This window comes from Nicotiana tabacum, chromosome 10 (assembly GCF_000715075.1).
Source record: "Nicotiana tabacum cultivar K326 chromosome 10, ASM71507v2, whole genome shotgun sequence".
Classification (NCBI taxonomy): domain Eukaryota; kingdom Viridiplantae; phylum Streptophyta; class Magnoliopsida; order Solanales; family Solanaceae; genus Nicotiana; species Nicotiana tabacum.
This window is the reverse complement of record NC_134089.1, coordinates 36,319,541-36,463,719: the sequence shown is the minus strand read 5'-3', so window position 1 is coordinate 36,463,719 and position 144,179 is coordinate 36,319,541. Positions and strand designations below refer to the sequence as shown.

The following is a 144,179-nucleotide window of genomic DNA, read 5'->3' as shown; positions in this document are numbered from 1 at the left end:
TTGTTGACATGTCATCTTGTAGTGAGAATTGGTTGAATATTAATTATTCTTATTTTGGTGATCCTTATCTATATTGTGGATGACCACACTTGTGGCAATATTGTGAACCTCAATCTTATGAGTGAAATTTTTGTAATGTGTGTGGTGATCAAGGTGGCCATCGGGATAGTTGTCCTAACTCTTATTATTCTTCTCCGAGCTCTTATTATGATGTTTCTAATAATGTTTATGAGTTTGATAGGAGCAATGAAGTGGAGGATGTGGAACGTGTTGCCCGTATTATTGACATGATGAGGCAAGTAGCCGAACAACAAGATGAAATTCACAAAAAGACTACCTTAGCAATAAAAGGATTGCAGGCTAGAATGGAAGAATTAATGGCCAATTTTCAAGAAGAACCTCAACTCGACAAAGACAGCAAGTTCCCACAAGAAAATAACTTTGAAGAAGCAGATATCGTGAGCCAATCTTGGCTAGAGGAATAAGCTCAACTGATAAAATTTTATGGCTTTCTTTGTAATGGTCTTTCAAATATAGCAGAACAGCTAATAGAAGGAAGAACTGAGCTCGGGCAGGAGATAGACCAATTTGGCTCAGATATCCATGACTTGCAGGCTCAATTTAATAAACAAAATTGAAGCGTCTGATGCCACAGAACCAATTTTTGTGGATACTGGCCAGCTTGTGGAGCGGAAAGAGAAATTTCAACTATTTGATTAAAATATTATTAATGATGCCAAGGTTGACGATGTGTGCAAAAGTGAGGATGTCAAAAGAGAAGCGATTCTAGAGTTGGAGCGCATCGGGCCTCATTATAAACACTTTTCAATATTGTGTTTGGTTGGTGACACGATAATTAATCCATTCGAGCGTATGGAGGAGTCAATGGATGAGGAATAAGGTGCATATATTCTAAAATTTGTGATGCCAAGGAGACAAAGTGACATCCCTCACTTAAAGTCCAAGAAGTGCAAGGTGCGGTATTGTTTACTTGGTTCCTTTATTTTCACACCACCGCCCAGGAACGTGACAGAAAATTGATACGAAACTGGGGGCGTAATTCATATCCTCAAAGTGGAAGGAACAGTGGTGAAAGTGATGGCGTCGTGCTGCGACTCTAGATAAGGCACTTGTTGAGAGGCAAACCAATTCTACTATTTTGTTTATTTTTTATTTATTTTTGTAGTGTTTTTTTGTGTTTTGTAGGAGTAGGAGCATGGAATAAAGCCAAAAGGCATATGCAAAATCGAGCAGGTGGTTGAAACTAAGTGAGAGGTACCCGCATAAAGGATCATACCTGGGAGAAATCTAAGCATCCTGTGAGCTACTAATATTTCGGCCTTTCGCCTACCGGGGAGCCTTTTTTACCCTCTTGTTATTTATTGTGTGCATTGAGGGCATTGCACAATTTTAAGTGTGAGGTGAGGAGATTGTCTGGGGTGATTTTCTATGCTATCCTAGCTTAGTTGTAGTACTTTTTCTTAGTGTATTAGTTTTTGTGTAAAGAAAAAAAATGAAAAAAATTAGAAAATTTGGACTTTTTCCGACAATGGATTTTGTGAACAACTTTCTTGAAGGACTAAAGTCCATTAAAAAATCCAAAATTTTTTTTTGTTCTAGTTAGTTTTAGTTAGGTAATAGCTCCCCTTGATTTTTTTTTTGCGTCAATTCTTTTTCAGGGGATATAACTTGAACCGGATAACTTTTTTTTAAGGATTAGATTTTATTTTTTAGGATTAGTAAAAGAGGGCGAAGAAAATCCCTTTATGAGATGTTTGATACTAGAATATTTAGGCCTGAGCTTGAGTACTACTTTCCTCTGAGTGTTTGAGTAATGAATGAAATAGCAGACTTTCTGACACCTACGCTCACGGTTGTGACTCTGTATATAGCTTATTGTTGTTTTGTCGTTCGCTATGACCCTGTCTGTCTTAGAGTAGAATTTATCCATCTTGATTGATACTTGTGTCATGTGTGGTGAGGATTTCTTACATATATTTCATGTTTTGCATCTTAGTCTAGAACTTGCTCTGCATGTTGTTGAAGCGAAATAAAAGTGTTGCTCTGTTTAGAAGATGATAATAGACTTTCTTTGATATGTCTTGTGAATTTTAGTATTATCAAATATTGTACCATTAGTTAGCCCTTTGAGCTTGTAGCCTTTTGTTTGGAAGCCGTATTTTTGTCTTGATTCGTTTGTTGAATCCCTAATTTTTGCACCATACTTCCTTGAGCATTGTTGCTTATAATGTGATATTAATTGACAAATCTAAAGAAAGAGATGGTTAAGAGAAAAATAGTGACCAATGATAGCTGCAAAGGGATGCAAAGGTCCTCTTGAAGAGAATGTGATATGAAAAAAAAAAAAAGAATGAAAAAAATTGCTTTGAAAAAAAAAATTAGACGTTCTTGATATGAGGGAAATACTTGTGAAACATTAGATGAAGAGATGATTGAAAAATAAAGTGAAGTGTAGAAAATAATGGGTGATGAAGTCTAAAAGTACAAAGTGCTTAGGGAAGTGTAAGTCACTTTTATATAGTTATCCTACCCGTCTCCTAGCCAACATTACAACCCGTTAAAGTCCTATTTGATTCTAGTCAATCGCACTTAATTAGTAGAGATGTACATAATGGGCAAGCCTATGGTTCTTTGTGCCTACATGTGAATTCGTTTGTGAGTGCGAGAGTTATTCTTTGATGCTAAGTCCTTAATTTATATTCATTCTTTGATTTGAGTGTATGGACTATTTATTCTTGTAAGGGCACTGGTTTCATGATAGATAGGTGATGTTATTAGCTTTATTTGACAGAGTAGGTGAGCGAGTTTAAATTTGACAAGTTAGAGTCCCTTTCTTAGGTTAGAAGTTTAGAAGTTTGTTATTTGTTTGTGACTTGTATATCTTGTACGATGATCAGGAAGTGTATATTTTGATGGTTTGAGTTGCTATAGGGCCTAATTGTTAGTATTAACCGAAAAATGGTAGTGTTTCTAGGCTTCATTTATTGAGAGTGATTTTAATGCTTGCTCGATGACGAGCAAGAGTTTAACTATGGGGGTGTTGATGTTCGACCAAAAATGCATATATTTAACCATTGTTGTCTCAAATTCTAGTACTTTTAATCATCTCTTGAGTATTAATTATATTATTTTGTACTTAATATTATATTTTAACTGTGTAGGAATAAATCGGTGTCAAGATAAAAAAATTTGGAGCAAAATTAAATAAAATGCGGAGGAAAAACAAGAAGAAAAATAAACTAATAAAAAAAGGAGGGGGGGGGGGGGGGGGCTTTGGTGTTTTTTTCTCAATTTGAAGACAATAAAAGAAAGAGAAATACAACTTAAAGGAAAAGAGGCAAAAACGACCTGGGAGGAAGAATTGAAATCGTGGAATCGCTCACTGCTTTCAGCCCTGCATGACAGGATTTTTTCTACTTCTGTGCGGGATAAGGTTATTTCGGCCCAAGATCCTTCTTCCCAAACCGTATAAAAGTAAATTTAAACCTAATTTGGAGGGGATCTAACATACATTGAAAGAGAATTCATGTGGAGGAATACACGGACCACGCTTTGGAGGAGGCTTCTAACTAGTTTTTCTTCTTTTCTCTTCCTTTAATTCATAGTTTATTTGTTCTAGAGTTGTGAGGTGCTACATAAACGTTGTGGTTTGGAACTTGAATATCTCTTATTATTTTATTATATTGGTTTATTTATTCAATCTTGCGCTTAATTATTTGATTGTTTGATCACTAATTGAATACTATCTACGAATCTAGGATTGAACTCGGGAGAGAGAATTCTAGATTGCATATACGATTGATTAGAGCAAGATTTTGAACTCGAGCATCGGGAACGGATTTGCGGTTAGGATAGGAATATACCTAATCGCCTTGCTTGGTAATTATAGGTGAACTATTAATGCGTTCTTGTTAATCCTAATTCCATAGGAATATAGGTGTTAGGTTAGCTTGAATAGACGAGTAGTACTTCGGGAGAAGGCTACGAGTAATATTAACTCTGTCAATCAATAAACTAGATAAATTAATTAGACAATTTAGGTATAAAACTCAACGGGATTGTTAGCCAACCCATAACTCTATAATATTGTCCCTAATTGAATTCTTGTCTAAGATTGCCGACTTGTTTCCTTTACTTTCTTAGTTTGCTACTCTAGATTAGTTGTACTTAATAATCTTTAGAAAATTGTTGGATAGATTAATAGTCTTAGTTTAATTAGTTGATAGTTAATCACAAGTTCCTATGGGTACGATATCTGAACTTACAATCATATTATTACTTGTCGACCACGTATACTTGCGTGTACGTTTGGGAGCAACATAAAGCTATACAATAATCTTATTAATAATTAATTCTTTCAAAAAAAATTAATGAGAAATAGAAATAGTTGATTCAGAAAAGACAACTTAAAATTAGAAAATAAAATCATCATAATAAGAAGAAAAAAAAATTAGAGCGAATGTACGCCAAAAAAGAAAAATGAAAATCAATAAAATAGGTATATTCACAAATTAATGAGAGATGGAAACTTAATTTAATTTACTCAGTCATCTAAACAACCTCAACCAAACCTAAAAAGAAATTGAAACCTTTTTGTTTATGTTATTTATTAAATTATATATTATCTATACTATTGTATAAAGTACGAAACTCTAGCACAAAATATTGATTGAGTTTCTATCATTCATAAATGTATACTATTCAATAAATTTATCGTTGTGATTCCTCATTACAAAAATTCATTATTTCTTGAATTCATTATTTGATCTATTTATTAAATACAAAATTATTTACCATGAGAAAATTACTATATTTGTAAAAAGTAACAATTAATTTTTAAAAAAGCTCTTTATTTTCTTGTGTTCATTATTTGATCTTTGTAATTAATAAGAAAAACCTTGTTATTTCATCATATTGTCAAGATATTAAGAAATGTAATAAATCTCATTCCAAGGTTTTACGATATTATTTCAAATTTTTAGTTTTTCAATTGTAGAACTTTGTCTAACGTCTTAGAACTTTGAATTAAACTATTCAAATCTTCATATTTCTTCAATAAAGTTTTTGACAGTAAGAATCAAGTTTCTCCCTGAGAGTACCACCAGAATAGTACTGCATAACTATGTAACATCTGGAACGTCCATTGTCTCTATATCCTATCAGTTTAGGGAATAACTTGTACTATAACTCTTGCAGGAAAGACTTCTCTCCCTACCAAACGAATAAAGAATATGTTAGACCCGCTACATTATAAGTTTTCAGAAAATAGCAAAGACGCTGAGACAGCAGTTTCTAATAAACAAAAAGAAGAAACAATGCATTGAGATGCTACCTCGTATGAATGAGAGGCGTGCGATTTGAATACTGTAATTCTTGCAGAAAATACTTCTCTCCCTACCAAACGAATAGAGAATATGTTAGACCCACTACATAATAAGTTTTCAGAAAATAGCAAAGACGTTGAGATAATAGTTATCTAATAAACAAAAAGAAGAAATAATGCATTGAGACACTACCTCGTATGAATGAGAGACGTGCGGCTTGAATGCTTTCACTGTATAAGTTCCAATAGGCAAACCTAATGGATTCCCGTCTAGGAATTCACAACAGTAGACGCTGCAGTAGCCACCCGTTCCACAGTGACCAAACCTCCTTATTAGGTCATCCACATAATCAAGACCTTTTACTGGTCCACCTTCTCTCAGTGTGAAATCCACGGCATCTAGAAGCAGTTACAAACATACAACAATGAACCCATAAAACTAACATCTTCACAAAAATTTATGAACACTATAACTTGATCAGTTAGTGTAGTGATATAACAGTTTCTTAACCTACATCATGAACATAGAAACTGTGATCTAGGATCTGTTACATTACTAATCTCTCTACAAAAGGTCCTAGTCATTTCTTACCTTTCTTGTGTGTCAATAATTTGTGCAACATAGTCTACAAAAAGTATATATTTCTGTTGTTCTAGTCTATTGATATAAATGACTAACTTGAATATCCAAATACTAACTAAAAGTTACATCAATGAAAATTTGAGTTTTCTCTTCTTGATAAAACTTAATAGAAATATTATCTTGCCAGAGAACCATATCATTGTAGTTAATCTTGGCAATAAAGTTGTTTACCCTTAAAATCTGATAACAATTGAACTTGTAAGTAGTTTTAAGGATACATGAATTAACTTTACACAAAAGCGATGAATTGAATTGCAATTAAAATAAACAATGATAAAATAAATTCGAACCATACGAATTGAGTGGTTACAGCCTTGGGAGGTTGACCACCCTTAAATTGGATGAAATAATATATTGCTTTGGAATGCGTGTTACAATATATTTTACAAGTGATCAGACTACCTTTATATAGTAGGGGAGTCCTAATTTAGGTACAATTTTATAAAAGGTAAAAATCTCCTGAATTTCTAATTTTCTGGTTCCATATTGATATGTGTCGAGATTCCTGCCGTAATATTTGACCGGTCATGAATATTTTGTCCTTCCGTTATTTCGTTCTTATATCGGTTATACTGACAATTTTTCCTTGAGCTCTTTCGAGGTCAGAGTCGATTCCAGGATCGCGGACTCAATGTTCTCGAGGACAGACATTCGGATCTCATGTTCTGGCGCGGTGGGATCGGGGTCGATCTTTGGTCCCTCGTGCTCCGAGCCCGATTTTGACCTTATACAGATAGTCCCCTCATTTTTTCGAAGAGTAAATGATGAGAAACGATATGAGCTTCCGACTCTTACCTCGATACTCCGTGTCAGAAAAGACAAAATCAATAAAACGTCTCATCAGTCATGTCTTAATGGCATTAAATGCTTATTAGTTGCTGGTCGGCCACTCCTGGATTTGAACCGTTGTTTGGAGATTGTAAATACTCCATTTTTCATTCATTCAAACTTTACATCTAAACGTTTTCTACTTTTGTTCCTTAGAAATCTTTACATTTTCTAGCATTTGTATCCTGGTTTCTTGAGATCTTTGTAAGGATTTTCACTTGTCTTCATTCCTAACCATCAAGTGTATCCATTTAACTTTCTCTTTTTCATCTTTTATCCTTCATTTAAAGGAAATGGTGAAGATGTCAAAAATAGTTACCCAAAAAGAAACTACTTCTACATGATGATTAGCCGGCGAGAAACAAGTGGTGGAACCTTCTCTTAGCACTTTCATTCCTAGCGGGTGCTCGGTGACCACCAATTTTAAGATTGAAAAACCTTCACCCATTCCGGGCTGGTGTGAGAAGGTCTCGATATATATCTGCTCGATCACCAAAGAAATTCTCCCTTCGGTCAAAAAGGATTGCAACTGGGTCGGAAGGACGTGATGGTTCTCGGGCCCGATGAAGATATCACTACCCATGTCGAGGGATACTCAAGTTTTTACACTTATCCCTTTAAGCTGGGCCCATTGGACCTGGTAATCATCCACTTCAGCAAAAGGTACGATGTGTGTCTTGGTCAGATCTACCCTTCATTCTAGAGGATCGTCATCCTTCTTCGGTTCTTCGTGAGCAAGATCGATGGATGCTCATTCACTATCGACCACCTTATGCACCTATACAGTCTCCGACTCTTTGGGGGGGATTGATCAAACTTGCACGCGGGGCTAGTAAAGCCCCATTCTCGAGCATCAATAAAGATTGGGATCGAGGTTGGCTAGGCTGTTTTGTCCGAGTGAGGACCTCGGACCTGATCCCAGTAGAGTACATGCCATTCCCCGAGAACTGGAACACAAAACATAAGTAAAGTTTCATTTTTTCAAGATTTTATTTCACTCTTTTCTTTCTTTCTTATTGGTGTTTGGTGGTGTAGCTGTTACTCGTGTCCCGAATGTTGCCCCTCGACTCAAGGAGTGGGTTGAGGGCATTGTGTCTCAAAATCCATATTCCAAGCACGCATGGTGCGAACTTTAGAAGGGCCGGTGGGAGGCCCGTTCTCACGGTGAGATTCCTTTCTTGAGTGGACAACATTTGGGTTTCTTTCGTGCTGCTGAGTTCTTACTTGTTTCTTTTTTCTTTGTAGGTTTTTCCAAGGATGTCACAATGAGGCCTCCATCCAGTGACGACGGTTGCCCCGCCAAGTCCCCTGCTCCGAGACAAGGTGAGGAGAAAAAGAGAAAAAGGGCTCTGAGTTCTCTAAACTCGGAGAAGAAAAAATTGAGGAGGAGGCTGGTGCGCAAATCCAAAGAAAGCACCAGTTCTCGAGCACCATCATCGGACTCTCTCCACTAAATGAGGGATGAATCCGAAGAAGAAGAAGAAGAAGAAGAAGAAGCTTCTAAACTTGTGGCCCGCGTTCGGTCACAGTTTGAGGGACTAGGGGCCTCTAAACCAGAGAGAGTCAACACTGAATTGCCTCAAAGCACGGGGGCGATGAAGAGGTAGTGGTCGAGGCCTCCAAACCAGAGAGGGGTAAGGCCGTTTTACCCCAAGTTAGGGAGGCCGATTAGGATACCACATCCGGTGTTTCTCGGGCAGAGGAAAATCTCGTAAAGGACGTACTCACAGTGATAGATCTCTCCAAGTTGCCTTTATCGATTCCATGATCAATGAGGCTCGGATGCTGAAAGAACGCCCCAACGATGGGCCTCAAGGGGCGGTAGACACTTTTCATAACTTTTTTGATGTCTTAGACTCTACCACCATGAAGGATTTCACCGGGTTGGGTGACTTACTACCTGTTCCAAGGAAGGGTCCATCTTCGGGAACCAGCGGGCCTTCTTCAAGTCTAAAACTAGTCAACAGGTTCCCAGCTCTGACTGCAAATCCTGACCAAAAGCGGCAGTCATTATGTATATTGTGGAGGATTCCTAGGTCCTCTCTACCCCCATCGGGGTTGCCAGTTATCTTCGGTGCCTGGTGGCTGAAAGATCAAGCCAAGATGAATGAGGTGGATGCGCCCTGCTTGTTCAACGAAGCACACCAGGCATTAAATAGGGTAACTTTGGATGCCTCTTGGCGACTTATATTGTGTACTTAGATTAGTTCATAAATAATCGTAACTTTTTTCTTTGTGTTTGTAGGCCTCAATGATTCACCACGAGACTTTTCTTGGATATCGGGGAGAGTTAAACCAATATGAGGCCGAGATTCGAGGGCTCACTAAGAAGAGGGACGCTTATAAACTTCTCAGCGAGCAACGTGGGGGAGGTTAAGAATCTCCAAGCAGAGCTAGAGGCGGCTCAGAAGGAACCTGCCAACCTAGTTGAGTAGGTAAGAAGAGTTTTTGAGATTAGTGACGATGAGTCAAACACGGTGACTAACGGTCCGAACCCGCAGGTCCAAAAGAAGCTTGATCAGATCGAGCAGCTCTGGGTAGAGGTGGATGCAATAAAGGTCGAGGTCGAAGAATGGAAAAGAAACATGGACTGCTTGGCCTTGGAAAATGAGACTGTCGGGGCACAATTGGCTTCGGCAATAAAAAGGCCTTGGTGCAGGCCAAAAAGATCTATGAGCTCTAGTCTCATCTAAATTCAGTCGTCTCTGATCGAGAAAATCTGGCCAAGGAGCTTGAGATGGCCAAGTCGGAGACCAAGGTAGTTAAAGTCAATTCCAACGAGATAGTAGCAGTTTATAAGGCCGATGCCGAGGCGGACTAGGTTCGAGCAAAGGATATCGTCGAGCACTCAAAGCGGTAATCCTAAACGGAGGCTCTCGAGGAGATTCACGCTCGGGGTTTCGACTTATCAGCCGAAGTTAAGAGTGTCAAAGAGCTCGAAGTCGAGGCCAAAAAGCTGGCTTATCCCAAGGATGATGATGACTCTGAGGGTTTAAGCGGATCCTAGGGTGGAGGAGACCCCGAAGGTGATAATGTGGCCACCGGCAAAGATTGGGCCACTTAGGCTCTTTCTAGATGTTTTTGTTTTTTGCTTTTTGTATTACCCTTTTGTTGAGGCCGTTTGGCCTTTGTAAAAAAAAAATTCGGGGTTGTTTGGCCCTTGTAAAAAGAATTTTTGATATGGATATAAGGCTTTTTCCCTTCAACAACTTTTGAATTTTCCTTTTGCTTTATTACTTATATTTGCAAAGATCGAAATGCCTTAGCATGAAATAATTATGTTATGTTTGGAGGTTGGAACAAACCTTGCCTTCAACATTATTTTGTTTTAAGGTATCGTGGGGGTTCGGTGTGACCAGAAATTATTTCCCCAAAGTACTTAAACTTTTTCAGATTATAGTTTGTCGGAGGTAGCCTTTAGAACCGGTTAAGAAATCTTAAGGCCTTGTTATTTTGGTTACGGGTCTCAGACATCTCCGAGCAACTTTAATATGGTCGTAGCCTTTTTAATTTGGGTGTTACCCAATGGGCTTGTTATCCGGAGTTATCCGGGCTTGCCTAAGATAACAGTCCCCGAGTGGGGATAGTTATAGCCTTTAAAATTTGGGCGTTACCATATAGGTCTTATGCCCCCGAGCTTTGATAACTTGAACTGTCCGAGTTTGTTTTCGGACGACAGTCCCCGAGTGAGAGTGGTTGTTTGAACTCAGATTAAGGTGACCCTTGGAACCGATACCTTTAGGGGATCAGATGTAGGAAATTCCTTGAGAAATGCAAGAAAAATTTAAAGGACAAGATATTTATCCGCAAGGAAGAGACTTCTTTTTATTCTTGTGCATAATAGTTATACATGTGTATATGCTTTGTGACAGGGCTCAAGAGGTCTATGTTGGCATGGTTCATTTAATTGTTTGGACCTTACAATAAATCCTATCGATTGAGACCCTTCAATCACGAAGTTTGTTTCCTTGCTGGAGTCGATATCTGAGGGCAATGTCCCCCAGTATTCGAGGTTGATCATAGAGAGAAGACTCAGATACTGTTGATGCGATCTTTGATACTGGTTCTTGACCAGCCTTCTATTATAAGTTAGCACGATCCACTATTTCCTCGTTAAAAACCTTCCCGAAAAACCCATTTGGCACAAAACCGATTCAAGGGAAAAAGAGTGAAATGCGTGCTTTCAGACCTAAAATTGTGTACAATTCCTTATTGGTTACCTACAAGCATTAGTTCAAAATGTAAATAAAATAAATAATGGGGTCGTACCTTAGCAGTAATATCATTTCAAGTAAGTTATATTCCAGTTGTTCGGTAGTTGCTCGTCGTTCATTGTTTCAAGTTTGTAGGATCCCTTTCCAGTGATCTCGATAATTTGGTACGGTCCTTCCCAGTTCGGCCCCAACTTCCCTTCGTTCGAGTTTCGGGTGCTCAGTGTGACCTTTTTAGTACCAAGTCCCCGGTATTGAAGTGTCTAAGGTTGGCCCTTCGATTGTAATATCTCTCGATCCGCTGTTTCTGGGCGGCCAACCGGATAAGGGCGGCTTCGCACCTTTCATCTAATAGTTCCAGGCTCGCACTCATGGCCTCATCATTCGATTCCTTTGTTGCATATCAGAATCTAATACTTGGTTCTCCGACTTCAACTGGTATTAGAGCTTCAGCACCCAAAACTAATGAGAATGTGGTGGCCCCGGTACTAGACTTTGAGGTTGTAGGGTATGCCCATAGGACTTCCGGTAGAATTTCTTTCCATTTTTCTTTGGCATTGGTTAACCTCTTTTTAAGGTTTTAGAATATGGTTTTGTAGGTCGATTCTGCTTGTCCATTCCCACTAGGGTGATAGGGTGTTTATAGGATCCTTTTGATCTTGTGGTCTTTAAGAAATTTGGTTACTTTGCTACCGACGAATTGTTTCCCATTATCGCATATGATCTCGGCCGACATTCCGAACCAGCATATGATGTGGTCCCAAATGAAATCAATGACTTCTTCTCCCTGGCATTCTCGTACACTTGGGTTTCCACACATTTAGAAAAATAATCAGTCATAAACAATTTAAATTGAGCCTTACCGGGTGCCCATGTAAGGGGACCGACGATGTCCATTCCCAACTTCATGAATGGCCATGGTGACAAGACCGAATGCAACAGCTCCCCAGGTTGATTAATCATCGGAGCGTGTCTTTGGCACCCATCACATTTCCATACGAACTCCTTTGCGTCCTTTTCCATGTCGATCTAGTAGTAACCGGCTCTTATTACCTTTCGAACTAATGATTCGGCGCCAGAATGATTTCCGCAGGTTCCCTCGTGAACTTTCCTCAGGATGTATTTGGTGTCTTCCGGTCCTAGACATATCGCTAGTGGGCCATCGAACGTTCTTCTGAATAAGGTCCCGTCTTCGGACAAGCTCACCGGGCTGCCTTTGTATGCATGGACCTCGATTTTTTTGGATCCGAGGGCAGTTTTCCACTCTTTAGATATTCTTTATATTTCATTCTCCAATCCCAAGTCAGGCTTGTAGAGTTTATCTCGGCTTGACCTTTTTCCACTACTGATCTAATAAGTTGCACGACTTCCCCCGAGTTGAGCTCGTCGTCCTCGACCGACGACCCTAAGTTAGCAAAGGCATCAGCCCCACTATTTTGATCCCGGGGGACATGTTGTAAAGTTCACTCCTTGAATCGATGTAATGTTGCCTGCAACTTATACAGGTACCTTTGCATACGAGGGAGTTGCACTTAGCTTCGATCACCTCCGCCCCCAAGGTTTTGGCTAGTTCGAGACCTGCAATCATGGCCTCATATTCGTCCTCATTGTTACTCAATTTCATAGTCCTAACAGATTGTCTAACTATATTGCCTGTTGGTGGCTTCAAACGATGCCGAGTCCGAACCCTTTTGAGTTCGAGGCTTCATCCATAAAGAGGGTCCATATTCCCGAGGACGTCCCTGAGTTTACCAATAACTCTCGTTAAATCTTGGGTATTAGGGCTGGCATAAAGTTAGCCATGAAATCTGCCAAAATTTATGATTTAATGGTTGTCTGGGGTCGATACTCAATATCGTACCCGCTGATTTCCATGGCCCATTTGGACAATCATCTCGAGAGTTCGGGTTTATGCATTATAGTTCACAATGGGTAAGTAGTTACGACACATATAGGATGTCACTAAAAATATGGTTTCAGTTTCCTAGAGGCGCTCAGCAAAGCGAGCGCCAATTTTTTTCAGGTGAGGATATCTAGTTTCGGCCTCACTTAGAGTCCTACTAATATAGTAAATTGGAAATTGTGTACCTTGTTCTTCCCGGACCAGGACTCCATTTATCACTATCTTCGATACTACCAAGTACAGGTATAGTTGTTCGTCTGCCTTCGGTGAGTGAAGCAGTAGAGGGCTCGATAGATATCGCTTGAGTTACTCTAAGGGCCGATTGCGTTCCAGAGTTCATGAAAAGTTGCTCTTCTTCTTTAGTAGCGAGAAGAATCGGTGGCTCTTATAGGAGGACCGCGAGATGAATCACCCTAGGGCGGTTATGCGTCCGGTTAATCTTTGCACAACCTTCACGTTGTCCACAACCGTGATATCTTCGATGGCCTTGATCTTGTCAGGGTTGATCTCGATTCTCCGGTTGGATACCATAAACTCGAGGAATTTACATGATCCGACTCCGAACACACATTTCTCTTGGTTCAACTTCATATTGTACTTATTCAATATGCTGAAGGTCTCCTGCACATGTTTTAAATGGTCCTCTGCTCGCAGGGACCTAACCAACATATCGTCAATGTAAACTTCCATCGACTTTCCTATTTGTTCCTCGAACATCTGCTTTACTAGGTGTTGATAAGTGGAACTGGCATTTTTTAAACCGAATGGCATCATGTTATAGAGTACGTACCGTACTTGGTGATGAAAGAGGTTTTTCCCTAATCATCCAGGTCCATCTGTATTTGGTTGTACCCGGAATAGGCGTCGAGAAAACTGAGGATCTCGTGGCCGGTCGTGGCATCGACCATGCGATTGATTTTGGGCAAAGGGGTAAGAGTCCTTGAGACATGCCTTTTTCAAATCCTTATAGTCTACACACATTCTTATTTCTGCCCTTTTTAGGGACTACTACTACATTTTCTAACCAATCTGGGTATTTAACCTCCCCAATGGACCCTATTTTAATGAGTTTATATATCTCGTCCTTGATGAAAGCATGTTTGACCTTGAACTGGGGCCTCCTCTTCTGTTTGACCGGATGGAATTTTGGTCCAGTCTTAGCTTGTGAGTGGTTATCTTTGGCGGGATCCCTGTCATATAAAGATGGGACCAAGCAAAACAATTTATGATAGATATAAGAAATTGAATGAGTTTTTTTCTTATGCCCGGGAGTTAACCTCATGCATAGATATACTTTTCGATCAGGTAAATGCTTGATCAATATGAACTGTTCCAGCTCCTCGACTGTTGATTTAGTAGAGTCGGAATCATTAGGGACTATAAAAGATCTAGGAACCCAGTAATCATCGTCTTCATATCTCCCCTGTTTATCTGGTTGGGTCGTGGCCGGTGTCATGATTACTATTTAGCCTCTTGCTTTTTACCCGAACTTGGTTCCTTTGAAGTTGTGAGTGTTGATATCGGAATCACTTTTTTGACTGCAAACATCTCTTTCACGACTGGTTGTTCTCCATAGATTGTTTTAATCCCTCTAGACGTTGGGAATTTTAACACTTGGTGAAGAGTCAAGGGCACTGCACTCATGTTGTGGATCCATGGCCTCCCGAACAGGGCATTGTACCTTATGTCTCCTTTGATCACATAAAACTTGGCCTCCTGGATGGTCCCGACAACATTCATTAGTAATGCTATCTCCCCTTTAGTGGTTTCACATGCCATGTTGAATCTGTTCAAAACCTGGACTGCATGCACAATTTGATCTTGTAGGCCGAGCTGTTCTACGACCCTCGAGACTAACACACGTTTAACTCGAGATTTATTTATGAGTACAGATATTACTAGTGCATCATTGTGGGGCTGCATTCCACGTCCTTGTTGATGAAAGACAAAGTTCCCTCTGCTATGTAATCTCGAGTCCGTTTTCCCTTATGATGGATACTTTGGTGCGCTTTAACATCAGCCCTTGAGGGACATCAACCCCACCAATGATCATGTTAATGACGTGTTGAGGCTCTTCTTGTTCGGTCTACTTTTTAGAATCCCTATTTTTGAGAAAATATTCTTGGCTCGGTCACTCAGGAATTCTCGAAAGTTTCTGTTATTGTGTAACCGGGCTACCTCATCCCTCAACTGCCGGCAATCCTCTGTTATGTAGCCGTGAGTTCCGTGATATTTATACATCTAGTTAGGATCCCTTTTAGTTGGATCATTTTTTAGAGGTCGAGGCCATTTGGTGTCCTTGATGCATCTGATAGTTGATACGATGGTAGCAACATCAACATTAAAGTTATATTTTGATAACCTCGATGCTTATTTAGGTCCGATAGGCCTTCCAAAACCGTTCTTGCTCATAAGACCCCGAGTATACTGACCTTGATCATTTCTCCTTTCATTTCGCACAGAATTTGTTACACCACATATCTTCGTACGAAAGAGTATTCATAAGTCAATTGATGTAAGCTCAGAAATGGGATCATCTTTGAGAGTATATAAAGTAAGTTTATCATGTTACCTTGGAGATTACAAATCTTTAAGATCATAAATAACAAGTACCAAGAGGGTTGAAAGGCTAAGAAGCTAAACAAATTGAAGAAAATAAGTTTCGTCGAATGTCGACAAGTTGGGAATGTTATAACGTGTACTTTTGTGATGAGACTAGGGTGCTTAACGAGATAAGGAGGGTATTTTATGTGTTATTTTAGTCGTATGATAGTCTTGTGTTATGTGTTTAAGTCAAGCAAGTTGTGGAACAAAAGTTGGCAAATGTCATCACAAGTTACATTCATAAATGTGCTGAAAACTAGGTCAAATATAGATACGATTTTCTCTCAATTTACTTAGACATTTGGGATGATATACCTTACCAAATTCAATAACAATGAGTGTAGTTTCTAACACATTAAACTGTTTGTTGATACGACATCATAGTAGAGAGATATTTGCATTTTTGCAAGACTGCGCCAAGAAGCTCTCTATGGGACCCATAATGGTGGTTGAGATATATTGATATATAAAAGACACCTCAACCCCATTTTAACTCATTCTTTTTCAGTACCTTCAGACCCTAGACACCTAAAAACACTCTCTCAAGGTTCTCATGATCCAAGACCCAAACAAAGGGCAAACAACACAAATCAAGTGTCAGGAATCCCGTCGCGCTATTAAGTTTCTTGTTCTTCTTGTTGTTGCTGATTTTTGGGTAGTTCCAGCTCGTGTGGGAGGTTGTTTTAAGTGGTTTAAGTTCTGTAAAATAATCTCCCAAGGTTTTCATATCAACCCTAGGTTATTTTAAGTATTGCAAATGGATTAAACCATGTTTCAACATCAAAAGTTAGTTCTAGTGAAGAACAACACCTCTTTGAGGTTGTGTTGTCATTGAGGATAGTTGTGAAGAACAACACCTCTTTGAGGTTGTGTTGTCATTGAGGATAGTTGTGGGTTGTTTTTGGCTGAAATTTCAAGTTGTTGCTATTGGCTAAGGTGAGTATAACAGAATACTAATTATGCTTAAGCTCGCTTGTATGTTGGTTAAGTTGTTAGGATGATAAACTACAAGATAATACTTGGATTAGCTTAAGTTACTTCTATGGCGTTGCATTGTCATTGAGGGATGTTGTAAGCGAAATATAACTTAGATTTTGACTTAAAGCTACTGTAGGAGGTATTTGTATTGTGTTATTGCATGTACTTGAGGTTTTTTTGATGTTGATTAAGTTAAATGGATGGACTAGACATGAACTAGTAAATAAAGTTGCTAATTGAAGATAGCTGGAGTTGTGGATTGTTTCCTTTGTTATAAATATATGGTATAAGGATGGAATCATTGATGAATGACTTCATTATCATGTTAATGATACTGTTAAGTAAATATAAGAAGTCTATAAGGGGTGATAATGGGGTTGAAGGGTGTTGAAGGGATTCAAGCCGAGCTTGCCCCTCGTCGTGATATGTTGATGACTTCTTAATGAAATATTTTGTACCCTATTATTGATGTTGTTCTTATTGTATTTCTCTAGTTGTTGGTGGTGGTATATGATATTGGAGGAGGCTCTTGTTACAAGGGAGCTTCTGCTCAAATTTACATAAAACGAGCTACTAGCTTAAGTTGCAGACTTAGCATTTACTCAACACTGATTTTGAATCTCCTTATGCTATGGTAGACTAAGTTGAGTTGTTTAAAGAGTATCTTGGAAGATATTAAGGGCTCAACAAGGTTAAGGAATGTTAAGGCTAAACCTTTTCTTCATTTTGGCATGATCTAATAACTACTTGAGTTTGATAACGAGGCATAAAGAGAAGTTCGTATTCTTGAACTTATGTACATTATCCTAGTTTCATAAGTTACAGTATTCCCCCTTATCGGGACTTTATATTTAGTTAAGTATTGTCTTTTTTCAGTCAAGAGTGCAGCGGATGTATATATACATATATATATACACACAGTATTACAGTATTTTCACCACCATCGAGCTATAATTGATGGGCAGGCCCCTATTAGGCAACCTCTTATCAGATGATAAGTTATACCTAGCCTACTATGGTTGAGCGGCTATGAGCAAGCTCAGAATGGCCGAGAATAGAGCCTAGTATGGTCGAGCGCCCATGAGCGAGCCTACTAAGGCAGAGCAGTTACACATACCGAGCCTTGTAAGGCCGAACAACTATTTTACTTACTATATTGAGAGAGTTGAGTTAGTATCAGCAGGTAAGCATATCTTAATATTATCTTTGACTCCTAGTTACTTTCAGTTATTATATTATCAATTCAGTTTCAGCTTTCAGTTATTTTGTTGCCTTATATACTCGGTATATTAATTTGTACTGACGTTCCTTTTTTCCGAGGACGCTGAATTCATGCCTACAGGTCTTGATTGACAGTTGGACAGACCTTCCCAGCAGACAGAGTGAAACATCATCTTGGTTGGTAAGCTCCACTTCCTCGGAGTTACCAGGTCTAGACCTTTGAGTCAATTTTATATGTACAGATTTGATGGGTAGATCGAGGCCTCGTCCCCACCATGGTACAGTTTAGTTATATCTAGAGTCTTGTAGATGAGTCCTGTATATTTTGTATATCAGTAGATGTTCATGGTGGCTTCGTCGGCCTGCAAAGTTATAAATATCAGCTTTTGGGTATGTTTACCCTACAGATAAGAGAGGCGTTATTTTCATATGATTTAGAATATGGCTTTATCGACCTAAGTTAAGGGTTACCCCTCCAGATTTCATAGTTACAGAGTGGTACGTGTGGGCCGAGTATGGCATCGGGTACCAGCCATGCCTCTTCAGGTTTGGGGCATGACAAACTTGGTATTAGAGCAATTCTGTCCAAGGAAGTCTATAAGCCCTGTCTAGTAGAGCCTTGTTTTATAGATGTGTTGTGCACCACATTATATAAACAGGAAGTTACAAGGCATTTATGAGTATGTTACCCTTCTTTCAAATCCACATCGTGCTATAGAGCTGAGTCATAAGAGTTCGAGCCAAAACGTACGTTTGCTAATTATAAAGATGCTTGCAATTTGAAAAATTACAGCTAGCCAGAGGGCTAATACAGAAGTAGGTAAGGGCATTAGTAGATAGAGAATTTTTTACGGCGTGCCCTGTTTGAGGCCCTATTAGACCGTGCATACCAGATGGTGCACTCTAGAATAGTACAGTCAGATATAAATACTAGAACATTCAAAAATATCAGAAGACATGTAGTGGCATCCTAGAAGGGATAAATATTTGCTTTAGTATGACTCTCTCCGCTAGTAAAAAGAGAATAATCGGCGACCCGAAGAGTCAATGAGATGAAGCAAGGGGAGATAAAAGTGAAAGAATGTTTTGTTGAAGTTTTTAGAATAATGTAATAAACAGAGATATTAGCAGGAGAATAAGAAGAGAGTAAATGAAGCATTATGAGTAAAATGTGATATGGTAACGATAAATCATAATATGATAGGATGACATAGTCTATAGTCAAGTAAAGGAAAAGATAAAAGGTGACATGCCTTGAGACTATAAAAGAATATAAGCCATAAAGTCTTCCTCATTTTGAGAAAATGAGTTGGCGACTCCAACGTAATTACCAGAAGGCTAAGTTAAACACCCTGGAGTAATAGAAATCAACATAGGCTAGTAAACAAGAAAAAAAATCGAACATGATTTAGGGACCAAAGGATTCTATAATAGTCGCCATCATAAAAATTTCAAAAATTGTGTTCCGAAAATGATAGAATGGACAATGTAAGAATAACCTTTAAAGGTCATTCAGGAAGACGTTTCCTTAAAGCAAGCAATGTGAGCATAGTTATGCTTAAGGGACTAAGCATGCCAGTTACACTAGGTGTCACCCTCACGCATAAGAAATTTAGTTATCCCTAGTATAGAAGGGTTACCGCAAGGCGAGTAAGAGTCAGTGAAGATGTGAAAAGATGCCAAAGATGAAGAGGTAACTATGGACTAGTAAGGAAGAATGCGGTAAAAAGGTGAAAAGGGTGAGATTGCATTTATTCAGATCCTACATATATGTTATGACTCTAGAACATTATACAAGCACGATTGGGGGGAGATGTCGTACGAGTTCCCTTCCAGGATGTTATTGATAAATAAGTGCGAATGAACACTTGATACATAAGGAGCCAGAGCCAGAGGTAAGTTAAGACAAAGGAAACAACACAAGAGAGATTACGCAGAATATAGATATGAGAATGGACCAACGAGTAGTTAATAGTTGATTCAGGAAGAGCCTAGTTATGACTAGACAAGAGGATACAGATAAATCAGCAGATCGTGCAACATAAACCTAGTGAACCCCAGCATAGGAAATTCAGTCTTGCGGATACGACACCGTAATCCTTGAGAAATATTTAGATAGGATCTAAGGTAGTTATAGTTGTCGTAAAAGTGTTATGGATATAAAAGAGAGTGCCACGGGGGAGACAAAAAAAATTGAGTTCAGAAGTAACCCTACAAGAACAAGGGCATGGAGGTATGTAACCAAGGATATTTATAGGTGAGTAAGAACATCAAAAATTCCTTCAGGTATATGATGGGATAAGCTCACAACTTTACAAGAGTCAGAGAGCCTTCTCTAAATGCTACAATGAAAGACTAGCTGAGGAAATAAGGAAGAAGGCTTCAAACTAAGCATAGTGACCTAAATAAATAATGATCTTGTAACAACAGTCTCATTACAATATCGTATGCACTCTTTAAGAAAGTTATACCTATTGTGACTATAGAAGGGGAAGTAAAATCCAAAGTAATATTAGAGATCATATGAGTTGCACAAAATTCCAATATATGTGGGCACTAAGATAAGCCAAGTAGCATGCAACAAGTGGCAGAACAGCCAAGAATAATTTCTTACTTTAACGAAAGCTGAGAAAGCACGAAAGGAATTATTCGATCTATGACCCAGAGTTAGTTACGTTATGAACACACTTAAGATTTTGGAGTGTTATCCATGCAGCATTTATGTTGACAATGATACAGCTATATGAGACTCCAGTATAAGTTAAAAGAAAGAATTAAGTCCACGTCACAAACAAAATCTTGAATTTCTAGAAGGTTATATCATGGATGTTACATAGCATCCACAAGAAAATAAAGTAATAACTAATACCCTGAGTCACAGATCAGAAGATAAAATAAGCCTACTTAAAGGCTGAGATAAAATAGGAAACTAAAAAGTCACATCAGCTAAGCGAATTAGGAGTCTGATTATTAGACCCTGATAAGTATAGAGATTGTGATTTAGAACATTGTAGAATCACTCTAAATATCAGAGGTACAAAAGAGATAGTACAACTGACATATTCTATATTGACTCTATGATAAATCTAGTTAGAACAGTACCAACCTCATAAGAAGTCAGTATGAAACCTTTGCAGGATAGTGTATGCACATGATGTGCAAGTATTATAGTAGAGCTTTAACATGTGGATGTGAATTCCACCTATGTGGAAGGGAGGTTATGAAAGAGATAGAAGATACGATGCAAGATTTAAAGGTAAGTACGGTACAAGTGAAGAAGGTACGAGATGCCCAAGTACAGAAGGTTACGAATAATCCAGATATTAGATAGAGGGCTGGAAGCATCGTAATTCTTTATCAAGAAATGATAGTGTTGTCGTCAGTGGCATATCTTCCAGCCTATGGCTTCTAGATACAGAGAGGTCTAGTTAAGAGAGTAAAAAGAGTTAGAGACGATATGATGTCTCGTTTGAGGTTCTAGAATGACATAAGAAAATCTACGGTGTTAGCAAGTTAATGGAAGGTTGTGAGTAGTATAAACAGATATATGTAGGTCGCAATATAATGTATGGTAGAGCGACAAGGTTTTAGGTAGACAAGAGTAAGGATAAGAAAAGGTGAGGGAGAAGGTGACAAGAATAGGTAAGTCCTCGGGATTAAACCTATCACAACAAGAGAGCTGATGGTTTCCATAAGTTATAAAAAGCTCAGTATAGCATCAGTGAATTCAGAGGAGTTTAAGACTAGGAGAATTTAAAAGAGATGGAATATTGCCTGGTGGTAGAATAAGGGTGTAATTGTTATAGATAAGAGGATGAAGTTTAGGCCTTTGATTGGGTAATGATTCAAAGAAAAGGGATTTCATGAATTGTACATGATTTAAATACCCTCATAAGGTGAATTACGTTGGGATGCTATGAAATACAGTTATTGAAGTATAGTATTGACCCTAAGTGGATCAGGAAAATAACTTCAGATGTTCCCCGATGACGTAAGCCCTAGGGACAATATATTACATAAGAGGTTTCAAGTTATTAGTGATAGATTATAGATCAATATTAAGTTGAATCAAATATAGAAGGATGAATGTTCCAAAGTGTGAGATGGGATTAGGCGGTCATTCTTAAGATGAATAGTAATGAGGAAGAATTAAGGGACTTAAATTTATATATATAGGATAAGCAGTGTGAGAGGAACATGGAGTTGGGTAGCTGGCCTTGGCCATAATAAATCAAGTAAGTGTTGCGGTATAGTATAAGCTACCTAGATATAGTAAATCCATAAGCATAGCTAACCGAGGCTACAAAATAAGATATAGCAATAGTTGTAAGTTCAACAAAGTACCAAGCAAAAAACTTTAGTACATCTATAGATTCCCAGAGGGACAGCTTGTCATAGTTCTGTATATGTTCACTAAGTGAGGCCTAGAGATTGGCTAAAATCTGAAGGAAAAAGGATAGAAGAGTCACATAGGCGCACATATAAGGATAGAGTCATACAGGCTGCATGACATAAGATAGCAACAGTTACGAGATTGGAAAAATTCTGACCACAAGTCGTGGTGTGAGAAAGAGGCCTATAGGGGGAAATGCCCTAGCCTTTGGATTTATTCACAGAACAGTTGCCTAGATGGAAAGGATAGCAGTAAAGTATTTGTAAGAGTTATAGGTTATGAGACTAATAAGTGCATCAGTCAACATTCGAGGATGAATATTCCAAAGGGGGGAATGATGTTACACCCCATATCTTCGTATGAAAGAGTATTCGTAAGTTAATTGATGTAAGCTTAGAAATGAGATCATCTTTGAAAGTACATAAAGTAAGTTAATCATGTTACCTTGGAGATTACAAATCTTTAAGATCATGGATAACAAGTACCAAGAGGGTTGAAAGGCTAAGAAGCTAAACAAATTGAAGAAAATAAGTTTCGTCGAATGTCGACAAGTTGGGAATGTTATAACGTGTACTTTTGTGATGAGACTAGGGTGCTTAACAAGATAAGGAGGGTATGTTATGATTTATTTTAGTTGTATGATAGTCGTGTGTTATGTTTTTAAGTCAAGAAAGTTGTGGAACAAAAATTGGCAAAGGTCGTCACAAGTTACATTCATAAATATGCTGAAGATTAGGTCAAATGTAGATGCGGCTTTCTCCCAGTTTACTTCGAACTATGGGGTGATATACTACAGAATTGAAGATCTATGAGTATAGTTTATAATGCATAAAATCTTTTGTCGATACAACATCGTAGTAGAGAGATATTCGCATTTTTGTGAGACAGCGCCAAGAAGCTCTCTATTGGACCACAATGGCAGTTGAGATATATTGATATATATAAGATGCCTCAACCCCATTTTAACTAATTCTTTTTCAGTATCTTCAGACCCTAAACACCTAAAAACACTCTCTCAAGGTACTTTCATGATCCAAGACCCAAACAAAGACAAACAATACAAATCAAGTGTCGGGAATCCCGTCGCGCCAATAAGTTTCTTGTTCTTCTTGTTGTTGCTGATTTTTGGGTGGTTCCAGCTCGTGTGGGAGGTTTTTTTAAGTGGTTTAAGTTTTTTAAAATACTCTCCCAATGTTCTCATATCAACTCTATGTTATTTCAAGTCTTGCAAATGGATTACACCATATTTCAACATCAAAAGTTAGTTCTAGTAAAGAACAACACCTCTTTGAGGTTGTTTTGTCATTGATGATAGTTGTGGGTTGTGTTTGGCTGAAATTTCAAGTTGTTGCTACTGTATAAGGTTATTATAATAGACTAATAATTGTTCTTAAGCTTGTTGGTTAAGTTGTTAGGATGATAAACTACAAGATAATACTTGGATTAGCTTAAGTCACTTCTATAGTGTTGTATTGCCATTGAGGGCTTTTGTAAGCTAAATATAACTTGGATTTCGACTTGAATCTACTATAGGAGGTATTTTTATTGTGTTATTGCATTTGCTTAAGGTAATCTTGATGTTGATTAAGTTAAATAGATGGACTAGACATGAACTAGTGAATAAAGTTGCTAACTGAAGATAGTTAGAGTTGTGGATTGTTTCCTTTATTATAAACATATGGTATAAGGATGGAATTATGGATGAGTGACTTAATTATCATGTTAATGATGTTTTTAATGTAAGAAGTTTATAAGGGGTGATAATGTGGTTGAAGTGTGTTGAAGGGATTCAATCTGAGCTTGTCGCTCGTCGTGATATGTTGATGAATTGTTAATGAAATATTTTGTACCCTATTGTTGATGTTGTTCTTATTGTTTTGCTTTGGTTGTTGTTATTGGTATATGGTATTGGAGTAGGCCCTTGCTACAAGGGAGATGCTGCCCAAATTTACATAAAACGAGCTACTAGCTTAAGTTACAGACTTAGCCTTTACTCAGCACTGATTTTGAATCTCCTTATGCTATGGTAGACTGAGTTGAGTTGTTTGAAGAGTTTCTTGGAATCTATTAAGGACTCAACAAGGTTAAGGTATGTTAAGGATAAACCTTTTCTTCATTTTGGCATGATCCCGTAACTACATGAGTTTGATAACGAGGCATAAAGAGAAGTTCATATTCCTGAACTTAAGTACATTATCCTAGTTTCATAAGTTACAATATTCCCCTTTAGCGGGACTTTATATTTAGTTAAGTATTTTCTTTTTCCAGTCAAGAGAGTAGAGGGTCTATATATATATATATATATACACACACACATTATTATAGAATTTCATTGATTAAAGAGAGCAGAGAGTCTATATATACAGTATTACAGTATTTTCATTACCATCGAGTTATAATCGATGGGCAGGCCCCTATTGGGCAACCTCTGATAAGATGGTAAGTTATATACCGAGCCTACTGTGGCCGAGCGCCTATGAGCGAGCCCAGAATGGTCGAGATACAGAGCCTAGTATGGCCGAGCACCTATGAGTGAGCCTACTAAGGCAGAGCAGTTACACATACCGAGCCTTATAAGGCCGAACAACTATTTTACTTACTATATTGAGAGTGTTGAGTTAGTATTAGTAGGTAAGCATATCTTCAGATTATCTTTGACTCTCAATTACTTTCAGTTATTATATTATCAGTTCAGTTTCAACTTTCAGTTATTTTGTTGCCTTACATACTCGGTACATTAATTTGTACTGACGTTCCTTTTTACCTAGGATGCTGCATTTCATGCCTATAGGTCCTGATTGACAGTTGGATAGACCCTCCCAGCAGACAGAGTCAAACATCACCTTGGTTGGTAAGCTCCAGTTCCTCAGAGTTACCAGTTCTAGACCTTGGATTCAATTTTATATATACAGGTTTGATGGGTAGGTCGAGGCCCTATCCCAACCATGGTACAGTTCAGTTATCTTTAGAGGCTTGTAGACGAGTCTCGTATATTTTGTATATCAGTAGATGTTTATGGCGGCTTTGTCGGCCTACACAGTTATATATATCAGCTTTTGGGTATATTTACCCTATAGATGAGAGAGGCGTTATTTTCAGATGATTCAGAATATGGCCTCATTGGCCTAAGTTGAGGATTACCCTTCCAGAGTTCACAGTTACAGAGTGGTACGCTCGGGCAGAGTATGGCACCAGGTGCAGCACCGCCTCTTCAGGTTTGGGGCATCACAAAATTCCATCTGGACCCACTGCTCCTTTTATCTCCATTGTACGACTGGTATCGATCCCTACTTGACCTCATTTCACGATCGATATCTATCTTAACTATATCAATGGATCTGACAGGATAAACGGACCCGGAAGGAGCCCCAAGTTGATCATCTTCAACTTTGATTTTTGATTGATATCGATTATGCACATCAGCCCAAGTAACAGCCAGATACTCTATCAGATTCTGCTTCAACTGTTGTGAAGCCACCTAGCTTCGAACATTGAGTCCTTGGGTGAAAGCTTGAACTGCCCAATCATCAGCGACTGGTGGCAGATCCATCCGTTCCATTTGAAACCAGGACACGAACTCTCTGAGCATTTCATTATCCTTCTATTTTACTTTGAAAAGGTCTGACTTCTTGGTCTTGACCTTAATAACCCCGGCGTGTGCCTTCATGAAAGCATCTGCAAGCATGGCAAATGAGTCAATAGAATTATGAGGTAAGTTATGATACCATATCATATCTCCCTTTGACAGGGTCTCTCCGAATTTCTGCAGCAAGACAGATTCGATCTCATCATCCTCGAAGTGATTCCCTTTGATGGCGCATGTGTAGGAGGCAACATGCTTGTTCGGGTCGGTCGTTCCGTTGTACTTAGGAACCTCGGGCATGCGAAACTTCTTAGGGATCGACTTGGGAGCCGCGCTTGGAAGAAAAGGCTTTTATACGAACTTCTTGGAGTCCAGGCCCTTCAATATCAGCGGTGCTCCTGGGATTTGATCAACCTTGGAATTGTAGGTTTCCACCTTCTTATCGTTTGCCTCGATTTTTTTTCTCCACCAACTATATCCGTTTTGTTAGTTCCTCGAGCATCTCTATGATTACCGGGTTGGTCCCCAACTCCTTCTCATTTGATCTCTCTGAGACCGGTTTATCTCGGTGAACAACTTCCGGGGATGGTTCAGGGATCAATCCTACTTGGTGGGTGGCTCTAGTTCTGGAGCTAGGCTATCGCCGTCTGTTGAGCCTATAACATTTTGAAGATTACCCGCAAGTTGATTTCACTATCTTCGCTGTTGCTTGTGCTTTGTGCAATCGATCGAACATTCCTACGGACGCTATCCTCAGGATCGATGGGTAAATTTGCATTGACGGCCACATGCGATGTAAAGTCGATTGAATCTGTGGCTAGGGCTCCGCCGAGGTCGACTGGGAGCCCAACATATTCGGGTGCTACGTTGTCATTTTCGTTGTGGTGGCCGGACTCATTGTCACCATGTAGGGGTGCCTATAGAGAGTTCGACATTTTTAGTTTTATCCTGAAATCAGAGACACTTCAAAGAGCAAGTGTAAAATAGTGTGTGTTATGGAAATTTGTATCAAATAACCACTATTATCCTTAGCCCCACAGTAGATGCCAAACTGTTTACCAATAAAATCGGATAACAATTGAATTAGTAAGTAGTTTTAAGGATACGTAGATTAGCTTAACACAAAAGCGATGAATTAAATTGCAATTGAAATGAACAATGATAAAATAAATTCGAACCACACGAATTGAGCAGTTATTTTAGGTTGACCACCCTTGAACGGGATGAACTTCGATCAGTTAACAAGATATTTAAATAAGGGATTAAAGAGAAAAATAATATATTGCTTTGGAATGCGTGTTACAATATGTTTTACACGTGATCAGACCCCCTTTATATAGTAGGGGAGTCCTACTTTAGGTACAATTCTATAAAAGGTAAAAATCTCCTGATTTGCTGATTTTGTGGTTCCATATTGATATGTGTCGAGATTCCCGCCGTAATATTCGATCGGTCATGGATATTTCGGCCTTCCGTTATTCCGGTCTTATATCGGTTATACCGACAATGTTTCCTCGAGCTCGTTTAGGTTCAGGGTCGATTCCGGAATCAAGGACTCAATGTTCTCGAGGACGGACATTCGGATCTCGAGTTCTGGCTCGGTGGGACCGGGGTCGATCTTGAGTCCCTCGTGCTCCGAGCCCGATCTGTCATGTAGTAGACAAGCCCAATTTCCACTGTATATAAAAGTCATCATAAAAAAATATAACCATGGGTAGGATTCTTGACAAAAAAGTGGGTTTCAACTATCAGGATTGTGTATGATTGAAGTTGGCATAAAACCCGTTGACACAAAAAAGGATGAAGGAGAGGTTGACAAAAGACAAAACTTAGGATCTTGGTCTTTAGTAACTCTAGCTGGAAGAGAAAGAATAAGCTCGAACGGCCAATATTACGGTTAGTCCAATCAATATACCTAAAGGTCAAATGGTGCTTAGAATTATTTGTTGAATCAAATGTTTTATTGTTGGCGAGTAATTTTTCTATTGCTAATTAACTCACACTAGAATGTTTTAAGAAAGTAGAGAACAAAGATATAATTTAGAGTTGTAGAGAGCAAGTATGTGCCAAAAATTTATGTTCTTATTGTGATTGATATATAGAGGTTTACATAGTTTACAATGATATTACAAATCTACTTCTAATGGAAGCTTTTTAAATGGAAAACCGAACCCAAATTGGAGTGGGAAAAGGAGGAATAATTAACAACTATAGCAGTTTCATTTTTTACTTGTATCTTTGCATGTGTGCGTGTGTATTTTAAAAACAATTCTAAGATGACACAATTATATATACATACATAGACATAGCGCTTGTTGAATTAAAAAATTAAAGTCTAATAATAATTCGACCTTTTTGCTTCTCACTTTGAACCAAAAATGGAAAAACAAAGATACCGATAAGAAATGAATAACTTACTCAAATAGTTTGGAATTAGCTTTTAGTTTATTTTCTTATTATAGAATCCTATAGCTAATGGAGGTACTAATACTGCGATTGTACTGCAATAATTTAATTTAAGAGTTAGCTTCACTTTGTTGAAAAAAGAAAAGGAAAACTATGGGTTAGAAATGTAACAATAGGATATTAAACTAATTTGTGCCGAGAATTAAGTAACTTTTACATTATTGGTGTGATTGATTAATTCGTTGCTGTAACGACCCGACCGGTCGTTTTGATCTCTAGCGCATCGTTCAGCAGTTTGAGGTTTTGAGTAGCTTCACTTCATGTTTATGACTTGTACGCGTAGTCGAAATTGAATTTAGGAAAGTTCGGAGTTGATTCGGAAGGAAAATTCTCAATTCGGAAGCTTTAAGTTGGAGAGTTGACCGAGGTTGGATCTTTGAGTAAACGACCTTGGAATCAGGATTTGAAGATTTTAATAGGTTCGTATAATGATTTCGGATTTTGGTGTATCTTCGGGTTAAGTATCAGATGGTCCGGGAGAGTTTCGACGCTTATTGTGAAAAATTGGCATTTTGAAAGTTTTAGTTGAAGTGGACTTTGGTGTTATCGATGTCCATTTGGGATTCCGAGCTTTGAAATAGGTTCGTATTGTGATTTACGACTTGTACGTAAAATTTAGCGTTATTCCGGAATGCTCAGATATTATTCGGACATGTTCGTCGATTTTTGAATATTTGAAAGTTCACAGAAGGATTTTGATCATTGATTCATGACTTTGATGTTATTCGTGGCGTTTTGAGCCCTTGGATAAGTTTGGATAAGGTATTGGGACGTGTTGGTATGATTGGACAGGATCCCGGGAGCCTCGGGTGTGTTGCGGACCATTTCTCCTTGTTTTGCTGAGGTTGGTGCTGGTATCTAGTGTTGTTCTTCCCGAAAGCGAAGGTATGAACGCGTTCGTGAAGAAGGATTTTTTAGCTACTGGAAAATGTACATCGCGAAAGTGACAAAGGGGTCGCGAACGTGGAGCTAAGGATGAGGTGCCCTTTGTGAACGCGACAGGGTGTCGCGAATGCGAAGAAGGATGGGGGAGCTGGGCCTGGAGGCGTTAAGCCTACACGAACGCGGTTCAATGATCGCGAACGCGAGGCAATGGGGACCGAGAGGCATCGTGAATGCGGCCATGCGGCTGCAAACGCGAAGAAGGAATATTTTTGGACATCACGATTGTGAAGGAGCTTTTGCGATCGCGAAGAGGAAGGACTTGGGCAGATTCGAGTTTTATGCGGGGTTTGGCTCATTTTTCTCTCATTTTCACTTGGTTAGGCGATTTTTTTGGAGCTCTTGAAGAGGAGATTTTGATCATCTATCATGCGGTAAGTTATTTCCCACTTGTTGTAAGTTAAATACATGAATTATATATGGATTTAAATATAAAAATTTGTAGAAATATGGAATTTTTGAAGAAAACATAGAATTTGATATTTTTAGATTTTGACAACGAAATTGGACATGGAATTGGGAAGAATATATTTGAGTTCGTGGTGTTATGGGTAATGTTTATCTTCGAAATTTTTGGAATCCGGGTACGTGGGTCCGAGGGTTGACCTTGTTGACTTTTCGAGCGGAGTTGGGAATTGTTATAAATTGATTAATTATGAGTGTTGGGTACATTTTTATTAGTTTGCATGATTGTTTGACTAGTTTCGGATTGATGGGAATTGGGTTGAGGTGTTAGAGAGGCATTGGAGCCGGTTATGGAACTTTGGAGCGAAGTAAGTCTCTTGTCTAACTTTGTGAGAGAAAAATTACCCCGTAGGATTAAAATTGTTATGTGCTACTAGTTGTGGGTGCTACATATGTATGAGGTGCCGAGATTACATACGTAACAAAAGCATGTTTATGTCCGGGTGTTGACATCCAATTTTGACCTTCCCTTTTAAAATTAATTTATTTATACTTGATAATTTACAAAGAATATTTTGAATATTATTTCAATCAATAACATCTATTTTTACAAAATTAATTTTGTGCTAGTAATTTTGAAATTGATAATTTAATTTTTATAATTGTAACTATAAATATATCATACCTACTATTTTAAGATTAGTAAAATAACTTTATATATTGCATATGTCTTACAATTAATTTAATTAGTTATGTCATGACCCATTTTCTCCTATAGGTCGTGATGGCGCCCAATGATGCTGCTAGGCAAGCCAATGGTGAACTAGCCTTGTGTTTATTCTTTTTAACAATTTCGAAATAGTTGACTTTTATTTATTAAGTAAATAAGAGGTGAAAAATTGAATATATAGTGAAATAGCAGTTCCAATTGTAATTGAGGAATGACTCTATAATCCAGGCGAGTTATCTTGTACATATTGAGCTACTTGGTTAAATAAAAAAATTTGCAGTTTAACCAAAAAAAAGAGGTGAAAAATTTAATAAAATAATGCGTAAACAAATATAAGAGCAAGGGTGGTGTAATAAATACTCAAAAGCCATCAAATGTCTATTAACATTTTTTCAAGACTTAGTGTCACAAGTATATGAGCGACTAGTAGAATATATAAAACACTAAACTACTATCTAAAATAGAGTAGACAGAAAGTAAATACAAAAGAGAGACTCCGAGTGCTGCAGAACGAACTCGGAGAGCAGCTCATCACTAAGCCTTGGGGTATCGGGGGTGCGCGCCAGAATGACTACCAGATGCACCTGCCTTAGATCCGGCACGATTAGTGCAGAAGTATAGCGTAAGTACATAAACAACATGTACCCAGTAAGTATCCAGTCCAACCTCGAAGAAGTAGTGATGAGGGGGACATCAACACTTACTATGAGCCAATAATAAAATGTAGAAATTCTAAACAGGTATGGAACATGGAAACAAAAATAATAATACAGTAACAAGTAGTGAATAAATGACTCCTTAACTAATAATAAATTCTAAAAGCCCCATCAAACACATACTAGTTCCAAATCACTTTGGTCATTATGCTTCTCAAGCCATAACATAATATCAAGTGTAATCGGATTTCGAGTATTATCACGCACGATTTATGTCAAGGTCGTACGACCCAATCAAAAATATTGTGTGCACTACATAGGGTTGAACGGCACGAATCATAGATGCATCTATTATACTGCTGAGGCGAATGGCCCGCTCCCATGAGAGTAGAGAAGTTTACCTCGCTCGTGGAAGTCCTTGCTACGCGAGAGGACATGGATTTCATAGATTATTATATATTCCTCAATTATTCCCAAGATAAGAAATTTTAATTGGAAATTTGCTAACTTTAAAATCCCTAGTCTCAGCTCAATTTCAGACAATTAATATACATAATGAACATAACAGTACAATTAAGGCATGATGTGGATTTAAGACTACCCAGACATTTCATGGAATATAGCTACGCATGGACTCTCGTCACCTAGTACGTACGTAGCTTCCCACACAAGTAATTCACAACAAAAATACACCTAAGGGAATGAGTTCCCTCTTACAAGGTTAGGCAAGAGGCTTACCTTGTTCTCAAGCTCACTTCCGGTCCACAAATACTCTCAAAATCCTCAACTTGGTGCCAAACAACCCGAAACTAGATAAATATTCTATAATTTAGTCAATATATACTCAAAACTTCATAATTAAGCTATTAGAATAATTATCCAACCCAAATTGGAAGATTCTTAAAATTCTCCCCCGGGCCCACGTGCCTGTGAAGATTCTTATAATTTTCACCCAACTCTATAATCATTTTCGTGGTTAAATTCCATTTTTATCAAAACATAGGTTTTTCAACTAAACCCATAATTTTACATGTTAAAATCTACCCATAATCTATGTATTTAACTTACATTGGATAGAGATTACTTATCTTTAATAGCTAGGTAAAAACCCCTCTCCAAGAAGCTCCAAAATGACCCAAGAGATGAAGAAATTAGCCAAAAATGGCCTAAGTCACGACTTAAATAAACCTCACTGCCTTCAGTGGTTTTGCACCTGCGATCCCACAGTCGCACATATGGCTTCACTTATGTGGACAAACCATCACAGGTGCGGACCATCCCCGGGTCTTCCTCCTTCACTACCGAGGGCATAGCCTCACTTCTACGGCACACGCGCCGAACCTGCAAGCCCTCCCACTTCGGCGATCAACACCCTTGCACCTACGGGTTCGCATGTGTTGCTCCTGCTCCGCTTCTACGATCACTGGCCAGCCCACGCCAGGCCAGTTTTGTGAGAATTGGCTCACTTCTGCGAGCTTGCACATGTGGAAGGTTCTTCGCACGTGCGGTTGCACCAGAACCCCTGCTGCTTCAGCCTTTTTTTTCAAGGCCAAATTTGATCCGCGCATCGCATGAATAGAACCTGAGGCTCCCGGGGCCTTGCCCAAATATACCAACAAGTTCGTAAACATTAAATGGACTCGCTCGAATCCTCAGAACGTGTAAAACAACATTAAAATTAAGAATCACACTCCAAACCAAATCGAATCAACTTATGAACTTCAAGTTCTTCCAACTTGCTCCGAACGCGCCGAATCATACTTAAACTACTCTGAATGATATCAAATTTTGCGTGCAAGTCCTAAATCACCATACGGAACTATTCTCGGGATCAAAATCCCAAACGGACCTCGATAACACCAAAACTTACTCCAAACCAAATTTAAAGAACTTTAAAAGCTTCAATGCGCCAGCTTTCAACTTTATGCGCTGAAATATTCCCGGATCATCCAAAACTCGATCCGAACATAAGCCCAAGTCCAAAATCATCATACAAACCTATTGGGACCGTTAAATCCCAGTTTTGAGGTCATTTACTTCAAATGTTGACCTAAGTTAAACTTACCCCTTTTTAGCCAATATTAAGGAACTAGGTGTTCCGGTTTCAACCCGAACCCTTCCTAGTCCAAACTAACCATCTCTGCAAGTCATAAAATAGTAAAAACACATATGGGGAGTCTTATTTAAGGGAATGGGGATCTAGAAAGTAAAATGACCGGTCAGGTTGTTACATTCTCTACCTCTTAAACAAACATTCGTCCTTAAACGGGTCTATGATCGTACCTAGAGTGTCGAATAAGTGTTAATATCTACTTTGCATGTCCTCCTCAGTCTCCCAAGTCGCCTCTTAGACTGGTTGAGCCTTCTACTGAACCTTTTCCGCAGCAATATTCTTGGACCTCAACTGGCGAATCTGTTTGTCAACAATGACAACTGGCTCCTCCTCATAACCCAGGCTATCATTTAGTTGAAAAGTGCGATAGTCTAACACATGTGACCTATCGACATGATACTTCCGGAGCATAGACACATCGAAAACCGGATGAACTCCCAATAGACTGGAAGGTAAAGCAAGCTCATAAGCAGCCTCCCCAACTCGTCTCAACACCTCGAATGGACCTATAAACCTTGGCCTCAACTTGCCCTTCTTCCTGAACCTCATGATTCTCTTCATCGACGAGACTTTCAAGAGAACTTTCTCGCCCACCATTAATGATAAATCATGCACCTTCTGATCTGTGTAACTCTTCTGTCTGGATTGTGCTGTGCGAAGTCGCTCCTGAATCAACTTTACCTTTTCCAAGGCATCTTTCACCAAATTAGTACCATATAACTTAGCCTTGCTGGGCTCAAACCATCTGATGAGCGAACGACATCGCCGACCATATAAAGACTCAAATGGAGCCATCTTGATGCTGTACTGATAACTGTTGTTGTAAGCAAACTCGTCCAAAGGCAAGAACTCGATCCCGCTACCCTCTAAAGTCAATCACACATGCTCTGAGCCTATCCTCCAAGATCTAAACCTTCTATTCCGACTGCCCTTCAGTCTACAGATGAAAGGCTGTGTTGAGCTCTACCCGGGTCCCCAACTCACTTTGTGCTGCCCTCCAGAAATGCGAAGTAAACTAAGGGCCTCTATATGATATAATGGAAAGAGGAACACCATGCAACCAAACAATCTCCTGAATGTAAATTTGGGCATAACTCTCTGAGTAATACGTGGTCACAATCGGAATGAAGTGTGCCGACTTGGTCAACCTGTCAACAATGACCCAAACTGCATCAAACATCCTCAAGGTTCGCAGCGAACCAACTACCAAGTCCATAGTAATGCGCTCCCATTTCCACTAAGGTATAACCATCTGCTGGAGTAGGCCAACTGGCTTCCGATGCTCATACTTAACCTGTTGGCAATTTAGGCACCTCGATACATATGCAATTATGTCCTTCTTCATCCGCCGCCACCAATAATGCTGCCTCAAGTCACGATACATCTTCGTAGCACCTGGATGAACATAATATGAGAACTATATGCCTTCTCTAGAATCTTTTCCCTCAATCCATCCACATTAGGAACACATAGACGACCCTGGAGTCGCAGAACACCATCCTCACCGATAGTAACCTCCTTAGCACCACCTTGTAGTACCATCTCTTTGAGAACCAATAATTGCGGATCATCGTACTATGAAGCCTTGATATGCTCGAATAGTGAAAACTGAGCGACGACGCATGCAAGAACTCGGCTGGGCTCTGAAATATCCAACCTTACAAGTCTATTAGCCAATGACTAAATATCCAAAGCAAATGGCCTCTCCTCTGCTGAAATGAATGCCAAACTACTTATATTCTCTGCCTTTCTGCCAAGGTATCCGCAACCACATTCGCCTTGCTCGGATGATAAAGGATGGTAATATCATAATCTTTTAGTAACTCAAGACACATGAACTGCCTCAAATTGAGATCCCTCTGCTTGAACAAATGCTGCAAGCTGCGATGATCGATGTAAACTTTACAGGCACCCCATAAAGATAATGCCTCTAGATCTTAAGAGCATGAACTATCACAGCCAACTCCAAATGATATACGGGGTAATTCTTCTCGTGGGGCTTTAGCTGACGTGAAGCATACGTAATAACTCGCCCTCCTGCATCAATACATAACCTAGGCCAACACGGGAAGCATTACAATACACAGTATGCGTCCCTGAACTGGAAGGCAACACTAACAACGGTGCTGAAGTCAGTGTGGTTTTGAGCTTCTGAAATCTCACCTTGCAATCATCGGACCATCTGAACGGAGCACCCGTCTGGGTCAATCTAGTCAAAAGTGATGCAATATAGGAGAATCCCTCCACAAACTAACAATAATAACCTATTAACCCCAAGAAGCTCTTGATCTCACTCGTTGTGGTAGGATGGGGCCAACTCTGAACTGCCTCGATCTTCATGGGATCTACTTTAATAACCTCACCTGATAAAACATTCCCCAAGAATACCACAAAATCTAACCAAAACTCACACTTGGCGAACTTAGCATATAGCTTATGTTCTCGCAAGGTCTGAAGCACCACTCTCAAATGTTGCTCATGCTCCTTCATGCTATGCGAGTAAATAAAAATGCCGTCAATGAAGATAGTGACAAACGAATCAATATATGGCCTAAACACCCGATTCATCTAATCCATAAATGTCGTCGAGGCGGTAGTCAAACGGAAAGACATCACTAAAAACTCATAGTGGCCATATCTAGTCTGGAAAGTCGTCTTTGGAATATCAGAATACCGAAACTTCAACTATTGGTACCCCGATCTCAAGTCTATCTTAGAGAACACCTTAGCACCTTGCAACTGGTCAATCAAATCATCAATACGCGACAGCGGGTACTTGTTCTTAATGGTAACTTTTTCAACTAGCGGTAATCAATGCATATCCACATAGTCCCATCTTTCTTCTTCACGAATAACAATGGTGCACCCCAAGGAAACACACTCGGTCTAACGAACCCCTTTGCTGGCAACTCTTCAAGATGTTCTTTCAACTCCTTCAGCTCTTTCGGAGTCATGCGGTATGGTGGAATAGAGATAGGCTGGTTACCTGGAGCCAAATCAATACTGAAATTGATATTACAATGTGGTGGCATGCTTGGAAAATCAGAAGGAAACATATCAGAGAGCTCCCAAACCACGAGCACTGAATCAATCACTGAAGTCTCTGCAACCGTATCCCTATAATAAGCTAGATAAGCAAAACAACCCCTCTCGACCATGTCTCGAGCCTTCAGAAAGAGATAACCTGACTAGATGCACTGACAGACGAACTCTTCCACTCCAATCTAAGCAACTCTGGCATCGCCAAGGTAACAGTCTTAGCACGGAAATAAAGGATGGTGTGATATGGAGATAACCAATCCATGCACAGAATGATCTCAAAGTTGGTCATATCGATCAACAGAAGATCTACTCTAGTCTCATAACCATAGAAAGTCATGATACAGGACCGCTAGATCCGATCCACAACAATAGAATCGCCCACTAGTGTGGAAACATAAATAAGAGTACCCAAGGACTTGCGAGCAACGCCCAGAAAATGAGCAAACAGAGATGAAATATATGAATACGTAGACCCTGGATCAAAGAGTACCGAAGCGTCTCTACCGCAGACAGAAATAATACATGTGATCACGGCATCTGAGGCCACTGCATCTAGCCTGGCTGGAAAAGCATAAAACCTAGCTGGAGGGCCACCTGACTAGTCGCCACCTGAATGGCCTCCACCTATAGGAAGGCCCCTACCCACCTTCCCCTGCCTCTGGGTGGCCGGACGGCTGGTGTGGCAGCTAGTGATATAATCATAGGCTGATGGCCCTGCTATACTGCCTTGCCCCGAAGCCTGGAATAAAACCTCTTCATGTGGCGAAGATCCCTACACTCGTAACAAACCCTCGAAATAGTGGACGACTGACCTGAAGTCTGACCTTGACGGACTGAATACCCACTAGAGGAACCCTAATAGTAGTGGGCGGTAGGAGCTCTCTGGCATGGCACTAAAATAAGGCCGTACTAGAGCACCCTGAGAAGCTAGTGGTGCTGGATATGTGGGCCTGCTAGGCTGACCCCTCCCAAACTGACCTATGCCCCTAGATGAAGCACCACTGAACCCTCTAAAATAACATAACCACTTTTCTCTCGGCACCTCCTTTCGGCTCCGTTGACGAACACCCTCGATCCTCCGAGCTATCTCCATAACTAGCTCGTAAAAAGTCCCCATCTCAACCTCTCGGGCCATTGTGACTTGGATACCAGAGTGCAAACCTTCAAGAAACCTACGCACCCTCTCTGCATCAGTGGAGAGTATCATAAGTGCGTGGCAAGACAACTCAGAAAATCTCACCTCATAGTCGGTCACCGACATCTGACCTGGCTAGAGCTGCTCGAACTGAAATCGCAACTCTTCCATCTGAGATGGTGGAATATACCTATACAAAAAGATATGTGTGAACTAGTATCAAGTCAAGGGAGGAGTACCTACTGGTCTACCGAGAAGATATGATTGCCGCCACCTATGGGCCCTGCCCTCCAGTTGAAAGGTGGCAAAGTCCACCCCGGGGGATTCCAATATCCTCATGTTGTGTAATCTATCCCTGCAATGATCAATAAAGTCCTAGTGGTCCTCATATTTCTCACCTCCAAAGATGGGAGGGTGTAGCCAAGTCCATCTGTCCAATAGCTTCTACGGCTCGCCGGCCGTAGCTGGTGTGGGCTCAGGTATAGCTGCTGCAACTGGCTGAGCTCCGCCCCACAGGAAGTGCGCTTGGGATCTGATATACGGCAGCTTCATGCCTTGGAGTCTGGGCGGTAGGGGTTTGTGCTCCCCCTCCCGCCTGAGATATGGTTGGGTCTGCTGGAAATAAACCAGCATGGGTCATAGAATCCATGAACAGCATCGCACGGCCCATAACCTCCTAGATCCTAGTGCAGACATGAAATCCGCTAGGGCTAGCTCCGCGGCAGGCACCTCGCCTTGCTCCTCAATAGCAGGATCCTCCACAGGATCCAGTGGTGGCACAACTAGAGCAACTTTGGGACGTACTCGTCCTCTACTAGGAGCTGGAGCCCTCCCTCAGCCTATGTGTCAGCCTCTATCAATAGGGGAGAAGTTCCTCCATTGTTGGGTACACCCACCGTGCCCGTTCTTACCATCTGTGAGAGAATAAGAGAAAGATACTTAGCACAACATCAACTGCCGATATGAGATAAAGAAAGAGTAGTTTCCTAACACACTATAGCCTCTCGAAGATAAGTACGGACGTCTCCGCATCGATCTGCAAGACTCTATAATTTCATAATCTTTTCGTGTTTAAATCTCATTTTTATCAAAACCTATGTTGTTCAACTAAACCCATAATTTCCATAATTTTACATGTTAAAATCTACCCATAATCTATGTATTTAACTCACATTAGATAGAAATTACTTACCTTCAATAGCTAGGTGAAAACCCCTCTCTAAGAAGCCCCAATATCGCCCAAGAGATGAAGAAACAAGACAAAAATAGCCTAAGTCCCGACTTAAATGAACCTCACTACCTTCACTGGTTTCGCACCTGCGATCCCATAGTCGCACCTGTGGCTCCGCTTCGGTGGAAAAACCATCGCAGGTGCGGACCAAACCCAGGTATGCCTCATTCACTTCTGCAGGTAAAGCCTCACTTCTATGACACACACGTCGTACCTTCGAGCCCTCCTGCTTTGGCGATCAACACCCTCGCACTTGCGCATTCGCAGTTGCAGCTCCTACTCCACTTCGGCTATTACTGGCCAGCCCACGCCAGCCCGCTTCTACGTAAATTGGCTCGCTTCTGCGAGCTCGCACCTACAAATGTTGACCCAAGTCAAACTTACCTCTTTTAGCCAATATTAAGGAACTAGGTGTTCCGGTTTCAACCCGAACCTTTCCAAGCCCGAACTAACCATCCCTGTAAGTCATAAAATAGTAAAAGCACATATGGGAAGTCTTATTTAAGGGAAGAGGGATCTAAAAAGCAAAATGACCGGTCTGGTCGTTACAAGTTATTTTTTCGATTTTTGGTTAATTGGTCTATCATTTCAATAATTCGAAACAAATATTATAGTTTGAAAAAGTAGAGTATTTTATAATTAATTTATTTACAATAATTAACAATGTATATGATAATTATAATTTTATTACATTTTATTAAAAATAATTATGTTTATGTAATTTAATTTCAAAAAGGATTAAAAGTGGCTAAAGGCTATAATTGCAGTTCTCTATTGTCACGACCCAAATCTCTCTCTATAAGACGTCATGAAGGCACCTAGTCTCTACGACTAAGTAAGCTTAACAAATTCCTGAATAACAGAAATGAAGACGGAATTTAACAACTAGACTACAACAAAAAAATATAAAATGATAAAATATCGCTCGGCATGTACAAGTAACCCAACGCTCGAGTATACACAGTATTCCCAAAACCCGGTAAATCATAAGTCACAAGCTATAGAAGAAAAACTATGTATCTTTATCCACCAGAGTCTAAGAAAGTATGGAAAGGTAAACAAAATAGGAGAGAATAAAGGGGGACTCCGATGTCTGTGGACGCGGGCAGATATACCTTGAAGTCTTCACAATCTCACTACTCACTGATATCAAGGCTAATAACAAGTACCTGGATCTGCACACAAAACATGTGCAGAAGAGTAGCATGAGTACACCACAACAGTACCAGTAAGTGCCAAGCCTAACCTCGGTTGAGTAGTGGCGAGGTCAGGTCAGGGCCGCACTGGTATATAATAAATAAGGCAAAAGAATATAGCAATGTAATAAGAGACTAGAAATTTAACAAGAGAAAACCACACAAAAATGGCAGCACAACACATAGAGATAAACAGCAGGGGATCTCCCGAGGTGCCGTATCGTAGTCCCAAAGGTAAATATACAAGAAGATATTCCGAGGTACCATATCATAGTCTCAAAAGTAAATCTGCAGGGGGATATCCCGAGGTACCGCCTCGTAGTCCCAAAGTAAATGTGCAGAGGGATCTCCCGAGGTACCGCCTCGTAGTCCCAAAAGTAAACACACAGCTCGAAATCGATGAATACAACAATTAATAGTAAGAATTACAGTTAAGACTGATACATATCAAGGAAAAATAGGAAATCAATTAAGCATGCTGCATTGATTTAAAATAAGTATTTAAGACACATAGACATTTGATATTAGGCTAAAGCTGGATAACTACACATGCTGGTATAACTCATTTAAGATGTAACAGGTTACTGCTCAGCAAAAATGGGATTTTACAATAATTAGCCCGTGCACTCGTCACCTCGCGTACACCGTGCTCATATATCATAAAAGTATCACAACAGTACCAAATCATAAGTAAATTTTCCCCACACAAGGTTAGGCAAGCCATATACCTCGAACCAAACTCAATCAATCAGTCAGAATGCCTTTTCCACAATTTTCGACTCCGAATGGCCTAGATTTTGCCAAAAGCAATTACATACCATAAATATAACTATAAGAAACTAGTTAAATTAAGGAGAACAAGACTTTAGAAAGAAATTAGAAAATCGCCCCAAAAAGTCGACCCGGGCCCACGTCTCGGAATTAGGTAACTGTCACAAAATACGAACACCCATTCGTCCACGAGTTCACTAGTACTAAAATTACTCAACCCTATGTCAAAATCTCAATCAAACCCAAAAATTTGGTTGAAGAACTATTCCCATTTTTTCCCAAATTTCTCAACTCAAATCCGAGATTAAAGGATGGAATTAACGATAGATTAGTGAAATATAACCAAAAACAAGTGAAGAATCATTACCCAATTGATGTCTCTGAAAATCCCTCAAAATTTCGTCCAAATCCGAGCTCTCAATCTCAGGTTTTGATAAAAATTGCTAAACCCTCATTTTTGAAATGTTATAGTCTGCCCAGGTGCTCATACTACGCGATCGCGGAAAATCTCATGCGATCGCATAGGACAAAGTAAGTTGTTCGCACAAAAAGGCTTACGCGAACGCGGGTACACTATCGCGAACGCGGAGCACTGCCATGCCAAGCTACGCAATCGCGTAACACCAAAAGCGACCACATAGAGTAAGTCCTTACACTGCCTAGGTCGTCTCTCTCTTTCTTCACTGAGAACGCAGCACAAGCCACACGTTCATGATTCACCTGGCCAGCAGTAATCGTGTATGAACACCTGCGAACGCATAGAACAAAAAGCGACTGCCAACATGCAAGGCTTCGCGATCGCGTCTCCTCCTACGCAACCGCATAAGAGGAAACCAGCAACTGAAAACACCAAGAATTTCTGCAACTCCAACAAGTCCAATTCTTGTCCGTTAACCATCTGGGATCCACCCGAGGCCCCCGGGAGCTTAACCAAACATACCAATAAGTCCTAAAACATCATACAAACTTAGTCGAGCCTTCAAATCACATCAAACAATGCTAAAAACACGAATCACACTCCAATTCAAACTTAATGAACTTTGAAACTTCAAACTTCTACAACTGATGCTGAAACCTATCAAATCAAGTCTGATTGACCTCAAATTTTGCACACAAGTCATATTCGACATTACGGACCTACTCTAACTTATGGAATCGGAGTCCGACCCTAATATAAAAAAATTTACTCCCGGTCAAACTTCCCAAAAATTCAACTTTCGTCATTTCAACCCTAATTTAGCTACAAACCTCCAATTCAAAATCTGGACACGCTCCTAAGTCCAAAATAACTCAACGGAGCTAACAAAACCGACGAAACTCCTATCAGGAGTTGTCTTCACATAGTTCCAACTACGGTCCAAATCTTAAAACTTAAGCTTCCATTTTAGAAACTAAGTGTCCCAAATCACTCTGAAACCTCAAACAAAACTTCCCGGCAAGATACATAGGCATAAAAAGATACGGGGAAAGCGGTAAATAGGGGATCAGGGCTATTACTCTCAAAATGACCGGTCGGGTCGTTACATCCTCCCCCTCTTAAAACTATCATTTGTCCTTGAACGAGTATAGAGATATACTGAAGTGGTGAAAAGATGAGGATAACGGATGCACATATCATGCTCGGTCTCCGAAGTTGCCTCCTTATCCGGCTAACTCCTCCACTGAACCTTCGCGGAAGCAATGTTCTTTGACCTTAACTTTCAAACCTGCCAGTCCAAAATAGACACCGGCTCCTCAACATAAGATAAATCCTTGTCCAACTGGACTGAGCTGAAATCCAACACAAGAGATGGATCGTCGTGATACTTCCGGAGAATAGAAAAGAATATTGGATAAACTCTTGCTAGACTGGGAGGCAAGGCAAGCTCATAAGCAACCTCCCCAACTCGCTGCAACACCTTGAAAGGGACAATAAACCTTGGGCTCGGCTTGCCCTTCTTCCCGAACCTCATAACACCCTTCATGGGAAAAACTCGGAGCAAGACCTGCTCCCCAACAATGAATGTAACATCACTAACCTTCCGATACACATAACTCTTCTGTCTAGACTGGGCTGTGCAAAGTTGATCCTGAATCGCCTTAACCTTCTCCAAAGCATCCTGAACAAAGTCTGTACCAAATAACCTAGCCTCGCCTGGCTCGAACTAACCCATTGGAGACCGACATCGCCTACCATACAGAGCCTCATACGGTGCCATATGAATGCTCGAGTGATAACTGTTGTTGTAGGAAAACTTCGCAAGTGGCAAGAACTGATCCCAAGAACTCCCAAACTCTATCACCCAAGCACGGAGCATATCCTACAGTATCTGATAGTGTGCTTGGACTGTCCATCTATCTGAGGGTGAAATGATGTGCTCAACTCAACCCGAGTACCTAACTCATGTTGTACGGCCCTCCAAAATCATGATGTAAACTGTGTACCCCAGTCAGAAATGATAGATACTGACACGCCATGAAGCCTAACAATCTCGCGAACATAAACTCGAGCCAGCTGCTCGGAAGAATAAGTAGTCAACATAGGAATGAAATGAGCTGACTTGGTGAGCCTATCCACAGTCACCCAAACTGCATCAAACTTCCGCTGAGTCCGTGGAAGCCCAACCACAAAATCCATAGTGATTCGCTCCCATTTCCACTTCGGGATCTCTAACTTCTGAAGCAATCCACCTGGCCGGTGATGCTCATATTTCACCTGCTGACAATTTAAACACTGGGCTACATATTCCACTACGTCCTTCTTCATTCTCCTCCACCACTAATGTTGCCTCAAGTCCTGATACATCTTCGTTGCACCCGGTCATCATACTAACGCTCCCTGATACGACCATAAAGAGAAGACTGGGAGACCATACAAGCCAAAACTCAACTCGGCTTAGAAATATCCAATCTAACGAACTGGTTGGCCAAGGCCTGAATATCCAACGCCAATGGCCTCTCTGCTACTGGTAGATATGCTAAGCTCCCCAAACTCTCTGTCCGGTGACTCAAGGCATCGGACACCACATTGGCTTTCTCAGGATGGTATAGAATAGTGATATCATAATCCTTAAGTAGCTCTAACCACCTCTGGTGACACAAGTTAAGATCCTTCTATTTGAAAAGATGATGCAAACTTCAGTGATCGGTGTAGATCTAGCAAGGGACACCGAACAAATAGTGCCGCCAATTATTCAAGGCATGAAAAATAGCTTCTAACTCAAGGTCGTAGACAGGATAGTTCTTTTCATGCACCTTCAGTTGTCTAGACACGGAGGCAATCACCCTACCGTCCTACATCAACACCGCACCAAAACCAATTAGCGACGCATTACAATATACAGTATAAGACCCCGAACCTGTAGGCAATACCAATACTGGGGTTGTAGTCAAGGCTGTCTTGAGCTTTTGAAAGCTCTCCTAACACTCCTCTGTCCATATGAATGGAGCACCCTTCTGGGTCAGCCTGGTCATAGGTGCTGCAATAGATGAGAAACCCTCTACAAATCGACGGTAATACCCCCACCAAACTAAGAAAACTCTAAATATCCATAGGTGAGGATGGTCTGCACCAACTCTGCATTGCCTCAACATTCTTCGGATCCACCTTGATCCCCTCACTCGACACTACATGACCCAAAAATGCCACTGAGTCCAACCAAAACTCACACTTTGAGAATTTTGCATATAACTTATTTTCTCTCAAGGTCTGAAGCACAGTCCTCAAGTGCTGCTCATGATCCTCCCGACTCTGAGAGTACACCAAAATACTGTCAATAAACACAATGACAAATGAGTCAAGATAGGGTCGAAATACATTGTGCATCAAATGCATGAATGATGTTGGGGAATTGGTCATCCCAAATGACATCAGAAGATACCGAGTCCTGAAAGTAGTCTTCGGGATACCTGGCTCCCGAATCTTAAACTTATGATAGCCTGAACGCAAGTCAATCTTTAAAAACACTCTGGCACCCTATAACTGATCAATCGGGTCATCAATATGAGGCAATGGATACATGTTCTTCACTGTAACTTTGTTCAACTGGCGATAATCAGTGCACGTACACAAAGAACCACCCATCCCAAGGTGACACACTGGGCCGAATGAAGCCCTTATCAAGCTATTCCTATAATTGTTCCTTCAACTCCTTCAACTCAGGAGGTGCCATACGATATGGAGGAACAGAAATGGGCTAAGTGCCCGGCAACAAATCAATACCGAAGTCAATATCTCTATTGGGCAGCATACCCGAAAGATCAGCCGGAAATACATCTAGAAAATCCCTTACTATTGGAACTGACTCAACTGTAGGGGTATCAATACTGACATCTCTCACATAAGCTAAATACATGTCACACCCTTTCTCAACCATTTGTTGAGCCTTTAGAAATAAAATAACTCTGTTGGGAGTATAATCTAAGGTACCTCTCCACTCTAATCATGGTAATCCTAGCATAGCCAGTGTCACGGTCTTGGCATGACAATCACGAATAGCATAATGGGGCAACAACCAGTCCATGCCCAAACTAATATCAAAATCTACCATGTTGAGCAATAATAAATCGGCTCTGATCTCAAAACCACTAAGAACAACCAAACACAATCGATACATATGGTTAATAACAATAGAATCCCCCACGGGTGTAGACACATAAATAGGAGAACTCAAATAATCACGGGCTATGCCCAACTACGGAGCAAAATAAGAGGACATATAGGAATAAGTGGATCCTGGATCAAATAAAACTGATGCATCTCTATGACATACCGGAACAGTACCTGTAATGACAGAGTCAAAAGCAACTTCCTCTATACGAGATCTAGCCTGGCCTCCCCTTCTAGGGAAACCTCTACTTGCCCGACCTCAACCTCGAGCTAGCTGAGCAGGTGGAGTGGTAGTTGGTGCTGTAATCATAGCTTGAGGACCTGGTGGAGCATGCGGTGCCTGAGAAGTCTGTGGAGGTGCACCCCTCCTAAGTCTGGGGCAATCCCTCACTATATAGCATGTGTCGCCACACTCAAAATAAGCTCTTGGAGGTCGTGGCTACTGTGGTTGGCTCGGGACAGGTCTGATGGACTGACCGCTGAAAGCACCCCATGCATGAGGTGCATTAGACAGTGGTGGTGCATAATAAGGCTCTTGGGGCCTAGGAGGAGACAGAATACCGCTGGCGGCTAGAAGTGATGAATGAAAAGGGTGACTCACATAGCCCCTACCATGACGAACTACAGCTGAGGCACAAGTACCACTATAAGTGCCAGACTCTCGAGACCTCTTGGCCTCCCTCTCCTCTCTCTCTCGAGCAAGCATACCCTCCAATCTCCTAGCAATCCCCACAACCTTCTAGTATGCAATATCTATCTCCAACTCTCAGGCTATGCTATGTCTGATACTGGGGTTGAGCCCCTCAATAAATCGACGGACCCTCTCTCGAACTGTAGCAACCAAGGGTGGTACATGCCTAGCCAAATAATTGAAGCAAACTGCATACTTTGACATAGTCATAGAACCCTAGCGCAACTGCTCAAACTCCATGCGACATGCATCTCTAAGACTCTATGGAACATACTCCCTCAAGAACATATCTGAGAACTGGGTCCAAGTGAGTGAAGCTGCCTCAGCCGGACTACCCAACTCATAAGGACGCTACCACTAATAGGTCGCTCCTCTAAGCTAGAACGTAGTGAAAGAAACCTTACTAGACTCTGCTATACCCATAGTACGGATGATACGGTGACAGTTTTTAAAAAACCTGGGCATCCTCTTATGCCAATCCACTAAAAGTAGGAGGGTGGTGCTTCTTGTACCTCTTAAGCCTAAGCTGCTTATCCTTAAAAATTGTTGCCCTACCCTCGGGACAAACTGGGGATATCGGCTGTACTAGTATGACCTTTGGAACCTGATCGACCTGAACTTACTGCTCTGAGGTATGGGCTATAGGAGTTTGTGCTCCTCCCTCGGCCTGAGGGGTGGCAGGAGCAAGTGGAATCAACCCTACCTGAGCTAGATGACTAAACATGCTCAAGAACAGTGCAAGGGTCTCCTGAAGAGCTGGTGCAATAACAGGCGTCTTAAGTGTCTGCGCTCCAATGGGGGCTACTAGTGGCTCCTATGTAGCAGCTTGTGCGGGGGCTCTGGCTTCACCACGAGGATGTCCTCGACCTCTCTCCCGGCCCCGGCCTCTCGCGGATCTAGCAAGGGGTGTGGGTGCCTAGTCATCTAATCTGTGGGTACGTATCCTCAACATCTGTGAGATAATAGATGACAGAAGTTTAGAATTTTGAAAACAATTTATCACGACAAGGAATCAAAGAAATGAAATTTTTCCTAACAGTTCCATAGCCTCCTGAAGATAAGTACAGACGTCTCCGTACTGATCTGCGAGACTCTACTAAGCCTTCTTGTGACTTATTACACCTATGCACCTAGAGCTTTGATACCAATTTGTCACAACCCAAATCTCCCTCTGTAAGACGTCATGACGGCACCTAGTCTCTATAACTTGGTAAGCCTAACAAATTGCAGAATAACAGAAATGAAAATAGAATTTAACACCTAGAGTGCGACAGAAACCTATAAAATGATAAAATTCCTCTCGGCATGTACAAGTAAACCAGTACTCGAGTACAAACAGTATTCCCAAAACTCGGTAAATCATAAGTCAAAAGCTATAGAAGAAAAACTAAGTATCTCTATCCACCAGTGTCTAAGAAAGTACAGAAAGGTAAACGACATAGAAGGGAATAGAGGGGGACTCCCAGGTCTGTAGACGTAGGAAGATATACCTTGAAGTCTCCACAATCTCACTGCTCACTTATATCGATACTGATAAGAAGTACCTGGATCTGCACACAAAACAAGTGCAGAAGAGTAGCATGAGTACACCACAACGGTACCCAGTAAGTGCCAAGCCTAACCTCGATCGAGTAGTGACAAGATCAGGTCAAGGCTCCAATGGTATATAATAAATAAGGCAGAAGAATATAGCATTGTAATAAGACACTGGAAATTTAACAAAAGAAAACCAGAGAAAAATGGCAGCACAGCACATAGGGATAAACAGCAGGGGATCTCACGAGATACCGTCTCATAGTCCCGAAAGTAAATATGCAAGGAGATCTCCTGAGGTATTGCCTCGTAGTCTCAAAAGTAAATGTGCAGTGGGATCTCCCGAGGTACCGCCTCGTAGTCCCAAAGTAAATGTGCAGGGATATCTCCCGAGGTACCACCTCAAAGTCCCAAAAGTAAACACACAGCTCAAAACCGATGAATACAACAATTAACAGTAAGAATTCTATAGTTAAGACTGATACAGATCAAGGTAAAATAGGAAATCAACTAAGCATGCTGCACTGATTTCAAATAAGCATTTAAGACACATAGACATGCGATATTAGGCTAAAATAGGATATCTACACATGTTGATATAACTCAATTAAGATGTAACAGGTTACAACTCAGCAAAAACCGGATTTTACAACAATTAGCTCGTGTATGCACTCGTCACCTCATGTACACTGCACTCACATATTATAAAAGTATCACAATAGTACCAAATTCTAAAGGAAGTTTCCTCACACAAGGTTAGGCAAGTCACGTACCTCGAACCAAGCTCAATCAATCAGTCAGAATGCATTTTCCATGATTTTCCAACTTGGAATGGCCCAAATCTAGCCAAAAGCAATTACATACCATAAATATAACTATAAGAAACTAGTCTACTTAAGGAACTCAAGACTTTAGCAAGAAATCGGAAAATCTCTCGAAAACGTCAACCCAGGACCACGACTCAGAATCGGGTAAAAGTCATAAAAATACGAACACCTATTCACCCACGAGTTTACTCGTACCAAAATTACTCAAATTCGATGTCAAAATGTCAATCAAAACCCAAAATTTTGGTTGAAGAACTTTTCCCATTTGTTTTCAAATTTCTCAACTCAAATCTGAAATTAAAGGATGGAATTAATGATAGATTAGTGGAATATAACCAAAAACAAGTGAAGAATCATTACCCAATCGATGTCTTTGAAAATCCCTCAAATATTCGTCCAAATCCGAGCTATCTATCTCAAGTTTTGATAAAAATGACCAAACCCTCATTTTTGAAATGTTATAGTCTACCCAGGTGCTCACACTACGCGATCGCGTAGGACAAAGTAAGCTGATCGCACAAAAGGCTTATGAGAACGCGGGTACATTGTCGCGAACACGAACCACTGCCATGCCAAGCTACGTGATCTCGTAACACCAAACGCTACTGCATAGAGTAAGTCCTTCCACTGCCCAGGTCCTCTCTCTCTTCACTACAAACGTGGCACAAGCCACGCGTCCGCGATTCACCGGGGCCAGCAAGCTTTGTGATCGCGTATGAACACCTGCGATCACATAGAACAAAAAGCGACTGCCAGTACTCAAGGCTTCACAATTGCATCTCCTCTTACGCTGGCGCATAAGAGGAAACCAGCAATTGAAAACACCAGAAATTTTTGCAACTCCAACAATTCCAATTCTGGTCCGTTAACCATCCGGGATCCGCCCGTAGCCCCCGGGACCTCATTCAAACATACCAACAAGTCCTAAAATATCATACAAACATAGTCGAGCCTTCAAATCACATCAAACAATGCTATAAACACAAATCACACTCCAATTCAAACTTAATGAACTTTGAAACTTCAAACTTCTACAACGAATGTCGAAACCTATCAAATCACGTCTGATTGACCTCAAATTTTTCACACAAGTTATATTCAACATTACGGACCTATTCCAACTTCTGGAATCAGAGTCCGACCTTGATATAAAAAATTCTACTCCTAGTCAAACTTCCCAAAAATTTAACTTTCGTCATTTCAAGCCTAATTCAGCTACAGGCCTCCAATTCACAATCCGGAAATGCTCCAAAGTCCAAAATCACCCAACAGAGCTAATATAGTCGTCTTACACAGTTCCAACTACGGTCCAAATCCTAGAATTTAAGCTTCCATTTTAGGGACTAAGTGTCTCAAATCACTCCGAAACCACAAACAAAACCTTCCGGCAAGACACATAAGCATAAAAAGATATGGGAAAAGCGGTATATATGTGATTGGGGCTATTACTCTCAAAACGACTGGCCAGGTCGTTACATCCCCCCCTCTTAAAACAATCATTCGTCCTTGAATGAGTATAGAGACATACTGAAGTGGTGAAAAAATGAGGATAACGGATGCGCATATCATGCTCGGTCTCCCAAGTCGCCTCCTCGACCGGCTGACCTATCCACTGAACCTTCGCGGAAACAATGTTCTTTGACCCCTCCACTAAATTTTAAATCGATTGTTATGCTTTGATATCGTGTGTCTTGAATCAGTGTTAATTGATTATTATGTGACCTTGATGACCATTGTTCTTTTGAATCAAACAACCTATACTATTAAGCTCATATAATTAGCTTGAAATGCCTTAATATTTTCCCATACTTGTTCTTATTTTAGATTTCTTAATGTTCTGTTGTGGCCTTCATGTCTATCACACTAATTTTGTTTTAGTGTAGTCTTGTTGCTCTACACTTGAGGTTGTGTATTTGATTATTTAAATTAGAACAAATATAAATACTTAAGGTCTAATCCTAGGGTTATCACTTAGCTGGAGTATGATAGTTTAATTGTTTAAGTTGCTTTCTTTCTTCACATGAGTGTTTGTTAATTCTGAAGCAGCCTTTGAGAACATTACTGTAAAAGTTTTTGTATCTTTATATAATTGTTGATCACATTTGTGAGCCTCATTGCATAGAACATCTTAATGTAACTAGGTTAACTCTAATGAACTTCTGTAGCTATTATTGTCTGTATTCTGTCAATTGTCACTCATTCATGATCAGGTTATCTCTTAGGAATTAGGTTATAATTATATCTGATGTGACTGGGCATTAACTATTATGTCTGTAGGTTGAACAGAACTTCATCATGTTTAGATTGTCACCTTAAATCTGTACAACTGAACTAGACCTACTTAGTATAAAGTGTAGACATGTGATTTTTGACCCTCTCTAGGATTTTACATATTTTAGCATTTAAATACTTAGTTTAGGTCTAATATAGTTATTTCAACTAATTTTGACTCTTTTACATTATTTTTATCACAAAATTGAAAAATACAAAAATAGTTTCATTTTTCTCTATTTAATTAAGGTATTAGGTATTTTTTTTAAAAATATTATTTTCAACCCATTTTTATTTTTAGTATAATCCTTAAAAAAATCAAAAATAGTTTCATATCATAATATAGTTGTTTTAGTTAATTAGGATTAATTTTATATTTTTATGGTATTATTTTAGAAAAGAAATTAATATTTTTATCCAAATTGCAAGAATTATAGAATTAAAAGCTTAATTTATAACCCAATTCATCAAGCCCAATCTTCTTGGCCCAATTGATCTACTAGCCTAATCCTAAGACCTAATATATCTTACCCTTTAATCGATCTCTTTAACTTGGACAAAGGGGGAAAAGAGGCAGATGGGCGCTTGGATCCACCCAAGCCGCCACCGAACCTCTCACACACAAAAGCCATCAACGACACAACCAGCCGCCAGCAACTCCGACCAAACCCTTCTGCCGCCGCAAAACAGCCACCATACACTACGCAACCCTTTTCTAGTTATTCTAGGGTTTTCAGCTTCTCCAATTTTTCTGTGTCTCTCATACCTGGGTCGGTGTCGTTGCCTCCCTTTGATGTCTCTCTCAGATTGATTGAGAGGCCGTTGACTTCGGATTTTTGGCTGTTGTTGAGGCCCGTTGTGGTTCGGTTCGCGTTTCTGCTTGAAATTTGATTGTCGTGTCTAGTTCCGGTCGCGACTGTCCCTTTGCTTCTGTCCGTGAATTGCTGAAATTATACTAATTGAAAGTATTATTTTCAGTTCTGATCCTTTCCCTCTACTTTTGTGTTGATTTGAGTATGATGAGAGTTTGGGATACAAAATAGAAATTGATCCGAATTTTAGCTCAGATATTGACGTGCTCCATTATCTTCACTTGTAATTATGAGTTAATATACAACATCAGTCCAATATTATTTTCATACTATGAGAATTACTGCTAATACAATTAATTTCATAGTATAGTTATTATAAAAAGTTGACTTATAGTATTCTCTTAAACATCAAAATAGTAAATTCCTTATTCTGGTAATCGTTAGTGGTTGGTTAAGAATTTGTAGGATTTGGATGTTAGTTTAAGCTTCAATCATCTTTTAGTAGTCCAGTATTCTTTAACATAGAGTCATGATTCTTTTTCTTTTTCTCAAGTCTTTCGTTGAGAGTATTTTTCCCACGGTCAAAATGGTTTTTCATTTGTGAGTGAGCCTATCATGTTTTTGATTGATTTCAATGCTTTCTTAGATATCCTTTGTATATTTGTGTGGATGATTTGAACGAGTTTTTCGAGTGGTTGCTGAGCCTCGGGGGAAGTCGAGTCCATTAGATAATGCTTTAGGAATTGGTTTGGTCAAATGCATGAAATCAGAAGTTAAAAAAAAATGAGCATGAAATTAACTTTTGTTTATTTTACTTTTACTACATCGTCCACTAGAAGCATGCTTAGGCCGACCACACTCGGGTAGGCAAATCATAGGTTACTTCTTTTATTTTATTCGAGGCGAGAGGTCGTTTCCTTAGTTTATTATTTGGGGAATGTCCCGCAAAGTTTGTATATATTTTTTTATCCGGGGTATGCCCCGAAGTACTTATATTTGGAGGCCTAAAGCGGAACTCGTAGTATTTTTATTTTTATTTTTCTTTTACTAAGCAGGGACGACCTCGAGCCTCTTGTGTTTGTTTTTTATTTCTATGTTTGTTTTTTATCTCAATTTGAAAATTTTAAAAGCCAACTAGATTGAGTACGCAACCGTGACTTTCACGGGACTTGGGAAGTGTCTAACACCTTCTCCCCGAGTCAAATGAACCCCCTTACTCGAATCTCTAGTGCAGACTTAGTTTGGAGTCCAAAGTCTTTTAAAAGGAAAATTATTTTTAAAAACGGTGACCTGGCACACCAAAACAAATGTTAGGTGGTCACTCTGAGTTATTTCCTTTTGAACACAATTTTGTCACTTTTTAATTAAAAATCCTTTTGAGCTTTACAAATCTTTTTATTATTTTTAAAAGGGTTAGTGAGTTTGAAAAAAAGGGGTGTGACATCTCTGGCGACTCTGCTAGAGAGTTGCAGGTTCAAGCTGGTACTTGATCTTGTTGGCTTTTAGGATATTCGGTTGAAGTATTTGTTCTCTTTATTTGCTTTGTTTGTCTTATTTCCTTGTTTTGTTGGTTATTTGTTTATCGCTTTTCTTTATATGTTATTGCTTTATAAACTGTCATCATTTGCATAACCATGGGTCTTCTTTCTGCAACAAGTCATTCGGAGTACGTTTAAGTGCACACGACCCTTTTGTGAGTCACCTGTGTCTTTAGGGGGTGGCGTGGGAGCATAGAGTGGGCGGACAGCTAGAGCAGCCGCCATCAATCACGTGTCGCCCCGAATTGTCTTGTTAGTGAACTCCAAACTTAGGTCAACCTTTAGGTCATTTTTATTTGCATCATGTCATTTACACCTGGTAGGGCTCGGTCCCAAGCACCGTGTCCTTTTGTAGGAAGCCTATCCAAATTTTGTCAAAAATAGGCCTGTGACCCAAAAAGACATTCAATCATCCTTATATGATACATGTTGCATCTTTGAGGGTAAAAAGGCCATTTGGCGAACTAATATTTGGTAAAGAAGGGTGAAAAATGAAGCAAGTAGGGCCTACTTATATTTTTCTCTCACAACTTTTTCAAAAAAAAAGACCAAAAAATGATAATGAAAAAATCCAAAAAAAGAAAGATTTTACACTTTCCCATCATTTTCCAAAAATCAAAAAAAAAAAGGAGAAAAAAAATATTCAAAAAGATTTTACATTTTCTATCATTTTTCAAAAAAGACAAAAAAAAAATAGTTTTTCCAAATTAGGTGCATTTTTTAAAAACTTTCTCCCATGTCCGATCCCCGAACTACGCATACCTGATTCTCGTCTTTTGGGGTAGAATACGTAGGCAACCCACATAGGGTCCAGTCTTCCTAGTAAGTCTTAGGTTCTTGGCTTTGTGGGGTCTTAGCCAAACCTGGCATGTCTAGCCACTTTTGGCCACATCGATCATTCTTGCAAAATGAGGTCATTTTCGCAAAAGTGGTTAAATTACCCATGTCTTAGGATCTTGAGTCCACAACTAGGTGTCATATTACTTTAAGGTCCGTTCTTTTTGAGTTTGCATCTTTGGCCACTTCTGGCCATATCGGTCGTTTTTTTGCAAAATGGGTCATTTCTGCAAATTGATTTTGGGCCATGATTATTGGGAGTTGAATCCATATAAGCCTTAGTAAGGTATTTCCATGTCTTTGAGGTCACCTTTGTTGAGTTTGCACTAGTAACCATATTTTGGCTACGTAGGTCATTTTGCAAAAATAGCCTTAATCATGACTTGCATGTGTCCAATAGAAGGTGTCGTGGCGTCACATGTGCCTTGAGTCACTAACTCTATTTGATCTTATTTTTCCCATTCAGGTATGGATCAATTTGCTAGAGTTTGAGCATGACAAATACCCCAGGACCATTCTAGTCAAGACCATTGCATGCACGAGTTGCTTGAGAAAACTTTTATTTTTTAGTCTATTTTATGTTGTCTTTTAATTATTAGTCTTGTTCAATAGTATCGAGTCTGACAGTCTAGTTGAGATTGTCGAGTCTTTCATTATCGTACTATTTGTTTTGTATTTGAAAAACAAAAAAAACAAATGAAAAATCCCAAAAAAAAATTTGTTTCTTAGTTTATTTTGTCCATTACTTTTCCAAAACTACGCTTGATCTGATTCATGAGGGACATGATACATAGGCAACCTACATAGGGTTCGATCAAATTATTTTCTTTTGAAAAAAGAGAAAAAAGAAAAAAGCAAAAAAGAATGAAGTGTGGGACGTGAGAAATGGGAGGAAAGAAAAGAGCGATAATCAGAAAGAAAAGAGGGGGAAAGAAATGAAAAATCAAGCGGTATTAGAAAGGAAAATGAAGAAGGAAATGGGGAAAGAATAGTGAAATTGGGATGATACCATATGACCTTCGTACCCTCGAAGCCATTCTAGAACTGTTAATTATTGATAGGGGCATTGCACGCAATGTGATATTTCTATCTGATAAATGCCCTAACGCTAACATGTTGGCTTTGTTTTGCTCCTCTTTGTTACTTTCATTGTTATCATAACAAAGGGTGGTTAGTTTGTGGCATTTTGGCAAGTCATATGTACAACATAAAGTCAAAGAACTAGGTAGCCATGGCTAGCAAGGAAACAAACACTGGGGGTTGTAGACCCACCAAGGGAGTTTGTGGAGTCGGAGTCTGAATTGAAAGATGAGGTCCAAAGGTTAAAACAGCAGATGGCAGAAATGTATTAGTCTTGGATTAGGGGGTATCCTCCACCTTCATTCCCCACTAACTATACTGAAAACCCTGCAACTATCCCACCATTATCACAAGCCCAGGTCCCCACTACTGTTGATATCACCCCAACACCTTTTCACACTTCACCCCTCAAAAGCACATCCTATCCCGCTCCTTTGATCACTCGTGTTTTTGTAGCTCATCCACCAGCCACTCTTCCTCGATTCTCCAGCGAGACTGTGTTCAAAGTCTCTGATGTCCAACACTATGCTCCAGAACCAATTTTCAAGGTCTCGGGTCCATACTCTTATGGTCCTCATTTTGGTCCTCCCGGTAAGACTGCAATGCCTGCTAAGATAGTGGAGCAGGATGAGATATCTAGAAAGTTGAAAGGGTCTAAAATACCAAAGCTTAATTTATATGATGGGCGTGGAGAGCCAGTAGCCCATCTGACGGGTTATTGCAGTGAAATAAGAAGTGTTTGTGGGAAAGATGAAGTATTGATGGCGTATTTTAGTCAGAGTCTGAGTGGGGCAGCTCTGGAGTGGTACACCCGCCAAGACGCTAGTAAGTGGCATGCATAGGGTGACATGGCTCAAGATTTTGTTCGGCACCATTAGTACAATGTAGATATTATCCCAGACCGCTCCTCCCTATCTCAGATGGAAAAGAAACCCAAGGAAGGCTTTAGGGAGCTTTGGTTCAGATGGAACGAATAAGTTGCTCGGGTCAGTAAAAGATGTTGTTGAGCCCCACCAATGACAGAATCCAGTGAGCATTCCTGTTAAATGCTTTCAGCCTCAATACTGACCCCATAAATATCCTCATACTCCAGATAATCCTCCCCAATGCTACTTTCCTCCACAAAATCCCCAAAGTCATACCTCACCTCCCTAGTACTCTATCTACAATGCACCGCCATATGCTCCACACTCACAAAACCCGCAATGGTTTGCACCGCCGCCATAAATGTCTTACCCACCTCTACAAGCATATCACCCCCCTACCCGAAAGAGGTTCCAACCAAGGCCAGAGTACAAAATGAGAAGGCAGCAGCAAAGAGAAAAGTCTTTCACTCCTATTGGAGAATCATATGCCAGTCTATTTCAAAGGCTGAGGCAATTGAACATGTTGAAGCCGATTCAGATAAAAATGCCGAAACACTTTCCAAAGAATTTTGATTTTTCTCAAAGGTGTGCATATTGCTCTAATGCCCCGGGGCACGACATAGAAAAGTGTTGGCATCTGAAAAGAACAATCCAGAAGCTTATTGATGCAGGTGACATTACCGTGCAAATCCAAATGCAGCAGATACTAGCCAAAGTACATTGCCTGTTCATAATGAGACGCATATGGTGGACATGATTTGTGTGGAAAAGGAATATGAGAACTGTCCTGAATCCCTTGGAGGGCCACTTACCGCAAAGTTTTCAGCGCTATCAGTCTTGGTTCCAGAGGTTGATCTTACGTACGAGTTGGTAAAAGGGACCCAAAAGTTATTTGCTAAGGCCAACATAATGAAAATTGGTGAAGGTCCTAGTAATTTTGATGTGCAGTCTTGTGGCTAAGATGTCGAGCTTGGTAATTGGAAAGACTCCTTTCTTGGCTAGCCAGGGAGGAGTTTTGGTGGTTTATTTTGTTGTCATTTCTGTTGTCCAGGTTATTTTAGGGTTGTAATCCGAATATTGTCTTGTGGCTCAAACCCTTCTTCTTCATATTTTTCCTAGTTCATTTAGTTGTAGCAACTCGTCTAGTGTTATCTAGGATTGTTCCAGGATTGTAACCCATGTCTATTTTATTTGTTTTGTTCAAACCCTTTTCACCATCTATCTAATGCAATCTCTTGTTTTCTATTAGTTCTAGTTAGTTTTTGTTTAGGTGACTTTTTCTTTTATAGTTCTTTTTATCCAGATTCTAGTGACATGACATGCACACATAATTATCAGCCTGGTCTTGAAAGTTAGTTTAATCATGAAGCAATGACACAGTTTTGAACATGACAAAAGAGGCATTTGAGGGAACAAGTAAACATTCACGCATCTTGAGATAACATGAAGCTTGAATTGAGTGAAACTGAGGCAGTTAGTTTGGGAAATCAAGAGGTTGATAAGAGCATACAACAAGGAAATGTCTCTCAAGCAGTTTGAGGTAAATTAGTCAGTGCTGAAATGCATTCTTCCACATCAAGATAAGGTTGAGTCAAGTCTGCTTTGAACTGGCAAGGGTCATTCATTGGGACAAAAGTATTGCCCATTGGCACTTTTTGTTTGTGATGATGCCATCAATAGATACTATGTGTGATTTGTTTGCTTATCTTCAATTGCATGTTTGTACTTAGCATTTTTAAGTTTGGTGTGACGAAGGCATTTTATTTTGCTACCCAAACACGTTTATCTTTTACTACCCCTTTTTAGCCTTAATTTATTTTGTTTCATACCCCTCTTTTGGATCAGAAGCAGAGTTGGGAACTAGAAAAGAAAAGAAAAAGAGAAAAAGAAAAAATGAAAGAAAAAAAAAAGAAAAGAAAAAAAGAAGGGAAAAAAAGAAAGAAAGAAAAGGAAAAGAAAACAACAAAATAGTCCAACTTTATGTTTGAACTACGTTCGACCTGATTCTTGTCACCTCAAGATACGTAGGCAGCCTTATGGTTTGGTCACACAAAATAAAATATTTCATAATCCCCCGAAGTCGAGAGTGGGCCAAATTTTTTAGAAATCCCATCAAAAATCCCCAAACTCCAGAAATTGGCAGAAGTTTTAATTTTGCCAAAAGATTTGATTCCAAAAGTTGTAATTTTGAACCCTTTCATTTTAAATTATTTTGAGCCTTCATACCACCCTTTCTTTCCAACCTTATCCAAAAGCCTACATTTCGGTCCAAAGAAAGACCTTCCGACCAATCTTTGAGGATGTCAAATCAAGTGGTGGTCAAAGTATGATCTTCTTGTATCATGGGTAATACCTTGTTCTCAGCACGAAGAGAGAAATTGATAAAATGAGAGAGTCTTATCGGTAAAAACCCTCATGGGCACCGTAAGGCGACGGTGAGTTGAGAAAAAGAGCAAATGAGAGAGGCTTGATGGTGAAAACCCTTCAGGGCACTACAAGTCGACTGAGGATTGTGGATCAAATGGGATAATTGGAGTGCTGAAGCCCAGTTTCACAGTTTAGAGGCACAACAAGAGTTGAACATTTGAGTTGCTTAACAGATTAGGCCACTTTAATCCAAAATGCATGTCACGGTCATTAGAGTTGGTATCTACATCTGACAAGTTTCTACTAGGTGATTTTCTTGTTAAATGTCATCTCTTTTTGTTGTCCCGTTAACTCTATTCTTCTTGCTTTGTTTAAGTTTTCTGGAGTCTATTTTGTCAGAACAAGTAAAGAAATGACTTCAAAACCTGCTACTAGCTTTCCAATTGCACAAAGCGGATTCTGGCTAGCGCATCAAAATGGCATAAGTCAGGAAAGAACAGTATGTGTACTGAGTTGGTAACAATCAACATGCTTTGGGATTCATGTGAAATGCAAAGATTCAGTAAATGTCAATTCATGAGCATGATGCAATAGATAAAGGGTATTGGGATCGAATGGAGCGGTGGTATTTTCCGTGATAAGGGTTTAAAGAAAATAGGCAGTCGATAACAGGCAAAGTCTTCCAATTTGAAATCAAAGTTGTCTTGGCAAGTGCAAAAGCAACCGCCTTCAAGGTCAAGGCCACAAACTAACCACCGTGTTTTAAACTCACAAGTTTTCTTTGCTAAAACAGGGATGAAGGCTATGTTCATAACAAAGCTTAAATTTTTCAGGTGTAATGCCCCCAATTCTGCTTGCGCAAAGGCTATTGAGAAGATCATACATCACCCCTAGGAGAAGCACTTTCTAGTCTGGGCCTTTCGAGTTATATTCTTGTTTTAGGAGACACACTTCCTAAATTGAGATTTTATCCCTAGGAGACGCACTTCCTAGTTTTGGGTCATTTAAGTTCATTCCTAGGAGATGTACTTCCTAGTCTGAGTCATTGAAGTTTCATCCCTACGAGACGCACTTCCTAGTCTGGGTCTTTTAGGTTATATTTTTGTTTTAGGAGACGCACTTCCTAATGTGAGATTTTACCCCTAGGAGACGCACTTTCTAGTCTAAGTCATTGAAGTTTTACCCCTAGGAGACGCACTTTCTAGTCTGGCTCTTTTAGGTTATATTTTGTTTTACTAGACACACTTCATAAATTGAGACTTCACCCCTAGAATATGCACTTCCTAGCCATGGTTTTTCAGGATATACTTTTAGGAGACGCACTTTCTAAATTGAGATTTTCACCCTTAGGAGATGCACTTCCTATTTTTGGTTCATTCAAGTTTCACCTCTAGGAGACGCACTTCTTAGTTTTGGTTCGTTCATGTTTCACCCCTAGGAGACGCACTTCCTAGTCTGGGTCTTTCAGGTTATATTTTTGTTTTAGGAGACGCAATTCCTAAATTGAGATTTTACCCCTAGGAGATGCACTTCCTAGTTTTTGGTTCATTCAAGTTTCAACCTTAGGAGACGCACTTCCTAGTTTGAGTCATTAGAGTTTTATCCCTAGGAGACGCACATCCTAGTCGAGTCTTTAGTTTTGCTCTCATCATTGCATCAATAGCATATGTGATTTACAGTTTTGCTAACAACTCACAAATCTTCCTAGGGCAAACTGGGGCAGAAAATTTTGTTGGTTTTGTTGTTTTGATTGCAGACACCCACCTGGAGAATGAGGAATTTGTTTCAGAATTATTTTGCGTTTTGGCAATCAGGCACCCACCTGGAGAAAAAGGGAATATAGTTCAAGGTTTAGCAATCAGGCGCCCACCTAGAGAATAAGGGAATACAATTCAAGTTTTGGCAATCAGGCACCCACCTGGAGAACAAGGGAATACATTTCAAGTTTTAGCAATCAGGCGCCCACCTGGAGAACAAGGGAAGTCATTTCATAATCCAATTCAAGTTAGAAGTAGCAGAAGCTCGCGGAAAGAATGCGAGTCAACAGTCCGAGATGATCAACAGAAATAATCTCAATCCAGAAAAAAAAAGAAAAAAGAAAAGAAAAGGGAAGTGAATCCAAAATGTAGAAGCTGAGACAAGAGGTGGATTGCTCAAGACATAACTAAAGTCACAAGCATGGTGTGTCCGGTTTTGATCCGAAAAGCTGAAGAAGAATGAACTAGCACCTGCAACTAGCAAGCGTCAAGGTTCAAATCTAAAGTCTGCATGAAGAACCATTCAAGACTTAAGACCAAACTTCAGAAGACTTATAGATAGGAATCTTGTAACTCATAGTTGACAGACTTAGTTAGTCTTTTTTATTTTTTTGATTTTGATGTAATAACAGGACTGCGGACCAGAACCTCAATAGAACAACATCTCGACTGACTCTCCACCTCAGTACACTCCATCATAGTTCCTACTTCTAAACTACACGTGGCCTGATTCCTTTATAGCCAAGGATATGTAGGTAGCTCAGATACTAGGGCTCAGCTACATTCTTCTTCCTCTTAGTTTTTGGTCTCCCAAATAAGGGTCGGGTCAAAAGACATGTCTAATCGTTCTTTGTCTGAAAATACTTTGTATTTCCAGTCAAAGAGGGACAGCTGTAGACATGTAATTTTTTATCCTCCCTAAGATTACATATTTAGCATTTAAATACTTAGTATAGTTCTAATATAGTTATTTCAACTAATTTTGACTCTTTTACATAATTTTTATTACAAAATTGCAAAATACAAAAATAGTTTCATTTTTCTCTATTTAATTAAGGTATTAGGTATTTTTAGAAAAATATTATTTTCAACCCATTTTTTATTTTTAATATAATCCTTGAAATTATCAAAAATAGTTTCATGTCATAATATAGTTGTTTTAGTTAATTAGAATTACTTTTATATTTTTATGGTATTATTTTAGAAAAAAAATTAATATTTTTAGCCAAATTGCAAGAATTATAGAATTATAAGCTTAATTTATAGCCCAATTCACCAAGGCCAATCTTTTTGGCCCAATTAACCCATTAGCCTAACCCCAAGACCTAATATATCTTCCCCTTTAATCGATCTCTTTGACTTGGACAAAGGGGGAAAAGAGGCAGATGGGCACTTGGATCCACCCAGGCCCCACCCAACCTCTCACACACATAAGCCATCAACGACACAACCAACCGCCAGCAACTCTGATCAAACCCTTCTGTCGCCGCAAAACAACCACCATACACCCGGCGACGCAGCCCTTTTCTAGTTATTCTAGGGTTTTCAGCTTCTCCAATTTTTCTGCGTCTCTCATACCTAGGTCGGTGTCGTTGCCTCCCTTCGACGTCTCTCTCAGATTGATTGAGAGGCCGTTGAGTTCGGATTTTTGGCTGTCGTTGAGGCCCGTTGTGGTTTGGTTCGCGTTTCTGCTTGAAGTTTGATTATCGTGTCTAGTTCTGGTCGCGACTGTCCCTTTGCTTCTGTCCGTGAATTGCTGAAATTATTCTAATTGAAAGTATTATTTTCAGGTTTGATCCTTTCCCTCTACTTTTGTGTTGATTTGAGTATGATGAGAGCTTGGGGTACAAAATAGAAATTGATCCGAATTTTAGCTCAGATATTGATGTGCTCTGTTATCTTCACTTGTCATTATGAGTTAATATACAACATCAGTCCAATATTATTTCCATACCATGAGAATTATTGCTAATACAATTAATTTCATAGTATAGTTATTATAAAAAGTTGACTTATAATATTCTCTTAAACATCAAAATAGTAAATACCTTATTCTGTTAATCGTTAGTGTTTGGTTAAGAATTTGTAGGATTTGGATGTTAGTTTAAGCTTCAATCTTCTTTTAGTAGTCCAGTATTCTTTAACATAGAGTCATGATTCTTTTTTTTTTCTAAAGTCATTCGTTGAGAGTATTTTTCCCATGGTCAGAATGGTTTTTCATTTGTGAGTGAGACTATCATGTTTTGACTGCTTTCAATACGTTTTTAGATATCCTTTGTATATTTGTGTGGATGATTTGAATGAGTTATTTCGAGTGGTTGTTGAGCCTCGGGGGAAGCCGAGTCCATTAAATAATGCTTTAGGAATTGGTTTGGTCAAATGCATGAAATGAGAAGTTAAAGTGGATCTAAAGTAGGTTTATGTTCAGCAACAGAAAGAGGTGAGGTTCTGCTTTCTTACCTGAGAATATTTACAAGTGGACATCTATATGGGCTTCATGTGATTCGAAGCCAACCACTATGTATTGAAAGAAAGTCCTATGTGTACCTATGTATACCTATTGAAAGCCAACAAGAGCCTCTTAATACTTACTTGCCTAAACCAAGCAAAAGAAATGAGCATGAAATTAACTTTTGTTTATTTTACTTTTACTACATTGTCCGCTAGGAGCATGCTTAGGCTGACCACACTCGAGTAGGCAAATCGTAGGTTGCTTCTTTTATTTTATTCGAGGCGAGAGGTCGTTTTCTTAGTTTATTATCTGGGGAATGCCCCGCAATTTTGTACATATTTTTTTATCCGGGGTATGCCATGAAGTACTTGTATTTGGAGGCCTAAAGTGGAACTCGTAGTATTTTTACTTTTATTTTTATTTTTATTTTTCTTTTACTAGGCAAGGACGATCTCGGGCCTCTTGTGTTTGTTTTTCTTTTCTATGTTTGTTTTTTATCTCAATTTGAATATCTTAAAAGCCAACTAGATCGAGTACGTACCCGTGACTTTCACGGGACTTGGGAAGTGCCTAACACCTTCTCCCCGAGTCAAATGAACCCCCTTACCCGAATCTCTAGTGCAGACTTAGTTTGGAGTCCAAAGTGTTTTAAAAGGAAAATTATTTTTAAAAATGGTGACCTGGCTCACCGAAACAAATGTCAGGTGGCGACTCTGAGTTATTTTCTTTTGAGCACAATTTTATCACTTTTTAATTAAAAACCCTTTTGAGCTTTACAAAATCTTTTATATATTTAAGAGGGTTAGTAAGATTGTAAAAAGGGGTGTGACATAAAGTCCCCACTTTTCTGAACTTCTTAAATGATATTGTTGACTTGATTTCATAATGTTTGAAACTCAATCCTGTTTGTGAAGTTATAACCTCGGCTAGAACATCTCATGTATGTACTTGAATAAGAGTTTTGCATCCATCTTTGTTCCCAAATAGGCCTCCACTTATTCCTCATGCTCATGCATGTGCATCCAGTATCATCAGAACTTGCTAAGTTTATATGAGCCTGCTGTAATCCACTATTGGAATTAATGGAAGACCTTAACATTATCTGCTTTGCCTGAGCATTGTAATGTGCCTTAACCTTCAAATAAAGTCAGTATGAGTGTGAGATTTAGAGCTTTGTGAAAGGAAAGCAACCATATCATATGCTTAGGGTAATATTGGCCTGTCAACTAGCACAAATACCTCTGCTAATGCTCTTTAAGAGACTCCTAAATGAAGCTATTAACTCATCATCTAATAACAGTCAAGTCCTAGTTTAGGGATGACACTTTACCCTTTTCTGAAGCTCACAGGGTGATACGTCCTAAATATGATCCCTGCGCAGTATCTTTTGTGTGTGTTCTTATGATCCTGCATTCATTTGGTTCTTGAATGTTTCTGTTTGTCTCTCATAATCCCATACATGTTCACACTGTCTTGAAATTTCACAAAGTTCTTTTAAAATAAATTAAACCTAGCTTGTGAATTCTAAAGAGAGTCTCGTGTTGCTACTGCTTAGATATAACAGTCTGCTTTGTTCTTAATGGGATTAGTGTGGAGTTAACACTCTTAGAAAGAAGTGATCATGATTTGACAATCTGTTAAGCACTCTTAGGAGTTCTATTTGAATTTGTAAATGTATAATCTTGTTAATACCTTTTAGGAACTCTGATTATATTTTGGTGTCCCTGATAGCATCTGTAGAGGTACTAACTATGATTGTTTATTTGAATCCTTGTTAATAGTTTCAGAAGTCTCCATTAGTATTGTTAACCTGTGTGGCAAGGTTTAAGTTAAAACCAATTTGATGACTAGTCTAATTAATACATATGTGTTTGTATTCATAAACAGTTACAGACTTGAACTATGTACTTTTCTATCTTAAGATGCCTAACCCCAGATTTTTGGCTCTTCAAAAAGAGTGTCTCTACCTCTATGGATGCTTCAAGCTTATTCCTTCTGAACCTGCTTAACATGTTCATCATCCATTCAGTTTTGGAAATGTGGTATGACAATATAGGTAAACTGTCTTGTAGTCTTATATTGTTTTATTTTGGCCTCATGAGAAAGGCATATGCTTCTGTAGTGTGGCATTACTGTGGTGATAGGATTTACATTGAAAGGGCCTAATTGGCACTTAAACCTATGTGGAAGAATAAGTTGTTAATGGTTAAGGGTATTTGGGAGTAGAATTTAACTCTTGGTTGGGCTACTCTCCTTGACACAAGTATTGCCCTAGGCCTTGAGACCCTTGGGAACTTTGAAGTGTCAAGGGATTCAAAGGGAGCCCTGACCTTGAGTAGAACTCTACCCTTAGCCTCTAATCTATTGACATTCATTACTCCTTTTAGGTTTAGTATTTAATGACAATGAAAGGTTTTCAATGTAAATCACTTTACCATATGTGACCCCACATTAGTATATCCATTCATAATATTTAATTATTGTTGGTTATTATATTTGGTTTAAGTCGTTTACTTGCATATTTTATGTATAATTATAGAGTATTAGTTCTAATGAATTTCTCTCTTTCTTTTTGAACATGTGCAACCATTGGGCCTGCTGAGTTCTCAAGGAACTCAGGCCCAAAAATCATACCGATGAATCTGAAAATCTGGAGTTCACTATTGTCCATTCCTGCTGATTGTTGGGCCTACCTCTTTCAGGCCCAAACCAGAGTCATTCCTCACTCCTTTACTGCTTCATTATATCCCATTATTTATATTCTCTTACATGTATATAACGCTGCTCTCATCATATTTGATTTAATGTTTTACTTTACTCTTAGAATTATATAAATAACTTAGGCAAGCCTTAAAGAACATAAGGTTAAAAGAAATACTAGATACTAACTAGTTTTCAATTTGTTAATCATGTGTTGCTCACGTTATTAGTCTTTCATATCTTACTAAATTTTCATCAAGATTTTGGAAGCCAAAATAGCTTAGCAAAAGATGGCAGTCCCTCTTTCAAAAGATAAACCAGATATGAATCGCAAGACTAGCCTTCTAAAAAAAATCGACTCCTTTTAAAACCTAAGTACTGCTGCCCAGCAAAAATTTTCAAAATAGTTACTCAAGTCTAATATTTATGATTTCAGAGTCCAAGGTATATCTTAGGCTCACTCTCTTACAACATCTTTTAGAGTTACATGAGCATCCATTTTTTAAAAACGAAGTGTTTTATATTTTATCCCCTTTCTACATGTTTCATACACATAAACCAACTCATGTACATATTTTTAAAACTCTTTCTATTATACACCAAAGTTATTTTCCAAGACTTTTTTGTAAAAGTCATATCCTTTTAAAGACACACATCCCCTTTATTAATATCATATTCTCACATAGATATACAGTAAGTCGTACTCTTTAACATTGATTAAGAAGAATGCAAACAACTAATCCTTTAAATCTAGTCTAAGTCCTATGGAGCTACCTCAAGAAGCTTTTAAGGGATGCCTAACACCTTCCTCTTAGAAGAACAAGAACCCTTACCCAAAATCTCACCAGTTAGTAGACTACGAAAGAACTTGACTTTAGTAGTTAAATAGGTACCCTAGTATACCTTTAAATATTAGGCGGTGACTCTCTTTTATCAACAACAAAAAAATCGCAAGTTGAATACTATTTTAACTCGTGCAAAATAGGGTGCAATACTGGGTAGACTTAGGACTTTATCATGTAATATTTGAATTATTTGTACTCATTTTTTCAGCTTAATTAAGTTAATCTATAATTAAAATTGATTTGGGAATATATTAGGCCGATCTTTTATCACCTTGAGTTGATTGGCGAGACATTTGATAAACGGTAAAAGTCATGCTTACCTGATGCTTCTGTACTTGTGTTGTAAGCACGTGACTTATAATTCGATAAGTTTCTTCTTTCCAAGGGATCGGGCCGAACGCCTCGGCAGTATATTGAGATGCATCTCTGGTTCGCGCCGGTCGACCTTTGGCAGTGTACAGACCACTATGGATCAGGCCGTACGACCTCGACATAATCATATGTGATACCGCTAGCAGTTCAAATATTTATGAGATTCCCCTTTTTGTTAAGACCTGGCAGTTATATGGTATTCCTTATCCGTTTGAGATTAAAATTGATATTTCTGATTTGTTGAGATAGCATATGACATTTGAGAGAGTTATATCGTCAAAAGAAATTTTGGAGGATTATGATAGTTACCTTTTTACATCATTATTACTATTATGCTTCATATCTGTTGATTTATCATATTGATTTATTAGACCACTAGTAAGTGTCGGTGTCGATCCCTCGTCACTACTTCTCCAGGGTTAGGCTAGATACTTTCTAGGTACGCATTGATTTATGTACTCATGCAATACTTCTACACTATATGTGCAGGATCTCATAGAATCATTTGGTGATCATCTTGGCATGCAGGCGCAACAGCTGATGGGACCTTATGGTGAGTTGTTTTCCATGTTATGCACCGTAGCCCATAAAGTCTTCATCTTATTTACTTACTTTATCTTGTCTATTTTATATTCTAGACAGATGTTGTATTATTATGACACTCTTTAGTAGATGGTCATGCACTTGTGACATCGGATTTTGGGATATTCTAATTGATGTTACAGAATTGCATAACATTGTCACCTTTTGTTTTAATATCTTACTAATTATGTATGTACCCATGATTTTACATGCGCAAATTTCTTTATTTAATTAATCTCATGATTTCAAAAGTAATAAAATAAACAATTAATTTGATAGTTTACCATTGGCTTGCCTAACGGCGACGTTAGGCGCCATCACGACTTATAACGGGAATTAGGTCGTGACAGTTTGGTATCAAAGCACTAGATTCACTTAGGTCTCATGAGTCATGAGCAAGTCTAGTAGAGTCTTGCGAATCGGTATGAAGATGTCTGTACTTATCTTCGAGAGGCTACAGGACTATTCGAAGAACTTCCCTTTCTTGATTCTGTGTCGTGCTATTTGATTTCGTTGAGGCTTATGCCTTCAGTTCCTTCCTACTCATTCATACGTGATGTCAAGCATTTGATATTAGTTGGGCACGATGAGTCATGAAGTTGCTACAGATTTGGTGCAATATATTTTTCTCTACGTATATGGGCGGACTATTATCATCGCCTTGTGGAGGGGTGTTCTGTAATTTTAACCTAGTGTTAGTGTTGCCTACAGTTTTGAGGTTATGCACAGTGTATTATGATATTCATGCGTTGTTATCACGTAGTGCTTGTGTAAATGGTAGGGTTCTTACTTATGTATCGCAGTCGTAAATGACTCGAGAGGAGGATTATTCAGTTCATGGTTTAGAGATTCGATATTTAACTCCAATGGATGAGAGGAAATTGGACTATGGATGTTCAGGCTTTGGTTGACGGAGTTGCTAGATTGGATATTTTCCAATATGGTGGAATTCTTATTTGTGATATGGTGTAGCCGTCCTTGTTTGAACGCATTAAGGCTTGTCAGTATGATGGTTTTATTGGTTTGACTTTGGGGAAAGGTGTTGTGAAATGGTACCTAAGAAGCGGTTATCAGAGATGGCAGTGTGTGGCGGCTTCAGGTCAAATCGATGTTTCTAGTATTGATGGCTAGAGGAAGATGATCTTAATGAGTCTTAGAGTTGATGCCAATCTATTTGTTCAGGTGGTACGGAGATGGATCGTGATTTGGAGCGACATGAGTGGCGGCAGATGATGAGAAGAGACATGGTAGGATATGTCTCGCGGTGGTTGGACTACTAGCAGGTCAAGTACGAGCAATAGATCTCAAGTAGTTTACTTAGGATGATGGTTTAACCGGAGTGGGAGTGGTAGCGTATCACATGAATTTTTTTGTAGGACAGCCACATGCTTTGAGAAAGCCTGGGGTGATTTTGGTCATGGTGGACAAATGACTAAGTTTGTGTATTTCGTTTGAGGTGGTGGTTTATGTACTTAGGAAGCTTGAATGTGACGAAAAATGTTTCTTGGAAAGCAGAGGAATGTGAATGCTTAATTATCATTTGGGGATGCACTATAGCTTCAAGTTGTAAACGTATTGTTGGAACTTCAGTTGATGTTAATGGTAGGAACGGATTCTTACGGATGGCAGATGAGTGTGAACCTAGAAGAATTAACTAATTTCATAATGGATGTGGCTATGGCTATACCGTTGGAGGATGTCGGTATGAGGTTACATAGGTAGGCTATCTCCAGTGAGAAGGTTAGAGATTTCATGATTCTGATGAAGTTCTTATAAAGAGTTATGTCTTCTATAATGGGATGCATGTACTACAATGTGAGCTTAGATCATTTGAAGAAGATGGTACGATTGTTAGAAGGTTGAGTGTGCGATTGTAGCTGATAATTCGGGATGTGTTATGATTAATGCAACAAGAACTTATGAGAAATTTGGCTTAGTAACGGTGTGAGATCATGGTAGCGAGTAGGAAAAGTAATTGTGAGTCCTTGGATTTTGCGATGGTGGCTTAAAGCTAAGTGGGGGAGCCTACCATCGATGATTGGGTCACGTGGTTATGTGTCCTTGCAGTTTCTGGTTATTGATACGTTGGTGGATTCGTTACGATTTAGGAAGAGAACATTAAGGGTAATTCAAGCAAAGAATTTTATGGATGTGTGCTACATTTTACCTTTTTGATATGTGAGGGTTGTGGAATGATTCGGATTTTATACTTCTGGTGGATGTGATGTACAAGGGAAAGGATTCATCCGGTTGCTTCATCGGAATGCTCATATGCTAATGGAGCACTAGTTGTTTAGCTAAATAATCGAGACTGAATTAGAGTTGGCGACTCTCAATAATTATTCTAGTGGATTCAAGATTTAAGGTGTGGTGCTTAATGATTTTTGGGTTCGTTATGTGGCTGAGTATAGGGTTTTGTAGTAGAGTGTAAAGGGTACTTGGATTATTTCTATGTTATCATCGGGTCTGCGGTGCGGTGTTAGAGAGATGGAAGACACAACTTCGGATTCGCAAAAGATCTAATCAGTGTAGGTGTATCAGTTGGAGATACTATTGAGTACATAGGAGGGCATAATATGGCTTATAGGTATTGAGGCGACGTGGTCTCATGATTTGGGTCCCTCAAGCTGAATGTTGATTGAGCTCCATTATGTGTTTGAATAGAGATATTACTTTGAAGGCAAGTAGAGAGTAAATTGGAAGAAGTTGAGTCAGTTAGTAATGGTTTGAATCAACAGGGTTGTGAAAATGATCAGTTCATATGGTGTGTTAAGGCTATATAGGTGATTCGTGATTGTACGTGCAGTCTTGACAACCATCGTGAATTGATTGATTTGGAGGTATTTGATTTTGATGGTTTGGTTATATGTAAATGGATACTAGAAAGGTTATGGAGGTTCAGACCACGACTTGAGTTCCGTGTCTTTTGTGGTTATGAGAAGTTGGTGTGTGTTGAGATTCGTCTTCTAAAATGAGTTAAGTGAAAGGCTTCTAGCCGATGAAGTGTTTATTCTACTAGTGGTTCAGGAGTTATGATGAAATTTTTGTTTGCGTAGCATCATGTTAGGAGCAGTGAGCGGTATGGAAATTGGAAGTTGAGGATCAAGGTTGCGGTTCAGTTTTGATAATAACGTCACAAGCTCGGATGAGCAGGGAAGGATTTCAGATGTTTAGAGCATGTGGCACTATTTTCAGGCAGTCTGAGGATGGTTTGTTTTGTGGAAGAGGTGTTGTGTATCGAATTGCGGGTTCATGATTTGCATTACAAAAATAGCATGATCGATGGCCATGGATGTATAGATTTTACTACCTAGTGTGGAAGGTTGTGGGAGTATATCCTACGGGAAGATCATATAATTTTGATGTGTTGGTCATTTAAGTGTTAGAGATTGAAATCAGATATGAGGATTTCGGTGTTGCCGCTAATGGGAGAGTTTATGCCTGAGAGGCACTCTATTCTTTGGTTGTGGATTGTGGGAGTTTGTTCTGGATTGGACGACTACTCGTATGTGTCATGAATAGGGTCATTGTGGATCTTTGGAGGGTTATTGGCCCATTTTGGGATGATCGAAATCGGCTTGAGTTCCATTGGTTTGCTTAATGTGAATGTATATTTTATATCAGATCAGGTATACTGGGTCAGTGTAGCATTGCTTATGGATGATTCTTCGGGAGTAGTGGATGATGTTTCAAGTGTTGTCTAATTCAGGTACTACTCTATTATGCCATGTGGGTTGTGAGACAGCTTGATTATTTGCACATGTGTTGTGATCCCGAGTATCTTGTGGTGTTATATGAGCAGGATGGCTCTCGAGATGCAGGTCATTTATTACACCTTAGTCGTGCTTGGATTTTTGTAGCACATGTCGTTATCCGTCTCCCTAGGGTTGTCTTTATGCACTTGGCGTGTTTGTGGTCGATATTCTGACATTTCGTGGGTATGAGCATTATAGCTTGATGGGTATTTCCTTATTGATTGTTATGTGTGGATCTGGTGGCACGTCGCCATGGGCATGATGTTTGGATCGGGTTGCATGTCGCAACAATATCATAGTTAGATCGGGTTGCATGCCGCAACGGTATCATTTTTGGATCGGGTTGCATGCTGCAACAGTGACATGTGTGGATCAGGTTGAACACCACAACAGTGAGACGTTGAGTACGGTTTCTTATACTTATTTTGAGGGCCTTGTTTCTCATCTATGAGATAGGTTTATGGAATCCGTTTGGCCATTTTATTTGTTACGCGGGCTGGATAGATCTTTGCCAGAGTTCGTTCTTCCTTATGGGTCATATTCGAGTTGTAGCTTGTTGGTGCATCGATGTTTCGTATGAGATTTTAGGTGGTTTCTTATGTGGCTTGTCGGTCGAGTATCTTGTACTGGGTAAGATGAGGTTGTCAAGCCTGGAATCAGTGGAATCAGATTTATATAATGCATATTAGAGGGAAAATGTCATATTCAGTTCAGAATGAGGCAAGGGTTCTTGTTGAGCAGAGGAATTTAAGGAATTATTAATTTGGCACGTGGTTATGGATTTCTACACATCTCGTTCATTATTGCAGTATTACGAGTGTCGGAACTGGACTTATATGTGTAATGATATATATTACGGACATCAGATTCGTGAAGTTGCATCTATGGTGGTTGGAGGATGTTATATGTGGCATACGAATTATGCGGTGCAATGTGTGATTACAACATAGGTGGATGATCATGTTTTGGGTTCAGCGTGTTGAGATTGATATGGTGTCCGTATAGTAGAATCAGGTCTCGCAAAGATTCCGGATGTTGGAATTTGGTTCTAAGGCTTGTGGGATAAGGTAGCAGGAAGGATCTTCAGTCTAGCTTGAGCTAATGTGCTCACATGGGCTGTGGTGGAACGAGCAGGTGCACGAGGTGTTAAACAGCAATTTTGGGCAACTCCAAAACAGTTCTTGGCACGTTCGAGGACGAACGTATGTATAAGTAGGGAGAATGTAATGACCTGACTGGCCGTTTTGACTTCTAGCGCGTTGTTCCACGGTTTGAGGCATTGGGTAGCTTCACTTTATGTGTTTATGTTAGCGGAAACGTAAAAGAAAGAACACAAGATTTAACGTGGTTCGGATCAAAATAATCCTACGTCCACCAGAGAACAATTGCCCTTTTAATATTAACAAAGGAAGGGGAGATTTCCCAATTACACTTAAGAGAATTTCTCTCTTACCTCTCTACTCACTACAATGTATTGTATTATTTTGGGATGATTTCTACAAGTGAAGGAGTGCATCTATTTATAGAGGTAAAGACCTCCTCTTGATGTCATTGGTGACATCAAACTACCTCCTCTTGATGTCATGGGTGACATCAAAGGAGGAAGCTTCCTCCTAGCATCCACACCAACTCTTTCCACCAACTCTTCCAATTGGCATGCCATTGTTGACTAAACATAAACCAACATTTTCAGCATGCCATTGTTAACTAAACATAAACCAACATTTTCAATCTCCACCTTGGTTTGCGTTTCGAGCGTGTGAACAACTCTGGCCAAAACTTCTAAGCTTACTGGGCAACCCCGTTGTAAGAAACAAGAAGAATCAAACCATTGTTGAACATACCACCTCCACCTAGCAACTGTTCTCTTCGGAGTTGCATCAGTTGATGCACACCCCCGCCAAGTCCTTGCAGTGTGCAAACTTAGCGAGCGGGACTATCTTGGTCAACATGTCTGCAGCATTATCATCTGTGATAACCTTCACGACCTTGATAGTTCCCTCATCAATAACATCTCGAATAAAATGAAATCTGACATCAATGTGTTTAGTGCGCTCATGAAATCTCTGATATTTCATTAGATGAATAGCACTCTGACTATCACATCTAAGAGTTGATTCCAGCTGAACCAAACTCAATTCCGCTACTAAACTTTTCAACCAGATAGCTTCCTTTACCGCCTCCGCTGCTGCCATGTATTCTGCTTCTGTCGTAGACAAAGCGACAATCGACTGCAAAGTCGACTTCCAACTGACGGCACTGCCAACGAGGGTAAAGATGTATCCAGTTGTGGACCTTCTTCTGTCAAGATCTCCTGCATAGTCAGAATCCACATAACCGAGAATTGAAATACCTGTACCACTTTTTCGAAAGGTAAGACCAACACCAGAAGCTCCTTTGAGATATCTCAATATCCACTTGACAGCTTCCCAATGCCTCTTTCCTGGGTTGGACATGTATCTACTTACCACACTTACAGATTGAGCAATATCTGGACGTGTGCATACCATAGCATACATAATACTACCAACTGCACTAGCATAAGGAATCTTTGACATATGCTCCACCTCATCCTCGGACTGAGGCATTTGTGACTCTAAAAGTTTAAAATGAGGAGCTAATGGTGTACTTACAGGCTTGCACGTTTGCATATTGAATCTCTCAAGAACCCTTTCAATATACCTCTTCTGAGAAAGATGTACAACATCGTCTTCTCTTGAAATCTCCATACCAAGGATTTTCTTTGCATCACCTAAATCCTTCATGTCAAATTCCTTACTCAATAGTTTCTTCAAAGCATTTATCTCTGTAATGTTGTTAGCAGCAATAAGCATATCATCAACATACAACAGTAAATAAATCATTGAGTTACCAGACATCTTCTTGTGATACACACAACTATCAAATGCACTCCTTGAGAATTCATGTGTAGTCATGAATGCATCAAACCTCTTGTACCACTGTCTAGGGGATTGCTTCAAACCATACAAAGACTTCTTTAGTTGGCATACGTGATCTTCTTTTCCCTCAGCTAGGAAACCTTCAGGTTGATCCATATAGATTGTCTCTTCTAGATCACCGTGTAAGAAAGCAGTTTTGACATCAAGCTGTTGAAGCTCCAAGTCAAATTGTGCAACCAATGCTAGTAGCACGCGAATTGAGCTATGCTTCACGACCGGAGAGAAAATCTCATTGTAGTCAATTCCCTCCTTTTGGCTGAAACCTTTTGCAACCAATCTCGCCTTGAACCTAGCATCTTCCACTTCAGGAATTCCCTCTTTCCCCACTTGCATCCAACTGTCCTCTTCTCCTTTTGTCTTTTCACTAAGACCCATGTCTGATTGTTGTGAAGAGACTCCATCTCTTCAGTCATGGCTAACCGCCATTGTGCGGCATCCTTGCAAGAAGTTGCTTCAATATACGAGGAGGGCTCCAGATCTTTAATCTCTTCTTGTGCAGCTACGAACGCATATGCAATCAAGTTTGCTTGATTTATAAGGCGTTCCGGTTCTCGTGTCTGCCTTTTCTCCCTCCCCTTCGCAATTGTGTATGGTTCATTGACAGCAAGTTCTTCAACGCCTACATCTTCTGACTCATCTTTAACCTGAGTCTCTTGATCCTTTTCCTTGGCAAGCTCCACCGGAAGCTCCACCTGCTCATTGTTCTTGTTTCCTGAAAACTCCATGGAAACTTTACGGGGATCAAGTATAGAGGATTCATCGAAGGTGACATCTCTACTAACTATAAATTTGAGTAAAGACAAACACCAAAGTTTGTACCCTTTTACTCCATCCACATACCCTACGAATATGGCCTTCTTAGCCCTTGGTTCAAGCTTTCCTTCATTAACGTGATAATAAGCTGGACACCAAAATACTCGTAAGTATGAATAGTTAGAGGGTTCACCTGACCATACCTCATTCGGAGTCTTAAAGTCAATTGCCGATGCTGGAGATCGATTGACAATATGAGCAGCAGTGTGAACTGCTTCAGCCCAAAATACTTTGGACATTTTGGCTTGTAGGAGCATACAACGAGCCTTTTCAAGAAGAGTTCTGTTCATTCTCTCGGCAACTCTATTCTGCTGTGGGGTATGCCTGACAGTCCTATGTCTTGAGATCCCATGAACCTTGCAGATTTCATTAAACTATTCATTGCAAAACTCCAAGCCATTGTTTGTGCGAAGATACTTGATTTTCCCTCCATTTGATTTTCAACCAAAATCTTCCACTCTTTAAATGCTTCAAAAGCATCACTTTTTGCCTTCAAAAAATACACCCAAACCTTTCGTGAGAAATCATCAATAAAAATGAGAAGATACCTCTTTCCGCCCTTCGATGGAAGTTTAGAAGGACCCCATAAATTTGAATGGATGTAGTCTAGCACTCCTCTTGTCTTGTGTTTGCCAGTGCTGAAGCTGACCTTCTTCTGCTTCCCTAGAACGCAGTGCTCACAGAAGTCAAGCGTGCTGATCTTCTCGCCTTCCAAAAGTTTACGATTGCTCAACATCTCCAGTCCACGTGTGCTCATATGACCCAGTCTCATGTGCCATAGTCTTGCCTTGTCATCATTAGATAACTGCACTGTAGATGCATTTGCAGAGCCAACAATGGTGCTTCCGGCCAATGTGTAAAGGCCGTTCTCCAGCTTGCCTTTCAGCATGACTAAAGAACCTTTAGTCACCTTCATAGTTCCTGCTTCGCTCATGTACCTGTAGCCTTGTTCATCCAGAGTACCCAAGGAGATCAAATTCTTCTTCAGATCAGGAACATGACGGACTTGTGTAATAGTCCTCACGATTCCATCATGGCAGCGAACCCGAACTGAGCCAATGCCAACTATTGCACAAGTTGCATTATTGCCCATTACTACGGTTCCTCCACTTTTCTCGTAGCTGCTAAACCAGTCTTTTCGGAACGTCATATGCAGAGTACAAGCAGAGTCTAACACCCATTTGTTTTCATAACTACTATTATTATTACACGATGTTGTTAGTACATAATCATTATCAAAATTATGTACCTGTTCAACTGTAGATGCACTCGCCTTTTCCTTGGACTTTGACATTGGGCAATCTCGTTCAAAGTGCCCCTTCTTGCCACAACCCCAACACTCTGTATTCTTCTTGTTCACACGAGACTTTGATCTGTGCTTTGATTTGGTCTTTCCCTGTTGGCTAGTCCGGCCTCTTACAAAGAGGCCACTTGCCTGGTCATCTCTATCTCCTTCAATGTGCCTCCGCACATCACTAGAGTTAAGTGCCTGCCGCACTTGCTCAAGCTTGATAGGCTCCTTGCTATACATCATTGAATTCTCAATATCACGATATCCTGAAGTTAATGAAAATAGCAAAGCACATGCAAGCGTCTCCTCCTCCCTTTTAATTCCTGCAATCTGTAAGTCCATGACAAGTTTATTAAACGCATCTAAATGATCTTGTAACGAAGTACCTGACCCCATCTTAAATGTGTGAAGATGCCGTTGTAACAACATTCTTGTTGTCCACTGATCGGTCTTGGTATAGCCCTTCTAGCTTTTCCCACAACTGTTTGGCCGTCTCTTCGGTACCCGTACTCACTTCACAAAGCACGTTAGGTGCAAGGGATAGTTGGATTGCACTCAATGCATCCCCTTCAATCTTCTCCTTGTCGGGAGCTGATATATCCGTAGGATACTTTCCGTCAATAGCATGGATTGAACCTTCCCTCCGCAGTAACGCCATCATCTGGATCTTCCAGATATTGAAGTTGTTGCGTCCATTGAATCTATCAATTTCAAACTTCATGGAACTCATATTTGCTTGTTCTTTCTCCTTGGATCGTTAAAGAATCATGTCGCTCTGATACCAATTGTTAGCGGAAACGTAAAAGAAAGAACACAAGATTTAACGTGGTTCGGATCAAAATAATCCTACGTCCACCAGAGAACAATTGCCCTTTTAATATTAACAAAGGAAGGGGAGATTTCCCAATTACACTTAAGAGAATTTCTCTCTTAACTCTCTACTCACTACAATGTATTGTATTATTTTGGGATGATTTCTACAAGTGAAGGAGTGCATCTATTTATAGAGGTAAAGACCTCCTCTTGATGTCATTGGTGACATCAAACTACCTCCTCTTGATGTCATGGGTGACATCAAAGGAGGAAGCTTCCTCCTAGCATCCACACCAACTCTTTCCACCAACTCTTCCAATTGGCATGTCATTGTTGACTAAACATAAACCAACATTTTCAGCATGCCATTGTTAACTAAACATAAACCAACATTTTCAGTTTATGACTTGTATGCATAGTCGGAATTGAATTTCGGGAAGTTTGGAGTTGATTCGGAAGGAAAATTCTCAATTTGGAAGCTTTAAGTTGGAAGAGTTGACAAAGGCTTGAGTTTTGAATAAACAGCCTTGGAATCGGGATTAGAAGGTTCCAATAAGTTCATATGATGATTTAAGACTTGGACATAAGTTCGGGTTGATCGAATGGTCCGGGAGCGTTTCGGCACTTATTGTGGAAAATCGGCATTTTGAAGGTTTTAGAATTTCCAAAGTTTGAGTTGAAGTGGACTTTGGTGTTATCGATGTCTGTTTGGTATTCCGAGCCTTGGAATAGGTTTGTATTGTGATTTGTGACTTGTATGTAAAATTTGGCGTCATTCCGAAATATTCAGATATGATTTGGACGCGTTCATCGAAGTTTGAAAGTTGAAACAAGGATTTTGATCGTCGATTCGTGACTTTGATGTTATTCGTGGAATTTTGAGCCTTTGGATAAGTTTAATAAGGTATTGGGACTTGTTGGTGTGATTGGACGGGGTCCCGGGGGCCTCAGTTGTGTTTCGGGGTGGTTTTGGACCACTTTTCCTTGTTTTGCTGAGGCTAGTGCTGGTGTCTGGTGTTGTTCTTTGCGAACTCGAAGGTATGAACACATTTGCGAAGAAGGAATTTTTGGCTGCTGAAAAATGTGCATCGCGGACGCGAAAAGGGACCGCGAACGCAGAGCTGAGGTTGAGGTGCCCTTCGCGAACGCGACAGGGTGTCGCTAACGCGAAGAAGGATGGGGAGTTGAGCCTGGAGGCGTTAAGCCTACAAGAACGCGCTTCAATGGCTGCGAACGCGAAGCAATGGGGACCTGGAGGCATCACGAATGTAACCGTACGGTCACGAACGCAACCGTGCTGTCGCGAACACAAAGAAGGAATTTTGGTAGGTATTTTTGGCCTTCGCGATCGCGAAGAGGAAAGACCTAGGCAGATTCGATTTTTATGCGGGGTTTTGGCTCATTTTTCACTTGGTTGGGCGATGACGAGCACAAAACAACACACTTAAATATGGTCGCTAGTCGAATATAGTATAATATAATATCGTATCCACATGGATTGGATTCAAACAGGGTTCTTGTAGTTTCTAGCTTAATTGCTATCCAAGATGATCGACAATTAAAATTTATATGATTACGAACTAAAATTAATTAAGAATCTAGAGCTATTGACTAGTGATAATTGCAACAATGAGTAAGCAACGAAGGTTATCAGTGGGAGAAAATAGGGTTTTGATAGGATAGGTGCAAGATAATTGTTTGGGATCTAACTCTAGATAATTCACTTCTAATATTCAATTGAGTCTCTCGAATTCACTCAATTATTTCAAACATTTAGCAGAAACGCCTCTCTCGATTAAGTCTCAACCTCACAAGATGAACCAATTAAGCTCTATGAAGATATGCAAAAATTCATAGTAGATTAGTATTTAGGAGAACCTCTCTCGATTATCCTCCTAATTAGGTTTAATCAATGATGCAACTAGCCTCTTTCGATTACTAAGAAGAATTAATGAATTCAACAAACAAAATAATACAAAGATATCACAAGTTATGTTTCTCTCGATTACATGAACAAGTGAATATAGATGAAACAATTATATCATCCAAAAATGCTTCAATACATAAAACTAGAGTTATGAAACAAAGATCAATACACCAAATCCATCAAACCCTAAAGGGAATTACTCATAGATATGGAGCAATTCATCACAAATATGTTTAAAGTATAGGAAAACATAAAAACGATCCAAACTCGGGTCTTGAGTGAGGATTGAATGACGAAATCCTTGTGCTTTTGCTTCTCCCACTCCTTCTTAGTCTCCTTAGGTCTAAAATATGTTAAAAGTCCAGAAAATAACGCTTTTTCATGTATTTATACCAAGTAAGTTCGGGCCCAGACGAAAAAACCTTCTCCTAGCCAAAATATGACATTGGCTCTATAAAAATTGCACAGGCGTGCCGCATAGGGTGACGCGCCATGCGGGGAACTAGTGGGGATTATCAGGGGCTTTCACAATTCATCAGGCAGCAAAAATGCGCTGCTACATCGTAGTATGCCTCGCATAGTGCGTCGCACTAATGCAAATTTCTCAGAGTACGACTCAAATCTTGCGTTTTGACGTCCAAACTTGGTCCTCGACCCTCGAACACGATCCTGGCTTAATTGCTTAAACTTCAAAGCGCCAATTAGCTTGAATTAGCTCCACAATATCTACATAGCTCGGAATCACTCCTATAAAGCATAAAACACACAATAAGTACAAAACACTAACAATTAAAGCTCAAACACAATTAAAGTGCAGTGAATTAGAGTGCAATAAGTGACTAAAATATGATATTATAGCCCACCATCAGGCAATTTTCTGGAGCTCTTGAAGAGGATATTTCATCATCTATCATGAGGTAAGTTATTCCCACTTGTTGAAAGTTAAATACATGAGTTATATATGGATTTAAAAATGGAAATTTATAGAAATTGTTTGATTTTGAAGAAAATCTAGAATTTGATATTTTTGGATTTTGACCATGAAATTGGACATGGAATTGAGTAAATTATATATTTGAATTCGTGGTGTTATGGGTAATATTTATCTTCGAAAATATTCGGAATCTGGGCATGTGGGCCCAAGGATTGACTTTTTGAGCGAAGTTGAAAAATATTATAAAGTGATTAATTATGAGTGTTGGAGTATATTTTTTATTGGTTTGCATGATTGTTTGACTAGTTTCGTATCGATGGGCATTGGTTTGAGGATTTAGAGAGGCGTTGGAGCCGGTTATGGAACTTCGGAGCAAGGTAAACCTCATGTCTAAGAATCAGACAAAACCGAGCTTGGATGGAACTAAACAAGATTTGGCGAACGAATACAAAGTTTTCTTGAGGAGGAATTTACCCCGTAGGATTAAAATTGTTATGTGCTACTACTTGTGGGTGCTACGTACGTACGAGGTGACGAGAGTTCGTACAAAGCTAAAAGCATGTTTATGTACGGGTAGAATTAGGATTTTATCATGTAATATTTGGATTATTTGAACTCATTTTGCTAGCTTAATTAAGTGAATCTATAATTGAAATTGATTTGGAAATATATTAGGCTGATCTTTATCACCATGAGTTGTTTGGCGAGATATTTGATAAACGGTAAAAGTCATGTTTACTTTATGCTCATGTACCTGTGTTATAAGCACGTGACTCGTAATTCGATAAGTTTCTTCCTTTCCTGTGGATCAGATCGAACGCCTCAACAGTATATTGAGATACATCTATGGTTCGCGTTGGTCGACCCTCAACAGTCTACACATCACTTTGGATCGGGCTGTATGACATCAGCATAATCGTGTGTGATACCGCCAGCAGTTCGGATATTCATGAGATTTACCTTTTTGTTGAGACCTAGCATTTATATGGTATTCCTTATCCGTTTGAGACTACACTTGATATTTTTGATCTGTTAAGATAACATATGAAATTTAAGAGATTTATATTGTCAAAAGAAATGTTGGAGGATTATGATAGTTACAGTTTTTACCTCATTATTATTGTTGTGCTTCATATCTATTTATGATTTATCATATTGATTTATTAGACCACTAGTAAGTGTCGATGTCGACCCCTCATCACTACGTCTTTGGGGTTAGACTAGATACTTACTGGATACGCATTGATTTATGTACTCATGCTACGCTTCTGTACTATATGAACAGGATTTGACAGGTTCATTTGGTGGTCATCTTGGCGCGTAGGCGCAACAGCTAAGGGGACCTTATGGTACGCTACATACTGTGCTACCCACCGCAGCACACAAAGTCTTCATCTTATTTACTTACTTTATCCTGTTTATTTTATATTCCAGACAGATGTTGTATTATTGTTTCACTCTTTAGTAAACGCTCAAGTACTTGTGACACCGGGTTTTGGGATAGTCTAGTTGATGTTACGGAAGTGCATAACATTATCACCTTTTGTTTTTATATCCTACTAATTCTGTATGTACCCATGATTTTAAATGCGCAAATTTTTATTAAATAAATCTCATGATTTCCAAAGTAATAAATTGAACAATTAATTTGATCGTTCATCGTTAACTTGCCTAACGGCGATGTTGGGCACCATCACGACCTATAGTGGGAATTGGGTCATGACAGTCGTAATGTATTATTCACCATATTTTTTGTTTACCTCTAAAATGGTATAGTTGAATTCATAGCGTGGTTTATAGACAAGTGAATGATTTGACTCAAAAATATTAAATAAATAAGAATAAAAATAAAATTATGAAATGAAATTCAAGGAAATACAAGCATGGCTATGAATTTAGCCTCCCCGGTGGCAAAAGTGAGAAGAATATTCAAAAATAAAGATTGAGCATAATGTTATAAAATGAGAACAGAATGTAGCTTTTGTGTCCAGAATATTTCGTGTCTACCATGGACGTTAAATCTCCTATTTATAGCTCTATTTAGGGAGAAAAGATCCTCAAATCAAGCTCCTCTTGAATAAGAATAAAACCTTCATTGATGGCTGCATAACGGTTGTCTATAAATGCAGATATTCTTTGTAATGACTGCTCATTGAATGTTACTCGATGTCGATACTTTGAACCTTTGTTGTAGGTTACTCTGTCTTCGGGACTAATCTAGCACTGGTCACATGCTTGCAACCGGTATTGACTATTTGATGACTCACATCCTACTTGTCTTCAGCTCTACGTGTCATCTCTTCGTTCGTCCAACTGTCACTAACCAATTTTACCGTATACATGTCGCACCTCCTTTTTTATCTACACCCCCGGAAAGGTATATATAGGAATTTTTCCAATTAAAGGACAATCGAAACGAGATTATTTATATTAAGAAATTCAGAGTCGCCACTTGGGATAATTTTATGGTGTCCCAAGTCACCGGTTCAAATCCCGAATCGAGGAAAAGATTGACTCTGTATTACAGTCCGCGAACCAGAAATCCGGGTAAGGAATTTTGTTAACCCGGGAGAAGATGTTAGGCATTCCCGAGTTCCGTGGTTCTAGCACAGTCGCTCAACTGTTATATTCGGCTTAATTATCTGATTTTAAACAACTATGAACCTCTATGCAAATTTTAACTTTTAACCGCTTTTAATTAATTTTTAAGAATATTGCAACACTGTTAAAACATGTCTCGAACCACGTCACATAAATGCACCCGTGGTCTTCGACATATTTTAACATTGTGGAGATTTTGGATTTGGGTCACATAAATGCGCACCCGAGTTTAGGAAGGTAAATTATTTAACATAACGCGCCTAAAGCAATTACGCGATTTTGGATTATTTTCCTAATATTTGAGATTATTGGGAAGGCCATGGTTATGGGAGTTCTTGTGGGAAATCATACTAATTTTCATTTCTAATTTTATGGAATTGACCAAGCATTTAAGAATAGATATGACACCAAATTTCTAGCATAAACTTCAAAACATGATAAGAAAAGATCGCTCTATCTAAACTGGAATTGGTCACACTTATACAAACAAACCTATTCACATTAAGAACAAGAATACATTTGAACACAAAATTTACTTCAATGACCTGGCAAGAAAATACAACTAACCCATTAAGTACTAAAAATAAGTAATCCAGTATGACAAAGCTTAGCTTGAAAACAGAACAATTATCAAAATTGAATATATAAGCACAAAAAAAAGAATATAAGCACAAAAGTAGTCATGATTTTCATGTTCATGTAAGAATACTGCTCCCAACCTATTGAGCCATTAAAGAAAAACTCACTTCTTTCATCATTTCATTGGCAAAACTTGACCCTACAACACCAAATTTTATACAAACACACACGATCCATTCAATGAACTAAGTGACCAAGTAATTAGAAAAATCATATAATACTAAGCTAAATGAAAGCGAGGAAAATGAATTTCTTATCACTTCAATTCAATACATATCAAATGATGAGTTCAAAACAGTAAGCACCTAAAGTTAATTAAAATAAAACTTTGATTTATGGGCTTCAATTAAGTGACAACAAACTTAAATATCCTCCAAAGAACAGTCGGAACATGAGAGGGAGCAATTACAAAAATGATATGAGAAGGAGCAATTACAACAATGCAACACCTAGAAGAAGAAAGCTCAAATATCATATAAGACGCCCATATATTCATCAATAAGGGGGGAAATTACAACACCTTTTTAGACTGATACTCATACCTGGAATGCAAAGAAACTTGAACGCTAAAACAGAGGCTCAATACGATGAACTATCGACGGAACTCGAACCGAAACCCGACGACAGTACCTCGACGTGCGACTGAAACGGACTCCTTGGACAACGACCTCCGACGAACTCGAAGCTCGCCGGAAAGAGATGCTAAACGAGCTTGAGTTGATAAAACTTACTAGATGTTCTGTTTCATGGGTGGCTATGGAGGGTGGTCATTTGGCGTGGTATTTCTATTGCTGGCGACGCACAACGACTGGTGGAAGGTTGGGCGCTGGATTTTGGGTCTGTCCGGCGGGTCAAAGCTGACGAGATGGGTGGTGGGGAGCTGGGCGTTGATGGGCAGCTGGTGGCGAGAATGATGGAGTGAGCAGATGGAGTCATTCGGGGTGGTTACTGGCGGATCTTGGCTGCTCTTGTGTCTTAGTTGAAGAAAATCAAGTTTCAAGGGCTGTTGTTTTGCTGAAAGAAAATGAACGATGGGGGGTCGCTTATGGCTGCTCAGCGGCGCTCATCTTGTGTGTGGAAGAAGGTGACCGCTAGGAGGGGGCTGTCCGGCAATGGCTGGGTCTGGAGTAGAGCTGAAGGTTGCTATGGTGTTTTGAGATTGGGAAGAAGAGGAAGGGTCAGCGGCATGTGTAGTCTATTAGGGTTTTTCTAGGGTTTTTCATTGTTGTCTCCGTGAAGAAGATCAAGGGGCTTGTCTTTTTTCAGAAGAAGGTCACGACTGATTCCATGAAACAATTTGTCCCCTTAGAGTCTCTTAGGCGTTAGTCTATATAGGCTTAGGGTCTAGGTTTATATTTTGTGTATTTTTGCCAATTAGTCCCAAGGTCTTTTGTGTATTAGGTCCTTAGGGTCTTTTGTTTTTGTCCCAACGAAGAGTCTAGAAGGGTTCCTAGACTACACAATGCCCTTTAAAATAAGATAGAAATACTACACAATGTCAAAGCTAATCCTAATTAATCTGAACTGCCTACATATCCTTGGCTATAAAGGAATCAGGCTACGTGTAGTTCAGAGATGAGTGAGATGACGAAGTATGCCGAGGTGGAGATCCGGTCGAGGTGCCGTTCCGCCGAGGTTCCGGTCCGCGGTTCCTGTTATTACTTCAAAAATATCAAATGAAAAAGACTAACTAAACCTGTCAACTACGAGTTACAAGATTCCTATCTATAAGTCTTCTGAAGCTTGATCTTGAGTCTTGAATGGTTCTTCATGTAGACTTTAGATTTGAACCTTGGCGCTTGTTAGCTGCAGGTTCTAGCTCGTTCTTCTACAGCTTTTGGATCAAGACCGGACATGTAGTGCTTGTGACTTCCACCATGTCTTAAGCAGTTCACATCTTCCATCAACTTCTGCATTTGGATTCACTTCTTGCCTTTCTCTCTTTTTCTTTATTGTGACTAACTTCTGTTGATCATCTCGGACTGTTGACTCGCATTCTTGCTGCGAGATTCTTTGGTTGCTGACTTGAATTGCAATCTGAGATGCTTTTCCTTTTATTCAGGTGGACGCCTGATTGTTGAACTCGAACTGTATTCCCTTGCTCTCCAAGTGGGCGCTTGACTGCTGAACTTGAATTATATTCCCATGCTTTCCAAGCGGGCTCCTGATTGCTAAACTTGAATGTATTCCCTGCTCTCCAGGCGGGCTCCTGACTTCAACAAATAGACAAAAACAAAGAAGATTTTTTGCCCCCGTTTGGGTATTTGGGCACATGTAAGTGTAAAACGAATTACATTACCAAATATCAATAAGAACTTGAAGCTAAAACTTGAATTGTACTCCCTTGTTCTCCATGTGGGCTCCTGATTGCTAATTTGAAATGTATTCCCTACTCTCCAGGCGGGCTCCTGACTGCTGAACTTGAATGTATTCCCTGCTCTCCAGGCGGGCTCCTGACTGCTAAACTTGAATGTATTCCCTGCTCTCCAGGCGGGCTCCTGACTGCTGACTTGAATGTATTCCCTGCTCTCCAGGCGGGTCTCTAGGCAGGCTCCTAACTGCTGACTTGAATGTATTCCCTGCTCTCCAGGCGGGCTCCTAACTGCTGACTTGAACGTATTCCCTGCTCTCCAGGCGGGCTCCTGACTACTGACTTGAATGTATTCCCTGCTCTCCAGGCGGGCTCCTGACTGCTGACTTGAAGGTATTCCCTGCTCTCCAAGCGGGCTCCTAACTGCTGACTTGAATGTATTCCCTGCTCTCCAGGCGGGCTCCTGATTGCTGACTTGAATGTATTCCCTGCTCTCCAGGCAGGCTCCTGACTTCAATGAAATAGACAAAAAACAAAGAAAATTTTCTGCCCCAGTTTGGTGGCTGGGCACATATGTGAGCGTTAAACTGAATCATATTACCAAATATTACTAAGAATTTGAAAGCTAGATCCCATTATCCAGGGGGGTCCTGACAATTCTTACCTAAACGACAATTTTAAATCTAAGTTATATCTTCTAAAGGTGTGACTTCGCTAAATGTTGTTATCTAAGAGGGTCTTAAAGCTACATCCCATTATCCAGGAGGGTCCTGAAAACTCCTAATTACATCCTATCTTAAACATGCAAACTTTGAAACCAACTTATATTCCTTGGGGTACATTTATGCTACTTATGATTGTTTCGATTTTTAAACTGGGTCCCATTTTACAAGAGGGTCCTGAAAACTCCTAATTGAATCCTATCTTAAACATGCAAACTTCGAAACCAACTTATATTCCTTTGTGGTGCATTTATGCTAGATTATGCTACTCATGATTGTTTTGAATTTTAAACTAGGTCACATTTTCTAGGAAGGTCCTGAGAGTTTACGGTCAAACCTGTCTGGTGCTTGCTTTTCCTTGCGGAGGGTTTCTTCGAAATAAACGAAATTTTCTGCCCCTGTTTCAATCAAAGAAAAATCTTGTAAGTTTAAAATCTTATGGTTGGTTTGTGGCCTTGACTTTGAGGGCGATTGCTCCTTCACTTCCCATGATAACTGATTTCCACTCGAGGACCTTGCTTGCTTATGGACTAACCACTTTCTCTATCATCCTTATCACAGAAAATACCCCTTCTCCGTTCAGACCCAATACCCTCTATCTGTTGCATTACTTATGAACTGACATTTACCAACCTTTGTGTCTCCCATGAATCCCAAAGCACGTCAATTACCGTCCACTCAATGTGCATGTTGTTCTTTCCTGACTTAACCTACTGGCATTGGCCTTGAGGTCTATTGCTCCTTCACTTGCCATGATAACTTTGATTTCCACTTGGAAGACCTTGCTTGTTATTGGTTAACAACTTTCTCTATCAATCTTATCACAGAAAATACCCTTAATCTATTCGCCTAACACCCTCCATCTGTTGCATTGTCCATGAATTGATATGTACCAAACATTTGCGTTTCACCGAAAATACCTTTGATTCGTTCACCTAACACCCTCCATCTTGTTGCATTGTTCATGAATTGATATGTATCAAGCCTTTGTATTTCACAAGGATCCTAAAGCACGTTGATTATTACCAGCTCATTACGTTTGTTGTTCTTTTCTGACTTATGACATTTTGATGTGTTAGCCAGACCCCGTTTTGTGCAATTGGACAGCTGGTGGCAAATTTTGAAGTCATTTCTCACTTGTTCTAACCGCATAGACTCAGGAAGAGGAAGTGAACAAGACAAAAAAAACAGAGTGAAGGACAATAGAAAAGATGATTCCTAACGAGAAAACTACAAAGTAGAAACCTATCAGTTGTGGATACCAACTCTAATGACCATGACATGCACCTATGGCCTATTCTGTCAAGTAAGCCTGATGTTCAACTCTTGTTGTACCTTTAAACCGTGAAACTGTGCTTCAATGCTCCGATTATCCAATCTGATTCACAATCCTTATTCGACTTGTGGTGCCCGAAGGGTTTTCACCATCAAGCCTCTCTCATTTTGATTCTTTCTCTCCACTTATCGTCGCCTTACGGTGCCCGCGAGGGTTTTTCACCAATAAGACTCTCTCATTTTTGGATTTCTCTCTGCTCACGTCGCCTTACGGTGCCCGTGAGGGTTTTTGCCAATAAGACTCTCTCATTTCCATTATTTTTCTGCTTGGACCAGAGTGTTGCCCCTGATATGAATTACCTCTCCTTGCTTGACTTGGCATCTCTCGAAGACTGATCGGAAGGTCTTTCTTTGGACCGTAATGTGGGCTTTTGAATAGGGTTAAAAAGAAAGGATATCAAAGGCTCAAAATAATTCACGTGGGTTCAAAATTACAACTTTCAGAATTAGATTTCTTACACCAACCACAACTTCTGCCCCGGTTTCTTGCTTGGGGACCTTCGGATTTTTATTTTTATAGGACCAAACCATGAGGCTGCCTACGTATCCTTAAAAGGAATCAGGTCGAACGTAGTTCATGATATAGGAATTACTTTGTTGTTGTGATTTTCTCTTTTCTCTTTCTTTTCTTTCTCTTTTTTTTGCTTTCTTTTTCTCTTTTTGTTGTTTTTCTTCTCTCTTTTTTCTTTTCATTCTTTTCTTTCTCTTTTTTTTTTCCTTTTTTCCTTTTTTTTTATTTTCATTTTTCTTCTCTCCCTTTTCGTTCTTTTCTTTTCTCCTTTTCCTTTATTTATCTTTCATACTTGTGTTTCTGATCTTTGCTACTGATTCCGAAAGAGGGGTATGAAATAAAATAAACAAGGCTCAAAGGGGTGACGAAAGATAAGGTGTTTAGATAGCAGAACAAAATGCCTTCGTCATTTCAATCTTCAAAACATGCCAAGTACAAACAACACAATTAAACGAACCAAGGAAAACATTTGTAACATCTTTTGATTATGCCAGACTTGATGACCATATCCACACATTCACCTTCTACATCTATTACATACAAAGCACAATTGGACAACACTCTCACTCTCACTACCACGAACGGCCCCCTACAAATTTGGGGCAAACTTGCCGTTATCTTCACCCGATGCATCATGATGCATTTCAATAGTGTGTTTTTATGTTCTATCTGCCCCAATTTCGCACAATTCGGGCTTGAAGTGATCTCAAAATACCTTCACTTATTTCCCTCAAATGTCCCTACATCTTCAACATTGTTTCGTTGCTTCGTGACTAAACTGATTTTTAAAACTAGGTTGAGAATTACGCGTGCATGTCATGTCACTAGAGTCAATCAGGAAAAGAATTATAAAAAGAAAAGGGAACTAAATGAAAATGACTAGAAATTACAGAAAACAAAAAAAAGCATTAGACTGATGGTGAAAGGGTTTGAACAACAAAACAAACAAACTAAACTGGGGTCACAAACCTAGAACAAACCTAGACAACACTAGACGGGCTACTATGACTAAAAAAACTAGGCAAAATAAAAGGATAGATGGGTTTGAGTCACAAGACAATATCCGGATTACAACCCTGAAATAACCCGGACAACAGAAATGACAACAAAATATACCACCAAAACTCCTCCCTGACTAACCAAGAAATGAGCGTCTTTCCAATTGTCAAGCTCGGCATCTTAGCCACTGAATTCCGCATCAACATTAATAGGACCCTCACAAACCTCCATCACATTGTTCTTAATAAATTGCTTTTGGGTTCCCTTTGTTGGTCCATTTTTAAGATCGACCTCTGATAGCACTGAAAACTTTGCAGCGCGTGGACCTTCGAGGATCTCAAAAGAATTCTCATATTCCTTTTCAAAACAAATCATACTCACCATATGCATCTCATTACGAACAGGTGATGGACTTTGGCTAGTGTCTGCTGCATCTGGATTTTGCACAATAATGTCACCTGCATCAATAAGCTTCTGAATTGCTTTCTTCAGATTCCAACACTTCTCTATGTCATGCCCCTGGGCATCTGAGCAATATGCGCACCTTTGAGAAAAATCAAACTTCTTTGACAGAGGGTTTGGCATTTTTATATGAATCGGCTTCAATATGTCCAATTGCTTCAACTTTTGGAACAAACTGGCGTATGATTCTCCAATATGGGTGAAAGCCTTTTCTTTTTTCAGCAACCTCTCATTCTTAAATGCTTGATTGGGCCGGAAACCTGATCCAGGAGGTTTTCGGTAGGCTCGTGGAGTGGATAGGCATTTTGTGGAGCTGGGTACTAGGAAAGTGATGTACGACTTTGGGAGTTCCGGGGAGAGAAGTGGCATTGGGGAGGATCATCTGGCGCACAAGGATATCCACGGGGATGATGTCGAGGCTGGAAGTGTTGATCAGGAAAGCCTATCGGATCATCTTTTCTATTTCTCTTTCTTCCACCAAAGCTTACTAGGGTGTTCTGAATGTCTTTCGAACAACTCATGATTTTGCCTGACTTGATTCCCTCTTCCACTAGCTCCTCTATTTTAACACATCTTTGAAAGGCTTTCCCAAGGCCGGGATCAAATGACTGAATTAGGTGGGCCCCTGGGCTTGTAGGAAAAGCTCAACCATTTCTTCTTCACCAATCGGGGTATTGACTCGAGCAGCTTGCTCCCTCCACCTGAGCCCAAACTCCCTAAAGCTTTCCTCTGGCTTCTTTTCCATTTTAGATAGGGAGGAGTGGTCTGGGGTAACACCTGATCTGTATTGAAAGTATCGAACAAAATCTTGAGCCATGTCACCCAATGTAGGCCACTTACCAACATCTTGACGATTATGCCATTCCAAAGCTGCCCCAGTCAGGCTCTCACTGAAGTACGCCATCAACAAATCATCTTTCTCGCCAACACTTCTCATTTCATTGCGATAATCCCTCAAATGGGCTACCGGATCTCTACACCCATCATACAAGTTAAATCTTGGCACTTTGAATCCCGCGGGCAGGCGAACGTCAGGGGACACAAACAATTCTTTGTAAGTCATGCTACCCTGGTCTCCCTTTCCTTGTTTGTTCTTTAAGGATTGTTCTATGCCTTTCAGCCTCCTAGGTATCCCATATAGCCCTTTTCTTCCTGTGAACTCTTCATTTACAACATGAGGCCCATCCCGCGGACCCTGCTTGTATGAGTTGGGAACCTTGTAGGCAACCTCTGAGGGGTAATATTGGGCATCATGAGCTTTGAGTGGGTGTTCATTGTTGAGGATAGTGGATGTGACAGGAGGGCGATTTTGGGGAGAGGTAATTGGAGGATGAGTGATGGAGCTACTAGGACGATCGGGAAAGCTGTGATAGACGGGTGGAGCTGGAGAGTATGGGGGATCATCCGGCACTATGACCAGAGTTTGGGTAAAGGCAACATCTAAAAGGCTAGGTGGTGGCGGGGGTGGTGCCTTCCCAGTCATCCAGGCCTGATACATGTTTGTCATGTGTTGTCTTAACATCCTTACCTCATCAACCAAACCAGTGTTCTATTCAACCAACTGCTTTCGGGTACCGGTATCAACCAACCCAATTTTATTGTTGTCCATCATTGCCTTTTGACCTTATGTTGTGGAGAGGAGTTACTACTTCGAGAACCACAAACCAATCACCTTTCTGCTATGAAGATATCAAAAGGAACAAAATGGAGTCATCCCATTAGCGTTAGGGCATTTAACAACAAAAATATCACAATACGTGCGATGCACCTAGCAACAATTAATGGTTCTAGAACAACTTCGAGGGTCATCAAATCACTTGGCAACATCCCAATTTTGTTCATTTCAATCTTCTCTTTTCTTTGCTTTTCTAGCACTTGCTGGCTTGCCCATTTTCCTTCATTTTTTTTAATCATCACTCTTTCTTTCTCATATCTCACATCCCACAATTTCACCTCTTTTTTTCTTTTCTTTTTTTTTTCCTTTTTTTTTCTTTTAATAAATAAAAAAAATGATTCGATCGAACCCTATGTAGGTTGCCTATGTATCATGACGCCGCATGAATCAGAGATTTACGTAGTTCGGGAAGATCGGGAATAAAATAAACAAACTAACATTTTCATTTTCTTTTCTTTTCTTTTTTTTTTCCTTTCTTTTTTTTAAAAAAAAACAGATACTCTATGAGAAATTATCAAGGAAAAACTCTAAAAGAGAAAAATATTTTTTTGATTCTTTTTTTTATGAAAGAAATCTAAGGAATAAACCACAGAAAAATATTTGGAATCTTCATTTGATGTCCTGACGCAAGATTTCGAAGCAAGCAATGAAAAAAATAAAACATAATATTTTTGGATTTCAATTTTGATTGCCTAAAGGAAAAATTCGAAGGATAAACAAAAAATAAAGTGTGCTTTTTTTTTCTATGTACAATATCCTAAAGTTCTAATATTAATTTCCCAAAGAAACGCCTCAAAAGAAAATCTTTTTGGATTTTAAAATTAATACCTTAAAGAAAACTTTTAAAGAGGTACCAAAAGAAAATTCTTTTTTTTTTTGAATTTTGGTCCCAATATAGTAAAGGAAATATAAAAACAATTTTTATCTTGATATTAATTGTCTAAAGGAAAAACAATCTCAAAGGAATTTTTTTTTATTTCTAGAATTAGTATTCTAAAGAAAACTTATAACGAAAATATAAAAACGCAAAATTTCTTTCTCTTCTTTTTTTTTTGGATTTTTGACTTGTAACACATTTCCAAGTGCAAAATAAGAAATACAATAACAAAAGACTATGCAAGCTTAACTAGACAATACAAACTCTAACATCACCTAAAAGACTAAATACTACTATACTGGTCTAGAAAATAAAACAAAAACAATTGACTCAAAAACATAAAATGGCTCCTCGAGCATCTCCTGAATGCAGTAATCCTGGGGTATCTGTCATGCTCAAACTTCGGCAAGTAGATCCACACCTGTATGAGAAAACTTAAACCAACACTATGTGAGACAATAACATTCCCTAAGACACATGCAAGGCATGATTGAGGCTATTTTTGCAAAATGGCTTATTTGGCCAAAATGTGGCTAGAAGTGCAAAATTTGGCTAAGACCCCGCAAAGCCAAGAACCTAAGATTTACTAAGAAGACCGGACCCTATGTGAGTTGCCTACGTATCACGCCCCGAAAGACGAGAATCAGGTATGCGTAGTTCGGGCAGATTGGATACAGGCGAGAATAATAAAAAAACAACTGACATATAAAAAACACATTTTTTCTCTTTTTTTCGAAAAGTGATGAAACATATAAAATCTTTTTGGATTTTCTTTTCTTTTCTTTTTTTGATTTTTTGAAAAATGATAAGAAGTGCAAAATCTTGTTAAAGTTTCCATGCTTTTTTTCTTAATAAAATGTAACAAAAATATAATTGGGCCCTACTCGCTTCATCCTCACACTTCAGCCTCTCTTTTTTTCTCTTTTTTTTTCATTCGCCCTCAATTATCATTGGTCCGCCAAATGACCCTTTTACCCTTGAAGAAATGCAACATGTAACACATAGGATGCATCAAGATAGTCTGTTATTATGGGTACACCTGTCCTAGACGGATCCAACCCCTGTGTTGAGTCCCCTAAGTCAAATACATGTGATGCAGACAAACGTTCCTACTAGGGATCCGGCATGAGGCTGTGTTTTTCTAGGTTTAAAAACCTGAGTTTATTTGTTTTAGACTTGGCTTACTCGAGCGGACAGCTCGAACCGAGGGGGATGGGGCAGCGTACCTGGAATACAGAAGCTTCACCGGCTTTGCAACTTGTCCGAACCTCGTTCTAAATTTGGGATATGACTCTAACAGAAAAGAAGTTACACGAAGTGCACACTTCTTCATGATTTATAAGACTCAGAGAGAAGAGGGATTTTGCAATAGTTTATATACAGTTCACGAAATATCAAAGCGGTAAAAGCAATCAATTAGCACATTAGGCCCAAATCATGTAACAAAATCAGATAATGGATAAAGCCAACTATAACAATTATTCTAAGCTCGAATTCTTGAACCCTGAACCAGAGATTCTGGGTTCGATCCCCAACAGAGTCGCCATAGCTGTCACACCTCCTTTTTTACCTACACCCCCGAAAAGGTGTATATAAGAGTTTTTCCAATTAAAGGACAATCGCAACGGGATTATTTATATTAAGAAATTCAGAGTCGCCACTTGGGATAATTTTATGGTGTCCCAAGTCACCGGTTCAAATCCCGAATCGAGGAAAAGATTGACTCTGTATTACAGTCCGCGAACCAGAAATCCGGGTAAGGAATTCTGTTAACCCGGGAGAAGGTGTTAGGCATTCCCGAGTTCCGTGGTTCTAGCATGGTCGCTCAACTGTTATATTTGGCTTAATTATCTGATTTTAAACAACTATGAACCTATATGCAAATTTTAACTTTTAACCGCTTTTAATTAATTTTTAAGAATATTGCAACACTGTTAAAACATATCTCGAACCACGTCACATAAATGCACCCGTGGTCTTCGACATATTTTAACATTGTGGAGATTTTGGATTTGGGTTACATAAATGCGCACACGAGTTTAGAAAGGTTAATTATTTAACATAATGCGCCTAAAGCAACTACGCGTTTTTGGATTATTTTCCTAATCTTTGAGATTATTGGAAAGGCCATGGTTATGGGAGTTCTTGTGGGAAATCATACTAATTTTCATTTCTAATTATATGGAATTGACCAAGCATTTAAGAATAGATATGGCACCAAATTTCTAGCATAAACTTCAAAACATGATAAGAAAAGATCGCTCTATCTAAACTGGAATTGGTCACAGTTATACAAACAAACCTATTCAGATTAAGAACAAGAATACATTTGAACACAAAATTTACTTCAATGGCCTGCCAAGAAAATACAACTAACCCATTAAGTACTGAAAATAAGTAATCCAGTATGACAAAGCTTAGCTTGAAAACAAAATAATTATCAAAATTGAATATATAAGCACAAAAGTAGTCATGATTTTCATGTTCATGTAAGAATACTGCTCCCAACATATTGAGCCATTAAGGAAAGACTCACTTCTTTCATCATTTCGTTGGCAAAACTTGACCCAATAACACCAACGTTTATACAAACACACACGATCCATTCAATGAACTAAGTGACCAAGTAATTAGAAAAATCATATAATACTAAGCTAAATGAAAGCGAGGAAAATGAATTTCTTATCACTTCAATTCAATACATATCAAATGATAAGTTCAAAATAGTAAGCACCTAAAGTTAATTTAAAATAAAACTTTGATTCATGGGCTTCAATTAAGTGACAACAAACTTAAATATCCTCCAAAGAACAATCGGAACATGAGAGGGAGCAATTACAAAAATGATATGAGAAGGAGCAATTGCAACAATGCAACACCTAGAAGAAGAAAGCTCAAATATCAGATAAGACGCCCATATATTCATCAATAAGGGGGAAAATTACAACACCTTTTTAGACTGATACTCATACCTGGAATGCAAAGAAACTTGAACGCCAAAACAGAGGCTCAATACGATGAACTATCGACGGAACTCGAACCAAAAACCGACGACAGTACCTCGACGTGCGACTGAAATGGACTCTTTGGACAACGACCTCCGACGAACTCGAAGCTCGCCGGAAAGAGAAGCTAAATGAGCTTGAGTTGATAAAACTTACTAGCTGTTCTGTTTCATGGGTGTCTATGGAGGGTGGTCATTTGGCGTGGTGTTTCTATTGCTGGCGACGGACAACGACTGGTGGAAGGCTGGGCGCTGGATTTTGGGTCTGTCCGGCGGGTCAAAGCTGACGAGATGGGTGGTGGGGAGCTGGGCGTTGATGGGCAGCTGGTGGCGATGATGATGGAGTGAGCAGATGGAGTCGTTCGGGGTGGTTACTGACGCATCTTGGATGCTCTTGTGTCTTGGTTGACGAAAATCAAGTTTCAAGGGTTGTTGATTTGCTGAAAGAAAATGAACGATGGGGGGTCGCTTATGGCTGCTCAGCGGTGCTCATCTTGTGTGTGGAAGAAGGTGACCGCTAGGAGGGGGATGTCCGGCAATGGCTAGGTCTGGAGTAGAGCTGAAGGTTGCTATGGTGTTTTGAGATTGGGAAGAAGAGGAAGGGTCAGCGACATGTGTAGTCTATTAGGGTTTTGCTAGGGTTTTTCATTGTTGTCTCCGTGAAGAAGATCAAGGGGCTTGTCTTTTTTCAGAAGAAGGTCACGACTGATTCCATGAAAAAATCTGTCCCCTTAGAGTCTCTTAGGCGTTAGTCTATATAGGCTTAGGGTCTAGGTTTATATTTTGTGTATTTTTGCCAATTAGTCCCTAGGTCCTTTGTGTATTAGGTCCTTAGGGTCTTTTGTTTTTGTCCCAACGAAGAGTCTAGAAGGGTTTCTAGACTACACAATGCCCTTTAAAATAAGATAGAAATACTACACAATGCCAAAGCTAATCCTAATTAATTAAACTAAACATGAAACTGTGTTTTTGTGTTTTTTTTTGAAATTATATAAAGATAAAAATAAGGTACTATTTTTGTATTTATCTTTTTTTTTAAATTTTTTTTATGAAAAATACATAAACTAAAATATTTTTTTATAATTTTCATTTTTCTTGTAATAAAATAAAGTAAAATAGTTAAAATGAGTTGAAATAGCTATATTAGGCCTTAATTAAATATTTACGTGCTAAAATATGAAAAATCTTGGGGAGTGTCAAAAATCACATGTCTACAGTACATTTTCCAGATTATCACTTTTTAATGCTAAAAAGATTCGTCAAATCACTATATATTTGATTTACTAACACTGTTATCACTATTTAATAAATAATTTTTAAAATATTTTAACTCTCTAACCAGATATCGTTATCAAAATTTAATGTTTGGACAATATTTTTCAAAACCTTTTTGATTAAAAGCTTGTACAAAACAAACATTATTTGCCAGTTTACTACCTCGTAGTTATGAAGTACAATTAAAATTATCAGGAACGAATATACTCATTTTAAAGAATATATTACAATTCATTCTTATTTAAATTTTTGTTTATAAAATACCGATGACAAGTATGTAGAACATATGCCTTCATATTAGTAGTTGGCCAATTTTTACCCTGCTTTTAGGGTTTAGCTGCGATTTTTAAAGTTATTAGACTTTAGCCATTCTATTTAAATACGGGTATATATCGGACAAAAGTACCCAAACATATTGAACAACTCAAGAAATCATTATTGGATTTCAAATATTCTATAAGTTAAAACTTTAGCATATATACTGGAGTCCGAAAAACTCTCTATATGTGAAATTCAAAATGTATAGTACTAAACTTTAGAGTTTTTAAGGTAAAAACCCAGCATACTCTGAAATTCAAAAATTTATAAGGTTCAAAATCCAACAAGAGAACCTTATTTTGAGCTCCGTGACATAATCACTGAGTTCTAACTTCTACAAATTGAAACTCCAAGATGTTATTTTTTATTTTAAAAGAGGTACCATTGGTGGAAAATATTCCTTTTTCAAACCCCAATAACGATCGATTGACGGGTTTGTTCAAACCTTTATATATTCAAACCCTAGTAACGATTACCTTATTTTGATTTTCAGGAATCGTCTCTATATTTTACACTAGCAAAGGTCCAAAGTCAGGAATCATCCCTGGGCTTCGAGCTCCAGTATCGGTTGCTAGAGTTGTATTTGATATTTTATGTAAAAATAGCACGGGCTAGCCAGTTTTCGGACTGGTCATTCAAAAATAGCCAGCGTTTGCAAAATTATTGAAAAATAACCACTATTTTGCTGCAACAAGGACCGATCCAGCATAATATACTAGAGATCGGTGCACCTGTGTATGAACTTCCAACACGCGAAAAGTTCCAGCATAATATATTGGAGATTGGAGCAGCTGTGTATGAACTTCCAGCATATTATACTGGACCGGTATATTATACTGGAACTCCATTATATTATGCTGGAGTTCCAGTATACTTATGTTGGAACTCTATTATAATATATTGGAGTTCCAATAGAACTCCATTATAATATACTGGAGTTCCAGTATATTTATGCTGGAACTCCAGTATATTATGCTCGAGTATTTTTCGGATTTTGAACAGTCGTTCAGATTTATCTTTACATGAAAAGTAGATAAATTTTGATTACTTTTGAAACTGTGATTATTTTTGAATGACCACTTGTAAATCTGACTATTTTTGAATTTCATTGATATTTTACTTGAGCAAAAACATTAATTTAATCGGACCAATGTCTATATTGCTTGCGCATGTGAAAATATGGCCAAACTCTAATAGCAACGCCTAAAAGTGGCTATGCCGGCCAATTTCTTCGGCTATATAGTTTACAATACATATAGGGTGAAATTTAAAAATAGCCAGATTTATAACCGGTCGTTTAAAAATAGCCTAGTTTCAAAAGTAATCGAAATTTAGCCACTTTTCATATAAAGATAAATCTGAGCGAAAACACTGTTCAAAACCCGAAAAATATGCCAGTATATTATGTTGGAGTTCCAGCATAAGTATACTTGAACTCCAACATATTATACTGGAGTTCCAAGATAAGTATGCTGGAGCTCCAGCATAGTATATGATGGAGTTCCAACATAAGTACACTAGAACTCCAACATAATATAGTGGAGTTCCAGCAAGTATACCGGTCCAGTATAATATACTGGAGTTTGGAGCACCGGTGCTCCAGTCTCCAGTATATTATACTCGAGCTAGCAAAGTATACCGGTCCAACATAATATGCTGGAGTTCATACACAGGTGCACCGAACTCCAGTATATTACGCTGGACCGGTCTCTGCTGCAGCAAAATAAAATACCGGCTATTTTTGAATAACCAGTCCGAAAACTGGCTATACCGTGCTATTTTTACCTGCACATAGGTGTATCCGGGTCCGGCCTCACCCGTGCCCGCCCGTTTACATTTCCGTAACAAGCCAAATCTTTTTTGGTACTCTCTGAGAGGCTCCAATGGAGAAAAAGGCCGAGCTAGATAGAGCCAACAACATTCTTTCTTCCGTTATCCCTTAAAACTTCAAACAATGCCTTTTTCTCTGCAATTCAACTACCCAATCTTCAGCATTTCATGTTCCCATCAGTTAACACTTTACAATACTATTAAAAATCAACCCTTTAAATTCTTGTGCACTTCTCCACAATCTGAAGAAGCTGCAAAAGACTCGTCTGGGTATGAAAAGTATGATTTTTTTTTTTTAATATTCTTGCAAGTTTTTTTAAAGCAAACTATGATTGATAATGAAGCTCAAAATATTGATATTTCAGTCTTGAATTGGAGGTACTGCAGAACACTAAGTCTCAAATGAGCTGGAATCTAAGTTTTGAAGTAAAGATTTTTTTTTCTTGTGGTTACCATTTTTTTTTATATTGGATTAAGGGTTAATTATTGCTGTCAAACTTATGTTAGGTCCAGTTTTGGTCAGAATTCTATATAATCTGATATATGCCAATGTTGATAGTGGTGTATTTTTGTGGACTAATCATCTCCACCCTCTTAATTACAGGGAAAATGGTAAAGGGCATGTAATTCTGGTGGAGAAGTACAGGAATGGAACTTCAAAAAGGTATATTTTTCTAGTTCTGTTTCAAAGATTTGCTTCGTTGTTCTTTTACTGAGTTTTTCTGATAATAAAAGGGGTTGTTATTTCTTTGTTGCTCGATATCTACTGATTGCATGCTGCCTGTGAAGAAATGTACTGATCGAAATGATGGTCAAATATGGAGTTTGTCTGATAATTAAAAGGGTTGTTATCTCTTTCGTTGGATAGGTACATTATAGATAATGACTCTGAAATAAAAATGTTTCTTGAGGAGCATGTGCCCGGAACTATTGGATCCCAACATCTTGAAATCCCTGTCACGGAGTTATCTTGGCTCCCTAAGGTTATCAAGGATTTTGTATTACCAGCAGGTTTTCCAGGTAACAAAACATCATATCGTTTATTTCCATTTTCTTCTTTCCTTTCTAATTTCCATTTTCACTATAACTCTAGTTTTATGTTCCTACATGCCAAGAAGTGTCTGTTTGGCGGTTGATATTTTCTGGTTGTTAAGGGCTGTAAGTATTTCTTAGATGTCTTATATAAACTGTCGTTGCAGATACAGTTACAGATGATTACTTGGACTACATGTTGCTTCAGTTCCCAACCAATGTAACTGGGTGGATTTGTCATACGCTGGTGACGTCAAGCCTCTTAAAGGCATGTCAATCTTATTCGGGCCATTACTTCCACTTGGATATCTTAAAGTGTGCTTGTAAAGTCTGCAACTGTTGACAGGATTGTGACCTTCTAAATGATAATCATTAATAAGCTAATTGAAACAGAGTTTTAATTTAGCTTACAAATTGTTCTCTACTCACTGGCTCAGTGGCTCTCATTTTTATCTGCCTCTGGCCTCTCTTTCACTTTTTTATCTTTTGACACTTTTCTTTGAGTTCTTTCCTTCTCTAGAAGGTTCAACGTTATTCAACTGGTTAGCTTTGTTTCTTTTTCTTTTCTTTTGTTCTCTCTTTTTTCTTATATTTGAGTGATGTGGTCCCATGTGTATATGTGAATCCTGTTATTACACTTAATTCTAGTTGTATTGGGCTTATTAGTTGCTAACATATTTTATGTTAGTTGGATTCATGTCTATGTGCTTTCAGTTTGATTCCGACATATCCTATACTGATTTTAACGTCTAACATCCAGGCTGTTGGAGTGGGATCTTTTTCCGGAACTTCTGCAGCTGCTTCTGCTGCTGCCATCAGGTACTCTTCATTTTTATCAGATTTTTATCTGCATGAAATGTGGCCTTGACTTTAAGGAATTCAATATTTGCCTCATATGTTATTATAAGTCATGCTGATTGCTGGTTGGAGAGCATTATTCTTTGAAGTTAGAGTTTAGTGGTTCAATATTTGCCTCATATGTTATTATAATTCACACTGATTGCTGCTAGAAAATTTGGAGAGCATTATTCTTTGAAGTTCATCGAGTATAGTGGTTGTCTTATTGATTTTGCAGATGGGTTTCAAAGGATGGCATTGGTGCCGTTGGACGCTTTTTTATTGGTCTGGTAGTTTAAAATAAGTATAAGAACAGAGTCAGGGGACCTATCTGAATTAAATTTGTTAGTAAAGGCTGATGTCTTCCAGGTGGGCGGTTCGGCAATCTTTTTGATGATGATCCTAAACAGTGGCGTATGTATGCAGATTTCATCGGCAGTGCAGGAAGGTACTGCGAGTATTCTTCTTTCTTGGGTACATCAAATTTTAGTGGTTCAAGTGAACTGATGGTATCTATTTCTTGTGTGCAGTATATTTGATCTCTGTACCCCTCTCTATCCGTCTTATTTCCTACCTTTAGCATCTCTTGGAAATCTTGCCAAGGTATTTAGCTAACCAAAAATTTAGTTAGTCTTTCATATGTTCCTAGGATATGATTCCATGAGCAGTAGACTGTGTAAAAGTTCTGTTTGAATCTGATACATAACTTTCTTTTCTCGAGTTGCATGCTGAGTCAATTCTTTAGGTTTCTTAAGTGTTGGTATTGTTTTAGTAGGCCGTAGCAAGAGGGCTAAAGGACCCTTCATTCCGGGTTATACAAAACCACTTTGCTATCACTGGAAATTTGGGAGACGTAGCAGCAAAGGTATTACTTGAATATTTCTGCTGTAGATCAGATCTGATGAACTGGATTTGTAATTTTTTTTTCTTGTATTGATGTTTGACTTTGATAGTTTAGTTGTTTATGTGCCGGTATAACTTTGCTTTCTTTTTCTTATATCCATGGTGGATGAGCTTTTATGGAGAATCATGAAATTTGTCAATAAATATACATGTTAGAACGGTAGCTTTCAGCTCCATAAATGTGTTAAACTTGTGAATTCCATATTGTTTCTCCCTCGAGGCTTTCTTCAGTTGGAATGCCAATGAGTAGTGTTTATGAATGCTCCAATTTACTCGTTTGTGCATGTATGATTAGTAATGGTTCGAAGCTTGGATAAAGGATGAGAGTCGTAGTAACAGCAAAAAAACAGTCTATATATTCTGTTAAAGACTTGCGCATGATAAAATTGAGATTTAGAGAACCCGTTATCGACAATAATTTTGGTACTGGGATGTAATAGACTGCCCAGAATTGGACCTCCCTCAAATAGATGGATCTTGGATTGATTGTGGACTGAGCAGTAGGCATACTTTCACAATAGTCTTGTCCACGCACAATTTAATGTTTGGCAGCGGAAACGCTTGGGAGTCAAAATGTACACCCCTGCTACCTACTTGAGTGGACCTTCAACCAGGCAATGAAGGGTGTGTGCAATAGTTTTCTTACTTTCTATTGATCATGTCGACGCCTATAGTTTGATAAATAAGAGGAAAGCCTTCTCCCAAATTCAAAGTTGTAACACAAAAAAGGGCAGCCTAGTGCACAAAGTATCCCGCATTCACGCAGGATCGGGGAAGGGCCGCACCCAAGGGGTGTGATGTAAATAGCCTAACCTAATGCAAGCATTAGTGACTGCTTTAACCGTCTGAGACAATTTTACCGTTGCTCCAAGGCTCCACTTCAAAAAGTTGTAACACAGACAATGACAAATAAAGCATAATGGATACAGAGAATTCATACTATCATCCCTAACTATTTGGGATTGAGGCATAGTTGATTGATGTATGAGCTACAAATGGTTTTTATGACTGCTCCAGTTTACTCGGTTAATAAGCTCTGATTTGTGGGTTCCTGCAAATTTAAGTTCTATATTTGTATGTTGTCAGGTTTTTTAGTTGGTATGATTATCAGTATAGCATAATCTAGTATCCATGTTTTTCTAAAGAAAAAGTATAATTATGTCCAAACACACATAGTAGAAGAGATAATTGACACATTTACACTATAACCAAGCAACAGTGGCATGTGTTCTATTCCCGAAATTGAGCACCAAACATGGTATTATAATTGTTTCTCAATTCGTTTGTTTGATCACGTTATAGAGTTTCTTCTTGTAACATTTTGGATAACCTAATGTTGATGACAGGAGGAAGTTTGGGAAGTAGCTGCTGAGCTGGTAGGTCTTGCTCTCGGCATACTAGCCTTGGTATGGCATATGTTGCTTCATATGGTTTACAAGTTAGGTCCCTTCATATGATAACCTTCTAAGATTCCAGCATAGCAGATTTGTATTTTTCTTTTTTCTTATTAAACTTTTAATATCAGAAAATTTAATACAGGATACACCTGGTATCTCAAAGTCTTATCCTACATTGGCACTAACATGGTTAAGCGTGCGGATCTTACATCTTTGGTTTCGCTATCAGTCTCTTTCAGTTCTGCAATTCAACACGGTGAAACTTTATTCTTAGACATTGATATACAGAATAACCATTATTTGGTTGCCAAATATTAGTTAACATGGCAATACTATCAGGTAGTTTCTAATTTCTTAACACTTGCCTTCTCATCTTCATTTTCTTCTGTGGGCCCCAATATTTGATATATTGGCTCAATCAGGTTTCTTAAAGCTTTCTTAAAACAATAAGATTTCCACAAGTTGCTCTTTCTCCGTATATCGGAAACAATTAATCAATTAGAATGAACGATAATGAAGGAGAGATTTGGAAAAAAACAACAATCTTCTGAATTTTCCTTGGCAAGTAGATTTCTGATTACATCTTCTTTCGTGCAGATAAATCTCAAGCGGGCTCGAATATTAGTGAACTCCCATGTTTTACACCATACAGTTCCAGGTAAACTCAATCGTGGTTTCTATGCAATCTGTAATCCTATGCTGTTAACTCAGGTCTGTTACTGCGTGTGGACCAGGAATCGATGAATGCAATAGGATGGAGAGCATCTTATTGTGGCAAAGATTTTTAAGGCCTCGAATTATTTTTGAGGTATCTTTGGAGGATATGCTCGATAGGGGCAAATACAAATCCATGGTATAGCCTTCTTTAGGTCATATATAACATTGTGAAAATTGAGTTGATTTATCTTCCAGATGAATTAAAGAAATGAATAACACATTTTAGTGTGTTCCTTAAAGAAGTCAAATAACCTGTATTCTCGAGTGATCTTTGGTTCATTCTGCTGTTTTGTATGCAGCAGATCAAGCAACTCCTTAATCTGTACAAGGAGGAGAAATATTTTCTTGTAGTAAATCAGCAAAAGCCAAGAGATTTTGAGGTCTTTGTATCTTTCAAGGTATGCACTTATACTCTGCTTAAGAAACATAGCTCTCACTTACTTGTGTTGCTCGAAGCAGAAGTGCTAAAAAGCAACCAGGTCCATGGGATTTGAAGCGAAAAGCGTGGACTGAAGCTCACACTTCTCTAAAGTGAAGCACACAATTTACGAAAATTAAAAAATACCAAATATACATGAATTTAGTACTAATTTCAACGTTCAATATATAATCGATATTAATCCATCTCTTCGAGGTTGAGATTCTGTGAACCGATCCCTTCTCGTCGGGATCAGTTTGTGCATGGCTTTCACCCATGAAGTGATAACCTTTTGTTTCGCATCACTACATCGCTTCAAACAACGGAGCGATGACTTTATATGACACTGTCACTTGCAGTACTTATTCTTCTCACCTCCTGCAGGAAGGAGCCACAAGCCTATCAGTGTTACGAAGCGTATGGCAAACCTACTGGCTATATCAAAACTGGGGCTGGTCGGACAATATCTTTGATCGGCTTGAGCAAAGTTTGGTAGAATTGAAGCATAAGTTTCCTGATCTATTACAACAACTAATTGAAGCTGGATGGAATACAAATAATTTAAGTTTAAAGGTCCCCAAAGAAATGTCGATTGAGGAGCTTCCTGCACTGTAACACCAGGGAATGCATCTGTCTTATATGATCATACTCCAAATTCCTGGCACTTACCTTTTTGCCGGTCTGATAGTTCATCACCTCATTCCTTGGAGGGAAAAGTTCCAAATCTATCCCTCTACTATATGATATTATATTAATTTAACCCTTCCGTTATCTTGGGGTCAATTCATACCGTTGGTAAATAGTTTCGTTTTTTCCCTTGCCTTTAACAGAGCTCCAGCAGGGATTGAATGGATTCCACGTGTCACAATACTTCGGGAAAAACGTTTAAATTTACTCCTTTAGTTATGATGGATTAATACTATCCTCCGTTATATTCATGTTTGAGCTTCGTTAGTATCAAGGTTCATACAAGACGGTTTGCTAAGCACAAGGTATGAATGGCTTCAAAGTACAACGGAGGGAAAAATTAAGTTATTTTGTATAGTAAAGGTGTATTTTTGACCTTTTCCCCCTTAATTGAGTGTTGCATGGATGACCTCCGTGTGTAGTAATCTCTCTGGTTTCATTTCAAGTTCATCTTGTGAACCACTGTCCCTTTTGCAGTTGGATGACAAATTTCCAATGGCCTCATCTACTAGGAAGAGATGCAAAGTGGAGCCAGTTGAATTTTTATAGTAATACACATTCTTCATAAATTCGGTTTCGACGAAGCAGCTAATGCTTGCATTAGGGTTGGCTGACTAGGATGCAATTGATTGGCCCTTTTTCCCCATTAGTTGAAACATGCGGAGGTTCTAAAGGACATGTAATTAATTGGGAGCAAAAAATGTGGTTGTTCCTGCATTATATGCACTTCTTGGCATCGCCCTAGCAGTTTTGGCTTTTTGGAGAACTAGTTTAACTAATATCCATTGACAATATAAGATTATTATTTTTTTGCAAATTAGAACACGTGAAAGATATTGAAAATAGAATTTATACATCCATAAAAATAGAATTTACAATCTTAAAAATTAAAGCACTTTACCTGCTACAATAGGTAAAGGTCACGTAGTAGTGCACGAGTTTTTTACGTTGTCAATTGTTGCAAGTTAAACTCCATTTCTGAAGAGGATAGGGCTTATTGGTATTTTTCCGTTTGCTTTCCAAATCGGATTACTTAATTAAAAATGAAACTTTAGAGCCTTCTTGATTTTATTAAAATTCTTTTCAAGAAAAATCTGGCAAAATAAAATGTTTGAATACTTGTTTTTGAGAAATTCTGTACTGTTTTCAGAAAAGTTTTTGGCAATAAAATTCTTCTTAACTTATTGAATAAACCTAAGTTATATTGAATTATTACATAGGGAACAAGTTATTACCCCTAAGTTTTAGGTCATACAATTTAAAATAAAAACTTGCTAGACTTTACGAGCAAGTTTAATTTATTTTCCCATCTCAATGTGGATTAAGTTTTATGATAAATCTTTCTTAAGGTCTTCCTACTACAAGTAGGTTTTTAATATACTAATCCCTTCTTTAGTTGAAATTGGTTATGCCATAATTATCTATATAAACTCATGTAATTCGCATTAAGTACTTATAATCTCTAAACGTCTTTTCCATTCTTCTCATTTCAAAATTCATCTTCTTCGAATTATAGTGTTCTGTCTTACTTTCCAAAGCTTTCTTAACTAAGTATCAATCAATGGAGAAATCAGCCGCAAACATTAAAATTGATGACCAAACCAATGACGACCCTAATCACTACAATTTGGCATTGTGGATAATATTAACTGTACTGGCTATAGCATTGGGTGTTGTCCTATCTTTTTATGTGTTCTTTCCGGCTAAGGTTACTGAGGAAGTCCAATACCCTAAGTTTCGTCTTATATATGCCTCCTCTTCACTCCTTACCGTGACATGCATTGCGCCACCTTCAGTCCTCGACAATCCTGACAATTGGAAACTCACTTTCTTAGTCGACAACCCAACCATTGATTATAATTTCTTATATGATGAATTTGATGCCAAGATTACCTACAAGGATAGAGTTCTTTGGCAACCTAATAATTCTGCTAGATTTTATCAAGACGAAAGCGCTCAAAACTTCGTCGATGCAACTTTTGGTGCTTTGCCTGATAGTTATAATGGTTGGATGACTAACACTATTATGAATGATGTTTCTTCTGGTCTTTCCACAAGATTTTCAGTAAATTTAAATGGAAAAGTTCAAATAAGCCACCACGAGGAGGCACAACGTAATTGTGGAAAATTGCAAGTCTCTTGTGAGAATTTGGAAATTAAGTTCTCGCAAGGTTCCAGCATTGGAATGTTGACGGCTACTTCAGATGCTTGTGCGGTACATTTGCAGAAATCAAGTTGTTGATTGAAGCTGTTCGGGCTACGAAAACATAGTGATAGAACTAGAGTTTTGGATTATTTTTTGTTTACTTGAATAGAGTGATAATATTTTTATAGTGAAATTTATGAAAATACGTTATGTTCCGGTTCTTATGTACTTTTTAATCCAATGTTTGAGATCACATATATGTTTAATTTTATATGTATGACATGAATTTTAATATTCTCTTATTTAACTTTCTTTTGCGGTCTTTATTCAAATTTTAGCATCCTTTAATTAATCTGTAAAATAAGGAACAGAAATTGGCCTTATAACACAATAATCGACAAAAGAATGCAAAGTAATGATAAAAATGAGGAGTGTCTAGATCAGTGATTAGCTCCTTATGATAGTTGTTTGCCATTACAAAGTAAAAAAAAGGAGTCACCTCAAACAATACACAAATGAATAAAGTTAATCAATAGAGATACTGCGCCAACCTAACTAACTACTCTGGCAACTAAACCTGGTTTTACAAAATTGGAGCTCCAGGTTATAACCAAGATTACTGGTAGCTCAATTCTCTTGCACATCAAACTAGAACTTCAAAATGACATGAATAATTAGGAGATCAATTACCTTAAAAGAATCAGAACGTCCACAATATGGTACAGTAGGTAGCTGGGCCATGTGTTGGGTTAGGATGTTAATATATCGTCATCAATGATCATTGCATGGTGTAATAACAGTATTCATCCCTTCATACGGACCACTGCCCATTTCAGACATGATGAACTATCCGGCAATGGCCGGTCATCAAACGGCTGTATAGTCCCATGGTATGGCCTTTGTGTGGAAGGGTTTCATGGTTGACATCGCCACTGGAATCGGCGCGGCTATCTTCACTCCGAACGGAGCATGTGCCTTGGGTGGTAGAACGACAACTTCAAATGGTGGAGGTGCACCTGCTGGAGACACGAATTCGACCTCAATTGGCGTTGGTGTCTTTGCAGATGAGGTTGTTTCAAACTCCAGTGGTACGGGCAAATTTACCTTGCCGTCCCCAGAGGGCTGAATCTGGACCACGATTGGATTAAGAGTAACTACTGGCTTCTTTGGGTCATCACCTTCTGCGATCAAACCAATCGACCCCTCGGGATCCCAATCATCCTCTATTTCAATCATGTGAACCCCTCTACCCTTGTGGTTGTGAGCACGTGATTTTTGCTCTCACGACAATTACTCCAAAAGAAATCAAAAAATAAAACAAATTTTTTCTTTGTGCGTAATTTTTTAAAATCTGTGTGGCATTTCAGATAGTTATTTGTAGTTTTGTCTGTGATTGTTTAAATACAAAAAAAAAATATGTTGCATGAATTTAGGATTTTATTCTACTATTAGGAATTAATTAAATCATATTTTGGAATGAAAATCACAAAAAATATTATTTTTGGTAATTTTGTCATTTTTATTGTTTAATGGTTGATTTTGTTTAATTAATATTTGATATTGTGTGTTAATTATTGTTAAGAATCAATTAATGTCTGTGTGATATAATTTTTATTTTTATAGTTTATTTTTAGGATTTTTGTAAATTCGAAATGTAAACTAGGAATTAAAAAGGAAAAGAACAAAAATAGAGAAGAAATTTGGATTGGGCCATTCCCTTTTTGGGCCAAAATCAGGCCCAAACGAGACCTATACCCGGTCCAAACCTTCAACTCTCAAAGACGCCTCAGACGACGTCGTTTCGAGACCGGCGAATCTCGACCGTTCATCCATCCTCATCCAACGGTCCAAGATCTCACCCATAACCCGACCCGCTTACCCGGGTCGACCCAGTCGCTCATTAAAACCAAACGATCCCGTTTCTACACCAAACGACCCCGTCCCGTCCTTCACCATTTAATCCGAGCCGTTAAGATCATTTGATCTAACATCTCAAATTAATCGTCACATTTAATATACCCAAAAACCCCCAAACCCCTTTACCCGTTTCATTCCCAAACACCCATTCCCCTTTGTCTCTGAAAGAGACGAACCAAAACAAACCTCGGAACCCTAGATCCGCCTCTCCACCCCTCACCATAAACCCGGCGGCAACGATGCCGGTGACCACCAAATTAACACCCCTAGTGCACCTCGACCCCCTGGACACGAATCTACAAACCGTTTGGCTCGAATCAACCTACCTCGTCTAGAATCTTCATCTGAAGATTCGAGACAAACCCCAACCTATACTAACCAACCCCAATTCACACCAGTTACTCCCCTGTCCTCCCTCGTGACCAAACCAAGCCTGGTTTGGTTCGAATCGAACCAGAAAAGCTCGAACCCCTAATCTTAGCCCCAAGAACCAGGAATTTGTCCAAATTAGCAGAGGGTGTGGGGTCTAATAGAACTTAGTCGAAGTATTCTCCGTTGAGAACACTTGATTAAGGTCCATTCGACCTCAAAAAGGTCGAGTCCGAGTTTGGATCTGGGTCATCTAGTTTACTTGAGGTATTCTTTTTCCCTTTCTGTTTGTTCTATTTTTGTTTGTTTTGTTATTCGTTTGTGTGGTTAGAATGATTTTATTTCCAATTTCTGTGCTTTGTTCTTCTTCTTCTCCAAATCAGACCTATTATTTGGTCGAATTTTTCGTCTGTTCATTGTTAAGTGTATGTGTTAAACTATATAATTGATTGGAATGAGTTTGGTCGATTAATTAGTTTCCAGGGTAATTCCCCGTTTTGTCAGTACAACTTGAATCACCTATATGTTGTTCGATTCTGATCATTAACTATTGACTTATATGTTGTAATTCATATAGTCGATTGGATAAATGTCGTCAATTAGTTTTAACAGGTTGGGATGTTAGAAACCTGCAAATTGTTCAGTTTTAATGGTCTGTCAGTTTAATACTAATATACCACTAAGCTAATGAATAAAATAGGGATCAATAGTGGGAGTGATAATATGTTAAGTGCCTTTAGTGGCTGGAAATCAGAAATAGCATGGGGTTTAATTTTAAAATAGAAATGGCCAGTTAAAAGACTGACAGGTTTTTGAATTAACTAGTGAAAAAGGTGCTACTTGAGTTGGCTTAGTGACTTTACTGGTGGGAAATCAGTAACAGCATGGGTTTAATGATAAAAAGGTAGAAATGCCCATGAGGAGGGAATAAAACAGGCTGAAAGTGAAATGTTTGAAAAAGAATGACCAATTCTAGTCTTTAAATAGACTGGATTTTGGACAAGGGGAGGAAGGGGGCTAGGGGGGAGATAACAAAAAGAAAAAGCAAAAGAAAACCTCTGAAAAACTCTAAAATTCCAGAAAAGGCATTGTTCCATTGTTAAATTCATAGTTAGTTTGAGATTTAGGCCCAATCGAAGCTACCCTAGGTTGTTTGTTTAAGCTGTTGGTTTCAAATTTGTCCCAGCTGATTTCGAGTGGTGTTTTGGTTTATTTCCAATTGGTTTTGAGTCGATCTTTTAGCTCTTTTGTTTTTTCTAAAACACTTCTGGATCTCTGAGTTTCACTGGGCTGGTTCTTATTGTCCCATACTGCTGATTGTTGGTGCCACTGCTGTTATTTGCTATCTGTTTGTTGCTGATTCACTCCTCCTTCTTCTCACGTTCCAATTCAGGTACACGCTTGAATCTGGTTTTGATGTAACTTTGAAGTGAAGATGAAATGAGAGATGCTCGCATATTTGACCCCTGAATTGTGTTTGTTTGGATTGTTATGTAGTAATAGCTAAATAGATACTAGAGTCTAATACAATTTGATTCCAATTCATGTGCATATGAACCTTGGCTGCCTAATTTGGCCTTTTGTTAGACTGTTTTGGACCGTTGGGACATTATTGATGTAGTGTAATATGTAATGATAACAGATTCAGTATGGTTGGCACTGATTGTGTAAACTTTAGTTGAACTAACGTCTGATCAAGCATAAATATTGAATGAGCCTTTAACTTTAATGCTGTGAATTAATGTGAAACTGTATTGATTCCGTGCTTCACACCCTGATACTGAACCCATTTACTTAAATTGTAGGTTTGTTTAAAAGGTAAAAATCACACGTAGATTACTTTTGTTTGTTCCAATCTTCGCTGCAAAGAAACGTAAAGTATGGGCCAATTTTATACAATCAGAAACACCAAATCTCCATGTGTACATGCTCATGTAAATACCAAAGTTTAGTCTGGTTATGCAAATGCAAGCCTATTTGTTTCTTTGTGAATAAATATGTCGACTGTAAGCTGGCACAATCCCTTTTGAATGGAAATCCAGTTAAGGCCCAATTATTTGAGGGCTTATTTGCCCTTGACGTATTAATTGAAATGATGATACCTGAGCATGCTAGTTAGTTCAGCTTTTTTTCTCTCTTTATTTTGAGACAAGAATAAACAGAAAAATCATAGTCTCTTAGGGATTGGCCTTAAATAAAGATGAGATGAGCCTCGCTAAATAAAAAGCAAAATTGTGGGGCCCTCGATAAATATTATACTAAAATATTTTAGAATTCGGGATGGGCCATTTAACGAATTTCACGGCCTTCCCTAAAGATAAAAATACGTTAGTCTCTTTAGGCGCGCACTTTAATAACATTATCTTCCTAAAATTCGGGTGCACATTTATGTGACCCAAATCCAAATCTCAACGAAGTCGAAATGTGCTAACAACCACGGGTGCATTAGTGTGACGTGGTTCGAGATGTATTTTCACGACGTTGCAATTCTATTAAAATAATAATAAAAGTGGTTTTTAAACTTAATAAAAGCACACAAGTTATAACATTTTTTTAAAAAAAATCAGATACTTAGCCATTATAACAATTTAAGCGACCGTGCTAGAACCACGGGATCCGTGGGTGCCTAACACCTTCCCTCGGGTCAACAGAATTCCTTACTTAGAATTTCTGGTTCGCAGACTTCATTTGGAAAGTCGAAAATTTCCTCGATTTGGGATTCAAGATAAACCGGTGACTTGGGACACCAAAAACCAAACCTTTCCCAAGTGGCGACTCTGAATTAAATAAATAATCACATTTTCAAATATTGTCACTTAAATTGGAAAAACTCCCTCACGCATTTATCCTTCGGGGCAGGTGCGCAAAAAGGAGGTGTGATAGTGGTCTGGCAGAGGGTTATTGCGGACATTCGGAGCGGGTTCCTTTGCCACGATAATATTGTTGTCAATCAAAGCCTGGATCTTGTCCTTCAAGGAATGACATTCGTCGATGGTGTGCCTTTTCATGCCGAAATTGTATGCACAGGATTTGTTTGGATTAATCCCTTGAGAAGGGTTCTCAGGGGTTGCAGCAGGGATAGGGGTGATATAACCAGTGTCACACCTCCTTTTTCACCATGCGCCCACAAGTGCATAAGGGAGTTTTTCCAATTAAAGGATAATCAAAACGGGATTTGTTTATTTGATTCAGAGTCGCCACTTGGGAGATTTATGGTGTCCCAAGTCACCGGCTGAATCCCAAATCGAGGAAAAATATTGACTCTGTATTACAGTCCGCGAACCAGAAATCCGGATAAGGAATTCTGTTAACCCAGGAGAAGGTGTTAGGTATTCCTGAGTTCCGTGGTTCTAGCACGGTCGCTCAACTATCATATCCGGCTTATTTATATGATTTAAATACATGTTGAACCTATGTGCAAATGTTAACTTTTGACCGCTTTTATTATTATTATTTTTAATGCGAATTGCAACGTCGTGAAAACACATCTCAAACCACGCCACATCAATGCACCCGTGGTTATTGACACTTTTCGACTCCGTTGAGATTTGGATTTGGGTCACATAAATGTGAACCCGAGTTTAAGAAAGTAAATTATTAAAAGCGCACCTAAAGTGACTAGCGTATTATTATTTTTGGGGAAGGCCGTGAAATTCACTAAACGGCTCATCCCGAAGTCTAAGTATTTTTAGTACATTTATTGAGGGCCCCACAATTTGTGTGTTTCATCTGGCGAGGCTCGTCTCCTTTTATTTTAAAAAGGGCAAACCTAAAGTGACTATGATTTTCTATTTTTATTTGTCTCTAATAAAGAAAAAGTCCTAATTAATTGATGTATTTGAAAGGACCAAATTCTCATGGCTCAATATTGGTTCAATTACAACATAAGAGGTAACAAATAAAGCATTTTTTAGCAATTTGTTCTAAACAACCCAGATTATACTTTATAAAAGCAACTGGGCAGTTATAGGATTAGGCCCAGGCCCAAACGGACGCTAAAATCAAATCTGAGCCTGGGCCGCTCGTTATGTTGCTAAGGCCCAAGTCAATGAAAGCCAAACTACTGAGCAAAACTTGTTTCAAAATGCTTCAAATACACTTCACTAATTAGTAATAGACGGGAAAATATTCAACTTTATTCAGACTTATGAACTACTAATTGGTGGGCTCCTGTTCATATTCAAATTGTGTTTAGGCTAATTTATTGCTACAAAAAAAACTTAAAGAGCTCAATGAATTAATTAACCAATTGACATTTACGTTGAGATTTCAAGCCCAAAGACACAGTACGGTGCGACACCTGATTTTTGAGTTCAATTCATCGAAAATAAAACAAGCTAACGTACTGCACTACTAACACGTTCATTAGGCCTAGATTTTAGTATTGACAGGGCCTACACTTGCTTTCAAACCTAATTTTCAGTTTCAATAAGTAGTCAACATACGGATTCAAACTACATTACACTAATAGCCCCAACTAAACCAAACTAAATGGCTAAGACATAGGGCATGCATCTAATTCGTTTAATAATTCTCAGCTAAAAAGAAAAATAGTCCAATAGTTCGCATCAGTCCAGTTACACATTCAGCAGACATTTATATGATATTAGTGAGTGAAGTATCTTAATGTACAAATCAGTAGAAAAGCTAAATCAAACTTAATCTTCAAATCTCCATGTATATTCATGCTTCATGTTTTCAGCTAACAAATTGGCAAGGTTACAGCCGTGTACCTGGAATTTGAATTGAAATAGAGAAAGGAATGGTCAGCAACAACAATACAACAGTAGTTACACCAACAATACAACAACAGTACCAGTTCTGAATTAGAAACACACTCAAACCAAAGCACAAACAGATTTGTAAGACCCCACAACAACAATCAACACCCAAATCAACTCAACCGAACTTGAATTAAACCAAAAATGGACCAAAAATTCAATGAGACAGTGTCAACTTGTATTCTTTTTTTTTTCAACTCTCAGAATGATGATGTTCAAGCTCTCAGGAAAACTCTCAAAGAAATGCTCTCTAAAATCTCAAAGAAAAACTGAATGTTTCAGCTTTCAAAATGTTGTCTAAGACTGCTTGAAAACTCCTTCGGTTCTCCAAATCTGTCCAGAACTGAAAACTAAAGAAAAAACTCTTAAAAAGCTCTCTAAAAACTGCCTGAAGAACTGATTTCCTTTAGTATTTTCAGAAAGTGTTTTCCAGCTCTCAAAAATGGATCCTCTTTTCAATGTTCTCTCCTGTTCTCTTCTTTTGGACTCTCTTTTTAGAATCTATTTTTTTTGTTCTTAGTGTATCTCTCTCGATTTTCAGAATGTCTAAGCTCTTACTCTAAAAAAATGTCGTTTTCTTCAAGTCTCAAAGTTCCTCCCTGTGTGTTCTCTGACCCCTTCTGTACGTGTGTCCCTTCTATTTAAAGATCAAGCCTAACTCCCCTTTTTTTTTCAAACCTTTTCTTTACAGCTTGTATATTCCCTTCCCACATGTATCCCTTTAGCCTTTTATCATTATGCTCCCATGTTATCTACTTTCCAACTTGTATATTCCTTTAATATGTGTACTCCTTTAACTTTTTATCATTACCTCCCATACCATTATGTTGTGTTCTCCACTAATTATTAAACAAATGCATTAGTTTAGTGGTACATTAGTACTTAGTGGACAGAACACTCAAACTACCCATTTCTTCAAGTTTTCAATTCCCAAATTACCCCCTAGAATCTCTGAAATTACTATCCTAATTATTCAACTAAGGTCCTGGGAGTTCTAATTAGTTACAAAATGAGGCAAACATCACATTGCAGATAGATATGAGTGAAAACAATCAAACAGTAAACACATACTGGAAAAAGATGAAAATCTGGATTTTTAGCACAAATTAGAAACAATTCAACTATAAGGCAACCTGACTTCTAATGCTCAGTGGCAATTTTTGATTATAACTAAAAGGAAAATGAAGCATTCAAGACACTGAATCACAACAAAGAAAAGCAACCTAAAATCTAAAATCATACACTTAAAGACACGGACTATAACAACAATAAGACTAACAATTAATCGATTGAACTACTCAAACGAACATTGGAGTATTTAAACTAACAAGAATCAGAAAAAGAGGCGGGATATTTACTGGATTAAGAACCTATAATTAAATTAAACTAAAACCTAAAGAAGAAACTAATTACAGCTTAACAAAGATAATCAAATAAAAAGAAAAGGGAGAAACTAAGAAGAACTTACTGGTTTTCGGATCCCACCAGCATGCCTTTCGAAATTGACTTCCAGTTAGTATTATCTGTTTATTTTGTCAAAAATAGGCTTATAAGACTAACTAGAACTCATTCGACCCTGACAGCCCTCGAAACAGTCCCGAACCGTTCGAACCCTAGATCCGCCATTCGACGAGTTTTACTTGGATTCGGGACGAGGAGGTCAAGGGGATTACTGGGTGTTAGTTTGGGGCTGATTGGGTAGGTTCGCATTTTGCTTGATTCTTCAATCGAAGATTCGAAACAGGCTGGGATGATTCGAGGTTAAAGGTGTATAGATTTGGACTAAGGGGGTCAAAGTGGTTTAGGGGTGTGAGTTTGGTGGTCACCGACATTGTTGCCACCGGGTTTATGGCGAAGGGATTTGGTAGCAGCTAGGGTTTCGAGGGTTCGTCTTTGAGGGGTCTGAGAGAGACGATGGGGCGAGGGGGGTTTGGTTTGGTGGCGGGGTATGGTTAGGGCGGAATGAATTCAGGCCGCTCGATCTGATGAGATCAACGGCTTGGATCCATTCATTAATGGAAACGACGTCGCTTCATTTACCTCGAGACCGGATCGGTCTTTAGATGGGGATGGGTCGGGGCATGGGGGCGATTTGCGGCTGTTGGATCAAATGAAATGAACGGCCTGGATCAACAGGCTTGAAACGACGTCGTTTCTTCGATGCTAGGGGTGGACTGGACCGTTCGATCTTAGGAGATCGACGGTTCAGATTGAACGTGACCATACGACGTCGTTTGGTTGGCTTGGTCGATTGGGCCAGATAGGGGTGATTTGGGCTGGTTTTTTGGTGGGTTAGGTGTTTGGGCTTGGGAAATTAATTAAATTGGCCCAGATTTATTTCCTTTCTCTTTTCTTTTCATTTTCTTTTTATTTTCTTCCTAAATTATTTTCTAAAATTATAAACCAAGTTAACTTATTAAAAGTACTAATTATCTTCTAATAACATTTATCACATATAATTAAATGCCAATTAACAATAAATCACACAATTCAACATTAAATGCTAAAAAATGCAAAGTACATTATTTTTTTATGATTTGTTCATTTTCGTAAAACAAGTTACTTAATTAATCCTATCTGTAAAAATTAAATCCTAAATGCACATGCAACATGTAATTTTTTGTATTTTTTCATTAATCAAAACAAAATAAACATGCCCAGCCAAATACAAACAATTAACCAAAAATGCCACGAAAAATTCTCAAAATTGCACACAAAGGAAAATTATTTTATTTTGAATTTCTGAGAGTAATTCTCATAGGGCAAAAATCACGTGCTCACAGCTGCCCCTCTTTGTCCGAAAACACTAGGGGTTTTCGTGCAAAGATAAAGTGAGCGGATACGAGTGATTTTTGTCTGTTGAAATACTCCGTGTGAAGCATATTTTTGAAAGAGAGTTTACCGAACCTCTGCTTCGAAGGTTTCCTACATATCCCTGGCTAAAAGGGAATCAGGTCAATCAGGAAGTTTTGGTAGCAGGGATTACCATGGAGCTGTGGATTTACTGTTACTGTTGTTGCTACTGCTGCCGCTACTTACTGACCTCCTTATTACAATATGCTAAAAGAAAACAAGAAGCTAGACTAAACTATAGTTTATGAATTACAAAATCTTATCTAGATCTTCAGACTTGCTCTTGTGTCTCTTGTTGCTTTGATGTCTTGCTGACTGGTGTTTTCTATGATGTTTCTTTCTTTCTGTCTTGACTCGTAGTCTTCTCTTGATTGCCGAATTTGAACTGCTTATTTCCTTCTTGTGAGCTTTGAATTATTTTTCCTTCGAAGCTTGAACTGCTTTCTTCTGACTAGTGTTGCCTTCCTTCCGACTTCTGAACTTTAATTTATGCTGGGGATTTTTTGTTGTAACCCTCCGCTTTACTGACTTCAAACTTCATTGTATTCCTCTGTTATACGGGCGGGCTCCCGACTTCAAAACTTGAAATGTAAAGACTGAAATGTATTCCTCTGTTATATGGGCGGTCTCCCAACTTCAAGACTTGAAATGTAAAGACTGAAATGTATTCCTCTGTTACATGGGCGGGCTCCCAACTTCCAAACTTGAAATGTAAAGACTAAAATGTATTCCTCTGTTATATGGGTGGGCTTCCAACTTCAAGACTTGAAAATAAAACGTCATTCCTCTCTTCAGGCGGGCTCCTAACTTCAACAACAACTTAAAAATAGAACGCCATTCCTCTCTTCAGGCGGGCTCCTGACTTCAACCAACAACTTAGAAAATAAAATGCCATTCCTCTCTTCAGGCGGGCTCCTGACTTCAACAACTTAGAAATATAACGCCATTTCGATCTCCAGGCGGGCTCCTGACTTCAACAACAACTTAAAAATATAACGCCATTCCGATCTTCAGGTGGGCTCCTGACTTCAACAACAATTTAGAAAATAAAATGCCATTCCGATCTCCAGGCGGGCTCCTGACTTCAACAATAACTTAGAAAATAAAACGCCATTTCGATCTCCAGGCAGGGCTCCTGACTTCAACAACAACTTAGAAAATAAAACATCATTCCTCTCTTCAGGTGGGCTCCTGACTTCAACCAACAACTTAGAAGATAAAATGCCATTCCTATCTTCAGGCGGGCTCCTCACTTCAACCAACAACTTAGAAAATAAAAAGCCATTCCTATCTTCAGGCGGGCTCCTGACTTCAACAACAACTTAGAAAATAAAACGACATTCCTCTCTTCAGGCGGGCTCCTGACTTCAGGAAAATTTTCAAAATGAACGAAAAATTTTCTGCCCCAGTTTGATAACTTTCCTTATATCATACATTTCCGTCATCAATAATTCCTGTCCCTATTTCAAATCAAAGAAAGAATTTGGTTAGTTTAAAATGTGGTGGTTGGTTGTGATACTCCTACTGGGGATGGTTTTCCTTTTTTTCCTTTCCACGCTATGCGTTGTCTGACTATCTTGAAACTTGGTTGATACCTTCCGACCTTCTTAACGATTCCTTATTCACAAACCTCTCAACCATTTTCCCATTCTTCTTATCTGACCCCATGTATTTTCCATGACAGCTGATTTCACTTGAAGATCTTGCATGTTTATTGATTAACCACTTTCTCCATCGTCTATGTTACTGAAATACCTTTTTCCCGTGCAGACCCAATATCTTCTTTGTGGTACTGTTTGTGAACTGGCATTTCCCCGACCTTTGAGTCTCCTATGAATTTCCCAAATTATATCCATCGCTCTCCGCATTGTTCTTTCTTGATTTTCCACTGGCCTTGGCGTTATAACCTTCGATTTCTGCTGGGGATATCCTTCTTGACACTGGTCCACCTTTTTGTCAATCTCATCATTGAATATACCCTTGGTTCAATCACCCTGGCCCTCCTTTTATTGCATTGTCCATGAATTGATATGGACCAATCTTGGGTATTTTGCGCGAACCTCAAAGCATGTTGACTATTACCAGCTCATTGCGCTTGTTCTTTCCTGACTTATACCACTTTGATGTACTAGTCAGATCTCGTCTTGCATAATTGGAAAGCTGATGGCAAATTTTGAAATCATTTCTCACTTGTTCTGACCAAAGAGACTCAAGAAGAGGAAATGACAAAGGTAAAAGGAACGGAGTAAAAGACAAAAGAAAGAGATGACTCCTAACAAGAAAAACTACAAAGTAAAACCTATCAGATGTGGATACCAACTCTATTGGCCATGACATGCACATGTGGCCTATCCTCCGTCATTAATCTCCTTTTACAATCTTCGTCTGGTGCTTTCCTATCTGATTCTCAATCTTTGTTTGACTTGTAGTGCCCAAAGGGTTTTTACTATCAAGCCTCTCTCATTTTGGTTTTTCTCTCAACTTATAGCCGACTCAAGGTGCCCGTGAAGGTTTTCACCGATAAGACTCTCTCATTTTATTACTTTTCTACTGGGGATCAAAGTGTTATTCTCGACTTCCATTTGCATGACTTGGCATCTTTCGAAAACTAGTCAAAAGGTTTTTCTTTGGACCGTAACGTGGGATTTTGGATAAGGCTAGAAATAAAGGGTATTAGCGGCTCAAAACGAATCAATTTGGGTTCAAAATTTACAACCTTCGGAACCAGATTTCTTTACATCAAACACAACTTCTGCCCCAGTTTCTTGCTTAGGGATTTTTGATTTTGTTACACTATGACCGAGTCGTGAAGCGCCTACGTATCCTCTTTGAGGAATCAAGTCAAATGTAGTTCCCAATTCCTTTTTTGTTTTCCTTTTCACTTATTTATTATTTTCTTTTCTTTTTCTTTTTCTTTTTCTTTTTCTTTCTCTTTTCTCATTTCTCCTTTCTCCTTTCTCTTTTCTCATTTCTCCTTTCTCCTTTCTCTTTTGTTGTTTTGTTATTTCTGTTGTTTTCTTTTCCTTTTTCTTTTTCTTTTTCTTTATCTTCCATGCTTGTGTTTTCTAATCTTTGCTATTGATTCCGAACGAGGGGTATGAAAGAAAACCAATAAGGCTCAAAGGGTTAACGAAAGATAAACTGTTTAGATAGAAGAATAAAATGCCTTCGTCTTTCCAATCTTCAAAACATGCCAAGCACAAAAAACACAATTAAACATTCGCCACATCTTCTGATTGTGCCAGACTTGATAACCATATCCACATATTCACCTTTTCATTTGTCATTTTTAAAGCACCGTTGGGCAACACTCTCACTTTCGTTACCATGAACTACCCCTTGTCAATATGGCTAACTTGATTTTATGGTTTTCTTTATAATGTACTTGCCCCAATTTCACGTGGCTCGGGCTTCAAATGATCTCAAGTTGTTCCTATTTCCCTTAAGTGTCCCGATCATCTCCCAATTGCTTTATAATTAACTTTTAAGATTAGGCCTAAACTGTGCGCGCATGTCATGTCACTAGAATCGATGTTAGAACAAAAGAAAACACAAAAGGATAAAAAAGAACTAAACAAAGAAGATGACTGGAGGTTACAAAAGACCAGAATTTGCATTAGACAATCAATGAAACGGTTCGCACAACAAGACAAGTAAAACAACTAGAGTACAATCTTAGAACAAACCTGAAACAAACCTAGACAAAACTAAGCAAACCGCTATGACAAAATGGAAGGATAAGAGGGTTTGACACAAGACAATATCCATATCACAACCCTAGAATAACCCAGATAACATAACTGACAACAAAATAAACCACCAAAAGCTCTACTCTGACTGACCAAGGAATGGAGCGTCTTCCCAATTACCAAGCACGACATCTTAGCCACTGAGATTCACGTCAATATTGCCAAGACCACTATCCGCTTCAACATCTTCAGCTTTAGTCAATATCCTAATAGGGTTCACATGCTCTTTATTACTGTCGTCGATCGCAATCACTCCTTCATGAATCATTCTTTCTATTTCCCTTTTCAACGAACGACAACTCTCAATGCTATGCCCTGGGACATTGGAGTGGTATGCGCATCGTGCAGTAGGATCAAAGCTTCTTGCACGTGGATCTGGAGTATATCCGGGGAGAGGTTCAATCAGGCCAGCATGTTTTAGCCTTTCAAATAGACTTGCATAAGATTCTCCGATAGGGGTGAGAGCCTTTTCTCGTTTCAGCAACCTCTCGTTCCTAAATGCCTGATTTGGCCTAAAACCTGATCCAGGGGGCTTCTGGTATGCTCGAGGGGGTGGATGGGCATTTTGTGGAGCTGGGTACTTGGAAAGTGAAACATGTCTTTGGGAGTCCCGTGGAGAGAAGTAGCGTTGGAGAGGGGAGTAGCGTTGGGAAAATATAGTTGGACGACGAGTGATGGAGCTACTCGGGTGGCTGGGAAAGCTGTCATAAGTGGGTAGATATGGAAAGTATGGAGGATCATCCGTTATTGTGTTAGGTGTTTGGGTAAGGACAGAGTTCAGGAAGCTAGGCGGTGGCGGGGGTGGTGCTTTCCCAGTCATCCATGCCCGATACATGTCTGCCACATGTTGTCTCAACATTTTTACCTCTTCTACCAACCCGTAGTCCTGTTCAACCAGCTGTTTTTGGTCATCGGTACCAACCCACTCAGTTCGGTTGTTCTCTGTCATTGTCTTTTGCCTTTGTGTTGCAGGGAAGCGTTACTTTAGAACCACAACCAACCACCTTTCTGGAGATTGAAAAGGAACAAAAATGAGAGCAACCAGTTAACGTTAGGGTTTTTAACAGATAGGAAAAACACACATTGAGGATGCAATGCAACTAGGCAGTTAACCCTTTCTATCATGCATTTGCTTTAGTTACGTGCGTCATTCCGGCTTCTTATAATTGTGCTCCTTTTGAACGCCTTCCCTTTTTTTTTCTTTGTTTTCTCAATATTTTTCTCTTTTCTATATATATATATTTTTTCTTTTTGATGGTGGTTGAATCTTATGTGGATTGCCTATGTATCATGTCCCTGCATGAATCAGACCGTGCATAGTTCTGACCACAAGTGCGAAAAATAAAGACACAATTTTTGGATTTTTCAATCTTCATTAGCAAAACGTTCTATTACAAGGCAAAACATTTTTGAAAGGAAACTGACAGATTTGATACAGACTACAGACTTTATGCAAAAAGGGAAATACAAACTCCAACGGACAACAGACTCTAAGGAACATACAGACTTCAAACTATGAATGTCTTAGAGTTTTGAATTTTGGCACCCGCGGGGTGTCGTTCGGCCTCGCCAAGGGCTTTGGTACAAGGCCCCTCTGCAGATCTTTCAAATCTTCCATGACCCGGTGGACATAAATCATTATTGAAGCAAAGAAGGTGGTACGGGACATATCCTCACAAGCTAGGCACTTTATGGTGATGTAAAGCCCGATATCGTCGATTCTTTCCTTGATTCTGTACCTTTCCATAAACAATCACTCTTATTTGTTGATTCTGCGTCCCCAACACTTGAGCATTGTAAAAGAGTTGACTCATTCACATGTTTCTCCATTCCGGCCATCATATCATAGCAGTGCTTCCTATCTGTTCTGGCATCTTGGGTTTGTCTGAAGATCCGCTCTTTGAGAGTGGATATTGTTTTTCTCAATATAACGATGTTCCATTCGTAGTCCCTCTTTATTTTCCGCATATACTTTGCTCGCGCTTCTATACCCTTTGCCCATCTGGCTCGGATTCTCGTCACGCTAGCTTCCGATCTCTCTAAACCTTTTTGACATTCGGTGATTTGATTTTTTAGCCCATTTATCAACCTTTTGTCTGACCAACTCCTTTGTTGGTTGTCAGCATCTTTTCTTATTTGTTGGGTTTGGGCCTTCAGCGCCCCATTTTCTTGGGCCAATTTGTTCTTTTCCCTTTTTTCGGCAGCAACTTGCACACTGTTTTCAAATTCCAGGCCCCTAATCTGTTATTTCAGCTTGCCTATTTCTGCCATGTAGTTTCTTCTTTTGCAAGCCAACCCCACTGTTCTTGCGATGACTCGGCAAAATCTTGGAGGTGAGGTATTTTGGTTGGCCATTCTGGTTCGTCTCTTGCAATGCTCTTCTTCCTATACCAGGCGAGATAAGCGGGTGAGACTTCGCCTCTAGATAGGTCACACACTCGAGTATTTATCAGCAAATACTGGCATTCGCTCCATATATAACGAACGGTCTTTTCATGAAATTGGCCGTCGTTGCTAACCTCGACTGCATAAACACTGAGATTTTTGTCTGGGTGTACCACCTGACATCTTCCCAATTGTCTCATCACCCGGTAAGGCGCATAAGGTTGAATACCTCGGAGTCCCATTAAGAGGAAGTAAGGGCCAGTGGCGGGCATATACACAATTTCTTCAACAGGAAGCCAACCCAATGTCCAATCTATTTGTACCGCGGTGACGGCACGGAGATAGGATACCCAATCTCCAAACCCTTCCGGCAATCTAAGTCCTGAAACCCTCTTGTTATATTATTCACTGCAGCTTTTGGCTGTAGGTCTATAGATCATGTACTGAGGATGATGACACAAGTGCTCGATCATCCACATCTACAATAACAAATTGCACCCCTCGAAGAAATCTGCCCCGGCTTTACAAGCTGCGAGAGCTCGGTACATATCAGATACTATCATAGGGGCAAGCGTGCTTTTGTTGTTGGTAATCAGGGTTTTGACGACTCCCGCCACCTTTAAATCAATATTTCTGTCTTTTCGGGGAAACACAACAATGCCCAAGAACACTACTATGAAGGCGAACCGCCTATGTTCATCCCATTTTGTCCGATTCCCTTTGCTGCAAACCCTGCTTTTTGGATCATCGAACCCTCCTATATGCCCATACCTCTGGTATATGAACTGCAGAGTAGAAAAACCCCTATCCAACTCAGAGTACGGGCCTCCCTTGCTTATCTTCAGTAGATCCATGAACTTGTGCGCATTGACGGCTCTTGGAGCAATAAGATATTTGTGCCTTAGCCTCTCAGTAATATCCATATAACCTGCTACCTCTTCTAAGGTTAGGGTGAGTTCAAAATCTGAGAAATGGAATACGTTGTGGGCCGGGTCTTAAAATGTAACCAAAGCCTTTATGATGTCACATCTGGGTCTAACGTTTAACAAACTGGTGAGACCTCTCAGATGTAGTTTGATCTTATCTCGCTCTGATTTTTCCAAATCCTCCCACCACAAGTGCAACTTTAAAGGGATCTTGCTCCTAACTGTTACCGGCAGACTTGGACCCGTGCTCATTCTGCATGTTTGTTTGGGGTGATTAAGACTCATTGGACTCAAAGAAAGAATAAACTAAAATTGACACACCTTTAAATAAAACTCCGGTCTTGATGATACGGCCTTTCAGCACTTCGAAGAAGATTTAAAGGTTGTGTTGAACAAAAACCTTGAAAATGACCAAAGGTGGTTGTTCTTGCAAAAACAGCCTTCTGGCGTCTTTTTAGGGACATTCGGCTATTTTTACAAGAATGGCATCACCTGACTTATTTATGACGAAAGATTTAAAATTTTGACATTTTGTTTTGGCTATTTTTGCAAAAGGGAGAGGTTAGACCCGATAAGGGTTGCCTACGTATCTCACGCCCTGTGAGAATCAAACCAGCGTAGTACGGGCAAATAAACAAACTATTTTTGAAAACAAGACTCTTTTTCCTTTTTTCCATTTTCTCAAAAATTTGGTAGAGTTTTGACACCATTTGGACATTGGTTTTTCAAAACAGGCGATTAATTCTCTTTACCCTCATACTGCTATTTCTCTTTCCTCAATTTTTCAAAAAGCCGGCCAGCATACAAGTCCGAAGCAAATAAATGCACAAGTAGCAAGTAAGATGCATCAGGATGGTCTTTTCCATTTTTGGTACACCTGTCCTAGACAGACCCAACCCCTGTGTTGAGCCTCCAAAGTCAAATGCACGTGATGCAAACAAACGTTCCTACTAGGGATCCGGCATGAGGCTGAGTTATTCTAGGTTCAAAACCTGGGTATATGTTCTAGACTGTTTACCCGAGCGGACAACTCGAGCCGAGGGGGGGCTACGTACTGGGAACCAAAAGGCCATCCGGCTTAGTAACTTGTCTGAGCCTCTTTTTTATTATTTCAAAGTATGACACTAACAGAATAGGGAGTCTCGACCAGCGAGCACATCCCCGAAGATGAGAAGAGAAGGATTTCGTAGCTGTTTATATACAGTTCAGATGATATCAAAGCGGTAAAAGCAACATTTAGCACCTTAGGCCCAAACATGTAATAAAATTAGATAATAGATAAAGTCAAATATAACAATTCATCTAAGCTCGAATTCTGAACCCTGAACCAGAAGTTCTGGGCGGTGTTATCCCCAGCAGAGTCGCCAGAGTTGTCACACCTCCTTTTTCACCATGCGCCCGCAAGGGCATAATGGAGTTTTTCCAATTAAAGGACAATAAAAATGGGATTTATTTATTTGATTCAGAGTCGCCACTTGGGAGATTTATGGTGTCCCAAGTCACTGGCTGAATCCCGAATCGAGGAAAAAAATTGACTCTGTATTACAGTCCGCGAACCAGAAATCCGGATAAGGAATTCTGTTAACCCGGGAGAAGGTGTTAGGCATTCATGAGTTCCGTGGTTCTAGCACGGTCGCTCAACTATCATATCCGGCTTATTTATCTGATTTTAATACATGTTGAACTTATGTGCAAATGTTAACTTTTGACCGCTTTTATTATTATTATTATTTTTAATGCGAATTGCAACGTCGTGAAAACACATCTCAAACCACGTCACATCAATGCACCCATGGTTATTGACACATTTCAACTCCGTTGAGATTTGGATTTGGGTCACATAAATGTGCACCCGAGTTTAAGAAAGTAAATTATTAAAAGCGCGCCTAAAGTGACTAGCGTATTATTATTTTTGGGGAAGGTCGTGAAATTCACTAAACGTCCCATCCCGAAGTCTAAGTATTTTTAGTACATTTATTGAGGGCCCTGCAATTTGTGCGTTTCATCTGGCGAGGCTCGTCTCCTTTTATTTTAAGAAGGGCAAACCTAAAGTGACTATGATTTTCTATTTTTATTTGTCTCTAATAAATAAAAAGTCCTAAGTAATTGATATATTTGAAAGGACCAAATTCTCATGGCTCAATATTGGTTCAATTAAAACATAAGAGGTAACAAATAAAGCATTTTTTAGCAATTTGTTCTAAACAACCCAGATTATACTCTATAAAAGCAACTGGGCAGTTATAGGATTATGCCTAGGCCCAAACGGACGCTGAAATCAAATCTGAGCCTGGGCCGCTCGTTATGTTGCTAAGGCCCAAGTCAATGAAAGCCAAACTACTGAGCAAAACTTGTTTCAAAATGCTTCAAATACACTTTACTAATTAGTAATAGACGGGACAGTATTCAACTTTATTCAGACTTATGAACTACTAACTGGTAGGCTCCTGTTCATATCCAAATTGTGTTTAGGCTAATTTATTGCTACACAAAAAAACTTAAAGAGCTCAATGAATTAATTAACCAGTTGACATTTACGTTGAGATTTCAAGCCCAAAGACACAGTACGGTACGACACCTGATTTTTGAGTTCAATTCATCGAAAATAAAACAAGCTAACGTACTGCACAACTAACACGTTCATTAGGCCTGGATTTTAGTATTGACAGGGCCTACGCTTGCTTTCAAACCTAATTTTCAGTTTCAATAAGTAGTCAACACACGGATTCAAACTACATTACACTAATAGCCCCAACTAAACCAAACTAAATGGCTAAGACACAGGGCATGCATCTAATTCGTTTAACAGTTCTCAGCTAAAAAGAAATAGTCCAATAGTTCGCATCAGTCCAGTTACACATTTAGCAGACATTTATATGATATTAGTGAGTGAAGTATCTTAATGTACAAATCAGTAGAAAAGCTAAATCAAACTTAAGCTTCAAATCTTCATGTATATTCATGCTTCATGTTTTCAGCTTACAAATTGGCAAGGTTACAGCCGTGTACCTGGAATTTGAATTGAAATAGAGAAAGGAATAGTCAGCAACAACAATACAACAACAGTTACAACATCAATACAACAACAGTACCAGTTCTGAATCAGAAACACACTCAAACCAAAGCACGAACAGATTTGTAAGAACCCACAACAACAATCAACACCCAAATCAACTCAACCGAACTTGAATTAAACCAAAAATGGACCAAAACTTCAATGAGACAGTGTCAGCTTGTATTCTTTTTTTTTTCAACTCTCAGAATGATGATGTTCAAGCTCTCAGGAAAACTCTCAAAGAAATGCTCTCTAAAATCTCAAAGAAAAACTGAATGTTTCAGCTTTCAAAATGTTGTCTACGACTGCTTGAAAACTCCTTCAGTTCTCCAAATCTGTCCAGAACTAAAAACTAAAGAAAAAACTCTCAAAAAGCTCTCTAAAGACTGCCTGAAGAACTGATTTCCTTTAGTATTTTCAGAAAGTGTTTTCCAGCTCTCAAAAATGGATCCTCTTTTCAATGTTCTCTCATGTTCTCTTCTTTTGGACTCTATTTTCAGAATCTATTCTTTTTTGTTCTTAGTGTATCTCTCTCTATTTTCAGAATGTCTAAGTTCTTACTCTAAAAAAATGTCGTTTTCTTCAAGTTTCAAAGTTCCTCCCTGTGTGTTCTCTGACCCCTTCTGTATGTGTGTCCCTTCTATTTAAAGATCAAGCCTAACTTCCCTTTTTTTTCAAACCTTTTCTTTACAGCTTGTATATTCCCTTCCCACATGTATCCCTTTAGCCTTTTATCATTATGCTCCCATGTTATCTACTTTCCAACTTGTATATTCCTTTACTATGTGTACCCCTTTAACTTTTTATCAGTACCCCCATACCATTATGTTGTGTTCCCCACTAATTATTAATCAAATACATTATTTTAATGGTACATTAGTACTTAGTGGACAGAACACTCAAACTACCCATTTCTTCAAGTTTTCAATTCCCAAATTACCCCCTGGAATCTCTGAAATTACTATCCTAATTATTCAACTAAGGTCCTGGGAGTTCTAATTAGTTACAAAATGAGGCAAACATCACATTGCAGATAGATATGATTGAAAACAATCAAACAGTAAACACACACTGGAAAAAGATGAAAATCCGGATTTTTAGCATAAATTAGAAACAATTCAACTATAAGACAACCTGACTTCTAATGCTCAGTGGCAATTTTTGATTATAACTAAAAGGAAAATGAAGCATTAAAGACACTAAATCACAACAAAGAAAATCAACCTAAAATCTAAAATCATACACTTAAAGACACGGACTATAACAACAATAAGACTAACAATTAATCGATTGAACTACTCAAACGAACATTGGAGTATTTAAACTAACAAGAATCAGAAAAAGAGGCGGGATATTTACTGGATTAAGAACCTATAATTAAATTAAACTAAAACCTAAAGAAGAAACTAATTACAGCTTAACAAAGATAATCAAATAAAAAGAAAAGGGAGAAACTAAGAAGAACTTACTGGTTTTCGGATCCCACCAGCATGCCTTTCGAAATTGACTTCCAGTTAGTATTATCTGTTTATTTTGTCAAAAATAGGCTTATAAGACTAACTAGAACTCATTCGACCCTGACAGCCCTCGAAACAGTCCCGAACCATTCGAACCCTAGATCCGCCATTCGACGAGTTTTACTTGGATTCGGGACGAGGAGGTCAATGGGATTACTGGGTGTTAATTTGGGGCTGATTGGGTAGGTTCGCGTTTTGCTTGATTCTTCAATCGAAGATTCGAAATAGGCTGGGATGATTCGAGGTTAAAGGGGTATAGATTTGGACTGAGGGGGTCAAAGTGGTTTAGGGGTGTGAGTTTGGTGGTCACCGGCATTGTTGCCACCGGGTTTACGGCGAAGGGTTTTGGTGGCGGCTAGGGTTTCGAGGGGTCGTCTCTGAGGGGTCTGAGAGAGACGATGGGGCGGGGGGGGGGGGGGGTTTGGTTTGGAGGGCGGGGGTTGGTTTGATGTATATATATGAAAGGGCGGAATGAATTCAGGCCGCTCGATCTGATGAGATCAACGGCTTGGATCCATTCATTAATGGAAACGACGTCGCTTCATTTACCTCAAGACCAGATCGGTCTTTGGATGGGGATGGGTCGGGGCATGGGGGCGATTGGCGGCCGTTGGATCAAATGAAATGAACAACCTGGATCGACAAGCTTGAAACGGCGTCGTTTCTTCGATGCTGGGGGTGGACTGGACCGTTCGATCTTAGGAGATCGACGGTTCAGATTGAACGTGACCATACGACGTCGTTTGGTTGGCTTGGTCGATTGGGCCAGATAGGGGTGATTTGGGTTTGTTTTTTGGTGGGTTGGGTGTTTGGGCTTGGGAAATTAATTAAATTGGCCCAGATTTATTTCCTTCCTCTTTTCTTTTCCTTTTCTTTTTATTTTCTTCCTAAATTATTTTCTAAAATTATAAACCAAGTTAACTTATTAAAAATACTAGTTATCTTCTAATAACATTTATCACATAAAATTAAATGCCAATTAACAATAAAATCACACAATTCAACATTAAATGCTAAAAAATGTAAAGTACATTATTTTTTTATGATTTTTTCATTTTCGTAAAACAAGTTACTTAATTAATCCTATCTGTAAAAATTAAATCCTAAATGCACATGCAACATGTAATTTTTTGTATTTTTTCATTAATCAAAACAAAATAAACATGCTCAGCCAAATACAAACAATTAACCAAAAACGCCACGAAAAATTCTCAAAATTGCACACAAAGGAAAATTGTTTTATTTTGAATTTCTGGGAGTAATTATCATAGGGCAAAAATCACGTGCTCAAAACCAGCAGCTTTGAGTCTCTCGTACAACTGGTCAATGGGTTCAGCAATGGTTGTATATTGTTTAGGAGGTCTGCGGTCAAAATTTAGTCGAGGTCTAGGGAAGTTTTGGAGTGTAGGAGGTGATTGATACTGGGACGGTTGAGCATTGTAGGCTTGGTAAACATGTGCAGGTTGGGAATATCTGGGTGAAGTAGGCTAATATGTGGGAGGTGGAGGTGATTGATAAGTGGGTGGTGGAGTTTGGTAAGAGGGTTAGGGTGTTTGGTAGTTTGGAGTAAACTGATATGTGAGTGGAGGCATTGGATAGGTTTGGTATTTGATAGGAGATTCGGTTCTCTGTGCAACCATTACGGCCCCTACGTCCCTTTTCTTGGATGCACCACCAGACTGTAAGGCCTTAATATAGCTTGCAAAGCCTCGAAGTTCGTAACCATACCGCTTTTGATTCCCTCTTCAATCCTTTCACCCAACTTGATAATGTTGGAAAATTTATGGCTCTCAATCAACATCAGCCTTTCATAATACTGTGGGTCCTGAGCCCAGACAAAGAATTTGTTCATTTGTTCCTCTTCTAAGGCAGTTCTGACCTTAGCAGATTCGGACCTCCAGCGAGTAGCATACTCGCAAAATGTTTCTGCAGGTTTCTTCTTTAGATTTTGAATGTAGAATACATCCGACGCATTTTCCGTGTTGAACCTGAACCTATCCATAAAGTCGGATGCCATGCCTACCCAGTTTGACCATTTCTTCAGATCTTGGCTAATGTACCAAGACAGAGCATCTCCTTTCAGACTTCTCATGAAAAGCTTCATACAGATTCTCTCGTCTTTCCCTACCCCGACCAGCTTGTCACAGTAAGTTCTCAAACGGACCCTTGGATCCCCTGTACCATCAAACATTTTGAACTTCGGAGGTTTATACCCCTCGGAAAGTTCGACATCGGTCTGTATGCAAATATTCTCATAGTTTAGACTTTCAATTCCCTTACTTCCTTCAACGCCTTAAATTCAGCTAGTTAATTTTTTAAGTTCTTCCGCCAGGTTCCTAATGAGCGAGTCTTTATCATCAGACTCGGGTGTGCTTGAGATGTGTCGCGTGGAGTGTGGCATGGTCTCCACATAGATGGGAGTGTTGTGATGGGCTTGGAAGTGGTCATTTGTGGTGTTCAGGGGTTCTGGGACTAGCAGTGGAGTATTGTTGGAAGTATGGAAGGTGTTGCAGTGGCGGTGAGGAGCAGGATGGCTTTGTTGCTTTGGGATATTCTATGGAGGTGCGGGGTTCTAAGCATTTGGGAAATTGACATCTGGAGTGGTGAGGGAAAATGACTGATTCGCCAAATTCCGAACCTGAGCAAGTTCTTCTTGGAATTTCAGCAGCTTTTGTTCAAGTTGGGATGCACTTTCTTTAGGAACTAGAGTACCATGACCATGAGTGACCTCTACCCGTTCAGTTGAATTCTCCTTTCTGGCGTTGTTCAAATCTTTCATTTTTCCTTTGCTCTTGTTTCTGACAGGACTAAGAGGAGGAGCGGGTTGAGGGCCCCTGGATCTCGTGGAATAAGGTGATGTTGCCAGAGTGCACGAACTAACCTTTGGGGAGGGGAATAAAACAAAAAATAAAAACAAAAGGTAACAAGTTAGTGAGGATTATAAGAAAATGTTGCAATATTTAAACACATAATGAAAGAATGTAAATCGTGTCCTAATTTGAGAACCTTTTTGTGCCCGAGGTAGGCCTAGCTAGAAGTTGATTTGGAGAACTCAGAATGCTAAATGCCTCATTTTATTGATTAAAAAATAGACGAATCCCAAATCGACACTAAATAACAAGAAATAAAGTCACTAATGGCCATTGGCCTTATTACATATCATAAAGCAAAAAGAAAATTCCTATCTACTTGGTCCCAGAAGGACCTTCCTCATGTTGAATGCTCTCGTTGATCAAATCCTCCAGCTCGTATAGGTTCACCAGTAAAAATGCCTTTGCCAGGTGTTTTACTTCATTTCTCTCAACGTTCTGGCAGTCGGTGACTCTCTTCCTCACTTTTCCTTCCAATTCCAGCAGACTGTACTCCAGATATTCCAACTTTTCTCTAGCTTTGGTGGCCCTCTCTTTCCACTCATTGATTTGGTCATTTGATGGAAGACTCCTCCACCAGTCTAGCAAGAGTGGGGGAGTGCTAACCATACCGAAACTGGGGACCTCGTTTTTCTTTTTCTGCAAGACAAACAAGGTTAGGCCCTTACCCCCCGCCATACTCGACTATTTAACATCAACAAATAGCATAAAACATTTAGTTCTCCAAATAAATGCACAAAACGTGTTGGTGTCCGTTTGGGTTTTAGGGAAACCCTGTGGACTTTGGACAAGGCTATCTTAAAGAGTCATTATGCGGACAACATAACTAACTCGGCTAGGCTGACCATGATGCATGCACAGTTTAAAGAGAGTAAGGTTTCTATGGGGTTTTAGACTGGTACCCTTAAGCGGACAACTCAAGGGGGAAAGGCACGGAACCATCGACTACACCATTGATCGACTGGTTTTACCGCAAATACACATTTTTCGGATTTAGGAGGTGATAATATCGGAAGAGCGCAACCACTCATTGTAAGCTTTGCTATAGGATTTGTTTTGGCACGAGTGGAATATGATGTTGAACATTATTATACAACAATTAAAGGCATGTTGTCATGTATTTGCACATTTAAGAAAGTAGTAAACACAACAATTTCATAATTTAAAGCAGTAGTAAAGGAAAGCAGTAAAGGAAAGAAACAAGAAGACAAGTCAGTTTGGCAATCGAAAAGGAAATTGAATGCTTAAAAGAAATAAACAAATAATTGCGCATAAATTCACAACAATAGTCTAAAATGGTAAAAGCCTTAAAGATCCCCAACGGGGTCGCCACGCTGTCGCGCCCCCTTTTTCCTCGCGGAATCCGGGTTTATGATATTTGGAAGGACAACTCATTCCTTTTGGGAATTGAGTTTGAATTTGAAGAGTCGCCACCTAATGATTAGGGTGCATTAGGATACCAAAGGGTTTGATTTGAACAACCAGAGATAGGGTAAGGGCTTAAAATTATTCTAAGGGGAAGGTGTTAGGTACCCCTTAGAATCCACTAGTGTAGTTCCCGACCAGACAATTATTGTGAATTTGAAGTGCAATTACCATATAAGCAAATAAGGCTCAAATAATAGGGGATTTCAACACGTGATGGTTTGAAAGTAAATAAAGTTTGAAAGAACAATTAGAAAAGCTGACTTTTTAGAATAAGGAGTTAAATTTCTAAAAGAATAAAGAATAAAGAAAAGGGGGTCCTAGGTTTATAAAAAATATGGATCACCCCACACAATGTCCTGTAATCACTCCTCAATGAGGGGCTACACGTGACATTATCGCGTGGTCATCATATCTATATCTACCCTTCCTACCTCGTTAAGGTATTAAAGCGTGGATTGGTCTCGATTACTTATTGCATGCTATTACCCGTCCCATTCCTATCAGTTCCGGAGGCACCTATGACTACTAATCCTAAAAGGGAGGGATGCTGGGCTTATTTGAAGTTTCAAAGGTAAAAATTCTAAGGAGACATACAAAACACATATTGCATATCAAGAGGAAAGCATATACACAAACAAGGCTCATATATACCTCCTTAAACAAAGAAAGCACATAATTAGCATGACTTGCACATACTGTTTAAGTCTGATTTTAAGGTATTAAAGACGAGGGAAAGGGGATTGTTGAAACAATTTTAGTTTATTACATAACTCAGATAAGAAGCCCGAATCAGGCCTGTCTGCTGGTTGTAATGATTAATAGGAGTAGATTCAATTTATAGTTATTACTCTAAGGCTTGCCTAAGTGTTAGACGGGTCCTGTAGACATGATATCTACCGAATTCAGAAGGGGATAAGACAACAAAACTCGAAAGGAATTGTTTGACCCCTATAGGCATGCTTGCTAAACTTTATTAAGCGAGGGACTTATATTGTCAAAGAGATGAAGAATTTACACAAATTGATTACAGGTTTTACTATTACTTATTTTATATCTAACGTCGGTTGTGAATGAGAACGAATCAGAATTACTCGAGAAACCCTATAGGCATGATTTCTATGTGTGACTGATTTTAGACATAATGCATAACTCGTTTAAGCATTATAGACATGGTATCTAAATGCAGAAGCTTGTTTTAAACCTTATAGGCATGTTATCTAAATGCGGTTGAGTATACATGATTAAATAGACCTATAGGCATGGTTTCTATATGGAGTTGAATGTGCAGAATTAGAACAACCCTATAGGCATAATTTCTATATGTGACTGAATACTCAAAAATTAAAGCATTCCTATAAACATGACTTCTACCCTTGTATGCATAGCTACCCAACCTTTTTCACTAGCCAACCCCAAATGTTTATTACAGCGAATTATATCATAACAAAAAAAATACAAAGAAATTACAACCAGAGGAGGCATGATTCTTGACTTCCTCTCTAAATTACGAGATAAACCAACTCAAAGATCATTGATCCAAAACCTTTCTCCAATTTGAGTGTGTCAGAGTTCCCTAAGAGCCTCAATGGGACTCCGGGCAGTGCTCACACCCAAATTGTATTACCAGAATAGGGACCAGTGCAGTGTGGAAGTGCCAGACCTCAAGTGTCCAAGTTCAGAGGGAGCTCATGGATCCCAAGGCAAGGCTCACAAGAGGGGGCAGAACTTAAGTCTAAGAGAGAGTGCAGGTGAAGAAACAGAGTAAAGAAGAGGGAAAGAGGTGCTGGGAAACAGTTACAGAATTAAGAACTTCACACAAAGGGGTTCAGGGATTGGGGATTGCAAAAGGCCTATGTACTTAGGCATTAGTTAATTCTGGGCATGCATAGCAATAGGGAGTGCTGTTATGCTTACAAAATCAACCAAAATACACAACCATATAATGGTAACATAGAGGTTAGATCCCAAGGGAATCACGTTTGAGTCATAAACAGCAATACTTAATACTGTCATGCCTCAAACAAACCATCAGTATCAAACACATTAGGGTAGGGGTTTAGGACACATAATAGATTCAAAACAGGTAGAAGGAAATTACAGCATGCTAAAATAAGTACTGGACTAAACACAAGAAGTAGGCAAACGAGAAGGTAAAAGTATTAAGTAAACACATTGTTGTGATGCTGAAATTTTAATTGGAACATACCAGTTCAAAGAAGCAAAATACAGTAAAAGCAGGTAGCAAGACTTTGGAAATAGCTTTGGCTTTCAGCTAGCTAAATGGGTCACAGTAGTAGTAAAGCAGGAGAGAATGTTTTTACTGTAAGAGATTTTAGAACTAAGTGTATTCGTGTGTGTGTTAATGAAAGAACAAGGTATTTATAGTGTGAAAACAGGCAGAAAAATAAGGCAAGAAAATAATTATGGAACTACGTACCAATTAAAATCAATCAGTATAAGAGCATCCTTTAATTAAGGAGTTTAAACTTAAACGTTAATGGACAGAAAACCTTTAAGGAAAGAAATCAAGTAAGCATCTTATGCAAAGTAGGCAATTAGGGGTAAATACATAGGGGTTTAATTAAGGGAAGAATCTTCGAAATACTCGGTTAACCAAATAAGGTAAGAAAACAGAGTAAAGTTGCAGAATATAGAGGCAAATAGTAAATCAAGGAGTCAGGGATTTGAAATTACGGATTTGGGGAGAATAACAAGGGTTCCCATGAATAAACAAATAAACCAAGTCAGAAACAGGACAATTGAAAGTCTAAGGAAAGTTTTCAAATCAACCCAAGAAACAGGGAAATCAGTAAGGCGAAACAAGGAAAGAGTCAATCACTTAACACGTGAATGCAACCAAAATTACAAAAGGAGGTTTGAAATCAATCCCAAAATTGAAGGTCATTTCAGAGGGAAATTCAACATATAAAAGAGTACAAAAGTATTAGGCATGCAAGGCTGAATTTAGGGCAAAGAGAAACGTCATGCAGTAACAAAGTGAGTAAGTAGTGGACTATAGGAACATAATACTCCCATAGGTCAATCTTAGTAACTCAGTAATAGAGAAAAGAGAAAGTATCAAATAGCATGCAAAAGGGGTCAAGTAAAAGACCTTATAGAGTTTAGCAGGAAGTCAGAGTCATATAAAGAAAAAAAGATTTTGAAATTCAGTCGAGCAACAGGTGAAGCAACTTCAGAAACTTGAATAGGTTCAAAGGAATCAGGGTTTTGAAACCCATTGTATTCAGAGTATGACGAGTAAATCACACAGCAAATAGTCTTAGGACTCGAATGAACCCCAAATTTTAGGGTTTTCACCATCACTCGAGTATAGAGATGAAAAACAAGTAAATCAGGCAAAAACATCAACAAAATAAAATCAGAAAACTCAAGAAGGAACTAAGAATTTTAATCATGCACACTCCAGTAGAAGAACAACATAAAGAACACAGTAGAACATGCTAAAGATCAGAGAAAACTTCTGAATAACTTAACCAAACCCTAAATCGGAAAAGATAAAGGTTTTGAAGGTAAAGTTTTTGAAAGAACTTTGAGAAAACATTTAGAAGTTTAGAGTAAGCACAGATCTACAATGGATCTAAAAGAATCGGAAGAACCTCAAAGGTTTAGGGTTTCATAAGAACCTAGATGGTGAGAAAGTCTTGGAAAGTCATTGATCTAAGCAAGAGAAGTCAAGATCGGGCTTGAATAGCCATGGTTGGCCGGAGCAAGGTCGGAGACAGCCATAGAACTGAAGTCAACCCAGGTCTGGACCAAAACTTCTTCAAGGTCTGACCTTGAAAACATGATAATCAGGCAGGTAGAAGTCATAGGAGTTAGATACAGGCCCTTAATGGCTTTGGAAGCCATTGATTCAGGTGGTTTTATGGTGGTGGTTGAAGGTGGTGGCTAGGGTTTGAGAGGGAGTTTGAGAGAGAATTGGGAGAGAAGGGGGAATTCAAAGGCGGCTGCAGGTGGAAAGTGATTAGGGTTAGGGGTAGTTGGGAATTACAAAAGGAAAGGTTTAATGTGAGTTGTTGATCTGAGCGATCAATGACTGGGATTTAATGGTAATCTGGGTGGCTCGTTTAAAAGGGATCATGGGTCGGTTCAGCTAGGGATTGGGTCCTATTAATTGGGCTCCAAATTGGGGTTCAATTCAGGCCATAATTGAAACAAAATGAGGCTAACATTTAAATCGCCACTTTTCCCTATTTGATTTATACAAAATAATAAAATAATTTCTAGAAATAAATTAAAGGTACTAAAATGATTAATAGTACATAATTATCAAATTAAAAATATTGGACGTGATTTTTATATATATAAACGTTATTAAATCTAAAAGAGGCTAATATTGCAATTATATGCAATTTAGCTTTAAAAATACTAAATGAATTTGTAAAAATGTTCAAATATCACATTAGTTATATTTTAGTATAAATATGAGATTCCAATAAATGAATTATCAAAAATGATAATTTTGGGAATAATTATTGGGGTTTTTATGGATAAAATAGGGCAATAAATTGATTTTTAAAATTTTTAAAAATTAAGGAAAAATAATAAAATATTTGGACATACTTATATATGAATACATATGCTATTTTGAAAGTATTTTGCATATTAAAAATATATAGGGAAAATTGGGTATCAACATCAGTGCTATATTTTCCTTCTTCTTGAGATCTCCCCTGGTTTTCATTCTTTCGCTTAGATCTCCTATGATAAACTTTTGAGGATATTTTGGTTCACTTCTCCATTCATTTGGACGAGTTGCACTCGTGTAAGTAGTTGAATCCTTCTGTGATTCTGATTGATTGTCGCTAATCTTATTGGCTGACTTCATGACACCGTCAGGTTTGTTAGTCGACTCTTGAGACTTGCTTGACTTAGAAGTTTCTTGAATATGATCTTCATCACCTTCAATAATTCCTTTCTCGGTTGTAGTTTTTTTTTCATCAAATATAACATGTACTGATTCTTCTACACATAGTGTGTGTTTATTAAAAACTCTAAAAGATCTATTGTTTATGAAATAACCTAGAAAAATCACTTCTTGGATCAAATTCCAAGATTTTCCTTACCATTATTGTGGACGAAATATTTACTTCCAAACGGGTGGAAATATCTTATATTGGGTCGTTTACCTTTCCATAGTTTATATGGAGTCTTCTTAAAGATAGGTCTTATGAGACATCTGTTGAGAATGTGGTAGGCTGTACTTACTCCTTCTGCCCAGAAGTGATTTGGCAATGAGTACTCCAGTATCATAGTTCTCATTATATCTTGCAGAGTTCTATTTTTTCGCTCAACTACTCCATTTTGTTGAGGTGATCTTGGAGCTGAGAAATTATGGGTGTATCCTTGATCATTGCAGAAATCTTTGAATGCTCTGCTTTTAAATTCTCCTCCATGATCACTTTGAATAGTTGTAATAAGATACCCCTTTTCCTTTTCGACTCTTTTACAGAAGATCTCAAAGTTTTTCAAAGATTCATCTTTGTGAGATAGAAAAATCACCCATGTAAAACATGAGTAATCATCAACAATAACAAAACATATCGTTTTCCTCCTATGCTAGCAGTTCTGGTAGGTCCAAACAAGTCCATATGAAGCAATTGCAAAGGCTTTGATGTATATACAATGTCTTTGTTTTTAAAGAGTTTCTGGTTTGTTTACCAACTTGATATGCATCACATATATGATTTCTAGAAAAGTTGAGTTTAGGTAATGTAACGACCTGACCGGTCGTTTTAAGAATTAATGCTTTGATCCCCTATTAACTATTTTTCCCGTGTTTATTTATGCTATTTTGATTTGGCGGGATGATTTATTTTGAGTTTCGGAGTGTTTTGGGACACTTAGTTCCTAAAAGAGAGTTTAAGCTTTAGAATTTGGACCGTAGTTGGAGAAGTATGAAAACGGCCTCGGAATGGAATTCTGTCGGTTTCGTTAGCTCTGTTGGGTGATTTCGGGCTTAGGTGCATGTTCGGATTGTGTTTTGGAGGTCTGTAGCTTATTTAGGCTTGAAATGCCGAAAGTTGAATTTTTGAAGTTTCCGGTTCGATAGTGAGATTTTGATATCGGGGTCGGAATGGAATTCCGGAAGTTGGAGTATCTCCATAGTATTCAATGTGACGTGCATGCAAAATTTTATGTCATTCTGACAAGGTTTGATAGACATTTTGATCGAAAGCGAAATTTGTGAGTTTTTGGTGTTCTTAGGCTTGAATCCGATGTTAAAATTAAACAATTCTTAACAAATTACAACTCCCAAAACCGATGGTACATGTCATAAGCCTTTCTAAGAATAGTTATACAAAATAAATACATCAATGTTCCGAACCAAAGGAGCAAATGAAAATAAGTACAAATGAAGGTGACTCGGAGGCCTGCGAACGTTGTAGCAGGTTTACCTTGAGTCTCCACCGCAACGACCCGCACATCTACTACCGATCGAATACCTGAATCTGTACACAAAAATGTACGAAAGTATAGTATGAGCACACCACGGCGGTGCCCAATAAGTATCAAGACTAACCTCGGTGGGGTAGTGACGAGGAACAATCCAGACACTTACTGGTCAAATAAATTGGACAGGATTTGTTAATAAACTATCAACCTAATAATGACAAAGTAATATCAACAGCAGGGAAAGAACAAACTACAATCAGTAGAAACAATAAAGAGAAACACGGATGGAAACGAAAGATAACCAAATAAGTTAATACCAACATAGCTGGAACACAGACAAGTAAAAATGTACTCAAACAAGGAAGGCGATGTCAGCTCAATAAATCATATCGTTTCTGATGCACAAGTCCAGCCATCTCAAACCCAATATCTCATATCATAACTTCAATTACCAAACTTTTAGCATACCCGACACCTTGTGCCCACATATTTCTATCTCTCTTTGTACAACAACGTTCTCATGTTACTCATTACATATGGTCCATAACCAATGCAATTAAGATGTTCAAGGAGTCTCATTTACATAACATAAAGTAGAGTACAACTTCTAAGCTAATTAGGAACTCAACAAGAAAATATGAAATTATTTTAGAAATCATTTGAATAAAGAAAGTACTATTTTCAATTAAAATACAACATCGAATGAATTATTATCTTTAACATGAGATTTAAGAAATTAACTTAGTAGAAATTTCTTTTTAAGTAAAATACAACCTCAGACGATTTAAGAGAATTTAATTGAGTAACTAATTGAAATAAAAATGAAACAATTATTGAAGTTTGAAGTATTGAAATATATATATAAATACGGCAAAGTATTGAAAACACTATGGGGTTCCATCACAAGGATCACAACAGTAAAAGAATCTGAACAATTTAAACACTTGAATTGATAACCACAAATAAACACAACAAACAGACAGTGCACGACATCACCCTCCATGCTTTATCACTCTTCCTCACCATATGCATAAATAGAAATATGCACGGTATCACCCTTCATGCTTTAACTCTCTCATAATCATGGCACGACATCACCCTTCGTGCTTTTACTCTCAATAATATGGCACGACATCACCCTTCGTGCTTTTACTCTCAATAATATGGCACGACATCACACTTCGTGCTTTTACACTCACAATATCGGCATGGCATCACCCTTCGTGCATTAACACTCGCTCACAATATCATGCACGACATCACCCTTCGTGCTTTACACTCTTCCTCACAATATCATGTACGGCATCACCCTTCGTGCTTTATACTCTTCCTCACCCAAACAATAGAAATAATAACATCACGGCAAGGAAATCAACAATATGAACAATAACATCCCGGTAAGGGAGTCAACAATAGAAACAATAACATCATGGCAAGGGAATCAACAATAGAAACAATAATATCCTCGCAAGGGAATCAATAATAGAAACAATAACCTGGCAAGGGAATCAACAATAACCAATTTTGTTTCAACAGTTAGCTTCGCAATATAGATCTCAACTCGAGTCAATACTCAACAATGGACAATTATCAAGAGAATGTCATACGTCTTGTTCAGCATGAATAATCGTCAATTTAAGCAGTAATAGTACATAATAAGGATCACGGAAAAAAACAAGAAGCATGATAACCTCAACAAAACAACAAGACATAATAAGGACGTGATGACTACACCGGTAACCACAACAATTGGACATGTAACATATTTGTACGAAGTCATAGAGGAATTCACAATCAAGAAGTATCAAAACAATAAGGAAGACAATCACTTCAATTAAGGCAATTAAGGGTCAAGTAACAAGTAAGAATTAGAGGAAAGCTAACAACTATCATATGGAGCATATAGAGGCAATTTAAGCAATTAGAAAACCCAATCATAACAGGATACTTTTCACATAATGAACATAAGGACCTAAGAACCCTAGAGGCAAATTTTCCACAAATAAGTTCGAGCACACACTCGTCACATCGCATGCACGGACTACAATTAGCATAGAAGACTCAAATCCTAAGTGGAAGTCTCCCACACAAGGTTATGCAAGATACTTACCTCAATTTGGCCAATTCAATACTTAATTTAGCTTTTCCTTTACCAATTCATCAATGCTCAGCTTAATCTAGACAAAAATGACTTGAATACATCAAACAATGCAAGAGAAAACAATTTCAATTGACAAAACTATGATTCTTATAAAATTTAAAAGAGTCAACAAAAGTCAACTCCTCGGGCCCGCTCCTCGGAACCCGACAAAATTTACAAAAACGGAATACCCATTCCGCTACGAGTTTAAACATACAAAAATTATCTAATTCCGATACCATTTGGTCATTCAAATCCTCATTTTACATTTTTGAAAGATTTCACAATTTTCCCCAAATTTTCCTTTAGATTCTCATGAATTTGATGTTAAATCTAAGATATAATCACAAAATATAGTTGAAAATTGATTAGAGACACTTACCCAATTATTTGGAGAAGTTTGGGTTTTTGAAAAATCGCCTATGGAGGTTTAGGGTTTGAGAAAATTGAAAAATGGGTGAAAATCCCGTCAAAAATCTCACTTAACAGGCCTCAGATGTTGCATTTGTGAACCCTCACAATTTGCGAACAAGGCAGGGCTGGCAAAAGTCGCATTTGCGACAAAAATTTCGCATTTGCGAACTGGGCATCGAATTGCGATGAAAAAGTTCGCATTTGTGACCACACCAGAAACCATCAATTTTTTCTGACACGAAAATGAGCATAACTTCCTCATACGATGTCCAAATTCGATGATTCTTTTTCCTATGGCTACGTAATTTCGATATGGATCTAATGGTATAATAAAAACTGAATTCATATATCATTTTCCCAATATGGTATCATTTTTTCTTGAAGAAAGGACAATGAAGCATCCAAAAATAAGCACAACACAACCTAAACCTATCCGAAACTCACCCAAGCCCTCGGGGCTCCAAACCAAACATGAACGCAAGTCTTAAACACCATACGGACTTGTTCGTGTGATTAAATCATCGAAATAACATCAAAAATTATGAATTTAACCTCAAAACTCATAATTTTCTAACTTTTCAACCGTACGTCCAAATCACGTCAAATCAATTCCGATTATCACCAAATTTTACATATAGGACTTAAATATCATAACAAACTTGTACCAAACTCCGAAGCTAAAATACGGATCTGATACCAATGAGTTCAAACATTAATTCATTTATTTATTTCCTTTAAAAATCAGCACAACAATTTTCTTCAAAATTTGTTTTCTAAGGCTAGGGACATCGGAATTCAATTCCGGGCATACGCCCAAGTCCTTACCGCGGACCTCCCGAGATCATCGAAATACAGATCCGAGTTCGTTTACCAAAAATATTGACCAAAGTCAACTAAAAATCAAATTTTAACTTTAGAAATTACTATATTTTTCATATTTTCACATAAAAGCTTTCTGGTTTCACGCCAGGACTGCGGACGCAAGTTGATATGCATAATATGAAGCTACTCGTGACCTCAAACTGTCGAACCGGACGCAATTGCTCAAAACGACCAGTTGGGTCGTTACAATTTTTCTAATATTTAAGACTTTAATTTTTTTCAATATTTAAAACTTATAAATTTACTAATTTTGAGTATTAGTTTTTCTTATTTGATTTATATAACCAAATTTATAATAGAAATCGTGTTTCTAGATTTAAAACCTTAACAAACCATCACAAATTCACATAATCAGTACCTTTAAGACATTAAAAATCATATTTCAAAATTTTTTGTAGGTTTAGAAGTCTATGTTTTGTTTTAAAAATGTTATAATTTTAGAACTTTCAAGACATACAGGATATTCATGGTTGTTGTATTTGTATTATGTTCATTTGGATTCATATTTTTTTGCACCACCAAATTTTCTCGGTTTGAATCCATTTTTAGATAAGGAGAAAGTGTCCACTTGACTTGGTTTGATAAGGAAGAAGTATACTAAATCGTATACTATATTTATTTTTAACAAAATACAATAATTTGTATACACATAAAATACAATGAAAGTACAAATATACTGCAAAAACTCTTCAACTACCAACATTTAATTTTTGCATACCTCAATGCTTGAGAATAGGAAGAGCCTCTCCATATTTAATTTTACGTTTTGGAGGGAAAATTGTAGGCTAAATAGTTAGGGGGTCTTTGATGTCTTTTCACGAGTGTGACCAAAGTTGGATAACTAAAGTTGGGCCGTTTGGCATCACTCTTGTAAAAAATATAACTTACTCTATTCCTTTAAATTACTTCATTAATCATGTAAAGGTTCCATCTTTATAGGGATAAAAATTGCTTGTGTAATTAGGTTTTTCGAATACTTTACATAACCTTTACTGCTCCCTCCAAAACCCACCTACCCTCCCCCCTACTCCGAACAAAAAGACTTTTATTGCAGCTGGCTGCTTAAACCCTCTTCCTTATACTCTTTCCTCTTCACCATACTCTTTCTTTGGTAATGGCATCTGCAAATGCGATCTCCACTGCCTCTATCATATCCTCTTTATCTAAACGGGTACATTTTTAGCTTCGTTTCCTCCCTTGGGTCTTTTATCTTGTTTGTTGGGATCTTTAATTATTTGCTTAGAGTTGTGATTTTTATTATCTTCTTAGTTGTGATCTGCTTTTATCTGTTTAAAGTTGTGATTTTTATCTGTTTTGTTGGTCTATTGGGGGGCAGAAGGGTGAACCAATTGCAGGGGCAGATATTCAACAATAACTGTTGAGGAAGCGTGTCAAGATAATAGAAGGAAAAGGATATTTAGGAAAGAAACAATAAATTGCACAAGACAAGACAAGACAAGATTTACGTGGTTCGGCAATTTTTGCCTACTCCACGGCCACACAAAGAATAGCTCTTTATTAATTGAAGAGAGAAAGAAGAAGTTTTGGGATGTTCTACAAATGAAAATGTAGACCCCTATTTATAGGCATTTGAATGCCCTGCCGAGGTAAGCGCTTACATCATAAGAATGCCGATGTAAGCGCTTACATCATAAGAATGCTGAGGTAAGCACTTACATCATAAGAATGTCGATGTAAGCGCTTACATCATATTTTCATCTCTTTTTGATTTTTCTTTCTTTTGTTTTGTCTACTTTCACATACAACAACAGGTTTGGTCCTATCAATCTCCCCCTCAAACCTATGTTACATCAAGAAAGAAAATAAAGAAAGATTTTCTATACTCTGGTGGCGCCTTCACTCTATCAGTCTTGAAGGCTAACTGAGGCAGTGCACAACCTCAGTTTGTCAACACCGACAACTTTGGTCAACATGTCTGACGGGTTCTTTGATCCTGGTATCTTTTGTAGGGAAAGAGTTCCTTCATTTATCAACTCTCGGATATGATGATACCTCAACGGGATATGCTTCGATCTTACATGAAACACTGGATTCTTGGCAAGATGAATTGCACTCTGCTATCGCTGAAAAGCTCACAATTGTCTTGCTCTTTACCTAGCTCTTTAAGAAAATTCTTGAGCCAAATCATCTCTTTTCCAGCTTCTGAGATTGCCATGTACTCTGCTTCAGTGGTAGATAAAGCAACACTTTTCTGAAGTCTAGACATCCAACTAACAGCAGTACCACCCAAGGTGAACACGTAGCCCGTGGTACTTTTTCGACTATCCAGATCGCCACCTAAATTTGCATCAGCAAAACCTTGTAAGATAATATTGCTCTTTTTAAAACAAAGTGCCATACCTGAAGTGCCTTTGAGATATCACAATATCCATTTTACACCTTCCCAATGCTTCTTTCCTGGATCTGACATGTATCTACTGACAACTCCAACTGCATGGGCTATGTCAGGTCTAGTGCAAACCATAACATACATCAAACTTCCTACTGCTAAAGCATACGGAACTTTGGACATGTACTTCTTTTCTTCATCTGTCTTAGGTGATTAGTCCTTTGACAGATTTAGATGGCTTCCAAGTGGAGTGCTTCTGGTCTTTGCATCATGAAGACTGAACCTGCTTGGTACCTTCTGTATGTACTTTTCTTGAGACAACTTTAAGGTTCCTTCCAACCTGTTTCTGCTAATCCTCATCCCAAGCATTTGCTTAGCTGGTCCTAAGTCTTTCATTTCAAACTCCTCCGCTAGTTGTTGCTTA

General features: G+C 38.8%; 1 protein-coding gene and 1 long non-coding RNA gene across 8 annotated transcripts; both read left to right on the top strand.

Annotated features, from left to right (window-relative positions):
* The first annotated feature begins 60,911 nt into the window (after nt 1-60,911).
* On the top strand, nt 60,912-80,529 carry LOC107783082 (uncharacterized). The gene is made up of 3 exons (XR_012695448.1): nt 60,912-61,352; nt 66,421-66,484; nt 80,292-80,529. It is a non-coding gene; the product is annotated as an uncharacterized LOC107783082 (long non-coding RNA).
* A 17,037-nt stretch (nt 80,530-97,566) lies between these two features.
* On the top strand, nt 97,567-103,981 carry LOC107776032 (protein root UVB sensitive 5-like). 7 transcript variants are annotated; one of them, XM_075222786.1, is made up of 16 exons: nt 97,596-97,844; nt 97,931-97,991; nt 98,170-98,229; nt 98,434-98,585; nt 98,765-98,865; nt 99,358-99,416; nt 99,673-99,719; nt 99,804-99,882; nt 99,965-100,037; nt 100,210-100,299; nt 101,684-101,743; nt 101,877-101,990; nt 102,332-102,392; nt 102,469-102,587; nt 102,754-102,849; nt 103,254-103,981. In XM_075222786.1, exons 4-16 carry the CDS (start codon nt 98,465-98,467, stop codon nt 103,482-103,484), a joined length of 1,251 nt encoding a protein of 416 aa, XP_075078887.1. In that variant the 5' UTR covers nt 97,596-97,844; nt 97,931-97,991; nt 98,170-98,229; nt 98,434-98,464; the 3' UTR covers nt 103,485-103,981. The 7 variants fall into 7 exon arrangements, with proteins under 7 accessions (XP_075078886.1, XP_016451325.1, XP_016451324.1 ...); XM_016595841.2 differs by having other exon boundaries at nt 102,751-102,849; XM_016595842.2 differs by having other exon boundaries at nt 97,617-97,835; nt 102,751-102,849.
* Nucleotides 103,982-144,179: the final 40,198 nt, after the last annotated feature.

Bases quoted from the DNA above. Each gene is read 5' to 3' on its own strand.
- LOC107776032 (XM_016595837.2), top strand. From the start codon at position 97,690: ATGCCTTTTTCTCTGCAATTCAACTACCCAATCTTCAGCATTTCATGT. The intron at 98,230-98,433 runs GTATATTTTTCT...TTCGTTGGATAG, and splicing joins AGGAATGGAACTTCAAAAAG to GTACATTATAGATAATGACT. The intron at 100,038-100,209 runs GTATTTAGCTAA...TTGTTTTAGTAG, and splicing joins CTCTTGGAAATCTTGCCAAG to GCCGTAGCAAGAGGGCTAAA.